This window comes from Toxorhynchites rutilus, chromosome 1 (assembly GCF_029784135.1).
Source record: "Toxorhynchites rutilus septentrionalis strain SRP chromosome 1, ASM2978413v1, whole genome shotgun sequence".
Taxonomy (NCBI): Eukaryota; Metazoa; Arthropoda; class Insecta; order Diptera; family Culicidae; genus Toxorhynchites; species Toxorhynchites rutilus.
In genome coordinates, this window is record NC_073744.1 from 128694198 (window position 1) to 128815144 (window position 120947).

The 120947-nt window shown below is 38.3% G+C and overlaps 9 protein-coding genes and 2 pseudogenes across 20 annotated transcripts; 3 read left to right on the forward strand and 8 right to left on the reverse strand.

Annotated features, from left to right (window-relative positions):
* Positions 1-1799: 1799 nt before the first annotated feature.
* Positions 1800-3008, forward strand: LOC129761431 (jerky protein homolog-like). The gene has a single exon (XM_055759150.1). It carries the CDS (start codon positions 1800-1802, stop codon positions 3006-3008), a length of 1209 nt encoding a protein of 402 aa, XP_055615125.1.
* Positions 3009-3586: 578 nt separating this feature from the next.
* Positions 3587-4708, reverse strand: LOC129761432 (H/ACA ribonucleoprotein complex subunit 2-like protein; annotated as a pseudogene).
* Positions 4709-10128: 5420 nt separating this feature from the next.
* Positions 10129-18534, reverse strand: LOC129763385 (gastrula zinc finger protein XlCGF8.2DB-like). Of its 3 annotated transcripts, none has more exons than XM_055762398.1 (12): positions 18321-18534; positions 18191-18244; positions 14875-15320; positions 14740-14823; positions 14603-14686; positions 14463-14546; positions 14328-14411; positions 14190-14273; positions 14050-14133; positions 13912-13995; positions 10661-10744; positions 10129-10604 (listed from the first exon to the last, which is right to left on the reverse strand). In XM_055762398.1, the coding sequence occupies exons 1-12, from the start codon at positions 18341-18343 to the stop codon at positions 10516-10518; spliced, it is 1284 nt and encodes a 427-aa protein (XP_055618373.1). In that variant the 5' UTR covers positions 18344-18534; the 3' UTR covers positions 10129-10515. The 3 variants fall into 3 exon arrangements, with proteins under 3 accessions (XP_055618373.1, XP_055618375.1, XP_055618374.1); XM_055762400.1 differs by lacking the exon at positions 18191-18244 and adding an exon at positions 15373-15443 and having other exon boundaries at positions 18321-18532; XM_055762399.1 differs by lacking the exon at positions 18191-18244 and having other exon boundaries at positions 18321-18533.
* A 1873-nt stretch (positions 18535-20407) lies between these two features.
* LOC129761433 (uncharacterized) lies at positions 20408-21016 on the reverse strand. Its single transcript, XM_055759152.1, has one exon. The coding sequence runs from the start codon at positions 21014-21016 to the stop codon at positions 20408-20410; it is 609 nt and encodes a 202-aa protein (XP_055615127.1).
* An 823-nt stretch (positions 21017-21839) lies between these two features.
* On the reverse strand, positions 21840-34739 carry LOC129763386 (zinc finger protein 121-like). The gene is made up of 12 exons (XM_055762401.1): positions 32999-34739; positions 23479-23903; positions 23344-23427; positions 23208-23291; positions 23065-23148; positions 22925-23008; positions 22785-22868; positions 22635-22718; positions 22490-22573; positions 22347-22433; positions 22204-22290; positions 21840-22145 (listed from the first exon to the last, which is right to left on the reverse strand). Exons 1-12 carry the CDS (start codon positions 33019-33021, stop codon positions 22102-22104), a joined length of 1254 nt encoding a protein of 417 aa, XP_055618376.1. The 5' UTR covers positions 33022-34739; the 3' UTR covers positions 21840-22101.
* Positions 34740-44764: 10025 nt separating this feature from the next.
* Positions 44765-47889, forward strand: LOC129761434 (uncharacterized). Its single transcript, XM_055759153.1, has 2 exons — positions 44765-47752; positions 47830-47889. The coding sequence occupies exons 1-2, from the start codon at positions 44765-44767 to the stop codon at positions 47887-47889; spliced, it is 3048 nt and encodes a 1015-aa protein (XP_055615128.1).
* Positions 47890-65686: 17797 nt separating this feature from the next.
* LOC129763384 (gastrula zinc finger protein XlCGF28.1-like) lies at positions 65687-71124 on the reverse strand. 3 transcript variants are annotated; one of them, XM_055762394.1, is made up of 13 exons: positions 70942-71124; positions 69225-69667; positions 69090-69173; positions 68952-69035; positions 68809-68892; positions 68669-68752; positions 68529-68612; positions 68388-68471; positions 68240-68323; positions 68093-68176; positions 67953-68036; positions 67813-67896; positions 65687-67710 (listed from the first exon to the last, which is right to left on the reverse strand). In XM_055762394.1, exons 1-13 carry the CDS (start codon positions 70962-70964, stop codon positions 67529-67531), a joined length of 1488 nt encoding a protein of 495 aa, XP_055618369.1. In that variant the 5' UTR covers positions 70965-71124; the 3' UTR covers positions 65687-67528. The 3 variants fall into 3 exon arrangements, with proteins under 3 accessions (XP_055618369.1, XP_055618371.1, XP_055618372.1); XM_055762396.1 differs by having other exon boundaries at positions 69225-69689; positions 70942-71123; XM_055762397.1 differs by having other exon boundaries at positions 67655-67726.
* A 3648-nt stretch (positions 71125-74772) lies between these two features.
* On the reverse strand, positions 74773-81804 carry LOC129763383 (zinc finger protein 501-like). Of its 8 annotated transcripts, XM_055762389.1 has the most exons (13): positions 81603-81802; positions 81488-81528; positions 77975-78513; positions 77836-77919; positions 77688-77771; positions 77178-77261; positions 77035-77118; positions 76887-76970; positions 76739-76822; positions 75585-75668; positions 75442-75528; positions 75302-75385; positions 74773-75241 (listed from the first exon to the last, which is right to left on the reverse strand). In XM_055762389.1, exons 3-13 carry the CDS (start codon positions 78276-78278, stop codon positions 75060-75062), a joined length of 1245 nt encoding a protein of 414 aa, XP_055618364.1. In that variant the 5' UTR covers positions 78279-78513; positions 81488-81528; positions 81603-81802; the 3' UTR covers positions 74773-75059. The 8 variants fall into 8 exon arrangements, with proteins under 8 accessions (XP_055618364.1, XP_055618362.1, XP_055618361.1 ...); XM_055762387.1 differs by lacking the exon at positions 81488-81528 and having other exon boundaries at positions 75624-75668; positions 81603-81803; XM_055762386.1 differs by lacking the exon at positions 81488-81528.
* Positions 81805-107412: 25608 nt separating this feature from the next.
* LOC129763182 (zinc finger protein 771-like) lies at positions 107413-112090 on the reverse strand. Its single transcript, XM_055762007.1, has 7 exons — positions 111951-112090; positions 109870-110321; positions 109730-109813; positions 109590-109673; positions 109450-109533; positions 109310-109393; positions 107413-109249 (listed from the first exon to the last, which is right to left on the reverse strand). Exons 1-7 carry the CDS (start codon positions 111971-111973, stop codon positions 109044-109046), a joined length of 1017 nt encoding a protein of 338 aa, XP_055617982.1. The 5' UTR covers positions 111974-112090; the 3' UTR covers positions 107413-109043.
* Positions 112091-114055: 1965 nt separating this feature from the next.
* LOC129762955 (zinc finger protein 260-like) lies at positions 114056-119125 on the forward strand. The gene is made up of 12 exons (XM_055761591.1): positions 114056-114215; positions 115233-115681; positions 115733-115816; positions 115872-115955; positions 116015-116098; positions 116155-116238; positions 116295-116378; positions 116435-116518; positions 116581-116664; positions 118538-118621; positions 118682-118765; positions 118828-119125. Exons 1-12 carry the CDS (start codon positions 114193-114195, stop codon positions 118941-118943), a joined length of 1344 nt encoding a protein of 447 aa, XP_055617566.1. The 5' UTR covers positions 114056-114192; the 3' UTR covers positions 118944-119125.
* A 287-nt stretch (positions 119126-119412) lies between these two features.
* On the reverse strand, positions 119413-120672 carry LOC129762956 (succinate--CoA ligase [GDP-forming] subunit beta, mitochondrial-like; annotated as a pseudogene).
* Positions 120673-120947: the final 275 nt, after the last annotated feature.

The window sequence follows — 120947 nt, forward strand, 5'->3', positions numbered from 1 at the left end:
TTGTTCCCACCGAGCTTCCTTACACGGTCAACTTTATTGACAATATGATGACATTTGAGAGCATAATGACAGCTGAACATGGCCGACAACGCAGAAATCCGGATTTTCTGATTTTCGAGCATCAATATCGTGACATTTCATATGGATGCATGATGTTGACGTTTTACCTCACGGACTTCCAGACTGAGTTGCCAGATATGCAAGCGCACATTTAATTTTTGTTAGTCTTTTTTGCGATTGCAATTAAAATTTATAAACTACTGAAATTGTAGGAATCATAAATGAAAGCTTTTGGTTTGGAAAACCGATACTTTGAATAGCAAAATACGGTACTTTTCACGATACAAATCAAAACTTCAAAGTAAACTGACAAAGTGATGGTGAGAAAGTGGACGAAACTTAACAACGTTTTAGGATTTTTTTAACGTTGAACTCGGTCATTCTTTGCGCTAGTGAGCGGGTTGTGTGTTTCTTCACACTCCGCTATAAAATTTGGAGAATGAGAAGATCTGGGGAAATCACAGATGAAAAAACATCATGTGTTAATTCAAGCTACAGTAGAATCCCGATTATCCGCGGAATAGTCGGGCAAACTCACCGCGTTTAATGAAAATCGCGGATGACCCATTAAAGGACAAAAAAAATACAAACACGAAAAGAGATGTTTCAACATAAAAACTATGTTCTATCAATACAGAAATCAATCAACTATCCATCTATAAGGTCGTGTACAGCAGTTGCTAAATAATGTAAAAGCCATGACCACAACAAAAGAGCATGGGCCTACCACTCACTAACAAATACCGGAAAGGCTTATTGATTTACTATGGAACTCGCAGTCACGAATAATCCGCAGGGCGGATCACCCGCTCGCGGATAATCGGGATTCTACTGTCATAGTCTCATTTATGGAATAAAAACATTTGCTTGCAGATAAAATAACTTGCATATATTTTCGCAAACTAAAATAATCTGGCATCTCTGAATCTGAAAGGAACAGTCTGTATTTGTGAAACGAGTATTATGATGTATTTTTGAGAAGAAAAACCGAATTCTAAAGTGTAAATTATGAATGAAAATTAACTTTTACGAATCAAATTAGTATTCTATGTGAATGCAAATCACTTTTTTCTGCAAGTGGTGAGAAAATCCAATACAAAAATTATGTCTGAAATTGACGTTATATTATAATACAGTAATTTACATTTAATGCGACATGCCGAGGTACCACTCAGTGTCGCATTAGAGGAGATTGTGACCTGTAATTGGACATTCGCGCTGACAGTGGTCAGTGTCGACTTCTGGTGGCGACTTTCAATTCGGGTCCCGAACTAGATAGTGTAATCTCTATCAGATTAGAAGGCACGAATCCAGTTTTCAAATGTTAAAATTTGAATGAAAATTTCTACATCATGTTATTTAATTACTTTAAACACGTATTTTTGACTCTTATTTAACCGTTTGTCTATACATTTCTGATATTTTGACTGAAACTTTTCATTATATATAATATGAAATTGTCTTCAAACACAATTTTCGTTCGAGATTTTTTCACCACCTGTAAAAAAAAGTGTATTTCATCTCTAAAGAATACAAATTCGATACGGATAAGTTAATTTTTATTCATTATTTTAATGTTGAAAACGTGTCCATTCCGCCTGAAAATTAATTACTATCTTTGACGCTCCCAAAATCGTGAAACGAAGCTCAGTGCCGTCAACGCGAATATCAACAAACACAGCACAAACGAAAAACAGAATGTGAAAAACAAGTTAGAACTAGAAAAGAAAAACAGCAAAATGGACTCAACTTTCGTAGACATTGGTGAAGAATACATGCAAGCAGAATATTTAGATGAACATTTAGAAGATGTACTATCGGCCAACATTCATTCGAGCTGTTCTATTGCTTTAGAACAAATCACTGCCAGTGAAGCTAACAGCAAGCCCGATAAACATAACCGTCCAGTGAAATACAAGAGACGAAAGTATAATGTCCTCACCATCAAAGATAAGAACATAGACTTGAACCTGCTAAATTGTGGTAAGACTGTTCTACAAGTGGCTGACGAAACGGGCCTTCCACGGTCGACGGTTTACGGAATCAAGAAGCAAGAAATAGCATTGCGGCATTGCAAGACGATGGCCAACAAAACGATCCAGTTTCGCAAACGGATAAGACTTCCGACGCATGTATTGCTGAATGAAGCCGTCTTATTGTGGTTCTACGGAAAACGTCAGAAACACATACCGATATCAGATGCACTCTTATGTGAAAAATGCAAGCTTCTCCACGAAACATCGTGCACGACGCCCGATTGTCGATTTAGAGCAAGTTATGGTTGGTTACGTAGCTTCAAAGCTAGAAACGGGATCAGAACGTTAACTGTCTCTGGAGAGAAACTTGACGCGGATATTGCTGCGGTTGAACCGTTTAAGAATAAATTGACGGAGATTATAACTTCAAACAACTATAGTGCTGATGATATTTATAACGCTGATGAGACGGCATTAGTTGTAAAGGCCTTGCCTTCAAAGTCATTGGTTAGTTTTAGCGAAAAAACTGCACCCGGACGCAAGTCTTTGAAGGAGCGACTGACAATTACACCTTGCAGCAATGCAAGTGGTAGCCACAAATTACCATTACAAGTACTTGGCCGCGCAGCAAATCCTAGATGCTTTAAAACGCAAGGCGTGCCTGATGGGATACACTATTTTTCAAATAAGAAAGCGTGGCAAACTAGTGCGACGTTTACTGATTGGTTCTACTCCGTCTTCGTTCCTGAAATCAAACGGAAGGCAGCTGCACAGAATAGACCGGCTAAAGCGCTTCTAATTTTAGATAATTGCACCGCACATTGCAGTAAAGATAAGTTTCAAGTGGATGACGCAGAAATTCAGGTGATCTTCCTTCCTCCAAATGTGACAAGCATTCTGCAGCCTATGGATCAAGGCATCATCAATGCTTTTAAAGGTAACAATGTCATTACATTTTGGAGTCCAAGATAGTGAATATTATTTTTATTTTTTAGTTATCTACACATCGAATTTTCTGCGCCGTGTTCTGTTGGAAACTGACAGCGATTGCCCAGTCACAGAAGTTATCAAATCATTTAGCCTTTATGACGCTATTCAACTAGCGACTCATGCGTGGGCCACTATAACTCCAGAAACGATTGCTAACTGTTGGCGCAATCTCTTAAGTGTCAGTCAAGATCAAAACTATAACTCGTTCAACGATTTCACAATTTCATCACCAACAAGTGACCCCCGCGTGTTACTTTCTAAAGTAGTGCAACTCGTTGATCCAAACTACGTACTGACCGAAGAAGAAGTTCAAGAATGGCTAAGCAACTCAGACAACATAGATGTAGCGCAAATATATACCGACGAGCAATTGACCCAGTATATTGCCTCTGGTGGTGACTTTTTCGAGGCCGACCATGAAGAGCAAGATTGCGATGCTAACGAAAGTGCTGAGGGTGATCTTAGTACTTCGGGTTATATGTACTCTTGGAGCAGTCAATCCGAAAAACGCAATGATTATAAGAAGGCTATCAACATCATGGATGTACTTAAAAATGTTCTTATTGCTGTTGGTGATGACCATAAATTAGTGGAAGTCGAAAAATGGAAAAACGAATATGAAAATGAAATTATTCGCCTTCTTGGCGAATAACAATAGTGAATTGTAATTAGGTATATGGCATGATAACAAAAATACAAAATAATTGATTGTAACACCATAAGTTGTCTTGATTGGAAAAATGGTTGAAACACTCGTGTTGTAAAAACTCGCACAATGGTATATTCGTGTTGACGGCATTGATTTTTCACTTTTAGTTTATCGAACTGTTCTTGATAATCGGGCTGCTCTCGGATTAGCATTGTAACTGTGCCTCGTTTCACACCCATTGCTGCTCCCGAGTCTTTCCGACTCGGCGTATAGCAATATGGGATATTGCGTTTCTCACAAACAGTTGGCAAGCGACACATGATTTCCACTTTTCTGCAGCGAAAATAACAATCCTGTAAAAATTGAGATGCGAATTAGAGACTTCCGATTAGATATATGACTTTATTAGACTTTTTTGTAAATTGCAACACCCATTTCAACACACAATATACACATTGCTTACCCTGTTTCATTATTCCGCGTAGGCACTTGAACATCCCTTAATCCATAACATAAATAAGATTTGTGTTTTGAGGCTGCAATGAATTAATATAGATAAGAACACGCGGAAATAGCATTAAAATATCCATCTAAACATTTTTTGATAAGTTTATGAATGTTCTTGGTTAATTCCTTCGGCGCCATGGGCTGAGCGATTGCATTCGTATTTTGAAGTTTCACATCGTATCCTTCCTTAACGATAGTTGTGTCGATTTCGGCATCTGGTTTCATTACCTTTATATTTCCCATTACTATCTCGAAATCAGTGGATAGTTTTGTTGGCCAACGCCTTGCAATGCCTCAATGCTATTTCTTGCTTCTCGATTCCGTAAATTCTCGACGGTGGAAAGCCCGTTTCGTCAGCCACTTGTAGAACACTCTCACCACGATTTATCAAAATGTTATCTGAGTCCATTTTGATGTTTTTCTTTTCTGGTTCTAACTTGTTTTTCACATTCTGTTTTTCGTTTGTGCTGTGTTTGTTGATATTTGCGATGACGGCACTGAGCTTCGTGTCACGATTTCGGGAACGTCAAAGATAGTAATTAATTTTCAGGCGGAATGAGCATGTTTTCAAAATAAAAATTATGAATAAAAATTAACTTATCCGTATCAAATTAGTATTCTATTTAAATGAAAAACACTTTTTTTACAGGTGGTGAAAAAATCTCATACGAAAATCGTGTTTGAAGATAATTTTATATTATATATAATGAAAAGTTTCAGTCAAAATATCAGAAATGTATAGACAAACGGCTACGTAAGAGTCAAAAATACGTGTTTAAAGTAATTAAATAACATGATGTAGAAATTTTCATTCAAATTTTAACATTTGAAAACTGGATTCGTGCCTTCTAATCTGATAGAGATTACACTATCGAGTTTTGTCCCAAATCGAAAGTTGCCACCAGACGTCGACACTAACCACTGTCAGTGCGGATTTTTCTCGGTCCAATTAGATGTAAACATGTCCAATTAAATGTGTCGCATTACAGGTATGTCCAATTAAAAAAATGTCGCATTAAATGTAAATTACTGTAATACATTTTAGTAGGAATATCTGAAAATTCAGGGGAAATAGGTTAAGTTAAGGTTAGGACTACGCGCTTCAACTAATTAAATAATACCAAGTAGATATTTTCATTCAAATTTTACCAATTGAAAATTGCCTTTTAGCCTTCTAATCTGATAGAGAATAGTTTGGATCCCAAACTCAAATGTCGCCACTAGCCATCGCGGATATTTTCGTTGTCTCGGGTTGAGGGCGATATTGACCGTGTAAGGTGGAAAAATATTGATTGAGGTTAGATCAGATGTTGAAAGCCTAGCTGTCACGATATTGAAGACACTTATTGTCAATCCGGTTGATCGTGTAATGTGCCCATTAAAGCGGACCTTACACGGTCAAATTTATTGACAATATGATGACATTTGAGAGCATAATGACAGCTGAACATGGCCGACAACGCAGAAATCCGGATTTTCTTGGGCACCTTACACGATCAACCGGATTGACAATAAGTGTCTTCAATATCGTGACAGCTAGGCTTTCAACATCTGATCTAACCTCAATCAATATTTTTCCACCTTACACGGTCAATATCGCCCTCAACCCGAGACAACGAAAATATCCGCGATGGCTAGTGGCGACATTTGAGTTTGGGATCCAAACTATTCTCCATCAGATTAGAAGGCTAAAAGGCAATTTTCAATTGGTAAAATTTGAATGAAAATATCTACTTGGTATTATTTAATTAGTTGAAGCGCGTAGTCCTAACCTTAACTTAACCTATTTCCCCTGAATTTTCAGATATTCCTACTAAAATGTATTATTATAATATAACGTCAATTTCAGACATAATTTTTGTATGGGATTTTCTCACCACTTGCAGAAAAAAAGTGATTTGCATTCACATAGAATACTAATTTGATTTGGAAAAGTTAATTTTCATTCATAATTTACACTTTAAAATTCGGTTTTTCTTCTAAAAAATACATTATAATACTCGTTTCACAAATATAGACTGTTCCTTTCAGTTTCAGAGATGCCAGATTATTTTAGTTTGCGAAAATATATGCAAGTTATTTTATCTGCAAGCAAATGTTTTTATTCCATAAATGAGACTATGACAGTAGAACCCCGATTATCCGCAAGCGGGTGATCCGCCCTGCGGATTATTCGTGACTGCGAGTTCCATAGTAAATCAATAGGCCTTTCCGGAATTTGTTAGTGAGTGGTAGGCCCATGCTCTTTTGTTGTGGTCATGGCTTTTACATTATTTAGCCACTGGTGTACACGACCTTATAGATGAATAGTTGATTGATTTCTGTATTGATAGAACATAGTTTTTATGTTGAAACATCTCTTTTCGTGTTTGTATTTTTTTGTCCTTTAATGGGTCATCCTCGATTTTCGTTAATCGCGGTGAGTTTGCCCGACTATTCCGCGGATAATCGGGATTCTACTGTAGCTTGAATTAACACATGATGCTTTTTCATCTGTGATTTTCCCAGATCTTCTCATTCTCCAAATTTTATAGCGGAGTGTAAAGAAACACACAACCCGCTCACTAGCGCAGAGAATGACCGAGTTCAACGTTAAAAAATTCCTAAAACGTTGTTAAGTTCCATCCACTCTCTCACCATCACATTGTCAGTTTACTTTGAAGTTTTGATTTGTATCGTGAAAAGTACCGTATTTTGCTATTCAAAGTATCAGTTTTCCAAACCAAAAGCTTCCATTTATGATTCCTACAATTTCAGCACTTTATAAATTTTAATTGCAATCGCAAAAAAGACTAACAAAAATTAAATGTCCGCTTGCAAATCTGGCAACTCAGTTTGGAAGTCCGTGAGGTAAAACGTCATCATCATGCATCCATATGAAATGTCACGATATTGATGCCCTTAAATCAGAAAATCCGGATTTATGCGTTGTCGGCCATGTTCAGCTGTCATTATGCTCTCAAATGTCATCATATTGTCAATAAATTTGACCGTGTAAGGTCCGCTTTACATCAAGCTCCAGCTACGACTTGTCATTTTGAAAATCGCGCGGTACAGCCGTCTAGTGTGTTTCCACGCTTAAGGTGAAGGTATAAGCTAGCCATTGTAGTAATATAGGTAAACCTACGTGTAAAAATGGGGTAATAGTGTTTGTGAAAGAAGAGCAAAGCATACGTAAATAGATCAATTCACTTATCAGACTTGACACGAATCTTTGAATAAATTTGAAAAAATAACAATTCAATACTAAAGTAAAATGTATAAACGATATGTTCCGATGCACAGTTCAAATATAAATATATATAAAAGGTGCATTTGCATATGAAGAAAAATTCTGATTATACGCGAGCGTAAAATGAGCAAATTTATAACATATGCGAATTGGGGCTCTTTTGATATTAACAAGTTCTTCTGCATAGTAACTCGATGCTGATAATTCCTTAATATTTTTCTTCGTTGGTCGTATTGTTTTCACATATTTACGTTGGAGAGCCCTCAACCTTCTCTTCGTTGGCCGAGACATTTTGATTGAATGTAAAACTTTTCCGTTTATTGTTTTTGAAAGCATAGGCAGCCGTAGCAGTGTTCCGAGCTCTGCAATACAATTTTCTTACCCAATGTTAAAGTTGCTAAAACATACATTATAGACCCATTAAACGTAGAAATAATAATTGTATTGATATCAACACAATTTTATTCTATTGATTTTCATGACATGAAACGCTATGACTCAGGAACAATATTTTATTTAGTGGTTTTTATAGCTGTTTCGATGATGTTGTCTGGCATCAGTGTCGAAAAAATAACGATGCTTTCTCCAATACAAACAAAACCATTGCCGAAGATTGAGAAATGAAAATTTAACTTTCAGAGCACTAGTTCGAGTTTTCCGACGTTTTTCACTATACAGCACTAGACAGCAGATGAAAATGTAATATCTTGTGAGTAATCGATTAGAGTTTGGTTGATATTACTTGATGGGAAATGTGCGAAAACGATCATTTTCTTCACACTGTTTCGCAAAATTGTTGATTTTCGGGCGAGGGGTGAGGGAGGGAGTTGAAAGGAATGAGCGCCATTGTGGCTAGCTTCCACCCAAGACGGGTCTATGGTACTAGGTGAGGCCGTTTCGTCACTAAGTTGGTTAGGGGAGCGGTATATGAAAACAGTACGGAAGAAAGCAGAAGGGGAATTTTTTCCTTGAAGTGTGAAAGAGACAGACTGATCACGAGCGAGCTTGGGCACAAGCGTATTGTGTTTTGTTTACAAACAAAACACAGTAGACTTCCAAGATGGCTGAAGAGTGGTTTTATACCATGGACAGACATACAACTGTACTAGCGCTGTACGTGTACAGCGTTGTACAGGTACCACGATAGCATGACACACATACTTTGGTTGTACATTGTACCGCATGTCAGACTGACAATCAGAAGTTTGAATTTATTGCATTGTATTTTCACCAATATTTCAATGAAAAAGGTTTTTATTTAGCGTCTAAACTATCGAACACAACAAATATGTTTCAATCTGAGTTATTAACTCAAGAGAAAGTCAATGAAAAGAATGTATACCAAATGTTTTGATTCGTTTTATTCATGCTACCCACCACTAACCGTCTATGGCGCTGCGCACAGTACAACTGTAGCCATGTACAGCGGAAAAATAGGTCGGTACAGGTACAGCGATTGTACCGAGTTGCTTGCATGGTTCTAGCAAGACGGGTCTATGGTACTAGGTGCGGCCGTTTCGTCACTAAGTTGGTTAGGGGAGCGGTATATGAAAACAGTACGGAAGAAAGCAGGAGGGGAATTATTTGCTTGTAGCGTGAAAGAGACAGACTGATCACGAGCGAGCTTCGGCACTAGCGTATTGTGTTTTGTTTACAAACAAAACACAGTAGACTTCCAAGATGGCTGAAGAGTGGTTTTAGCAAGTTGGCCCACCTTAGGATATACTTCTAGGCGCCTTGGGTTCTAGCGCTGTACATGGTGACAGACATACAATTTTCGAAGTACAACGGTAGTACAGCTGTATGTCTGTCATAAGTATTAAGGTGAGGGTGGAACGAAGCCATTGTAGTACAGTAATTTATATTTAATGCGACATTTGGCTAATTGGACAAACTTGTAATGCGACATGTTTACCTCTAGTTGGACATTTTTGTAAAAATCGAGTTCGGGGCCCAAATTATGGCCCCACATTGAAAGGTGCCACCAGACGTCGACACCGTGCCACTCTCATCGACAATGTTCAATTATAGGTCAAAATCGCCTCCAATGCGACACTCGATATGTCGCATTAAACGTAAATGAAAATTTTTCGACAATTAAAAATTTTCGAAAAACTCTGAGGGAAAATAGAAAAATTCGGAAAATTGAATTCCTAAATGTTCTACAATTACATCTTGATAAGCGTTTTTAGTCCATTGGATGTTTGCGCTAACGAAATTGATCTTTGTTCGAAAGTGGAAATGGATTTTTAAGTTGAAAAACGCACTCCTATTTCTTCTTCAATCTACACAAATAAAAATGGATCGCCGAATGTGTTGATAAGAGCAAAACTCGAGGAAGGAAATGTCCGATTTAGTGCTGTCTTTATTCTATCATATTTTCTGTATCAAACATGTATTCCATGTAACGGAGAAACATGTTATTTGCAGGTGGTTGAAAAATCTTGAACGAGAATTGTGTCTGAAAAAAATCTGATATTATAATGACGAGTTTCGGTAGAAGTACTAGGAAATTTATATTAAAAGGAAATTGTAAAGTATCAATTAGAAGATGAATCAATGAACAGTTCTACAATTGGACCAATGATCGTAAATAAGAAAACGTGAATGTTTGAAGGTTTTGATAACAAAAAATTAATTTTGGGCGGGACGAAGTTTGCCGGGTCAGCTAGTTACGAATGAAAATCAACTTCTCCGTATCAAATTATGTTTAATGTTGAATAGAAAATTTTGTTTTTTTATGTGGTAAAATAATCTCTTACAAAAATTGTATCTGAAGATAATTTTATATTATATGTTTAGTGGAAAACTGATTTTGTATCCAGTTGTCCACGCCGTACCATTTCAATCGCGGATACACTTTATTTCGTTTTCACCTTGAAATGTGAATGGAATAAGGCCTCATGACTTTTTCGGTACGCGGAGGCTGAATAGGTAAGACGTGTTCTCTCAGCGTTGGGGGATTTCTCTCTTAGGCGGAAATTCACATTTTTAACAAGTTATCCCTTTCTTTGACGATCAGCAGTGATTTTTGGCCCGAACCCTCTGTATCGAACAGGTTTTGCATGCAAAGGCGAAAGGACTGGTTAGAAGTTTCGCTTCTACTTGGTGTGGAGCCGAATGTGCTGTTGGAGTGAACCATTGTTCTTAAACGCTTTCGGGCAGTGTGTACAAGAATAGGGACGATCATCTGCAACGAAAATACTCTGTTAAATGATGCATTGTTGTGAAACACTCTTTACCAACCACCATGTGTTCGAATGTGCTGCTGGAGCCCTGAAGCACTTTTGAACGCTTTCGGATAGCTCGGACAAGAATAAGGACGTTCATCTGCAAAGAACAATTCTGCTGAAGGATGAATTCTCATAAAATTTGCTTATTTTTTATATATGGTTCCGCCCCCTTCCCCTACTTCCCCTTCCCCTACATATATGGTTCCGAACCCTTCCCCTACTTCCCCTTCCCCTACATATATGGTTCCGCCCCCTTCCCCTACTTCCCCTTCCCCTACATATATGGTTCCGCCCCCTTCCCCTAACAGAGCCGATGCGCACGAGAGCAAATACGAATGGCAACTAGAAGTATCGAAGATGTGCTATTCACATGTAAAGGAAATGAACAAGTTCTAAGTATCGCGCAACGAAAACAACCAGCACACACAAAGCCAAACACTGATAGCTAGAAGCTACCAATAATCATTTTGCACTCTTCTCTTTTGACGTAGGATTACGTCTTTCGGAAACATATTGGGGTACAAATTGAAAATCGAAAATCGAGTACATAGTGAAAATTGTCCAATTTCAAACGCTTTTTGCTCAGTCATTTCATGATGGATTGATAAAATTTTTGCGCCAATCGATTTCGGTACTCCATAACAATTTTTTATATTGAATAAAATAATATATGTCATTAAACTAACTATCGAACAATTGAAAAATCTCAACCCCTATCCTAACGAAAATACCCACTTCTGATTGGTCGAAATTGACGACACATGCGGCGGGTCCCTAACAGAGACATCAAAACCAAGCTGCCTGAGGGAAATCGACATTGCAAATATACCGGGGGCATTTTCGTATTGCAAGTAATCGGTGCGTGATACGATTAATTTTAGCAAATAAAATTTTAATTTGGAACTTTGACGTTGGTTGCTTCGTGAAAAATGAATAATTTAGCACAAGTGTGAATGTAAAATTGTATATGGTAGCAGTTGTGTTGACTTGACTATATCAAACGATTAATTTTAATTTTCAAAAATAAAAACCATGGTGTGTTCCCGCTCGAGAACGGATCGTTTGGTTTAAGCTGATTGTTTTATTGTATTCATTTTCACCCAAGGAAAGTTTAAACGGCGAGACAAATTGAAAAAGTGAAGAAATGTTGATTTCCCATATGCTCTACATATAGTATTAGGTGTTGTTAGTCCAATTAAAATTCGCATTGGGTTGAATAAACACTCATAAAGTAAAAATTATAAAAGAAAATTACCTTTCCCATTTCAAATGTTTTCTCTATATTAAAGTAACATGTTTTGTTTACTGATGAGAAAATTGATAATTGTGTTCGGTATTGGTAATTATCTTATATTACATTGGTTAATGTTTTTCTTCTTTATTTCATCCATACATATCACAGGAAGCATCTCGTCTAGGATCACAGAGGGCGGTTTTCATATCTCGTTCCACTTCGGTTCCTTTTATCTGATACGCACCATCCAACGACTGCTTACCATCCTTCTGTCATCATCACTCGGTAAACACTGGCGGAGTGAACAAACAATACCCAACAACCACACAAAACGGCCCTTTTTAGAGCCACCGAATCATTATCAAAGAATTTAACGATGTAACTCTTCAAATATGTCCAAAACCAACAGATAACCTAACGGAATCCTACGTCAACTAAGCGGTCGTGTCTCGGACACATCCTTTTTGTGACTTTTTTTTCATGGCTCGGATGATTGTGTTAATTGCAATGCTAGATGCATTTCAAGTGAAAAAACACAAAACGAACAGAATAAGCGACTTTGTTGTTTCGGGCACATAAAGATTCTGAGATTCTCAGAGGAGATGCAATACTTATAAGCTAGCGACAGCTTACAAAATAAAAACAACAAAAAAATAAAAATAGTCCAGGAAGGAAGTGAACCTGTTTCATTGTAAAATCATTCGCATTATTTTATTCTGTAAGCGCTGTAATCTCGATATTTACGTTTCATTGGCCAAAACAATATGGAAGAGCAAAAGTTTAAATGAGGAGAGATGATTGATTTGTATACAGTAATCGTTCGCTAACTGGTCCTTGTTTAACTGGTCTGCTTTTTAACTGGGCGAACGTTAACTGGTCTTTGGACCAGTTAAAAAGCAGATTCTCGCAAACAATCGACGCCATATTCAAATGGAATATTTGCTGTGAGGGGCATTCGAATTTAATTTGAAATGTTATGAAAATTAACATTATTTTCGCATGATAAAAACGTTGATTAAATCACAGAAAAATAATTTCCTCAAATTACATTTCATACCTATTGTCGCACTCAATGCGAAACTTCCATTGGAATCCTTTTGTTTATTCAATTTCATGACCAACACGAATCAAACAATTCATTGAAGTTCCCCTCGATTTTATTTGACGTTTAACATGCCGGACCAGTTAAAACGCGAATGTCGATAACTAGTCTTCCCTTTTCGACCAGTTAGTGAATGTTTACTGTAGCTGTATTTTACTGCAAATAGTTAAATCGTTTCTTAGTCGACACAAGATTCCATACTTCTTGGCAATTTTCTTGATGATATTGTCAATTGAGTATTGAACTTAAGTTTGTCATCAATAATCACGCAAGATATTTAATCTCCCGAACGATCAATGCGATCAATGGTCTCATCATCAATCATAATAGAAAGGTTTTCATTTATTCGATTTCGCGAGATTACCATATATCTAGTTTTATCAATGTTCAATTTCAATTACTAATACATCAACCATCTACTTAACACACTAAGCCCCGATTTTTTCTTACTGCGCGTTCCATTCAGCGCGCATCAAGAGTGTTTGCACAATATCAGTGTCGGTATCACTTCCCAAAGATACTTATTGTATTAATAGAAAATAATCAGCAATTCGACTAGAAAGTAGTCACATTTTATAAAACATCCGAAAACAAACCGTATACATTTTATTTTATCTTTTTGTAACTGTCAGTCCCAGTCAGTCAGCACTTTCCTACCAAAAAGGTCAACGTCGGCCCCTAGGGACCGACGCTGGGCTCAACGTGTTAAAGAACGAAAATCTCCATTCAAATGTAAAACGACCTCATATACATTCTTAGCTGCAATGAATAACACAGTATCATCAGCAAAAAGATTAATATCGCCATATCGTAAAACTCGTCGCATGTCATTGATGTACATAATAAATAAAAGGGGCCCTAATACACTTCCCTGAGGTACTACAAGATTATTCCCTACGGGACTGGAAATGAAACATTCTATACCAACCCTTATGCGTTCGAACGTGCTGTTGGAGTCCTGAAGGAATCTTAAAAGCTTTCGGACAATGTGGACAAGAATAGGGACGTTCATCTGCAAAAAAAAATCTATTGAATGGTACATTGTTATAAAACGTTCTATACCAACCCCCATGGCTTCGAGTGTGCTCTTGGAGCGCTGAGGCATTCTTGAACGCTTTCGGACAATGTGGACAACAATAGGGACGCTCGCCTGCAAATAAATGGCCCTGTTGAATGATAAGACATAGTGAAACCATTTTTACCCACCCGTGTGGATTCTAATGTGCAGTTTTAACGTATGATATTGCCTAAATGTCTTCGGACAATGTGGACAAGAATAAGGGCGTTCGCCTGCAAAGCAATGATCCTGCTAAATGGTTAATTTCATAAAACTTTTTAATCAACCTGTATGAGTCCGAACGTGCACTTTGAGTCCATAGTTTGAGTAGAATGCTTTGTCACACTTGTCGCATTTCAACGGTTTCTCTCCTGGAATAGATTATCAGCCAATGTTTACCGGAAAAAACGTCACTTTCTCACCCGTGTGTAACCTTAAATGCAGTTTAAGTGAATGTTGTTGCCTAAATGCCTTCGAACAATGTGGACAAGGATAAGCGCGTTCACCTGCAAAGGAATAACCCTGTTGAATGATTAAGTATAGTCAAACTTTTTTCACTAACCCGTGTGGATCTGAATGTGTAGTTTGAGCGTATGATATCGCCTGAATGTCTTCGAACAGTGGGGACAAGAATAAGGACGTTCACCTGTGGAGGATCGATTCTGTGAACAGTTCACTAAAAAAAACTTTTCCATCAACCTGTATGAGCTCGAACGTGCACTTTGAGTCCGTATTTTGAGCAAAATTTTTTATCACACTCTTCACAAATGAACGGTTTCTCTCCTGAAAAAGATTATCAGTCAATGTTTACAGAAAATAACGTCATAATCTCACCCGTGTTCAACCGGTTTTGGTTTCGCTTACAAATTATTGATGTATTATCGTCTTCCTCGTCCTTTTCGGTTATGAAGAATATCTCGTTCTCTTCCTTGATTTGGTCTTCGGCGTCCTGTTGAATTGACCCAAAATCCGCTGTTGGATCTGTCTCAAAAAAATTATTATTATCCGGCTGCCCGTGGTCATCAATCATTAGCTCTGGTTCCATCTTGATGTCAGTCAGTTCGGTGCTAGGCAAAATTTGGAACCAGCTCTCGGGAATGTTATGGAGGCTTATAAATTCTTGGCGGCACTTGTCGCACGTGGGATAACTGCTCAGCTGGGATAGGAAACTGCTCAACTTCTGCAGGATAATTTCTAACTTCTGCTCTCGATGGTGAGGTGGTACCAATGCGTGACGAAATTCTTCATTGCATATACCTGAGCAAAAGCTGCATTGGTCTCTGTTGGAATGGAATGTGATCGATGCCATTTAAAATATTTGAACCAACATACCTTATTACGATATGATATGTTTTGACGTGGGACTACGTCTAACCGGAATATATAGGGGGTAAAATGAAAACCTAAACACAGAACATGCAGGATGAAATGAAAGATTTCGAATGCTTATAACTCTAACATTCCTACTGGATCGGAAAGGTGTTTGCATCAATTGATAGGGAATATTTTTATGCATCTATAGTAGTTAATAAAACGTTATTTTCCATTAGATAAACTATCAAATAACTGTAAAATGTTGAGCTTTATCTAAACGCCCTAACTGCCTCGTTTTGATTGGCCCGATATACGGTTTCCTCAACACAGCCATCAAAACCAAGCAGCCTTGGGGAAATCGGCATTGCAAATACATGCAAGTCGGGGGTGTTTTTGTTCCGACTGAAATGTGTTTACCTAATACACACTTCTAAACCAAGGTGTCTGGTGAAAGCGGATACGAACACAACACTTTGGCTCGGTTATTCAAGATTGCATTGAAGGATATGCCTTCATATCTTCTGCTCACTGAATTTCTACGCATACCATTTGATGATTAGGCAAAATGTTGATAACCATTTGCGATAACGTCTTTTGATTAAACAATATGCGCTCGACGTACATGTCAAAATCGAAACTGAGTGCCTGAAGTTTATCAAATCAAGCAAATCCGCGGTTCGAGGAGTACGTACACTTGAGATGTGCAAACTTCGGAGGGAAATGTAAAATAAAATAATCGTTTCTTCCGTTCACATACTTTGTTCTAGACATCATACCAAACGTATAAGGACTGTCATTAAATTTACTTGTAACGAAGAACATAATCTATCACAATGCATGAATTGACCTTACATGACATTTGTTCAATCTTTTTACTCACAAAGCAAATATATTGAATTCAATTGAATTCGGCATTTGTTTCGTTCAATTAAAAATTTAATCAATACAAACAAATGAATGCTAAGCTAAGGTAGTACCACGTCAACTTTGCGTTTATATCATGGATAGAACCCACCTTTTTGACGTAGGATTACGTCTTTCGGGAACATATTGGGGTACAAATTGAAAATCGAAAATCGAGCACATCGTGAAAATTGTCCAATTTCAAACGCTTCTTGCTGAGTCATTTCATGATAGATTGATTAAATTTTTGCGTCAATCGATTTCGGCACTCCACAACAATTTTTTATATTGAATAAAATAATATATGTCATGAAACTAACCATCGAACAATTGAAAAATCTCAACCCCTATCCTAACGGAAATACCCACTTCTGATTGGTCGAAATTGACGACACACGCGGCGGTTCCCTAACAGAAACATCAAAACCAAGCTGCCTGGAGGAAATCGACATTACAAATACATGAAAGAAGGAGGAACTTTTGCTCCCACCGAAATGTATTCCCTAACAGAGACATCAAAGCCAAGCTGCCTGGGGGAAATTGACGTTGCAAATACATGAAAGTGGGGGAACTTTTGTTCCTACCGAGATGTGTTCCCTAACAGAGACATCAAAACCAAGTTGCCCGGAGGAAATCGACATTGCAAATATATGCAAGTCGGGGGCATTTTAATATTGCAAGTAAGGTGAGTGATACATTTAATTCTAGAAAATAAATTTAAAATTGGAACGTTAATGTTGGTTGCTTCGTGAAATTTCATATCAATGACCGATCGTATATTGTGAAAAAATTTAGCACAAGTGTAAGTATAAAATTTTATATGGTAGCAGTTGTGTTAAAAATGACTTGATATATGAAACGATTTATTTCAATTTTCATAAATAAAAATCAAGGGTTGTTCCCGCTCGAGAACGGGTCGTTTGGTTCAAGCTTTCAGTTCTGTTGTGTTCATTTTTTTCTTTATTTCATCCATACATAACATAGGAGACATCTCGTCTAGGATCACAGAGGGCGGTTTCCACCATATCTCATTCCACTTCGGCATCTTATATCTGATACGAAACGGCCCTTTACAGGGTCAAAGAGTTTAACGATGTAATTCTTCAAACATATCCGAAATCAACAGATAGCCTAACGGAATCCTACGTCAACTATACGGTCGTGTCTCGGTAACAACCCTCCTGTGACTTTTTTTTAGAAAGATATTTTTTATATATCGAAAAATGATTGTAGATTACCAAATGTATGAAAATTTACTCAAACTCATATTTTAAATATCAATTCGATTCCGAAGGTGTTTAAAAATTTAATATGCTAAACCATGTTCATTGCAACTACTTTTAGCCTTTTGGGGATGTGCTTTTTGGTGTAATCGAGACAAATATTCATCCATCGTGTTTTTCAAATCGTTTTTGTTAGAAATCTGATTGTTTTTCCCAATTTCCCATCGAGATATTCCGATAGTTTTTCAGTGGGATTGGTTTCAATAGATTGGGGTAGTATATCAATAACGTTTGAGCAATTGTAGAGTAACCATGTGCAATTTTTATATATCAGCTCCCATCTACCACCGACTACGGAGACGTTGACGCTAGGCAAAAACTAGAAGGCATAACGGAAATTCAAGTGCCTTGAAAAATGAAGTGATCCAAATATGTCACTTCCATTCGTCCAATTAACTCAACCAAGTTTGTTTGTGGTTAATGCAAGTGGAATAGTAATCCGCTTGTGGGGACATGTTCTACGATAAAAACGCATGTACACAAACTGAGGTCATAACTTAGCGGCAAACACATTCCCAGCTGCATTTGACAATGTGGAAGATAGAACCTCCTCTGTCAGATTCTATTGCAAACTCAAATTGGAACGTTTCTGCAGTTGAGTTATTAACTAAAGAAAAAGTTGATGAAGATAAATCGATCAAGTCACTTACACCCCTTTCCTTCTAAGCCCCTCAATTGTGTTCTTCAATTTCTGTGATTTCTTCCTAATGGAAAAATTGTATTAAAAGAAATAGACAAAAAGGCAAGTAGATTTCCTAAACATTTTCTCAATTAACTTACAAATTGTTGCTAACAATCGCCATCTCGCTCCGAAAACTTATTTTAATCAATTCGAAAACTATCGAATGCAAAAAACCATCGAATTATAATAGAAATACTGAAATTATACTCCATGAGCAAACATTACTAGCTATAAACAGCTCCCTGATATGACGCCATGGTTTAGATGCCATCATCTCGAGAACCACAAATATCAAATGCGCTAGCTTGTTTACAAAACATAACCACATCCCAAATCATGTTTATGACAAGGTGGTCTGGACCAAGGAAAGTGAAGTGGAAGGTAAAACGTAATGTCAGAATTGCCGTTCGGACGTATCCCGTAAGTTTGAACTTATTTACATAGATGGTATCCAAACAACACTAAACATTGACTACAGTTTCGCCGGCATGGTTGATTGCCGTTATGAACCAGCACAAAAAACAAAGCTGCAAATTATGCGTCAGTGGCGGTACCACGATCAAAGCATTCCCTGAATCACATTAGCCGAGCCAGCTGGCGGAAGCATATGCATAAAGGTTACTAGGTTACTATTTTCAACGACAACTGTTTATTTATTATACTGCTTCAAATACCTTCGACGAAATCAAATGTAACCATACCAACGTAAGTAATAACATAAACAAATCCAAAGTTTTCGTCTTGCCATTCCTCATACGTCTTTTCTAAATAGTGTAAATTACTATTAACTCCACCATCTTGGTCTGGACTGACTAGTGCATCAATAACAGTGAGGCTGTGACGTATTAGCTTTGGAAGTATCAAAGAACGTTATAATAAATTTGTTTGTTTCTATTGTATTTTAGCTTAATGTAGATATTTATCCCAAGGCGCCTAGAAGTATATCCTAAGGTGGGCCAACTTGCTAAAACCACTCTTCAGCCATCTTGAAAGTCTACTGTGTTTTGTTTGTAAACAAAACACAATACGCCTGTGTCCAAGCTCGCTCGTGATCAGTCTGTCTCTTTCACGCTTCGAGCAAATAATTCCCCTTCTGCTTTCTTCCGTACTGTTTTCATATACCGCTCCCCTAACCTACTTAGTGAGGAAATGGCCTCACCTTAGAATATACTTCTAGGCGCCATGATTTATCCATTGCAGCGTAAAGATAAACTATTTAGATTTTTTTTTCTAATCAAAACCTAGGAAAATTGTGGTTCGGTGATTCGGATTTTAGCTTTCTGTAGCTCTCCGATACCTCCTACCGCAGTGCTTGAATTAAGCTATCAGAACTGGCCGGATCGCTAGGTTTTTCATTAGAGATGTTGATGGCCCTGCTCCCGATTTGCTTTGACAAAATATCCCTCTCGTGATAGTCTTGTTTCGTCTCATTAGAAAACTGGACCGATTCCGCGGATGTTACGGATATTTTCACTGGATTCAACTGTTGCTTGATGTCAATCAAGACCTCTCAGCATCCGTTCGGTTTTGATTTTCCGAGGCATGAGAATCGTTGCCCTTTCTGACAGTAGTGTCGGAATGAGGAATGGCCAGAGCAGAGATATGGCCGCAGGGAATTAATGACCGCGTGAAGGAATAAATATATCGGACTCATTTGTATGAAACGTGGTTGCTCATCTGTGTTTTATTACAGACTAAATGTACATAGAAAAATGTCGTATGATGCAACAAGGTGGTAAACTATCTGGATCAGGATAGTAGAGTATTGTTGCTTCTGCTAGTGGTTTTTACAGCTTTCAAACGCTTTAATGCTGATTAGGTCCAGTGATTTTTTCTAGAATCATTCTTCTTGTTCCCTGTGATGAGAAGCTAAGATGTCTCATATCGGTTGCTTGACGGACGAACCGAATATCTTCTTCCTCTACGGGTATCTGATGGTAAGCCCGTTCAAGGCCAATAGTACTGAATATTGACTTACCGTGGAATGAGTTTAGTAGATCCTGAACGTGTGGAACATGATAACGATCTGGGACCGTCACGTGATTCAACTTGCGATAATCGCCGATAAAGCGCACCTGTCCAAATTTCTTGGGTACGCAATGTAACGGGCTACCCATCAGCTACTAGAGCGACGGCAAATGCTCAGATCCATCATCGTTTGGAATCCCTGTTTGACGAGTAACGGCTAATCTGCCGACATCCTACGTGCTTTACAAGCGGTTGGGGGTCCTTTAGTCACAATATGATGCGTAACATCATGGCTAACTTCTGTGAGTAACATCGATGGCCGTGTTATGATTTGAAATTCTTCAAGCAAAGGCCGAAATGGATGATCATAGTTGATTGTTGTAACATCGTGAAGGGACGTTTTCACCACCCCGCCTGTGGTCTTTAGCTTTGTTGTTCCATCGATGATGGTACGGTGCTTGAGATCTACCATTAGACGGAAATGAGACAAGAAAACTGCTCCAATTATGGCGGTACTAACGTCTGCAACGAGCAAGTTCCAAGAAAATCTTCTGCGGAGTCCAAAATCTACGTATAGGAAACGTGTGTCGAAAGTCGGGATGTTCGTACTATTTGCAGCGTGCAGTAGAAAAGGGGTCGGTGGTTTAGTCTTGTCTCTTCTGGTAGCAGGTAGGATTGAAACATCCGATCCGGTATCGATCAAGAAGGCAATGTTATTAGTCCTATCGAAAACGGTTAAACGACTGCTTTCCTTACTAGCGCCCACCTCCGCCGTGACAGATGAGCGGCTGCTTAACTTTTTGGCACACGGCACACTGGCGAGCATTTGTACCGTACTTCTTGTGGTACCAACAAATTGAATCGTAGAAATTCGGTTGCACTCGTAACGACGATCTGCTTCGAACGTTTCTGCTTTTACCTAGTCCTGTGAGCTTTCGATTTTCTGCTGAGAGGTGAGGCTTTGTTCATCGAGGTCCTCCTGTGTCGAAGATGGCGCTTGCAATGTAGTTGCTGCTACGTGTGAGCCGGTAGAATCAACCATCTTATCTGCAATTTCGGGCAATTTGGCAAGCGTGCCATCGTGAGTCCATCGTCCACATTTCGCCCTGCAGCCAGATCCTGCATCCGGGCTAGGAGGTACATCAGCTTCATATCTCCTAGATCGCAGGAGTTGAATAGTTTTTCCATTTTTGCTTGTGCCGACATATCGAAACGTGTTAGCAACCTCGTCTTAATTGCTTGATATTTGTTATTTTCGGGCGAATTTGTAACCAAATTGTAGATGTGGCATAACACACTCTGATCCACTTTGGCGATTATGTGGTAAAATTTGGTTGCATCGCGTGTCACTCCTGCAAGGATGAACTGAGCTTCGACTTGGGTGAACCACATAGCCGGGTCGTTTTTCCAAAACTCTGGGAGCTTGATGGCTACGGATGCGGTAGTCGCTGCATTCTCCTTCGCTGGAGGCTGTCCTCCAGTCGCCATTTTCCAGATCGAGTAGGAAAACAAAATGGCGGTATTAACGCGAAAATTTGTACGTACAAAACGCGCTACTATCGACCGGTTTTTGCGCGAATATTTACGTCGGGGTCACCAATGTGATGGACAGATTTGGGCGGACACGGAAACCGAATAAAAATGGCAAATTTAAATTTTCGAATTTTATATATTTAAATAAACAACTCGACGCGTGATTACACGTTCGCGAGACTTTTCTCTTCTGAGTTCTTACCCCTCAGACAGTTCCCTCTTTGTCACTGTGAGTGGCAACCAGGGGTGTGCCAATCTTCACAAGTTTCTTTTCAGCATTTAGCTATGTCTTTCTTGACGGTCGCCAGTGACTTCTGTCTCGAGTCACCTGTATCATTATCGAACTGGTTGTGCGTGATACTCGTAGACGCATGGCTTCTACGAAGGTGCAGTAGGTGCAGGACAACTAAAGGGACGTTCATCTGCAAAGTAAAGACTGCTGAATAGTTTATTTTATATAGTAAAACTATTTTAGCAAACCCGTGTGAGTTCGACTAATGTGCTTTCTTAGCGCTGATTTACTCTTAAACGTGTTCGGGCAATGTGGACAAAAATAAGGACGTTCACCTAGAAAGGATTGATTCAGCAAAATGGATTATTATAGCAAGACATTCTACACGAACCAGTGTGAATTTGAATGATGTGCGTTTTTAGCGCTGAACTTCTCTTAAACGCTTTCGGGCAATGCGGACAAGTATAAGGACATTCACCTGCAAAGAAATGATTGTGCTGAATGGTATATTATTGTACAACATTCGTAACCAACCAGTATGAGTTCGAATGTGATGATTGAGCCCTGCTCTACTCTTGAACGCATTCGGGCATTGTGGACAAGAATAGGGACGTTCATCTGCAAAGGAATTCTGTTAATTGATAACATTATAGTAAATAGTGAAACATTTTTCATCAACCCGTATGAGTTCGAATGTGTTCTTGTAGTGTTGAAGACCTCTTATAAGCTTTCGAACAATGTGGGCAAGGATAGGGACGTTCACCTGCAAAGGAATGATTCTGCTCAATAAAATTGCATTGTAGTAAAAAGTAAAACATGTTTCACCGACCCGTATGAATTCGAATGTGTTCATTAAGCGTTGAAGACGTCTTAAACGTTTTCGGACATTGTGGACAAGAGTAGGCACGCCCATCTGCAAAGGAACGATTCTGCTGAATGGTTCATTTTAGTAAAACAATCTTTGCTAACCCGTGTGAGTTAAAATGTGCAGTTTGAGCGTTTTATGACGCCCAAACAACTCCGGACAATGTGGACAAGAAAATTGAAATTCACCTGCAAAGGAAAGACTCTGTTGAACGGTACATTATAGTAAAACATGATTAACCAACCCGTATGAGTACGAATGTGGTCTTGAAGCGTTGAATGATTCTTAAATACTTCCGTGCAATGTGGACAAGAATGGGAACGTTCACCTGCAAAGCAATGACCCGACTGAATAGTTCATTATGTATAGTAAATCATTTTCACCAACCCGTGTGAATTCGAATGTGAATTTGGAGCTTTGAAGAATACATGAACGCTTTCGGACAATGTGGGCAAGAATAAGAACGTTCACCTGCAAAGGGAAGCTGCTTAATAGCTATTGAAATAAAACTTTCTCAACCAACCCGTATGAGTTCGAAGATGCAGTTGAAGACCGTTTTTTGAACGAAATGTTTTGTCACACTTTTCACATTTCAACGGTTTCTCTCCTGAAATAGATTATCAATCAATGTTGACATGAAGTAAAGTCACATTCTCACCCGTGTTGCGAATGATTGGAGTGTTGTCGTCTTCTTCGTCAATTTCGTTGATTAAGAATACCTCCTCGTTTTCTCCCTTGATTTGCATTTCGGCTTCCTGTTGAATTGACTCAAAATCCGGTATTGGATCCGTCTCAAAAATGGTATTATCGGACAGCTCGTGGTCATCGATCATTAATTCTGGTTCCATCTTGATGTCAGTCGGTTCGGCGCTGGGCAAAATTTGGAAGCAGCTCTCGGGAATGTTATGGAGGCTTATGAACTCTTGGCGGCATTTGGCGCACGTGAGATAGCTGCTCAACGGGGATGTGAAACCACCAAACTTTTGCAGAATAAATTCTAGCTTCTGCTTTCGAAGGTGAGTGGGGACCAGTGCGTGACGGAATTCGTTATTGCATACATCAGAGCAAAAACTGCATTGGTCTCTGTTAGTATGAAAGGCAACCGAAAAATCATTTAAAACATTTAAACTACTACGTCTTCGATTTCTATAATGGGGGGGGAACTCTATGAAATTGAAAATGAGGCATGTAGCGATTCATTGAGGGATTTCAAACGCATATTACGCAAAGCCGTTATTGCGATATATGTTATGTTGTATACCTAGTCATGTGCTCCCGTGGTCGAATGGTTAGCGTCCCACATTATCATGCCAGGGATTCGGGTTCGATTCCCGTTCTGGCCGGGGGATTTTATGTCAAATAAAATTATTTCGGTTTGCACTGTGGCCATGCGTATTCTAGAGCTTGCCATTCCAGGGTAAATTTAAGGTGTGTTATTCGGCATAGAAATCTCAACCAAGTACTACTAATAAAAATGACGCAAGTAATGCTACATTGAGAAGGCAAAAGTGGAACGTAAGTGCCACCCAACATGTATACCTAGGCTGAACAAATAGTTCAAACATGAAAACGGGACACATAAGCTCAAAAAATATCAAAAGCAAATTAACCCCGTCCGTTCATAGCTTATTGGGTATGAATAAGCTATCCGCGATTTCTAATATTCAGTCTCACTCCAACTAATGAGCAATCAGCAGTCTCACCTAATGCTAATGTCACACACAACGATTTTTGGCTACATAAACTTCAAAAGCGAAATCGTTCCACGCGATGAATCGGTCTGATTCTTAAACGGTTTAAGATCTGTTTACTGTAACCTTTGGAGCGTGTAAATATAGTACATTGGGTTCCCTGGATTGGCAGCCTCCCAATACAGAAACTTTTTTCTTGTTTAAAACCTCCCTAGGGTGGAAGCGATCATCATCATTATTTATGAAAACGCATGTAACGGGATTGTCGAAGCATTTCTTCACAAAGCTTTTGGCGACTGGCAGGATCACGTCCATTTAGTTCTTGAGTTAAGATGATTTTGTAGAGCTGAAACTCAAAGCGTAGCAACAACATATTTTCGCACAAACTGTTTGAATGACCGCTTAATTGAACTCTTACTCGTTCCATTACATTATGAAACATTTGCGGGGTGTAAAATCGAAGTTTCGAAAACGAAAGCGTTACGCCGGAGACCGAGATTTTGAGCGTTGATAGCTCCTAAACAACTGAACGAAATGGTACTTCATTTGAAAGATAAAATGTCTAGGCGTTATATACTACAAAAACCAAAATTTGTTTCAATAGCCTTAAAATTGCTTTCAGTAGGATATTTTCGTATCCAATATAGGATGCGCGCGCAACGGAAAATGTTTCGTATCGCGAAAATCATATAATTTTCAAAATAAAGTTTCATACTCAGAGAGTTCATTCGCCTCTAGTTTGCCTTCCAAATTGAAATCGTAAACCATATCTTCTCTCGATTCAATCACAGACAAAAAGCTTACTTGAGCGATATTCTGGTGGTGAAACGCATTGATTTTTCGTGAGACACCGACTGGACAACATCGTTGCTGGACGAGCTGGACGACGAGGGATTGAGTGATTCATTACCTGACCTGACCTGAAACGCATTCAGTATGTTTCGAATTATGAGGGAGTGCAGAAGAGCCGGTCCATCAGGAGGAGAAGAAAGGGCGACCAAGAGAGTACCAGTATCGAATATTGGTTCCATTTGATGCATCGGAGCAGCCGCCACACACACACATTCTACATAGATCTTGTTATGACTTTATTTATACCAATCAAACCTCAATCAAGGCTCACCAATCAAACCATCCGGCAATCACTCATTTCAGGTCCACATAACACCAAACCGGTTCTTTTCAGGACCACTTCACAACTTTGAAAGGCTTCAATTGAAGTTTTCTAAATATATATGATAATTTCATACATATACTCATCCGCTCACAGATTTACAAGAAGAACTTTCACCAATCTTGCAATTTATTCATTTATCCATTCATTGAGAATTGATTCAGATGCAGCTCCATACAAATGATCATCAAATCAACGATAGTCCTACGTCAGCCTTGCGGTTATACCACAGGTATAACCCACTTCCTGTTTTTTCTTCATACTCAAAATACGGTACAAATTCATAAAAAAACGGTACAATCCAAAATGGCCGAAAAACGGTACTGTCCCGTTAAAAACGGTTCGTTTGGTCAGCCTATGTATACCATTAGAAAGGAAATTTATCCAGCAATTTTGACGTAGGACTACGTCTAACCGGAAGATATAGGGGGTGAAATGGAAATCTAGGCACTGAACAAGTAGGAAAAAATGCAAGATTTGGAACGCTTATAACTCGAGCATTTCTCAATAGATCGCAAAGGTTTTTGCATCAATTGATAGGAAATATATCTACGCATCTATCATAACGAATAACATTTCATTTTACATGAGATAAATAATTAAATAATTGTGAAATATCAAGCCAAAAATTGTCAAAATGCACTTTGTGCCCATTTTTGGTTGGTCCATTTTGTGCTCCTCAAATCGTACCGACCAAAACGGGCAACCAGAGCAGCAGCGAAATAGAATGAAGCACGATTGGAAAGGAAAAAGAAAAAAATGAACGAAACATTGGTCGCAGTCTCACACATGCGTAATTCTCGAGCCAGCCAGTCAGCTTAAAAATCCCCGCTCCGCTGCCGTAACGATCATTCTTTGTGTGGACACCGACTGGACAACATCGTTGCTGGACGAGCTGGACGGCGAGGGATCGAGTGCCTCATTCTTTGTGTGGACACCGACTGGACAACATCGTTGCTGGACGAGCTGGACGGCGAGGGATCGAGTGCCTTTCTCAAGGCAAGAGGGCGGAGGTGGTAGCGCTGGAGTAGAGTAATAGAGTAGAGTAGAGTTTTCAAAGGGCCTTTCTCAAGGCTAGAGACGAATGAACTGCAAAAGTTTAAAGTCTCTATAATACAAGAGCTTCCTTCCTTCCGTAACGATCATTCTCATTCAAACCGTACACCACATTAGTTCGCATCACAACACATCAACAAACCAACCCAAGCAGCCATGTCTGGACATGGCAAAGGAGGAAAAGTGAAGGGAAAGGCAAAATCCCGCTCGAACCGTGTTGGTCTGGAGTTCCCCGCAAGGGTAGCTAGGCCGAGCGCGTTAGTACCAGTGCACCAGTCCACCTAGCCGGCGTTATATAGTTTCGGCCGCCGAAGTGATCGAGTTAGCTGGCAAAGCTGCTCGCGACGATAAGAAAACCCGCATTCGGAACAGAACACATTCGGTTCGGTGGACATCAAGACAACAGGCAGTTGCAGCGAGTGGCGAGTGGCAAACGCAATCGCAAAACGGCAGCTGGTAGCAGAAGAAAAAAGTTTGTTCTTTATACAATCTGCTTTGGTGGCAAATCCAGAACAAGGCGGCATCGAGGGCGTCCGAAATGGGTTTTTTCAAAACCACCACGTACCACGTACAAAGTTTTCTAAATTGGAACCATTCCATAAAACTAAGCGCCGTGTTTTCAGGGCCATTAAACCATTCAAAAAAGAGTTTACGAAATACAGTTCAATGCTTTCTAAAATAATATCCAAAATAATAATAAAACACAAATTGATTTTATCATAATTTGTTTGCCAGGATCTGATGAGTATGTGAATTTGGCAGTTGTTCTGAGCTTATTGATAGTTGGGGACTTTCCTGATTATTCAATTTTCACCAATTCTTAAATTGTTTCCATATTGAAAGTACAGTAATTTACAATTAGTTCGACATTTAGCTAATTGGACGGACATGTAATGCGACATATTTAGTTGGACATTTTTGTAAACATAGAGATCCAAATTATGACCCCACATTGAAAGTCGACACTGTACCACTGTCATCGCAAATGTTCAATTACAGGTTAAAATCGCCTCCAATGCGACACTGAGTGGTGCTTCGGCACGTCGCATTGAATGTAATTTACTGTACAACATGTCACAAAGCTGGATGGGAAGAAATTTTCCAACTGTGAAAGCTGTTGCGAGTGGCAACAAATTGCTAAACAGGAAGGTTTAGCCGAACTAGATGGGGATATCGAGTGATATCAAAACAATAAACTCTTTAGATTGAAGATAATTTTGTGATCCTGAAAAGGACCCTTTTTAGCCTGCATGTGAATCCAACGAGTGAACAAATCGTAATGAATGTATTTTTTTGCCATCGCTGCCTTTTAACGCTCATTCGTTCGTCTCGTTGGACTCGCCCCTTTGGCTGAGTCTGCCGATTTGTCTCTATCCTGTGAGTGTGTACCGCTAGAGTATAAAACATGCGGACCCCAAAAAAATATCTTATTTTCTTTCAAACCGTAAACCCGTGTGGTTGTACGGCATCGTTTAACATCGCATCGCATCACACCATAAAAAGAAAACAAGCAGCAACGTGGACGTGTGGACGTAACAAAGGAGGACAAGTTAAGAGAAAGGCAATGTCTCACTCGAACCGTGCAGGACTCCAGTTGGTCGCATTCACTGATTGCTCAGCAAGGGTAACTAGGCCGAACGGATTGGTGCCGGAGCACCAGTATACCTAACAGCGATTATAGAGTTTCGGCCGTCGTAGTGCTCGAGTTGCCTTGCAAAGCTGCTCACGACAATCAGAAAACACGCATCAAGAACAGAGCAGCTTCAGTTCGGCGCTCATCAAGGCAACAACTAGTTTCAGCGAGTGGCAAACGCAATCGCAAAACGGCAGCAGGTAGAAGAAAGAAAAAGTATGTTTATACAGACTGCTTTGGTGGCAAAACCAGACACCGTAAAACACGGCGCTTTTCAGGGCCATTAAACCTTTCAAAGAAGAGTTACTAAAAGTTTTTCACAATACCAATGCATTCTAAAGTGACATAATATGACATATAATATAAACTGATTTTTTTTTGTTTATGCTTGTTTTTGAACTTATTGGTGGTTGGGGTCTTTTAAATTGATCATTCAGTTTTCACAAACATGGTTTCCGAATTGAAAGTGGCTTCAAATTACAACACATTGTATGCAGGACGGCATTCACGAATTTTCTCGATAGCAAGAACTGCTTTCTTTAGTTGATAACTGATGTTGAAAATTGACTGAGGTTACATCTGCATTGTATAGAAACATAACTAAGGAGCAACATGATGAGCTATGTATTTCCTGCTGCTCTGTTCTTATTTTAAAGGACTTCAATCCGAAGGTCATCCGTCCCTGTATTCACTGTTGGTTTTTCAGAACGCTTATAGCTCGTTTAATTCTCGACAGATCGTAGAGTTCGTCTCCAAAATCTCAGTTCTTTTTCATTTTTATTTACTTTGTTTGCGGAGATACAAATCTTACAATTCATTCGTTTCCGAAACCACAGTTTAAGGTACGGTAATGTGCTCAATAGTGAAATATATGATAGTGAACGAGCTGATGACCACCTATGCATTCCCTATCACAGCCATCATTTTGATTGTACGATATGTGTATACGCCGAAAGATGCCCGACGTTGAACATTTAATAAGTACAAAGCCTTCAGAAAAAAATCAAGGATCAAGTTTGTAAAAAAAACGCAAAAACACAACACCAAAGGTTCTTTTCAGGATCCCCAACATGTTCATAAAGAGTAAACAGTAAACTAATCCATTTTTCAGGTAGATAGGTAGGTATTCACGTAGGAGAAGAAAATAAAACAATATATTTCAAATATATATTTAGCAAAAGCTGTCCCCTTTGTATAGTCCTACGTCTTTCCGGTTATGTCACCGACATTACCCACCCGTCTTTTTTTTGGATCGTTTTTATTTCGATTTTACTAGCCACTCGTTTTCTTCCACAACGCAACGAGCAATCTTTTTGCCTACAATTCGGGCGTTAGCTTACAAAGTGAGGCTAGGCTTATTATGAAATATTCTCCATTTGCCGGTTATATGCATTTGTCAGTTGGCAGAATCATTGAAGGGATGATCTTGGATGGTTTTACTCTATTCTCCTGAAAGATTTGACGAGAGCCAGGCTCAAAAGATTGAACGTAGTGGATCAGAATGTTGACTTGAATATCCTGAAGGAAGATATGAGGCAAAGTGTCAACAACATGGAATTGAATTGAGGATTCTAGTTTTATCAAAACAATGACCCAAAGCACAAGGCACATAAAGTTTGCACATGGTTACATTTCAATTGCTCAAAAGTTATTGATACTCCTCCAAAATCTCCCGACATCATCCCAGCAAAAAAACTGTGGGAGAAATTTGGGTAAAAAAGTTGGAAATGATAATTTTAAAAACTACTTGTGCAATTGTGGTTAAGGATATCATGACATCGAGCACGTTGTTTGGTCATGTAATGAATTTTGCAATGAAAGAATCAAACTGATTGCCGATTTAGAGGCTCAAGGAGGACACTCACGCATGCCAGTTCGCTATATCTTAGCTACTCGCGACCCTAATTTTATGTTCCCCATATATGTCTTCCTAAGAAGCGCTAATATTATTATTTAGGTCGCATCTCCTACTCCCACTTGTCCATTCTCCCTTCCTTTCCTATTACATAAGCAGAACTTAAAGGGTGTGTCACATCAAATTGCATCACGGAAAAAACGCTGTAGAAATTGATTTTTTGGGAATTATATCTTCAGCTTTCGCTTATAATCAGATAAGAGTGTATAGATCACGTTGGCCATGCTTCACTGTTAATTTTTCGGAAATTTGGAAAAATGTCGTCGAACGAAAAAGAGCGTCGTGAATTAATCCTGTGCACTCATTTCGAGAATCCGGAGTTGTCACATCGGGACATCGGTAAGATGCTGGGAATCGTCCAATCCACGGTCAGCAGAGTACTAAAACGATACTTCGAGAACCTAACCATCGACCGGAAGGTGAAGAACGGCAAAAATGGATGCTCCGTCAGTGAAAAAGATCACAAGCGCATAGTTAAGCAGTTTAGACGTGATCCGAGAAGTTCGGTCCGGGATGTCGCCAATAAGCTGAATTTGTCAAGTTCATTCGTCCAGCGGACCAAGCAGCGGGAGGGCCTGCGTACATACAAGGTTCAGAAGGCTCCTAACCGCGACGAAAGGCAAAACATGGTGGGGAAGACGCGAGCCCGGAAGCTGTACACCGAAATGCTGACGAAGCCGCATTGCCTGGTAATGGACGACGAAACCTACGTCAAAGCGGACTTTCGTCAGATGCCGGGCCTGTTGTTCTTCTCTGCAGAGGACAAATTCAGCGTTCCGGAGGAGATTCGCAAGCAGAAACTATCCAAGTTTGCCAAAAAGTACATGGTGTGGCAAGCGATCTGCTCTTGCGGAAAGCGGAGCGCCCCCTTCGTGATGACCGGCACGGTAAACGGGCAGGTTTACCTTAAGGAGTGCTTACAGGAGCGCTTACTACCACTATTGAAGCAGCACGAGGGCCCGACCATCTTCTGGCTGGATCTCGCTTCGTGCCACTATTCAAAGGATGTGTTGGAGTGGTACGAAGCCAACGGGGTCACCTTCGTGCCAAAGGAAATGAACCCGCCCAACGCGCCGGAGCTTCGCCCAATAGAGAAATATTGGGCGATTATGAAGCAGGCCCTCCGGAAGAACCCAAAAGTTGTCAAATCGGAGGCGGACTTTAAGAGAAAATGGATTTCTGTTCAAAAAAACTACAACCTGACGTTGTACAGAACCTTATGGACGGGGTAAAGAGGAAGGTTCGAGCATACGGGCTTGGGCTCGAAGTATGAATAAAAAGAAAATGCCAAAAGTTGTTTAATAGTTTTTATTTTACTGTCTAAAATTTTCAAAAGGATCGGTCTACTGGGCGAATTTCTACAGCGTTTTTTCCGTGATGCAATTTGATGTGACACACCCTTTAGTACCCGTTGAGATAAGATCATTACAGGAGCTATTAACATAGCAAGGAGGCACTCACTACCAAAGGATACCGTTGCTACATCAACTGGCGATGTAGTTGTTACGATCCACCACAGGCAAGAATAATACCGACGAGGCAACGAAGGAATAAATTATATTTTTCCTATATTGTTCTGTAGTTTTAGCTAATTAGACTTAAGTTAATGATTCTGTAGTTATAATATATTCAAACAGTTCAAAAATGTGCTGCTTGATAATGGCTCTTTATCCACTTGAGCCTAATTAAATAAAGAAAAAAAAACTACAGTAAAACCTGGTTTTGTGCGGTTTTATTTGTGTGATTTTTTTTTGTGCGAATTTAGGTCTTGTGCGGCGTATGAAAAGAAGCATATTTGACGAAGTTATCGTCCATTTAGTTTTTGTTATGGTTTATATGCATTTCAGTGCGAAAAAAGCATATTTGCGTCTGAATTATCCACTTCTGAAATCATTCTCCTCCTCTCATCAAATGCTCTAAGTTTCTGCATGACATGATTTCTAACAGCAACACGTTTCGACATGCAACAAAAGCACAAAACAGCCACGCGCAACCGAAAAGGCAAAGTGTCCCATCGCAAAGCAGGGAAACAAAAGCAAATTGAACGGTGAATGGCGTGGATTTCAGTTGTTTTCTTGGGGGAAACTTTTTTTATGCGGTTCCTATCTACCGCATAAAAAAATGTGTACCGAACACGATTTTTTAAGCTGCTGGTGAAGTTTGGCACGATTTTTTATGCGACTTTTTTGGTGCGGTCACTATCCCCCACACAAAAAAGGTTTGCCTGAATACACAAAAAAAAACGTAGAGAATGGCTAAATTCAGCTAAAGACAAGAGTTGACATATTAAAGATGAAATTCTGAAATTGACCAATTCCTTCGAATTCGAATTGAAATTTCAACCATCGTACGAATATTAGTTTAAGTCAATTTTGAAACATTCGCACATACATTCGCCATTCTTAGAGAAAAAGAAACCATTTTTCTGGAAACAGATAGCAAACCTTTTCACTCTCATAAGATACTATAACTTTATCTAAATAGAATGTTCCGAAAGCTTATTTACGACTTTCAAAAGAAGGGAAAAGAGATCCGCTTGATGGGGATACGAGCTCGAGTTTGTATCAGTGTATGCTCTACGATGAGAACTCATGTAAACAGTTAAATTTCTGTAATTTTTTTCAATGGAAACGCACCCTAATATATACCAACAGATTTAAGAGACGAAAATGCAAACATGTTTCGTAAACATTTTCTCAATTAACTTACAAATTGTTGCTAACAGTGGCCATCTCACTCCGATTTTCTTTTCATTCGGAAACTGTCGAAATAGAAAAGTTAAAATTATATTCCTAGAGTAAACACTACACACTATGAACAGTTCCCTGATCCTTCGAGAATCACAAATGTCAAATGCGCTGGCTTGAGTGGTTTGTTTACAAAACATATCTAGACTCAACAAGCAGTGTTATTCATACAGGTGTGAAGTAGTGAGCGAAGTGTGTTTGAATTGGTACATTCTTAGATAAAAAATGTGATTAGTTAATTTTTGACGGACGAATTTACATTTATTCTTTTTACATTTAAATTTATTCATTACTATCAACAGGCCTGAGCATGAGTGCCCTAATGATACTAATACTACAAGGCTAATATCTACCTAAAATTATACCTAACTGGAGAGAGCGGTCAAGTATGCCTTTTTCGAGCACGCACGAGATAAGTGAAAGTCATAAGACAAGTAGCAACGGTTAAAAACACGAGACATACTCGATACGGGTTCGATGTAAGAGTAATTTGTACGAGAGTGTGAGAGGCAGAGAAAAGTTCGGTAACGCAGGTTACGAAGGCGTAGGTTAAAATTGATCGACTGAAGAAAAATTCGCTCTAAGAAAATGAATCCTAAAGCGGACCTTACACGATCAACCGGATTGACAATAAGTGTCTTCAATATCGTGACAGCTAGGCTTTCAACATCTGATCTAACCTCAATCAATATTTTTCCACCTTACACGGTCAATATCGCCCTCAACCCGAGACAACGAAAATATCCGCGATGGCTAGTGGCGACATTTGAGTTTGGAATCCAAACTATCCTCTATCAGATTAGAAGGCTAAAAGGCAATTTTCAATTGGTAAAATTTGAATGAAAATATCTACTTGGTATTATTTAATTAGTTGAAGCGCGTAGTCCTAACCTTAACTTAACCTATTTCCCCTGAAAATCATAATACTCGTTTCACAATTACAGACTGTTCCTTTCAGTTTCAGAGATGCCAGATTATTTTAGTTTGCGAAAATATATGCAAGTTATTTTATCTGCAAGCAAATGTTTTTTATTCCATAAATGAGACTATGACAGTAGAAGCCCGATTATCCGCGAGCGGGTGATCCGCCCTGCGGATTATTCGTGACTGCGAGTTCCATAGTAAATCAATAGGCCTTTCCGGAATTTGTTAGTGAGTGGTAGGACCATGCTCTTTTGTTGTGGCCATGGCTTTTACATTACACTGGTGTACACGACCTTATAGATGGATAGTTGATTGATTTCTGTATTGATAGAACATAGTTTTTATGTTGAAACATCTCTTTTCGTGTTTGCATTTTTTTGTCCTTTAATGGGTCATCCGCGATTTTCATTAATCGCGGTGAGTTTGCCCGACTATTCCGCGGATAATCGGGATTCTACTGTCATCTGTGATTTTCCCAGATTTTCTCATTCTCCAAATTTTATAGCGGAGTGTGAAGAAACACACAACCCGCTCACTAGCGCAAAGAATGTCCGAGTTCAACGTTAAAAACAGGAAGTGGGTTATATCTATGGTATAACCGCAAGGGTGACGTAGGACTATCGTTGATTTAGAGATCATTTGTATGAAGTTGAATCTGAATTCATTCTGAATGAATGAATATTTGGAAAACTTCGAAAACGAGAGCGTTACGTTGGAGGCACAAGGTTTTATGCATCCAATATTGGATACGGAAATATCCTACTGATGGGGAAGAATAATCTTCAGAAGCTATCCTGTTGATTGCGATTGATTGAAAAACCACAAAACCAAATGTATTTGGTCACAGTGTTACATGGATAGAAAACATTCAATTAAACTCTTTCACATGAATATATTTTGAAAATTCCCAGAGGAACTGGCAGATTATTTTCAGTAACGATTAGTTATTTCCACATTTTCCTCGATACTGGAAGCCCACCAGTGGTTAATGCCAACTCGATAACCACCTGTTAATAGCACTTGATTGAAACATATTTGGTCACAGTGTTACATGGATAGAAAACATTCAATTAAACTCTTTCACATGAATATATTTTGAAAATTCCCAGAGGAACTGGCAGATTATTTTCAGTAACGATTAGATATTTCCACATTTTCCTCGATACTGGAAGCCCACCAGTGGTTAATGCCAACTCGATAACCACCTGTTAATAGCCGCGCGTGTATGTGTGTGTAGCGATGTCTTCCCAGGGAACCGTTTGTGGCATCACTCTCCTCCTGATAGATTCCCTTCTGGCCTAGGGTGCACAAACAGGCTCTTGGTGACACCGTTCATCCGCGCTTTCATGATAAATAAAGAGCTTCACCGCAACAGCGACAACATGCTCCAATCGCTGTTCAATTAGAACTGAGTGGATTTCCGAGCGCCGCTCGCTTATATACCGATTGGTGATTTCAATAGCCTGTTTTGAAAGCAATTTTAAGACTATTGAAACAAGTTTTTGGATCAAAAAGTAACAAGTATATAACGCGTAGACATTTTATCTTTCGAATGAAGTGTTTATCATACCATTTCGTTCAGTTGTTTAGGAGCTATTAACGCTCAAAATCTCGGTCTCCGGCGTAACGCTTTCGTTTTCGAAACTTTGATTTTACACCCCGGTATAGAAATGAAAGACGTAGTCCTACGTCAAAAATTCCTAAAACGTTGTTAAGTTTCATCCATTCTCTCACCATCACATTGTCAGTTTACTTTGAAGTTTTGATTTGTATCGTGAAAAGTACCGTATTTTGCTATTCAAAGTATCGGTTTTCCAAACCAAAAGCTTCCATTTATGATTCCTACAATTTCAGTACTTTATTAATTTTAATTGCAGTCGCAAAAAAGACTAACAAAAATTAAATGTGCGCTTGCATATCTGGCAACTCAGTCTGGAAGTTCGTGAGGTAAAACGTCAACATCATGCATCCATATGAAATGTCACGATATTGATGCTCGAAAATCAGAAAATCCGGATTTCTGCGTCGTCGGCCATGTTCAGCTGTCATTATGCTCTCAAATGTCATCATATTGTCAATAAAGTTGACCGTGTAAGGTCCGCTTAAGACCCTAGATGCCTTGGTGATGATGTACGAGATATGATCGCGGAACGTTAGCTCAGAATCTAGGACGATACCAAGGTCATTGATAGTCATAACACAGTTTGAGGAGTTATTGCGTATTTTATACGAAAATGTAATAGGCGATCGTTTTCGCGTGAACGATATGACTGAGAACTTTGCTGGATTTAAAATCATTCCATTTGTTTCGCATCATTCAGAGAACATATCGAGTTGTTGCTGAAGGAATATCGCATCATCGTCACTATTGACCTTGTAAAACAATTTAAAACCGCCCGCGTAAGCAAGTTTGTGACACTTTACGTAAAAGTTTATATTATTGAGATAAAGCAGAAATATGTAAGCTTGCTTTCAACCCTTCGCAATGAAGACAAATTTACGCGAATTTTTGCACAGATTCGTATGACTTCGTAATCCAATGTAAATGACTTTAGCTAGAACATTTCGAAAAAGCCAATTCCGCACCCTAAAAATGCGCTCATGATTCTTTTAGAATTTGCTCTTGCTGCTCTCAATTGGGTGTTGTTATCATAAAAATGGCTCCAAAATAAATAGTTTTCGATTTTTTCGCGCTCAAAAAAAAATGTATCATGTTGCTAAATATAAGAACTAGTTACCACATAAGGCTAGTAGTGATAATTTAGAAGAGAAAAAAAGACGGGTGGGTAATGTCGGGGACATAACCGGAGTGACGTAGGACAGCTTTTGTTAAATATATATTTTAAATATATTGTTTTATTTTCTTCTCCTACGTGAATACCTACCTATCTACCTGAAAAATGGATTAGTTTACTGTTTACTCTTTATGAATATGTTGATGGTTCTGAAAAGAACCTTTGGTGTTGTGTTTTTGTTATCACTCGATATTCCCATCTTGTTCGGTTAAACCTTTCTGTTTAGCTATTGCGTTTGCCACTCGCCACAGCTTTCACAGTTGGAACATTTCTTCCCATCCAGCTTGTGACATATTTTACAGTAAATTACATTCAATGGCACGTCGCACTACCACCACTCAGTATCAGATTGGAGGTAATTTTAACCTGTAATTGAACATTTGCGATGACAGCGGTACAGTGTCGACTTTCAATGTGGGGTCATAATTTGGACCCCGAACTCTATGTTTACAAAAATGTCCAACTAAATATGTCACATTACAGGTCCGTCCAATTAGCTAAATGTCGAGATAAGTGTAAATTACTTTACTTTCAATCTAGAAGCAATTTAAGAATTGATGAAAATCAATAAGCTCAGAACAACTGCCAAATTCACATACTCATCATATCCTGACAAACAAATTATGAAAAAATCAATTTGTGTTTTATTATTATTTTGGATAATGTTTTAGAAAGCATTGAACTGTATTTCCTAAACTCTTTTTTGGAAGGTTTAATGGCCCTGAAAAGCGCCTTGTTTTATGGAATGGTTCCAATTTAGAAAACTTAGTACTCGTGGTTTTGAAAAAAACCATTTCGAACGCCCTCGATGCCGCCTTGTTCTGGATTTGCCACCAAAGCAGTTTGTATAAAGAACAAACTTTTTTCTTCTGCTACCAGCTGCCGTTTTGCGATTGCGTTTGCCACTCGCCACTCGCTGCAACTGCCTGTTGTCTTGATGTCCACCGAACCGAATGTGTTCTGTTCCGAATGCGGGTTTTCTTATCGTCGCGAGCAGCTTTGCCAGCTAATTCGATCACTTCGGCGGCCGAAACTATATAACGCCGGCTAGGTGGACTGGTGCACTGGTACTAACGCGCTCGGCCTAGCTACCCTTGCGGGGAACTCCAGATCAATCCGGTTCGAGCGGGATTTTGCCTTTCGCTTCACTTTTCCTCCTTTACCATGTCCAGACATGACTGCTTGGGTTGGTTTGTTGATTTGTTGTGATGCGAACCGATGTGGTGTACGGTTTGAATGAGAATGATCGTTACGGCAGCGGAGCGGGGATTTTTAAGCTGACTGGCTGGCTCGAGAATTACGCATGTGTGAGACTGCGACCAATGTTTCGTTCATTTTTTTCTTTTTCCTTTCCAATCGTGCTTCATTGTATTTCGCTGCTGCTCTGATTGCCCGTTTTGGTCGGTACGATTTGAGAAGCACAAAATGGACCAATCAAAAATGGGCACATAGTGCATTTTGACAATGCTTGATATTTCAAAATTATTCAATTATTTATCTCAAGAAAAATGAAATGTTATTCGTTATGATAGATGCGTGGATATATTTTCTATCAATTGATGCAAAAACCTTTGCGATCTATTGAGAAATGCTCGAGTTATAAGCGTTCCAAATCTTGCATTTTTTCCTACTTGTTCAGTGCCTAGATTTCCATTTCACCCCCTATATCTTCCGGTTAGACGTAGTCCTACGTCAAAAATAAAATCATTGGTAGCAGTATAATTGCTAATGCTCGTAAAAGGTTCCTCCCTTGTTTTGCATTTGGGCTTTCTGTTCAATTGGTTCAATTGTTGGGTCTGTCTCAGGAATGTTATCATTATCCGACAGCTCGTGATCATCAAGTATTAACTCTGGTTCGATTTTGATATTAGCCGGTTCGATACTGGACAAAATTTGGAAGCAGCTCTCGGGAATGTTGTGAATGCTTATGATAACTGGTCAGCTGAAAAGTGGAAAAGTGGGAATCAGCACGTGACTCAAATCCTCATTACATATACCAGAACAAAAACTGCAATGGTCTCTGTTGGAATGGAATGTGATCATTCAAAATTACATGCATACAGACTACAAATGTACGATCGATTGAGATGCAATTTGGTTAAGAATTATGAAAGTATTTATTGTCATTAAATGGTGGAGATCTAGGAGAGTATTCGGTCTACAGTGACCAGAAATCTCGCCGGATCAATATAATGACACTAGCAGGCAGTGCTGGACACCAAAGGTGACTATATGAACAAAAGTTATGAAATTTTTTCTATGATTTATTTATAGTCGATAATAACCATATGCGACTTTCATCTTCGTACACAATTAGCTTCTTGACCATGTTATTAGCAACGCTGTTGATTTTGGTGATGGGTTTTGAGGGTATCATACTTTCAGAGATTTTTGACGACTTTTCCTAACATTAATGATTCGAGTTACCAAATCTCCAGTAGTCGAAACATTGGTAGAATGTATAAGTTGTCAGTAAATGTTACCAAAACTTTGTAACACAAATATCAGAAGTAAAGCACATCCCTAGCAGAGGTTAGTATATATATATTACTCGATAACACAAGTAAAGTTAAATATGCTCTATTATTAAAAGTTTTGGTATATTTCATTTTCGCGCATTTTCACTGGGAAAATGTAGCCGATATTGGGCTTATGAAATTATTAAAAGTTTTGATATATTTCATTTTCGCACATTTTCACTGGGAAAATGTAGCCGATATTGGGCTTATGAATCGTGGTTTGGCTTGACACATAGGTTTACCGAAATCTTCCCGTAAGATATACCAATTAGTACGGTAGGAATTGACTATAAATTGGTAACATTTGCCAAAAAAAATGTAATATTTACTAATTGTTTCTCTTAGTGTGATAATCCGCTTGTGGGGAATGTTCTACGGTACACTGAGAGAAATAATTAGTAAATATAACGAATTTTTTGGTAAATACTACCAATCTATAGTCATTTTCGACCGTACTAATAAACACATATGTCAAGCAGAACAATGATTCGGAAGCCCAATATCGGCTACATTTTCTCGCCGAAAATGCACGTATCAGAATTATATCCTTATTATACCTCCGTATTGCCTTATAGGAACAATGAAAATGGTTAATACGCGCTTTTCTCACCAATTTTCAGATATGACAATATCCAAGCTTACTAATGTTATCGAGTAAAATATACTAATATCTGGTAGGGATGCGGGTTTGTTGACAATATGTACAAAAAATTTGTACATTCTACTAATTTTTCATTACCAAATGTATTTAGTAGTTTTCGACCGAGGATTTTTCTAAGGGTAAAAACGCATGTAAACAAACTGTGTTTTTGAATTTCTGTGATTTCATCCTAATGGAAACGCACCCTCATATATACCAACAGGAATATGAGACAAGAACGCAAGTAGATTTCCTAAATAGTTTTATAGTTAAAGGCTGATTTAGACGATGCCAGTCAGCGCTCTAGTTGAAGTATCCAGTGAACAGAGAACAGACACTCTGTTCAAGTTATTTGTACCAGTATCGAACAAGTAATTGGCCTCTAACTGGAACAGAGTGTCTGTTCTCTATTCCTGGATACTTTAACTAGAGCGCTGACTGGCATCGTCTAAATCAGCCTTAACTTACAAATAATTGCTAACAATGGCCATCTCACTTCGATTTTCCTTTCATTTGGGAACTGTGAAAGGCACAAAACGGTCGAATTATAACAAAGAAAACTTGAAATTATATTCCAGGAAGTAAACACTACCAACTTGGAGCAGTTCCCTGATGCCAGGGTACGTTTATGACAAGGTAGTCTGGACCAACATGGTGGAGTTAACAGGTGGCTCGTTATTTACACTATTTAGAAAAGACTATGAGGAATGGCAAGACGAAAAGTTTGAATTTGTTTATGTTATTACTTACATTGGCATGGTTACATTTGATTTCGTCGGAGGTATTTGAAGCAGTATAATAAATAAACAGTTGTCGTTGAAAATAGTAACCTAGTAACCTTTATGCATATGCTTCCGCCAGCTGGCTCGGCTAATGTGATATGATTTATTCAGGGAATGCTTTGGTCGTGGTACCGCCCAAGGCGCCTCTATATATACCAGGTGAAACAATCATATGAAATACACTTTCAGCCATATTGGAATTGCTGTCGGTATTGTTTACAAACAGCTCTGGTGAAAATCTCTACCCGGTCGGAAGAACAGGAAAATCATCAGAACGCTGCCGGCGGCTCTCTACAAACTGCTACAAACTGCTACGACACTATGTTCGGCTTTCGCGAATTTTTGTGAAAAAGAAGGGATGATATTGTAGAATTTCATTCTCATCCAGTTCATCCACTACTCTCGCATGTGAAAATGCAAAAATGGCGTATCCTAGCAATAACAAAACAAACAACCCCAGCTCCACAAACCGTAATCCCCTTCTTATTGAAGTGATGATGTTGCTTCACCTGTCATACATTTATACAAGCGCCTTGGTCTGGACTGACTACCCAGCAAACATTAAATCGCATAACAAGCGTATATACAACATCATATGCCGTAAAATTTGGTTGGCATATAATGCGCCTAACTGGCATATGCATGCGAAAGTGGAGGCCATATACATATATGGCAAAATATTTTCGTGAAATGTTTATTATAGCCTCACGAATCGACATTTTTATTTATGAATATTTATGTTTGTAGAAATAATAATTGTTTGATTGACTTGTGTTGGGCGTGGAATATGAATGTTTAAAATGGCACAGATTAATGTTTGGTGAAAACTGCTCCGATTTTGGTTCGAACTCCGGTCGTCTGGTTTATCATCCACCAGCTATCTCGTGCGGCCATCTGAAGATTAATTCAACAGCGGTTGAAACTTTCGAGTGCATCAGAATTTCATTGACATTTCAATATGATGTAATATGTTCTTTATTAGGATCTAATATTATTTACTGTTTCATGATATTCTTCAGCATGCAACACGATTTGCTACAGTACTGATTCGATTTAAATTATACGCTTATACGACACACAAACTGCATCAGCGTAATATACGCATATGATGCGGATTAAATATATTTTACGACAATGTACATCATAAAATTGATGTTTGTTATACCGAATTGCGACTTAATTTGATAATGGTATATAAAATCGAGTTTTTGCATTTTATGCGATTTCAAATATACACGACACATACTTTGATTGATATTATATGCGATTATGATTTATTCGGATTTCTTGTAAGACTTGGCACGTGCAAAATTATACGATTTAATGTTTTCTGGGTAGTGCCCCAGCAAACATTAAGTCGTATGAATAGCTATAATTGGAGGCGATATACATACAACCAAGACACATTTGTATGATATATGATGCAGATAACTAGCATATACACACAAAATGGAGGCGATATACGTATATGCCATATTTTGTACGCATATAAAGCCGTATATAACGATATGCGATGCTTTTTGGACTGATATGCGATTTGATACGACAACGTTACCACTCAATCCATCGATGACATGGAAAATCGTGTTTTTGCATTTTATGCGATTTTAGATATATATGATCGATATTTTGATTGATATTTTATGCGATTGTGATTTGATACGAAATTATATGTGACTTATCATGTGCAAAGTTATACGATTTAATGTTTGCCATATTTTGTACGCATATAAAGCCGTATATAACGATATGCGATGCTTTTTGGACTGATATGCGATTTGATACGACAACGTTACCACTCAATCCACCGATGACATGGAAAATCGTGTTTTTGCATTTTATGCGATTTTAGATATATATGATCGATATTTTGATTGATATTTTATGCGATTGTGATTTGATACGAAATTATATGTGACTTATCATGTGCAAAGTTATACGATTTAATGTTTGCTGGGGCATCAATAGTTGTAATGCAACCAAATTTTAGGGCATATTATGTTATATATACGCTTGTTATGCGATTTAATGTTTGCTGGGAACCCATGGAAACATGGAAAAAATCAACTGAAATATTTAAGGTAACCTAACCATGTACCGACAGGTTCGAAGAACAGACTGAAAAAATATTTTAGGCATTCAATAATTGAATATTTGCTTGTCGTGTTTTGTGTAGAACATATTTGATCTGTACACGTTGACCAAATTTTATCTGTCAAAAAGAGTCAAATATTTGGCTTCGGTCAAACAGTGTATGAGCACCCTAAGTCTTGCAAGAAATCAGAATAAATCATAATCGCATATAATATCAATCAAAGTATGTATCGTGTATATTTGAAATCGCATTAAATGTAAAAACTCGATTTTATATATCATTATCAAATTAAGTCGCAATTCGGTATAATAAACATCAGTTTTATGATGTACATTGTCATAAAATATATTTAATCCGCATCATTTGCGTATATTACGCTGATGCAGTTTGTGTATCGTATAAACGTATAATTTAAATCGATTCAGTACTGCAGAAAGCGTGTTGCATGCTGAATAAAATCATGAAACAGTAAATCATATTAGATCTTAATAAAGAACATATTACATCATATTGAAATGTCAATGAAATGCTTCACCATTGACAAGTTTCATTTCATAACAACAATGTCTGAACACATTACAAAAATGGACTTCTGACATATTGAAATATTGCACAGTGAAAATGGCAATAAAAATAATTTAAAGTTGAGATAGTATCATTGATATTTGTAAGAAATCGAAAGAATTTAGCAATTTAATTTCAATATCGTAAACGATCGAAAGAAGGACAGAAGAAAAAACACTATACGATAAGAGCGAACCGTGTGTAAGATCCTAAAATAACAATCCTATCGGGAGCGGGTGCAATAAAACCTGGTGCAATAAAACCTAGTAGAAAGGAAAGGAACCGAAAACAATCGCACACATTTCTTATCGCGTTAGGCTCCGTTGCTCTTAGAATGCAGTTATGGATATCGTATGTTTTGAAATACAGATAGCGATAGGTAAAGGACTTGTATGAAAAGAAGCAAGGACGTTTATAGTCTTCTCTTTCTTTCGCACGTTAGACTTAAATTTAGGGTAGATTTAGGATAAACTAAAATTGTATAAAAACCCAAGGTTCTCTGAATAAAGCAAGTAGTCTTTGGAATCGTGTCTTACGATTAAGTAGTCCGAAACCACCTCCATTGAATCGACTGACGAGAGTTCTTCAGATTCAAGTCTTCCAACGTTCGCAGCAATAGTTGTATAATTTGCGCTCGGAGTTCGTGAAGATCTTGTACTCGTTGATCCTCCCGCTTAGTTGATGTTCGATATTTTGATCAGCTCCCGTTCGTTGCTCGTTCCGTACGGAATTAGTGCGAAGGCAGTCAGTTCAATTTATTGAAAGGAATAAGTCTGATTAGCTTCCGTTCGTGGCTCGTTCCGTAGGGAATTAGTGCGAAGGCAGACAATTCAGTTTATTCCAGGAATAGGTTATTTCTCGTGACGCTTTTCTTCTACTTCAACTTTGTAAATTGCCAATCCAGACTCAGAAAGGTTGATTCCTTCGCTCAACCGAGTTTGCGTATTGGGCAACTTTTACATTTGGTGGCTCCAGAGAGGAGGAGCCTTTCATTACCAACGAACTCATAAGTGCGTGCTCATCGCCATAAGAATGAGCAAAGGGCCAGTTGGATTGAGAACCCAACAGGATTAAAAGCTTAATAGAAGCTTATGCGCGTGCTCAACGCCATAAGAGTGAGCAAGTTGGATAAACAAATCCAACAGGACTAAAAGTTTAAAAGGCCTTGTGAAAGTGCAAATCACCTTGAAGTGAATAAGTTGGATAAAGAATTCCAACAGGACTAAAAGTTTAAAAAGCTTTCTGAAAGTGTGCTAACCTGAAAGCGAGAAAATAAATCTCTCAAGCTTAAGAAAGCTTAAAAAGGCTCAACGCCTTGAAAAGTGAGCAAAGTGTAATTACAAACAACTGGAAACGGATCCTGAGAATTATACATTATTTCAACGGCTGAGTATCTTGAAAGCAACACCATGATACGTTTCGTGGAAAATCAAAACGGAAATTGCCGTTTGTGCTCGGAACCAGACCATAAACAGGATATGGTTGAATGCGACGATTGTGACCGATGGTTCCACATCGGTTGTGTTAACTTAACGGTCGCGCCGACAGCGGAAGAAAAATGGATCTGCCCGAAATGCGTGCAGATCCAACAAAGATTAGCATCATTGGAAATATCTGCTCGGAAGAAAGATGAGCAGATAAAACAACAACTGGATGCAATGGACAAATTAATGGCGACTATGAAAGGCCAATGCTCAACGTCATCCTCGGGCCAAGTAACAAATCAGCCCACGGATCGATCATTTACCCAAACAGTGAGTATGTCTAGTGACTGGACTATATATTTAAAGAGGCAATCATTGACGACCCTACCCAGATTTTCTGGCGCATCAAAGGATTGGCCAAAATTTAAGAAAACATTCCATGATACAACGGCAGAGGGAGGTTTCTCAAATTTAGAGAACCTCAACCGCCTGGAACAAGTTCTGAAAGGGGACGCGTATAAAACCGTCCAACAATTGATGATTAACTCAGAGAATGTTCCGAAAATAATCGAAAAGCTGGAAGAATGCTTTGGAAGGAAGGATCTTGTATATAAAGAACTTCTGAACGACCTGAGACGTATCAAAAAGGACAGCCGAACCGTAGTTCCGGATATATCAGACGCACTAGATAACATGGTGGTGAATATGGAGGCGCTGGGCCAAAAGGAATATCTACGTGATCATCGTTTAATAGAGGAAATCATAGAGAAGCTGCCATACACGATACAAGTGAAATGGGTTGAAGTGATCCAAAGCAACACTTCGATCCCAACACTCAACGATTTGAATAAGTGGTTATTGCCACATTCAAGAATAGCCCGTATGATGCAAAAGTCTAATAACAGTGTGTCGACTACGGAAAGGAAACCTCGAGTTAATGTTCATCAAACTATGAAATGTGCACTTTGTTCAGCCAGTCATAGGCTATTCCAATGTAAGAATTTCAAACAAATGAAAACATTGGAACGTAGAGAGCTTTTGGCTAAAAAAGGAATTTGTTTCAAGTGCCTAAACTCCAATGACCACATTATGAGAAATTGTAGCATGAAAGGAATATGTGGAATCGATGGGTGCAACAAGGAGCACAATCGCTTACTTCATCAAAGATCGGAGTATAAAAGAAATCAGGATACGGCTGCTGACGTACGACGAGGTCCCGAAGAAACCACGAATATTCATCGACAACGCAAGGAACACCTTTACTATCAAATAGTTCCTATAACAGTCCAAAACGGCGAAAGAATGATAGACACCTACGCCTTCCTGGACACAGGATCATCAGTAACACTATTGGACGAGAGAATGGCTAACATGTTAGAGTTGGAAGGAAAAGTTGACCCGCTTACATTAAAATGGACACAGGATTGTTTAAAATCCTGCTCAAGCAAGAGGGTAAAATTCTGGATAAAGGGCATAGGAAAACCAGTGATGGCCCGGACTATGCATGATCTAAATCTTCCTATCCAAACAGTTGACATGGAACAAATTGCCAAGAATTATCCCTACTTGAAGGACATTCCGCTTCAAGATTATAAGGAAGCTCAGCCTACATTGTTAATTGGATTGGACAACAGCGAATTACTGAGTGCCATCAAAACGGTAAAAGGAAATGGTCCTATGGCAGTAAAAACGCGACTCGGATGGGTGATATACGGAAAGGAGTATAACATAAACCGTCAAGATTATACAATGGTCATCCAGGAAGAACAGGAGATGAGCAAAATGATGCAGCGATACTTCTCAATCGACGATTTTGGAGTGAAATTAGTGGAAAAACTGCCAAGATCACCAGAGGAAGAAAGAGCACAACAGATTCTCGACAACACCATCAAGCTAAAAGACAACCGTTACGAGGTCGGTCTGCTATGGAAAACCAAAGATGTACAATTTCCGGACAGCTATCATACAGCCTTACGGAGATTGGTGATTATGGAGAATAAATTGAAACAAGATGAAAAATTGAAGGATTGGGCTATCAATACCTTCGCTGATTATGTGAAAAAGGGATATGCTAGAAAACTAGCACATTCAGAGCTAATTAACGCGGTTCCGAGAACATACTATCTCCCGCATTTTATAGTTCACAACCAGAATAAAATACCTCCAAAACCAAGATTGGTATTTGATGCAGCTTCAAAAATAAATGGCGTATCGTTTAACTCTAATCTTTTGTCTGGACCTGATGCTACTACATCACTCGTTGGAGTATTGCTGCGATTCAGAGAGGGACGTATTGCAGTTTGTGGAGATATTCAAGAGATGTTCCACCAAGTCAAAATAAAACCGGAGGATCAGCATGCTCAACGATTTTTATGGCGAGATTGTGAAAACAATCGAGAACCTGATGTATACATTATGGAGGTAATGATTTTTGGATCGACATGTTCACCATCATGCGCGCAAGCAGTGAAAAATAAAAACGCTGCAGCATTTATGGAATCGAAACCGAAAGCAGCCCTGGCAATTGAAAAACAACACTATGTGGATGACTATCTGGATAGTTTTACAAACATTCGAGAGGCAACCGCTATTACCAAAGACGTCATCGATATACACCAACATGGCGGATTCTTCATTCGAAACTTTATATCGAACAGTAAGGAATTACTGAGCAATTTATCCAGCGATCGGATCCAATCTACCGACATTAAGGTAATAGAGGATAAGGATTCATGTGCTGAAAAAGTTCTTGGTGTCTATTGGAACACGAAACTGGATTTGATCGGGTATCGATTATCGTTGAAGAAGCTGAGCAATGAAGTAAGACAAACGCTACGATTACCCACGAAAAGAGAGGTGTTAGCATTTGTTATGAGTTTGTATGAGCCATTAGGATTGATATCAAATTATACGATAATGGGAAAGATTTTGCTTCAAGAGCTGCACAAAGACGAGTTAGACTGGGATGATGAAGTACCCAAACATTTGAGCAAACAGTGGCAAAATTGGCTTGCGAAAATTCAACAAGCCTCTAACGTAAAAATACCCAGGTGTATAATACCGGATGGAGCAGGAAAATTGGAGCTACATACATTCGTAGATGCATCTGAACGAGCATACGCTGCAGTTATATACTTACGTTGTATTGCAAACGGCTCGGTTTATATACGATTATTGGCAGCAAAGGCAAAAGTCGGACCTATTCATCAGTTGTCTATTCCAAAAATGGAACTACAAGCAGCCTTACTAGGAACCAGATTGACAAATACCATTCAGAACGAGCAACGAATTAAAATAGATAGTATTACCTACTGGACAGACTCGGAAAATGTTTTGTCATGGTTACAACCGAAGAATAGAAGATATAAAATATTCGTCACTCATCGAGTTGCTGAGGTTTTAGATACAACCAATATACAGCAATGGCGTTATATACCGTCTGAATTAAATCCCGCCGACGAAGCTACAAAAGATTTCAAAGGGCAATCTATATGGACAAAAGGACCTCAATTCCTTAAGAAGCCAGTGATCGAATATCCTAACAGGAAGATTAAGGAGTCAACGGAAGAGTTGAGACAAGTAGTGGGATTGCACCAAACAAGTTCTATATTCATCGGAATCAAACGATACTCCAGTTGGAATGTGTTGATACACCATGTATGTGTTGTGAAAAAATATGTTGATTGGCTGCAATACAAGAAAAACCAACGATTGAATATACAATCTAATTTTAATCGCAATATAACATATGAGGATCGAAAAATTGCAGAAAGAGTTGTGTTTCGTAAAATACAAATGACACATTTCGCTAAGGAAATTCATGACATTGAATTAAACGGTTATGTTGATATTAGAAATAAACAGTTATCAGCGGTTACTCCAATACTAGATGAATATAACGTAATGAGAGTTGGAGGTCGTCTCGAAAATGCAACTAAATTGCAAATGAATACAATACATCCTGTGATTTTACCTGCTGAAGACCATGGAACACGTTTGATCGTTGCTGAATATCATCAAAAATACTTTCATCGTTCGGATAACGTAGTACTTGGAGCATTACAATTACGGTATTATATACCACACATGCGTACAGTTCTCAACAAAATAAAAACGGACTGCTCTAAATGCATTATAATGAAAGCTAAACCTTTGCCACCTCAAATGGCACCATTACCGGCAGCTAGAGTAGATTTGTATGCTCATCCATTCACGAATACTGGAGTGGACTACTTCGGTCCTTTTGAAGTATTGGTAAGACGATCAATAGAGAAAAGATGGGGCGTGCTCTTTACATGCATGACTACGAGAGCCGTGCATATTGAAATGGCTGAGAAGTTAGATACAGATCACTTCCTAATGTGTTTTAAAAACTTTCAAAACCGCCGTGGAAAGATCAAACATGTATACAGCGATAATGGCACAAATTTTGTTGGAGCTGAAAAACAACTAAACAAACTAATCCACGAAATCGACGAAAGGATGTCGAAATCTGAAGCTGTAAAACTGAAGATAGAATGGACCTTTAACCCACCAGCATCACCGCACTTTGGAGGAGTTTGGGAGCGACTCATCAGAACTATTAAAGACAATTTATATTATATGATAGGTTGTAGTCGGACACCTTATCCTGAAACGTTACGAGCAGCTCTAATACAAGTAGAGTTTATCTTAAACTGTCGCCCACTAACACACATACCGTGCAATAATGATGTGGAAGAGGCTCTAACACCGTTCCATTTCCTAATTGGACGGGCAGGTGAATACGTTCCACCTCAAAATTTGGACAGCAACAACCTCACTCGAGTTCAATGGGAACTAGTGAACCACTACAGTCAACAGTTTTGGGATCGATTCAAGAAACAATATATACCAACATTAATATCGCGACAAAAATGGACGCATAAAGTTCAGCCCATTGAAATAGACGACATAGTATTGATAACAGACAGTACTATACGTTGGGGCCTATGGTTGAGAGGACGAGTAACTGGAGTTATAAAAGGAAAAGACGGCCAAGTACGTACAGCGTTCGTTAAAACACCCAAAGGGACCTTTAAACGAGCAGCACATAAGCTAGCAGTATTGAATATACGCAAGGATGCCGCTCTGAAAGACATAACGTCTAAAGAAGTAAACAAAATGAACACCTCATTTACCGCACTCCATCAAGTTATTGAAAAAAACAGCAGTGTGAATTGTGAGAAATTTGAGCCGAAGAAAAAGAAACGACGAATCAATCCTTGTACTACAACTGTATTAACAGCGGAAACTTCAAAAGTTTTGGTACAATCGGATTACTCTCAAAAAGGCGAATCTAGAAGGAAAATAAGATGGAAATCAGATACAGTTAACCGGTTAACGCTCATGCAACTGTTGATTGCTGCAATGTTATTCGTGGGATGCAGTGTACTAGGCTCAACATCTCATGGATTGATCGCATACGACTGTGCCAATGCAGATGTAAATATGACTTCATATTCTTTGTTGGATGTGGCATCTTGCTTACCGCCAACAACTAACCTGACAACAACGGAACTTCGGATACAAATGTTACAAAGAAATTCGAAAATTCAAACAAAGGTATTTCAATGTAAAGTCATCATCAAGAGGTCGATTCGACACTGTGGTATGCACTCCCACACTTCTGATTATCAACACGGCTTTGCCTACATCGTGAAGGAGTTTTCATCCGAGGAATGTCGAAAAGCTCACTATAGTGGAGCAGTTACACTAGCCGATAACACTGTTATTCAGGAATTGAATCTCAACAGCACAAATAGAGGTCAAGTATTGGTGGTAGGATCAATAACTGGCAGTTCCTGCAGTGGAGGAGTGTACAAAACGCCGTTATACACGTGGACAAACGCCTTAGTATATTATGAATATACGATTACACTTCAAGATTATGTCGCCTCTGTAGACATTGAAAGTAGCCAGATAATGTTGAAAGGAGGTTTAACGTGTACATACACACATGGACGTTGTTTGGACGCTGAAGAAGGCTATCTAACTTGGGACATCGACATGAACCGTAGATGTGAAGAAAGCGAGTTTGAAGTTATTTTTGAAGGAGTTGTCAACAAAACAACGAATAACCAAATGAAAACCATTGGAGAGGTTGTAGTGTACAGCACAATATCGGAACGACATTTATTTTCGATAAAAACTACAGCAAGGACATATATATGTGGACACGTTGGGTTTAAAACAGACCATCCCAGAATATTAGTTTTGGAGTTATCCAACATGAGATCGCCATTTGTTAGAAAACCTACGTCAGGTTCAAATAATGATCTATTTACTTACTTCAATTCGAAAATAACATTCGTCGAAAACTACATTGGTCAGAAATTAGACGACGTATACAATTCGGTTATGACAGAGATGTGCAAACTAGATAAGGCTCTACTGGAAACTAAATTGACATTAGCAAGAATCAATCCAACGGAGTTTGTATCGAGCATAATGAAGAGGTCAGGATATACAGCAGTTGTTGCTGGGGAAGTGCTTCATGTTATTGAATGCAAACCAGTATTTGTTACGCCAAGATCCGAAGCGCGATGCTTCCAAGAAATTCCAGTTGAATTTAACAACAGGTCGATGTTTTTGGCACCTGTGACAAGAATACTCCAGAACCGCGGGATTGAAATAGATTGCACACCTTTAATACCAGCAAAATTCATGTTCGGAGGAAAATGGTATACAACTGATGGACGATTACGTGAAACAACTCCACCAGAGAAATTAGTGTCGGACATAGTTACAACATGGTCCTACACACCTCTTCCAAATCTAATGCAAAGTGGTGTCTATGATGCAGACAATCTTAAAAAGATGAGGGATATGATTTATGAACAAGGAGATCGTAGAGTGGCAACGAATGTAATACACAAGGTGCTGATTGGACAACGACCCAATGATCAAGGATTCAACTTCGGAGCCTTAGTATCTGGAGATGTAATCGACGATGCAATAACAAGGTATTGGATGCGGCTTATGTCTTGGTCTACATGGCTCGGAAACATCACATCAACGGCGATTGGTCTATATATGATGGGCAGGATGATAAAGTTTATCGTCGATACAATCATGCACGGCAGAATTCTATACGACATATATGGATTCGGCTGGCAATTGATGGCATCTTGCTGGGATTCACTCACAACGTTTCTTTCTCACCGGAATGCAGTACGACATTTACGTGAAACATCAATCAATTCAAGGAAGACTGAACCATCTGATGACATCAATATTGCTACGACTAGGGAGACGGCAATACCTATGGAAGATACGACAACACAACCCATTTGTGGACGAATTTTACCAAGAGTATAAATAATGTGAATTAGTGAATTAAAATAATTAAAAGTGAATTAGATAATAGCTAACAAAAATTTATAAAAAAAAAAAAACAACTGAATACTTATACAATTGCTAATTCTTTGAAGTGTAAATTCGAGCAGGTAGATTTACGGAAGGGGAAATGTAAGAAATCGAAAGAATTTAGCAATTTAATTTCAATATCGTAAACGATCGAAAGAAGGACAGAAGAAAAAACACTATACGATAAGAGCGAACCGTGTGTAAGATCCTAAAATAACAATCCTATCGGGAGCGGGTGCAATAAAACCTGGTGCAATAAAACCTAGTAGAAAGGAAAGGAACCGAAAACAATCGCACACATTTCTTATCGCGTTAGGCTCCGTTGCTCTTAGAATGCAGTTATGGATATCGTATGTTTTGAAATACAGATAGCGATAGGTAAAGGACTTGTATGAAAAGAAGCAAGGACGTTTATAGTCTTCTCTTTCTTTCGCACGTTAGACTTAAATTTAGGGTAGATTTAGGATAAACTAAAATTGTATAAAAACCCAAGGTTCTCTGAATAAAGCAAGTAGTCTTTGGAATCGTGTCTTACGATTAAGTAGTCCGAAACCACCTCCATTGAATCGACTGACGAGAGTTCTTCAGATTCAAGTCTTCCAACGTTCGCAGCAATAGTTGTATAATTTGCGCTCGGAGTTCGTGAAGATCTTGTACTCGTTGATCCTCCCGCTTAGTTGATGTTCGATATTTTGATCAGCTCCCGTTCGTTGCTCGTTCCGTACGGAATTAGTGCGAAGGCAGTCAGTTCAATTTATTGAAAGGAATAAGTCTGATTAGCTTCCGTTCGTGGCTCGTTCCGTAGGGAATTAGTGCGAAGGCAGACAATTCAGTTTATTCCAGGAATAGGTTATTTCTCGTGACGCTTTTCTTCTACTTCAACTTTGTAAATTGCCAATCCAGACTCAGAAAGGTTGATTCCTTCGCTCAACCGAGTTTGCGTATTGGGCAACTTTTACAATATTCATTTATTTTTTATTATTCCAGTTCAATGATATTATATATTTGGTTTCTATGATGGGGAAATCAAAGATCCTTTTCTTAAATAATAAAATTGGCAACCAGCAATGACTGATCCTACTGCATAGAATGTATTAGGTTATATCATATCGAATCATATGTACGAGTTTTAACCGCTGTTGAATTAAATTTCAGATAGCCGCGTGAGATAGCTGGTGGATGATAATCCAGACGACCGGAGTTCGAACCCACATCGAAGTAGTTTTAACCAAACATCAATTTGTGCCATTTTAAACATTTATATTCCACTCCCAACACAAGTAAATTCAATAATTATTATTTCTACATTGACATTGATGGCGATTCGTGAGGCTATAATAAACATTTTACGAAAATATTTTGCGCCATTTGTTGTCATTTTTTCTACGTCTGTAATAAATCGTATATGAGTATGGCAAAAGTCGTATTAGGTGCGTTGACAATTCATGAATATATTCATATTAGATCGCAATTCAATTTCAACATAATCGCTATTATAGTTGGTCAAAGTTGCATATTCATCCAAACTAATTCGGTAAGCTTTTGCCATGTATGTATATGACCTCCACTTTTGCATGCATATGCCAGTTAGGCGCATTATATACCAACCAAAATTTAGGGCATATGATGTTATATATACGCTTATTATGCGATTTAATGTTTGCTGGGGTGTTAGCTTTGCAAGTATCATGGAGCGGTATAATAAATTTGTCTAAATTGGTTTATTTCTATTGTATTTTAGCTTAATGTATATATTTTCTAGCTGACCCGGCAAACTTCGTCCCGCCCAAGATTTGTTTTTTTGTTATCAATACCTTCAAACATTCACGTTTTCTTACTATGAGTAAATTCATGGGTCCAATAACAGAACTTTCCATTGATTTATCTTTGTTTCGACCCCGTTGAATTTACCTTTCACTATAAAATTCCTAGTATTTCTAACAAAACTCATCATCATAATATCAGATTATTTTCAGACACAATTCTCGTTCAAGATTTTTGAACCACTTGCAAATGCACATGTTTCTCCGTTACATGGAATGAATGTTTTATACAGAAAATATGATAAAATGAAGACAACCCTAAATGGTTAAATTCCTTCCTCGAGTTCTGCTCTTATCAACACATCCGGCGATCCTTTTTTTTGTATAGTTAGGAGAAGATATAGGAGTGCGTTTCATCACATTAAAATCCATTTCCACTTTCGAACAAAGATCAATTTCGCTAGTGCAAACATCAAATGGACTAACAGCACCTGTCACTATGTAATTGCGGAACGGAATTTTCAATTGTCATGTTTGGAGGGGTGTCATACCATCATAGAAACATTTCTCATAGCCAAAAACCCTCACAACCCAAATTGAGCCTGATTAGTTTTCGAGTTATGCAGAAATTTGTGTTACAGTCCACCCTTAGAGAGCGGGAGGAATGTCTAACCACCATAGAAAAATTTAGTGCATCCTAAAACCTCTACATGCAAAATTTGGTTTCGTTTGCATGATTAAATCTCGAGTAATTCAGAATTTGTGTTTCATTTGTATGGTAGCACCCCCCTTAGAGACAGGGATGGAGAGTATAATCATCATAGAAACATTTATTGCCCCCTAAAACCTTCACATGCAAAATTTGGTTTAATTTTGATGATAAGTTCTCGAGTTATGCAAAAGTTTGTGCTTCATTTGACTTGAAAAAACCCCAATACCTAAAAATGCCCGATTTGGTTTCATTTGCTTGAATAATTCTCGAGTAATGCAGAAATTTGTGTTTCATTTGTATGGCAGCCCCCCCTTAGAGAGGGGGGAGGGGTCTCAAACTATCACGAAAACCTTCCCCGGCCCCAAATACCCCGCATACCAATTTTCATGTTGATCGGTTCAGTAGTTTCCGAGTCAATAAGAATCAGACAGACAGACCGAAACCATTTATATATATATATATATATATATATATATATATATATATATATATATATATATATATATATATATATATATATATATATATATATATATATATATATATATATATATATATATATATATATATATATATATATATATATATATATATATATATATATATATATATATATATATATATATATATATATATATATTTATTTATATATAGATTCATTGCAGTGTAAAGATAATCTATTTTGATTTTCTTCCTAATCAAAGCCTAGGGGAAATTGTGGTTTGGTAATTCGGATTTAAGATTCCTGAAGCTCTCTGTAGCTCTCCGATACCTCCTGCCGCAGTGCTTGAATTAAGCTATCAGAACCGGCCGAAGTGGTTAGCGTCATAACTAACATGCCGGGTGTTCGGGTTCGATTCCCGTTCTGGTCGGGGGAATTTTTCGTCAAAGAAATTTCCTCCGACTTGCACTGTGATCACGCGTATTCTAGAGCTTGCCACTCAGAATGCATTCAAGGCGTAATATTTGGCATAGAAATCTCAACTAAGTACAAATAAAAATGACGCAAGTAATACTACGTTGAGACGGCGAAGTTCCTCTAGGAACGTTAGTGCCATTGAAGAAGAAGAACCGGCCGAATCGCTAGGTTTCTCATTAGAGATGTTGATGGTGCTGCTCTCGATTCCCTTTGACGAAATGTCCCTCTCGGGATAGTCATGTTTCCTCCCATTAGAAAACTAGACCGATTCCGCGGATGTGACTATGTTCATATTTGTACATATGTACATATTTTTTCTTTAGTATCCAGAGAATCGAAGCCATTTTTTCCGAATGGTCACATCCCTCGGGAATTGATGAAATGATCATATGTGGGATGTGTTTCTATAATTCGAGATGGAAATTCTATATATATATATATATATATATATATATATATATATATATATATATATATATATATATAAAACAGCACAGGAAGTGACCAGAAACAACACATCCCATCCTGGGTACTAGTTCCGTTATTTTGACTCCAATAATTCACAAGCTTTTCTACCTCACACATTATTAACGTATTTTCATTAAAAAAGTAGCAAAACACGTAATATTCGCAACAAAAACAAACACTTTTTGACGTAGGACTACGTCTAACCGGAAGATATAGGGGGTGAAATGGAAATCTAGGCACTGAACAAGAAGGAAAAAATGCAAGATATGGAACGCTTATAACTCGAGCATTTCTCAATAGATCGCAAAGGTTTTTGCATCAATTGATAGGAAATATATCTACGCATCTATCATAACGAATAACATTTCATTTTTCATGAGATAAATAATTGAATAATTGTGAAATATCAAGCATTGCCAAAATGCACTATGTGCCCATTTTTGATTGGTCCATTTTGTGCTCCTCAAATCGTACCGACCAAAACGGGCAACCAGAAAGGAAAAAGGAAAAAAAGAAAGAAACATTGGTCGCAGTCTCACACATGCGTAATTCTCGAGCCAGCCAGTCAGCTTAAAAATCCCCGCTCCGCTGCCGTAACGATCATTCTCATTCAAACCGTACACCACATCGGTTCGCATCACAACCCATCAACAAACCAACCCAAGCAGCCATGTCTGGACATGGTAAAGGAGGAAAAGTGAAGGAAAAGGCAAAATCCCGCTCGAACCGTGTTGATCTGGAGTTCCTCGCAGGGGTTGCTAGGCCGAGCGCGTTAGTACCAGTGCACCAGTCCACCTAGCCGGCGTTATATAGTTTCGGCCGCCGAAGTGATCGAGTTAACTGCTCGCGACGATAAGAAAACCCGCATTCGGAACAGAACACATTCGGTTCGGTGGACATCAAGACAACAGGCAGTTGCAGCGAGTGGCGAGTGGCAAACGCAATCGCAAAACGGCATCAGGTAGCAGAAGAAAAAAAGTTTGTTCTTTATACAAACTGCTTTGGTGGCAAATCCAGAACAAGGCGGCATCGAGGGCGTTCGAAATGGTTTTTTTCAAAACCACGAGTACAAAGTTTACTAAATTGGAACCTTTCCATAAAACAAGGCGCTTTTCAGGGCCATTAAACCTTCCAAAAAAGAGTTTAGGAAATACAGTTCAATGCTTTCTAAGACATTATCCAAAATAATAATAAAACACAAATTGATTTTTTCATAATTTGTTTGCCAGGATCTGATGAGTATGTGAATTTGGCAGTTGTTCTGAGCTTATTGATAGTTGGGGACTTTCCTGATTATTCAATTTTCACCAATTCTTAAGTTGTTTCCAGATTGAAAGTACAGTAATTTACAATTAGTTCGACATTTAGCTAATTGGACGGACATGTAATGCGACTTTAGTTGGACATTTTTGTAAACATAGAGATCCAAATTATGACCCCACATTGAAAGTCGACACTGTACCACTGTCATCGCAAATGTTCAATTACAGGTTAAAATTACCTCCAATCCGACACTGAGTGGTGGTAATGCGACGTGCCATTGAATGTAATTTACTGTAAAATATGTCACAAAGCTGGATGGGAAGAAATTTTCCAACTGTGAAAGCTGTGGCGAGTGGCAACAAATCGCTAAACAGGAAGGTTTAGCCGAACAAGATGGGGATATCGAGTGATAACAAACAATAAACTCTTTAGATTGAAGATAATTTTGTGATCCTGAAAAGGACCCTTTTTAGCCTGCATGTGAATCCAACGAGCGAACAAATCGTAATGAATGTATTTTTTTGCCATCGCTCCCTTTTAACGCTCATTCGTTCGTCTCGTTTGATTCGCCCCTCTGGCTGAGTCTGCCGATTTGTCTCTATCCTGTGAGTGTGTACCGCTAGAGTATAAAACACGCGGACCACAAAAAAATATCTTATTTTCTTTCAAACCGTAAACCCGTGTGGTTGTACGGTATCGGCATCGTGGATGTTACAAAGGAGGACAAGTTAAGGGAAAGGCAAAGTCTCACTCGAACCGTACAGGTCTCCAGTTCCCTGTTGGTCGCATTCACTGATTGCTCCGCAAGGGTAACTAGGCCGAACGGATTGGTGCCGGAGCACCAGTATACCTAACAGCGATTATAGAGTTTCGGCCGTCGGAGTGCTCGAGTTGGCTTGCAAAGCTGCTTACGACAATCAGAAAACCCGCATCAAGAACAGAGCAGCTTCGGTTCGGCGCTCATCAAGGCAACAATCAGTGAGTGACAAAGTGTTTCTCCGGCACGTCGCATTAAATGTTATTTACTGAACAACGTGTCACAAGCTGGATGGGAAGAAATTTTCCAACTGTGAAAGCTGTGGCGAGTGGCAAACGCAATAGCTAAACAGGAAGGTTTAACCGAACAAGATGGGAATATCGAGTGATAACAAAAACACAACACCAAAGGTTCTTTTCAGAACCATCAACATATTCATAAAGAGTAAACAGTAAACTAATCCATTTTTCAGGTAGATAGGTAGGTATTCACGTAGGAGAAGAAAATAAAACAATATATTTAAAATATATATTTAACAAAAGCTGTCCCCTTTGTATAGTCCTACGTCACTTCGGCTATGTCCCCGACATTACCCACCCGTCTTTTATGATTTGCTTTGCGATCGCTGCTTTCCGTCAAAGCTAAAGGTAGGTTTAGAGTTCCCGTGAACGTGAACGCGGACAAACACTTTTTGGTTAATAATTGATCAGTCCATATATAAAACGTAAGGATAACATCTTGAAACGATAGGAAGAAATATTTTCTAGTTGAAAAACATGTTTAAACGCAATTCATATTGATAAAAGTGGATTAATTCAATATTTCACAACGATTCTGAATTTCCACCGTGGAATCGAGATGTTGGTGAACTCACCATAGCTCACCGACTTCGATGAACGTGAACGTGAAAACAGTGGTGAATATAGACGTCGAAATATTTCCCTGTTCATGTTCACGTTCGAATGTCCCAAGGCATTTTGAAAATTATTTCACCGTGAACTGTAAAAGGATATGCTCAGCAATTTTTCAAGTTTTCAATAAAAATTTTGATATGGATGCAATTTCATTCAATCGGTTCTCTGCGCGGGTTAAAAAACTTCGTTTCTTCAGGTTGATTCGTGAACAAATGTATATTTTATCCGAATTACTTTATTGAAGATCGATGTTTATTTACTTCAGTTTACTGCCGGTCTTTTAATATGAACGTGAACGTGAACAAAATCATTCTATTCACCACGGTTTTTTGAGTTGTTTGTTCGCAATGTAGTTCACCGTGAAATGATCGTACTATTCCACCACCTGTTCAAGTTCACGTTCACGGGAACTCTAAACCAGGCTTAAGATGTCATAGTTGAGAGTGTATAAGTGAATCGTGTCGTTACACCCTTCGAGTCCAGATTACCTTGCCATAAACGTACCCCGCCCTGATGCTTCGTAAATCACTGAGAGAGAGGAGCCAGCTGAATGACAGATAGTTTGTTTTCTTCTTATTCTTTTTACGCATTCTCATCAAGAAAATTCCAAACTGACAATTTCAATCAAGCAAGTTGTTGTCATTCATTTATGAGAAAAGTGTTCAAACTTGACGTGAACCTTTGTTAGTGAGTACATTTGTGCGTTTTATTCCCGATTTGATTTTTGACATAGGACTGCGTCTAACAGGAATATATGGGGGTAAAAATTTGAACACTGATCACGTAGGAAATAATAAAAGATGTACCAGGTCAGCCCACATCATGGCTTCTAGCGGCATCGGCCCATTCAAACATTTTCTACTTTTGATAATTTCGATATAGTTGTCCTAAAGAATTATTTCGATGATTTCTAAAACAAAATCCAAAATTAGAAGCAAACTGACTTTTATGATTTGTTTGTCGGTGGAGATCTTGTGTGAATTTATGGGTGTTTTGGGCCCATTTGTGACTTTTTCCGATCGTACATTCAGTTTTCGCGAATTCTTGTATTCTTTCACTGGTTCCAGGTTGATCTATTACTGCAAGCTCGACGAATCGATTTTTGCAATGTGGGCGATGATTGTCTATCTCCGATGCAATTTGAATATGCAGCGTACACCCAGGTTTTTTCACGCGGATTTTCCAATTAACGCGGTTTTTTTACGAGATACGTATCCCCCGCGTAAAAAAAAACCTGTGTGTATGTGGAATACATAAAATAAGAGCTAATCTTCCAATGAAAATAGCCAACATTGATTTCTCTCAGGTGTATTTTGAGGGAATTTTGTGTGTATCCGATGGAAATAATACTAGGTTGACTAAATAGGATGCTGTGTCTGCATTTTTAACAGGCATTCGGATGAAGATGAGAATTATACTACCAGTCTCTCGTCATCTTTGCCATGATATTCACATTCATATGCAATATTCAAATTTGACATGTAGGTTTAATCAAGGCACTAGTATCACTGAAGATCCAATCGAATTGACCGATAGTGAAGGTGAACCAATAGTCTTGTCCAAAAAACTAAAAGGGTCAAGATTCTTTCTCCCCTTTATGTGTGATATAATTTGTATACCATTTCCCATATACAACATATCTGTCGCTTCCAATCAGTCTGCATAAATGTTGCGCTCACTCTGCCCTCCCTCACAACACCCACTTCCCGTTTGTGACATTGATGAGTGAACATTTTTTGTGCGAGTGTCGAGCAGGAATGAATTGTCTTTCTCAAGATTCACTGTACTCCTAATAAGTGCTCGAAAGATGTAATCTTACGTTGATCGCACTTGATCGAAGAAATTAAAAAAGAATGTATTTGACCGCAGTATTTGATAAACTCTTTCTGAAAAGAACTGGATTTGATTTGCTGAAAACACTATCTTGTTTTCTCTCTAGTTGTGCGTTATGTGTGGCGATGGTAGGTTTTTTCGAAGCTGCTACTGATTTCTATGAGTTCGGCGTTTTCGGCTTGCATGCAACGATTTTTGAGGATTTGTTTGACTTTTGCTTTCGGGCAGCCACACCAGCAGTAGCAGCAGCTTTCTTCTTGCTGGTCGCCTTCTTCACAGCAGCAAGTTTGTTTTTTTTTGCAGCAATAACTGTTCCAAAATGATCTAACCGCTGTACAATTATAATTGAGTGGAGCTGGCACCTACTTATATACAGATTTTTGTGATTTCAATAGCTTGCTTTCAAAACAATTTTTGAGCTATTGAAACAAGTTTTTGGATCAATAAGTAACACACATATAACGCGTAGACATTTTATCTTTCGAATGAAGCGGTTATCATACCATTTCTTTCAACCGGCGAAGAGGGTTTATTGCTCAAAATCCTGTTTGTCCAATGTAACACTCTCGTTTTCGAAGCTTTGAACTTACACCCCAGTATAGAAATGAAAGATGTAGTCCGACGTCAACATTATTTTCACATAAAACGTCTTGCAAAAAAATGTCATGTTGAAATTTTCTACATATTTCAATACTTCCCCTTGGTTCACCGTGACTAGTTCGCGCTGACATAAAGCCGGGTTCAGACGGTGCGAGTAAGCATACGAGTCGGTCTAGTCAGTTACTGCAGTGCAGCTACTCACACCGTGTGAACACATCATGCCAGTTATTGTCATGTGTGATCCGGCGTGCGAGCTACTTCAAAGTTTTTTGAATTTACTCGCACTTGCATGCTTCACAACGTCAAAAACAGAATTTAGCGTTCGAATCAGTGATGCCAAATGTAATGAAATGTCTCTTTTTTTAAGATATTTGAAAATATGTGAAGATATTTATAGACTTGAAAATTATTGGAAAAACAAATAAAACCCTCATAGTTTCTAAACGAAATAATTGTTATTTCGTTTTGCACGCTGGCGGGGCACGCTTTCTTTTTGAGATAGTTTTCTTGAGAATCTCTAATATAGAATCATTATCAGATCACAACTTACAAAAAAAAGTATTGTTCTAAGAAACAGAATACATATTCGATTTAAAAAAGTACATTTTCATTCATTATTAAAATTTTTGAAGCGTATTTATTGCACCTGCAAATCGACTATCATTTTCATTTCACAAAATAAATAAAATTAAAAAAAAAATCTTTTAGACTACCATTTATAACATCACATCCTTTCGGAATTATCTGAGCTATGGATGTTTTCGAGATTCTAAAAAATATCGACAACAATCCCAACGATATTCCAAAACAAAGGCACATCAATGTCATTTCTAATTTAACTCTTGCAGGTACAGCATCCCTCATGACTGTATCTTGGCGTTGTATTCGTGGAGCAATTAAATCCAACAGTTTTTTCACTTGTTCAGGTGTTATTATCAACACTGCTCTGTAATCTCGGGGATCCTCATCGTAGAGTTCCTTCAATATTGTATTTGTTGCTCCTTTTCTTTGCATCTAATTCCTGGCCCGAATCCTTTTCTCTTTCTGCTTTTTCGGATAGTACCTTCAGTTCAAAGAAATTCAGCACAAAGTATGTATTTTTAAACACGATCAGCGTTTGTTTTGCTATAAAATTGTGTGATGATACATTCAACTGAAAACCTAAGATGAAAACTGCCAATAAAGAAGTCGATTTTGGACCAATCATTTGACAAATTCGGACCTGATTGCTGTTTCTGACTATTTGATGGACATTTGAAAAGTCGCCTGGCATCCCTGGTAAACCCGTGCCGTAGTATCTAGTTTCTCGCCAGCAGCTCACACTGTGTGAACGGACAAGGCGAGTCAACCAATTGTCAAGCGAGTCCACCGGGTCAGTAGCTGCTCATTGTCAAGTCAGCTACTAGCAACGTATAAATGGGCCTTAAGGGTGATCACAACAAACGCGAGCTGGCTCCTCTCTCTCAGGTAAATCACGTCTTAAGGCTGAAGGCTGATTTAGACGATGCCAGCCAGCGCTCTAGTTGAATTATCCAGTGAATAGAGAACAGACACTCTGTTCAAGTTAGAGGCCAATTACTTGTTCGATACTGGTAAAAGTAACTTGAACAGAGTGTCTGTTCTCTGTTCACTGGATACTTCAACTAGAGCGCTGACTGGCATCGTCTAAATCAGCCTTTAGTAAATCACAAATGTCAAATGCGCTGGCTGGAGTCCTAAGACCTTGAGTCGAAGTAAACAGTTGGGCTTGAATGGTTTGTTTACATATCTAGACTCCGAGATGATTGATAGAAGGTAGGAAGAATCACGGATTATGGTTGTGTTAAACTTTGAATAGTATCTGTTTGACAGATAGAAGGTCACATATCAGGCATACCAATCAGCTACCAAAAAAGTACAAAATTGAATGTGTCAACGAATAACGTTGAAAGAGAATATAGATAATCTAATTGCATATTTGCAAAACATATTTTTGCATTACATTCATGTCACAATCTAAAATGTTTTGTTGACGTAAGAACTTTCCTCAACGCGTGGTCAACACATTCGCAAATCCCCTGCTGACCTTCAGTTTTGGAGTAGTCAAGTGGAGCAAAACTGACCTAGAGGGGAGGATGCAGAAAACATTCAAAGGGGCCGGAATGCACCATTCTTAAGCCGGGTTCAGACGGTGCGAGTAAGCATACGAGTCGGTCTAGTCAGTTACTGCAGTGCAGCTACTCACACCGTGTGAACACATCATGCCAGTTATTGTCATGTGTGATCCGGCGTGCGAGCTACTTCAAAGTTTTTTGAATTTACTCGCACTTGCATGCTTCACAACGTCAAAAACAGAATTTAGCGTTCGAATCAGTGATGCCAAATGTAATGAAATGTCTCTTTTTTTAAGATATTTGAAAATATGTGAAGATATTTATAGACTTGAAAATTATTGGAAAAACAAATAAAACCCTCATAGTTTCTAAACGAAATAATTGTTATTTCGTTTTGCACGCTGGCGGGGCACGCTTTCTTTTTGAGATAGTTTTCTTGAGAATCTCTAATATAGAATCATTATCAGATCACAACTTACAAAAAAAAGTATTGTTCTAAGAAACAGAATACATATTCGATTTAAAAAAGTACATTTTCATTCATTATTAAAATTTTTGAAGCGTATTTATTGCACCTGCAAATCGACTATCATTTTCATTTCACAAAATAAATAAAATTAAAAAAAAAATCTTTTAGACTACCATTTATAACATCACATCCTTTCGGAATTATCTGAGCTATGGATGTTTTCGAGATTCTAAAAAATATCGACAACAATCCCAACGATATTCCAAAACAAAGGCACATCAATGTCATTTCTAATTTAACTCTTGCAGGTACAGCATCCCTCATGACTGTATCTTGGCGTTGTATTCGTGGAGCAATTAAATCCAACAGTTTTTTCACTTGTTCAGGTGTTATTATCAACACTGCTCTGTAATCTCGGGGATCCTCATCGTAGAGTTCCTTCAATATTGTATTTGTTGCTCCTTTTCTTTGCATCTAATTCCTGGCCCGAATCCTTTTCTCTTTCTGCTTTTTCGGATAGTACCTTCAGTTCAAAGAAATTCAGCACAAAGTATGTATTTTTAAACACGATCAGCGTTTGTTTTGCTATAAAATTGTGTGATGATACATTCAACTGAAAACCTAAGATGAAAACTGCCAATAAAGAAGTCGATTTTGGACCAATCATTTGACAAATTCGGACCTGATTGCTGTTTCTGACTATTTGATGGACATTTGAAAAGTCGCCTGGCATCCCTGGTAAACCCGTGCCGTAGTATCTAGTTTCTCGCCAGCAGCTCACACTGTGTGAACGGACAAGGCGAGTCAACCAATTGTCAAGCGAGTCCACCGGGTCAGTAGCTGCTCATTGTCAAGTCAGCTACTAGCAACGTATAAATGGGCCTTTAATCGGCACTGGTGAGAAGCGTTGCCTTTATGTTCTATTACGAGGGACAACGACCGTCCTCTTTCGCGTCTAACTACCGACTCTCTTTTATTTTTCTGATTCATCTTAACGAAACCTAATCTATCCTAATTCTTACCGACTGACTACTCAGGTAGAGTTGGTTCAATCTATTACCTACTTTGTTTATAATGAACAAAACGAACTTACGATAAGCTCCCCGCTATCGTAACACCAAAATATAAACAAAAATTCCTATCTTAAAACTAGACCCTATGAATTACACGATCCACAAACAAGATCGTGCAGGAGAAATGTATTTATTTATTTGGGATCGATCCGTCCCTATCATAAAACTATACCTATGATTCACACGATCCGGAAAAAGGATCATGCGATAATGATGTGTTTATTTTGCCTCGATCGGGCCCTATCGTAAACTTGGGTAAATAAACCCGTCTGTTATAATGGGGTCGCTGCACTGGAGAGAGTATCAATACCACGCAAAGAAGGGGGACTTGGAATCGTCGACATATCTGCACTGTGTGTTGCCCAGGTATGACAACTACGCGAGTACTTCGCAAAACGCGCTATACCTAGTTGTCTGCGCCGCCGACAGAGAATACTGCGCTCTGCATTTGGCGCAAGAGGAGTACCAACTCAAATGCAATCTGCAGACAGTGAAGGAGAAGATTTCAGCTTGGAAGCAGAAGGCAGTACACGGTGCCCAACCCCACCAACTGGACAGGGCACACGTCGACAAGACCGCATCTAATCTGTGGCTAACGCGTGGTGAACTCTGTTCAATAGTAGAAGCCGACATGTGGCTATCATGTCGGCTTCTACTATTGAAGAGAGGACAGGTTAATGCCGACGAGAAACTGCAGGTGGTACGTTTGGCATCAAGAAGTTGATGACATTTGCCGAATGTGCCACCAACCAAGTGAAAACATAGGGCAAGTTATGTGAGGCTGTCCCGTTTTGGCCAACGTACCCAACTATCGGTACCTGCCTCCACCTGTCCTAAAAAATGAACGTTTCAAGCCTAAAGTCACCATCATCGATGTCGCTATTCCACTGAACCAGAATCTGGAGGAGACCCACGGTCGCAAAATTCGTACCGCTCATTGGCCGTGGAACTCAAGGAATTGTGGGGGCTAAGGAAGGTCCCAAGAATTGTTCAAGTCGTTCTCTCTGTAACTGGAATTGTCGGCATCCAAAAGTCGGTCATCCATAGCACCTGCGCGATTGTCCAACAATTCCTCGGTCAGAACTAAAGAGCACGAACATGCAGATACGTGCATTCCACCGAGCCTTGCCTCCCTTTGGCATTCAGAAGCCCGGGGGTAGGTGAATATTCTGGCTAGGTTCGCCTAGTTAAGAAGTGAGATAAGTCTGTAAAAAAGAAAAGTTTCCTGAATTATGAAAATGGCAATTTCGTTTTTTTAGAACAGCAATTTCTGGCTTGAGAACTCCAATGGTTCCTTCAATGAAACACCTGTGTTCTGGTCATTTTTTTTGACGTAGGACTACGTCTTTCATTTCTATACCGGGGTGTAAAATCAAAGTTTCGAAAACGAAAGCGTTACGCCGGAGACCGAGATTTTGAGCGTTAATAGCTCCTAAACAACTGAACGAAATGGTATGATAAACACTTCATTCGAAAGATAAAATGTCTACGCGTTCTATACTTGTTACTTTCTGATCCAAAAACTTGTTTCAATAGTCTTAAAATTGTTTTCAAAACAGGCTCTTGAAATCACCAATCGATATATAAGCGAGCGCCGCTCGGAAATCCACTCAGTTCTAATTGAACAGCGATTGGAGCATGTTGTCACTGTTGTGGTGAAGCTCTTCGTATCATGAAAGCGCGGATGAACGGTGTCACCAAGAGCCTGTTTGTGCAGCTTAGGCCAGAAGGGAATCCATCAGTAGGAGAGTGATGCCACAAACGGTTCCCCGGGAAGATCTCGAAGCAGCCGCTACACACACACATACATACACGCGCGGAATTCTTTCCGTTTGGATGCCATTCAGCATCGAGAAAGATCCGGAAAATAATCTGCCAGTTCCTCTGGGAATTTAAAAATACATTCATGTGAAAGAGTTTATTTGGATGTTTTCTATCCATGTAACACTGTGACCAAATATGTTTCAATCAAGTGCTATTAACGGATGGTTATCGAGTTAGCATTAACCACTGGTGGGCTTCCAGTATCGAGGAAAATGTGGAAATATCTAATCGTTACTGAAAATAATCTGCCAGTTCCTCTGGGAATTTAAAATAACATTCATGTGAAAGAGTTTATTTTAATGTTTTCTATCCATGTAACACTGTGACCAAATACATTTGGTTTTGTGATTTTTCAATCAATCGCAATTAACAGGATAGCTTCTGAAGATTATTCTTCCCCATCAGTAGGATATTTCCGTATCCAATATTGGATGCATAAAACCTTGTGCCTCCAACGTAACGCTCTCGTTTTCGAAGTCCCTCAAATATTCATTCATTCAGAATGAACTCAGATTCAACAAATGATCTCTAAATCAACGATAGTCCTACGTCACCCTTGCGGTTATACCATAGATATAACCCACTTCCTGTTTTTTTTGTTTGTATATTTATGAGAAGTTTCATCTTAGCTTAGGGTTTGTTTGTCAACTGCTTCTAGTGATAAAGAAATTCTCTTTAGCATTCCGCTATATCATCCTTGATGGTCGCAGGTGATTTTTGCCTCGAGCCCCCTGTATCTTTATCGAGCTGGTTGTGTATGATACTCGCAGACGCATGGCTTCTACGAAGGTGCAGTATTAGATCTCTACGATTCTTATACGCTTTTGAACAGTGTGTACAAGTATAGGAGCGTTCATCTGCGAAGAAAAGACTCTGCTGAATATTGTATTATATATATATATATATATATATATATATATATATATATATATATATATAGTAAAACAATTTTCACAAACCCGTGTGTGTTCGAATGTGAAGTTTACATGAATATGGACTCTTGAACGCCTTTGGACATTGAGTACAAGAATAACGACGTTCGCCTACAAAGGAACATTTCTACAAAACGGTTTATTATAGTAAGACATTCTTCACTAACCAATGTGAACTTGAATGATGTGCTTTTTTAGCACTGAATGACTCTTAAACGGTTTCGAGCAATGTGGACAATAGGGACATTCACCTGCAAAGGAATGATTCTGCTATATGATATATTATTGCACAACATTCTCAACCAACCAGTATGAATTTGAATGTGATGTTTGAGCTGTTGTCTAGTCTTAAACGCATTCGCGCAATGTGGACAAGAATAAGGACATTCACCTGCAAAGGAACGATTTTGTTTAATGATAACTTTATAGTAAAAAGAAAACATTTTTCACCAACCCGTATGAGTTCGAATGTGCTCTCGTAGTCCTAAAGAACTCTTATAAGTTTTCGGACAATGTGGACAAGAGTAGGGATGCTCATCTGCAAAGGAGTGATTCCACTGAATGATAACATTATAGTAAATAGTAAAACATTTTTCACTAACCCGTATGAGTTCGAAAGTGTTCATTGAGCGTGAAAGGAACCCGAAACGTTTTCGAACAAAGTGAACAAGAATAGGGGCGTTCGCCTGAAATGAAATAATTCTGCTGAATGGTTAAATATAGAAAAAACATTCTTCACCAACCCGTATGAATTCGTATGTGTTCATTGAGTGTTGAAGACTTCTTAAATGTTTTCGGACAATGTGGACAAGAGTAGGAATGCTCATCTGCAAAGAAATAATCCTGCTGAATGGTTCATTTTAGTAAAACATACTTTATTCACCGGTACGAGTACAAATGTGCAGTTTGAGCCATTTATGTCGTTTAAACTTCTTCGGACAATTTGGGCAAGAAAATTGAGGTTCACCTGCAAAACGAAGACTTTGCTGAATGGTACATCACAATAAAACATTATTAACCAACCCGTATGAGTTCGAATGTGGTCTAGAAGCGTTGAATTATTCTTAAACCATTTCGGACAATGTGGACAAGAATGGGGACGTTCATCTGCAAAACAATCATCCGACTGAATAGTTCCTTATGTATAGTAAGACATTTTTACCAACCCGTGTGGACTCGCATGTGAATTTTTAGCTTTGAAGAATACATGTACGTTTTTGGACAATGTGGACAAGAATAAGAACGTTCACCTGTAAAGGGAAGTTTCTGCTAAATAGTTAACTAAAAAACCTTTCTTAACCAACCCGTATGACTTCGATCGTGCAGTTGAAGAGCGTGTTTTGATCGAAATTTGTTGTCGCACTTTTCACATTTGAACGGTTTTTCTTCTGAAAAAGATTATCAGTCAATGTTTACATAAAATAACGTCACATTCTCACTCTTTTGTAACCGTATGTGGTCTTTCAAACGACTGAGTGGGATATTGTCGTATTCTTCGTCCATTTCGTCGGTTAAGAACACCTCTTCGTTTTCTCCTTTGTTTTGCTTTTCGGCTTCCTGTTCAATTGGTTCAATTATTGGGTCTTTCTCATAAATATTATTACTATCCAACAGCTCGTGATCATCAATCAGCAACTCTGGTTCCATCTTGATGTCAGCCAGTTCGATACTGGACAAAATTTGAAAGCAACTCTCGGGAAAGTTGTGGATGCATATGAATTTTTTGCGACATTTATCGCACGTAGGATAACTGGTTAGCTGGGAAGTGAAACTGCCCATGTTCTCCAGGATAGTTTTCTGCTTCTGTTTTTGAATGTTAGTGGGGATCAGCACGCGACTCAAATCCTTATTACATATACCAGAGCAAAAACTGCAATGGTCTCTGTTGGAATGGAATATGATAGCTGTCATTCAAAATATTAACACAAAAAAAAAATAACATTTACATACATGCATACAGACTACAAATATACGATCGATTGAGAGGAAATTTAGATAAGAATTACGGAAGTATTCCTTGTCATTAAATTAAGGAGATCTATCGATTGAGAGGAAATTTAGATAAGAATTACGGAATTATTCCTTGTCGTTAAATCATGGAGATCTATGAGAGTATTCCGTCTAACGTGACCAGAAATCTCACCGGATCAGTATAATGGCACTAGCAGGCAGTACTGGAAACACCAATAGGGACCATATGAACAAAAGTTCGATAATAACCATTTGCAACTATCGTCTTCGGACACAATTAGCTGCTTGACCAAGTAATAAGCAACGCTGTTGCTTATGGTGATGGGTTTTGAGGGTATCAAACATTCAAAGATTTTTGATGACTTTTCGTAACACTGGTAACTGAAGTTACCAAATCTTCAATAATTGAATGTTTGGTAGAAAGTACAAATTATCAGTAAATGTTACTAAAACTTTGTAAAACAAATATCAGGAGCAGCGCATATCCCTAGCAGAGGTTAGTCTATATAACTTGATAACATAAGTAAAGTTAAATGTGTTCATTATCTGCTGACTAGCGAGAAAAGTGCGCATTTGCCATTTTTATTGTTGCTACAATGCAATACGAAGTTAAAAGTTTTGATATACCGTCGATGGGGTCGAGAATGGATCATGGGAATGGGATTTGGTAATATTGCGAGTATTTTCGAAAGCTGAACGAGAATTGCGAGTATTTTCGAAAGTGGACCGTTTAATAGGGGACATATTTGCACTACTTCCAACGTATAATAATTATGGCCTAATAATTAATCCTTTTCCGTTTTGGACCCATTCTCATCCCCATCGGTGGTAATTCAGACACGCGCATTTTCGCTGGGGGAATATAACCGACATTGGGTGTACGGATCGTGGTTTTGCTTGACATATAGATTTACCCATTTCCTCCTCGTAGGATATACCAATCATTAGTAAAGTAAAAAATAACTATAAGCTGGTAACATTTGCCAAAAAAAATTGTAATATTTACTAATTGTTTCTCTAAGTGTAGCACTCCGCTTGTGGGGAATGTTCTACGGTAAAAATGCATGTAAACAGTGTTCTTGAATTTTTGTGATTTCATCCTCATGGAAACGCACCCTAATATATACCAACAGAAATACAAGATAAGAATGCAAGTAGGTTTCCTAAACATCCACTATAACTTACAAATTGTTGCTAACAACCGCCATCTCACTCCAATTTTCCTTTTATTCGTTAACTGTCAAAGGCACAAAATGCTCGAATTATAACATAGAAGAGTTTAAACTATATTCCAGGAGTAAACACTACAAGCCATGAACAGTTCCTTGATATTTCGAGAATCACAAATGCCAAATGCGCTGGCTTGAGTGGTTTGTTTACGTATTTAAACTCAAGATGAACGAGTAAATATGAGGTGGAGTATTCGCAAAGGTATCGTTGGATTGGTAAACAAAATATGTCGTCATTATTTGATTTCAATATGGAATGTATATGGAAGAGACAAAACAATATTTGAATAACTCATGGTTTCAGGATGTTTTGAACCAAATTGCTCATGAAATCTTTCAACTGATTGTTTTTTTCAATAGATGCCAATTGTATTGTGACTGATTTCCATCATTCAAGGGGCAAAAATGCCCAGAGAAGATAAAGGCTGCATGAATGCAAGGCGGGGCACATCGTCGTACGCCTGCATGACGATCTCGTGCATGCGTTTGGTCACCGGGTGATTGGCGCATTTTAGCGCATGATGGGCGCATTTTAGCCACACAAATGAAACACAAATTTATGCATTACTCGAGAATTAATCAAGCAAATGAAACCAAATTTGGCATGTGGAGGTTTTAGGGTGCAATAAATGTGTTTACGGTGGTTAGATACTCCTCCCCCCTCTCTTAGGAGGGGCTGTCATACAAATGAAACACAATTTTCTGCATTACCCGAGCTAGCGAAATTGATCTTTGCTCGAAACTGGAAATGGATTGTAATGTGATGAAACGCAATCCTATATCTTCTTCTATCTATACAAAAAAAAATGATCGCCGGATGTGTTGATAAGATCAGAACTCGAGGAAGGAATTTAACCATTTAGGGCCGTCTTTATTCTATCATATTTTCTGTACAAAACATATATTCCATGTAACGAAGAAACATGTTATTTGCAAGTGGTTGAAAAATCTTGAACGAGAATTGTGTCTCAAAATAATCTGATATTATAATGATGAGTTTTGTTAGAAATACTAGGAATTTTATAGTAAAAGTTAAATTAAACGGGGTCGATCAGAAGATCAATCAATGAACAGTTCTGCGATTGGACCCATGAACTTGATCATAGTAAAAAAACGTGGATGTTTGAAGGTATTAATAACAAAACACACATTTTAGGCGGGACGAAGTTTGCCGGGTCAGCTAGTTCTTAGATAAGCAAAACCAGCATAGGTAGTTACCACCCTCCTGCTGTGCCTTCTAAGTTAGGTTTCATCATTGTAAACGGAATGAAACTTAATCAGTTCTTATACCACCATCGGAAGAAACAGTCTTGCTTGTTGATCTATTTAAGAAACTCTGCTTTCGCGAATGGAAGCATTCCCCTTCGGCATTTTTTATCGTGATATGCACCATGCAACGACTAGTCACCACCCTTCTGCCATCATCGCTCTATTGTACACTGGTAGTGTGCACAATCTTAAATGGCTTTGATCTTGTCGTCGGTAGGCTAGATTCAATGAACACCGAACTGCGATTTGTTATGATTGACTTTAGTATTTGTTTTTTTTTCTATTCGAGTGATAACTTCGCGTGTTCTGCATCACTTTCACCATAGACTAGCAAATCATCCATATAAACTACTAGCCCTTTAACAACACTAAAAAGGGTTTGCATTTCTCGCTGGAAAAGCTCCAGAGCAAACTTAATTCCAAAGTCACGTGATCTGCAAAACTTGTTAACACCGCTTCTTGGTATGAAAGTGGTGATATTTCGGCTACCGCTATCTAGTTCGAAGTGATAGTAAGCCACCTTAAAATCAATTTTAAACATCTTTGAAACCATCGTTATCGTAATAATTACAGCGATTCGTGCAATTGTGACCTGTAATTGGACTTATCGATTACAAGCAATTGTGACCTGTAATTGGACATATCAACAAACACAACAGAATTTGAAAAACAAGTTAAAACAGGAAAATAATTGAAAATCTAATAAATAACCATTGGGAAAGTGTGTAAAATGCATAATCTAGGTTGAAAACACTCCTAAAAATGTATCGTGTTGTAGAAATTTGCACAAAGCATGTTTACAAAAATGTCCAATTAGAGGCGAAAATGACCAACTATTCTTGTCGCATTACAGGTATGTTTAATTAGTTACAGTGAAATGGTATACTAATTAACTACTTTTACGTAGAATTTCTTTTGCCAAATAACACGCCTAGACTGTATTCTGAGTGGCAAGCTCTAAAATCTACTGCTTATTACTGCCACAGTACAAGCTGGAAGGAATTTCTTTGACGAAAAATCCTTCGGCCAGAACGGTAATTGAACCCGAACTCCCAGCATGGTAAATGTGACGCTAACCGAGCCGTCACAGTGAGCACTATGCTCAACCTTTTTATTGATAAATTCGGAATACTCGTGGTAAGCGAGAGCTTGGAACTTGAACCACTTGGACTTCATATACACTGCCATCCCCCACCGTGGGCAGTTATTTTTGTATTTGGTCCCCTTAACACTCCTATACTCGCGCATTGGTCTGTCAGACCGAGAAATCAATAATCCGTTCATTTCTCAGGAAATATCAACACTACGACTTTGCGATTCTCTCTAGCTTCGTTATTCGTCGTTCGTCATCGTTTAGCGTATCGCATGTGTTGGTACAAAGGGGACGTGTGTCACTTTTTTAACACATTCGGTCTGACACACCGACGCGAGTATAGGAGTAACTTTTTTGGACAAGTGCCTTTTTTCATATTCTAGAATATTGTTGAATGAAATGTATAAATTAATGTTAGTGGCGTGGAATATTTATTGCATATAATGCATAAGACCATCACCGGACTATTCTTATTTGATTCCAGTCCTTTTTGTAACTGGATTGAACGGATCCATATATTAATTATTCGTCGATATATTCGTCGTTAGATTCATACATTCAAAAGCAAAATATAAATGTTTGACTTTCGTATAGTTATTCGCTAAATATAATGATCATACATATACACACTTGTGAAAGAATTTCACTTGTGGAATAAGTGTAAACAGTAAACTATAAACTAATCGGTGGCTTATGTTAATTATTAACAGTTACAGTTTCGGGGATATTGTTTTATAATGGACAATATCGACAAGAAAACAAGAAAAAGAAAAGGAAGTTCCTAGAAATCCTTTTATATCATTTTTCATACCCCATCTAAAAAAAGGCATTAATTCTTAGTTTACCAAGAATACAGAGACAAACAATACTAGAAATATGCAAAATTTATATTCCAGAACGTTGATCATCTGGTAATTATCTAGAAGGTCGTTATGCATTCTTCTCTTTGATAAAAGACCCAAAAATACGCAACAACTGCATGAAATGTAAAAAACATGTTTGTTTCGAGCATGCAGTTATGCTATGTTCTGATTCTTACTCCAATGAAACCACAATCGATTAATACGTTTTTATGTTGTTTTATAGCTCTTTATACCTCCATAAATTATATTAAGTTGCTTACTTTTAATTTATAACAGTGAAAAATTCGAATTTCGTTATTTGTGTTAGAGTATCAAAAATTACTCTGTTTTGAGGAGGCTGAACTAGATGACTATTAAAACATAATATAAGATGAAGAAAACATATTTTTTGGAGTTTTTTCATTCAATTATACCCTCTTCTTCAAATAAATATCAATAAAGTCTGAAAAATACCCAATGGCAACATTACAGAGAAGTTCAATTTTTGGTCCGTGACACCGTGCGCGAGTATACGTGTTATGATTTTGCACGCGAGTACAGGAGGGTTAATAAAACACCTACGTCCTAGGTAATTTTTGTTTTATTTGTTTGTCAACTCATGAAAAGCTTCGTTTCAACTTTGGCGCTACCTCAGTGATGATATGGCATTCAGTGACAAAGAGATCCCAGTCCGTCTTATGCGGCTATGTTTCCGATACCAACATCTCGAGAACAAAACAGCTGAGATGTAGGCGGTTTTGAGCCCCACTAACAGCTGCAGGCACTTTTATAATTTTGAACTCTAAGATGTTGGCATCATCCGAGCACATATGGAGAGATATGCGGTAGCATGGCCTTGAGAGATCCTCTTTAGCATTCAGTGATACGTTCCTCGATGGTTACCAGTGATTTTTGCTCCGAGCCTCCTGTATCTTCATCGAACTGGCTGCGCATGGTACTCGCAGACGTATGCCTAGTACGAAGGTGCCTTTGAAGAACTTTACGATTCTTATACGCTTTCGAACAATGTGGACAAGTATAGGGGCGTTCATCTGCGAAGGAAAGACTCTGCTGAATAGTTTATTACATATAGTAAAACAATTTTCTCAAACCCGTGTGAGTTCGAATGTGAAGTTGACACGAATATGAATCCTTGAACGTTTTTGCGCATTGAGTACAAGAATAGGGACGTTCACCTACAAAAGAACAATTCTGCAAAACGGTTTATCATAGTAAAACATTCTTCACGAACCAATGTGAATTTGAATGATGTGCCTTTTTAGCCCTGAATTCCTTTTGAACGCGTTAGGGCAATGTGGACAAGAATAGGGGCGTTCATCTGCAAAGGTATGATTCTGCTGAATGGTATAATATTGCACAACATTACTAACCAACCAGTATGAGTTTGAATATGATGATTGAGCGCTGGTTTACCTTTAAACGTATTCGGGCAATGTGGACAAGAATAGGGGCGTTCACCTGCAAAGGAATGATTCTGAGAAATAATAGCGTTAAAGTAAAGACTGCACTCGAAAAAAATGCAACAGACAAAAACGATCACCTAAAATTCATTTTAAGTCGGATATTTTCGAAACGCTCATGGAATAAATAAACACATATTAACTAAGTTTTTTGCAAAGTTGGATTATTCATCCTCCCTTCCTAGGTAGAATACCTGCACCTTGAACTCATCAAATCCTGTGCAACACTTACTTATTCACTTTCATTCACTCTTCAAATCCTAGTCATTTTTGTAGACCTTCCCTGTTTTTCGGAGATAACCCAAATTTTTTCTATTGGGCGAAGTTCGGGCGAGTTTGACGCATTTGCCCCCTTTGGCACAAAAACAACATCGTTGGCTTTGTACCACTACAGCACCGGTTTTGCGTAATGGCACGATGCCAGATCCGACCAAAGCAGAGTGTCACCTTCGGGACATCCAGGCAAGTCTTGCGGATGAAAAACTTCGGGCTGGAGATCTGATTGGCATCCGGCCTTAACCCTTTCCCGTACAACATCGAGTCTCACTCATGGGTACTTCCATAACTTAGGGCGCTAGAACGCTCAGCGGGCTAGTGAAATCACTTGATGTGTGACGTATTGAATAATACGGGGAGGGGTTAAGGTACGTCTCGTCATCCATTACGACGCATTTCTGCTGCACCAACCACTCGCGGTACGGCTTCCTGGAGCGGAATTTCTGTGTTCTGTGTTCTGTTCTGTGGGTCTTCTTGGATAATGTAACACACGGGACACGGTCGAATGGTCGATTCCCAACTGTTTCGCGATCCACTTGTGGGACTGGCCTGGATGTTCCGCGCTCATAATTGTTTCTCGAAGCACTCCTTGCATGGAAACCGTCTCGACAACCACTTGACAGATTGTGACGAAATTTTGCACATGTAAAAATTACACTCTAAATTAGTTTTAACCAAAATTTAATCGATTTTTACCCAGGCAATTATTACATACACACACACACACACACACACAAAAGTGTTGCATTTTTTTCGAGTACAATCTTTAAATGGTAAACATTTTTCACCAACCCGTATGAGATCGTATGTGTTCTTTGAGAGCTGCACTACGCATAAACGTTTTCTGGCAATGTGAACAAGAAAAGGGAAGTTCACCTGAAATGGAATGATTCTGCTGAATGGAAACATCAAAGCAAAGAGTAAAACGTTTTTCACCGACCCGTATGAGTTCGAATGTGGTTCTGGAGTGCTGGAGAAATTCTAAACGATTCAGGACAATGTGGACAAGAATAGGGAAGATCACCTGCAAATGAACGATCCTGCTGAATGGAAACAGCATAGTTAATAGTAAAATATTCTTCACCAACCCGTATGAATTCGAATGTGTGCTTCGAGCGCTGAAGACTTCTTAAACGCTTTCGGACAATGTGGACAAGAGTAGGAACGCTTATCTGGAAAGATTGTATTAAATGATAACATTATAGTAAATAGTACAACATTTTTCACTAACCCGTATGAGTTCCAATGTGTTGTTGGAGCGTTGAAGAAATCCTGAACGCTTTTGGACAATGTGGACAAGGATAGGGACGTTCACCTGCAAAAGAATGACTCTGCTGAATGATAACATTGGGCCCTATCATAGAAATTGAGTTGGCAAGAATTTTGCTCGTTATTTTGCTATTATGGATACCGAGTAAAGTCAATAGTACGGACCGAGTGAAAACAATCGGTGTAATCATTTTTCGAGTTGTTTGGTTTGCGTGTTGCATACCGTCAGAGAATTCGTTTGTTTTGGTTTGCGTCCCCGATATTTTACTTGGGAAAACATTACATAAATGTTTGAGTATATGCAATTTGCAACACATGGAGTTCGAGCAACAACTAGACTCGAGAAGATTATCTCGGTTTTCAAAATACGAAAATTCGCTCAATGTGATTGTGATAGTGATGGTCGATTCTTATCGAGTCGATTTACATAATAGAGCCTACTATAGTAAATGGTTAAACGTTTTTCACCGACCCGTATGAATTCGAATGTGTCTTTGAAGTGTTGAAGATATCCTAAATGCTTTCGGACAATGTGGACAAGAATAGGGAAGTTCACCTGCAAAGGAACGATTCTGTTGAATGGAAACATTATAGTAAATAGTAGAACAATGTTAACCAACCCGTATGAACTCGAATGTGTTCTTTGAGCGATGAAGACTTCTTAAACATTTTCGGACAATGTGCACAACAGTAGGGATGACTACCTGCAACGGACGATCCTGTTGAATGGTTCATTTTAGTAAAACATTCTTCACCAACCTGTATGAGTTAAAATGTGCAGTTTGAGCGTTTCATGTTGCCCAAACATCTTCGGACAATGTGGGCAAGAAAATAACGCCACATTCTCACTCCTTTGTAATCGCGTGTGGTCTCTCAAACTACTGAGTGGGATCTTGTCGCATTCTTCGTCAATTTCCTTGATGAAAAGTACCTCTTCGACTTCTCCCTTGATTCGCATTTCTGCTTCCTGCTCAATTGACCCAAAGTTCGCTGTTGGGTCTGTCTCAAAAATGTTATCATTGTCCGATAGATCGTGATCATCAATCATTAACTCTGGTTCCATCTTGATGTCAGCCAATTCGATACTGGACAAAATTTGGAAGCAGCTCTCGGGTATACTGTGGTCGTTTATGAATTCTCTGCGACATTTGTCGCACGTGGGATAACTGGTCAACTGGGAAGTGAAACTGCTCAACTTCTGCAGTATAGTTTTCAGCTTCTGTTTTTGAACGTGAATGGGGATCAGCGCGTGACGGAAATCCTCCTCGCATATACCAGAGCAAAAGCTGCAATGGTCTCTGTTGGAATGGAATGTGATCAGTGTCGTTCAAAACATCGAGATAAATATTTAACGAATGAGCGCGAATATTAGGCAGGGTGACCAAACGTACCGTTGTTAACTTTTTCAACCATTTTACATTGTTCGTCTTTTTATCAATTTGTACCGTATTTTAATTATAATTAAAAAAACAATATTTGCCATTGTTTCATATGAAACCCAATGTCTCAAACTATAATTGATTTTTGCCAACAATGATCCAGAGATGATTATCTGCCACTGAAAATGTTGAAAATTTTGATGATTTCATTGAAATTCTTCAACATAAAAGGAAAGAAGTATTTTTGGCTAGTGAGATGCAAATTAATTTAAAAAGTTGATCTAGTTGATTCAGGTGAAACACCGAAGACTAAATTTCTTAAAACAGTGAAACATTTTTACGCTACTGCGTTGGAGCAAAAAAAAATGGAAAGCTAATCCAGAAGAAACATAACATTATAAATGGAATGTATGAAAGTCGATTCTCGAAATGTTTCAAATTAACAATAGTATAAAATTTCCTGTTCAGATGGATGCAAACACCTTTGGGAGATAAGTGGACAATAGAATTATAATTGATGTAAACTGACCAGACGGGACGGTCCCGACAAAGTGTCCCGCGTAGATTACGTCCTGCGAAACGTCCCGCATTTGGCAAAAGAAGCGAAAATGTCCCGCGATATCAATTCCTCAATATTACAATTTGATCACGTTGTTTTCCTTAAATGAATGAACCTCAAAAAAAAACAGGAAGTGGGTTATATCTATGGTATAACCGCAAGGGTGACGTAGGACTATCGTTGATTTAGAGATCATTTGTTTGAAGTTGAATCTAAATCCATCCTGAATGAATGAATAAATAAATATTTGGGTGACTTCAAAAACGAGAGTGTTACGTTGGAGACTCAAGGTTTTATGCATCCAATATTGGATACAAAAAACCTTGTTCTGAAGAATAATCTTCAGAAGCTTTCCTGCTAACTGCACTTGATTGACAAATCACAAAACCAAATGTATGTGGTCGCAGTATTATATGGATAGAAAACATTAAAATAAACTCGCTTGAATGTAATTTTCAATTCCAAGGGGAACTGGCAGATTATTTTTCAGCAACGATCATTTTTTTCCAGGTTTCCTCTCGATAACCAGCAAACGAAAAGAGTTGCGCGCGTGTATGTGTGTGTGTGGCGGCTGCTTCTATGTCTTCCCGAGGAACCGTATTTCGATGCTGATACTCTCTTGGTCACGAGAGTATCAGCATCGGCTTTTCTGCGCTCCCTCACAGTTAAAACAAACTGATTGCATTCAGGTCAGGCCAGGCCAGGTAATGAATCCCTCGATCCCTCGCCGTTCAGCTCGTTCAGTAACGATGTTGTCTTGTCGATGTCCTCAGGCGTCGTGCACAAATTACGTAACGCTAAAAATCCGAATTTTGAACCCCCCCCCCCTTTCGTAACGCAATTTCCTATCTCTAATAAACAGACAGTAACGCAACATCTACCCCCTCCCCCCTTATCGCGTTACGTAATTTGTGCACGACGCCTCACGAAAAATGAATCGGTTTCACCACCAGAATATCATTTCAGTATGCTTTTCGTGCGTGATTGAATCGAGAGAAGGTGAGGTTTACGATGGCAATTTGGAAGGCAAACTAGAGGAGAATGAACTCTCTGAGTATGAAAATTTCGGCGACTGAGCAATAATCGATTGAAAATTATATAATTTTCGCGATACGAAACATTTTCCGTTTTTCATGTTATGCATCCAATATTGGATACGAAAATATCCTACTGATGGGAAAGAATAATCTTCAGAAGCTTTCCAGCTAATTACACTTGATTGAAAAATTACGAAATCAAATGTATTTGGTCGCTGTGTTCGCCATATAATTAGAAAACATTAAAATAAACTCTTTCGCATGGATGTATTCTTCAATTCCCAGGGAACTGGCAGATTATTTTTCAGCAACGATTAGATCTTTCCGGAATTTTCTCGATGCTGTATGGCATCCAAACGAAAATTCTCGTTTCAGTTTGGCCTGCAAAAAACTTTTCTAAACTCTAATCCATCAAATTTGGAGCCCTGAAAAGGGCCGATGATTATATGCTAAGCTAATATAGCACCCTCTCCTTGGATTCGATGGGCCAGCTGAATGTCCTTGGGCATGATGTGACGCGTTTTGCGTGGATAGCACACAAATTTGTATCTTCGAATAAGCCTCCTGCAGCGTCATAATCGCGGAAATTTGGAAGCGCAAGTCGGTTTTGAAGTCCTGAGCAATTCCACGAACCAAATGCTGCAAAGGTACCTTGTGGATCAGCAATTCGGTCGACTTCTGATAGCGACGAATTTCATGCGAAGTTCCCGGTCGATAGCGATGTGGCTTCTTCACGCTTCCTGCGGCTGATGCGCTTATCCGAGCTGCCTGCTTTCGTGGTGCCTTACCACCGAAAGACTAACGCATACAATCGTGAGAAGTAAACAACCACATAGAATTGTATTGGTGTGGTTACATTGCTTCCCATTTGCTTCGTTCGAATTCGTCAGCTTCAATCGTTTCTTTTCGTCAGTTATCGCACAATCAAGTTTTCGTGCGTACTCCGAGCCAATGAAACCTTACCCTAAGAAATGTTCAAGCTTGCTGCAGGATGAATAATTTTCTGAATTTCTATTTATACTCTACTGAATTTTCTAATTTGGAATTGTATCGAGTTTTAGATATACTTGAACTCACTTTTGTGAGTAATATGAATTTGTTTCTCCAATCTCGTATAGCTTGTTTTCGTTGTAAGGACGATAGTTTGACAGATTCACATGATTCTCTAATTTAATGTGAATTACTTTAGCCAAAACATTTAGCAAGAACCAATTTCGCACATAAAAAATTCGCTCATTCTGAAACAAACTTTACGAGAGTATGTTCTGCAACGAAAACGCATGTAAACTGGGTTCACCTTGAATTTCTATTATTGGTTCCAGTTTCTTCCTGCGTTGCCTTATATCAACAGAGATAGAATATCCGGGACTAGTACACAAGATTAAATAAACTTCAAGGCTCGATAAACTTACAAATTGTTGCTAATAAGAGTCATCTCACTTCCACAGCAAAATTTTATCTATTCAAATGAACTCAAAGCTAAAAACTTCCCGATTATAACATAAAAATGCTAAAACTCTTTACTTTGACAACAAACACAACACACTATGAGCAGTTCTCTGATATTACGCCATGTTTTGGATGCCATCATCTTGCGAGCAAAGTACGTAGAATAGAAGGTAGTCTCCTCCCTGCTTTGTTCAAGTAGTGGTAGGCAAAGAAAAAAAAAGCAAAAAATTGTAATAAACCATCGATTGAATTCATATAAATTCGAACATTTTTGAATTTTTTTAAATTGTAACAAAAGAACTGTCTCAAAATATGTTTCCAGGGGATGAAACAACAGTTAATCATTTTAAAATTAAAAACAGTGAAATTATCGCATCTGTATTATAAAAATAACGCAAAAAACGATGAACAAATTTGTGGAGAGGTTATATCGAAGCAGTGTCGTTCCCGCAATTTGATAATATGATGAAAGATGAACACTGCTGATTTTTTTGTCTTTCATTGAAGCATCCATCATGAATCATCGCGACGCTTTCATTGGTCTCAGTTTGGAGTGTTCAGCCGTAGTGGGGCCACTTAAGGGACCAAATTGGCGTTTCTGGAAAACGAGAAAAACATTTTCTCCATCCCGGATCATCTTCCGAAGTGATTGCAAATAAATATTTTGCACTTTCGCAAGAAGTGAATGTATAAATTTGGAATTTCGTGTGAAACCATTGAAACGGAACGTTTCGGAAGATCCAAGAAGTAAATGCATTGAACAGCTGAAAACATCTCCGATTAGTTTATCTCATCACAATTTATATAAAAAACACACTTACCTCCAGTACGAAGACGTCTTCTTTGCTGATTATAGGTTAAAACAGTATCCCCAAAAGAATCCGGCGAAAAATGAAGCGAACAAACAAATATGTTTCGCGTATCGAACGAGCTTTCGTATTCGAAAAAGACGGGTGGGTAATGTCGGGGACATAACCGGAGTGACGTAGGACTATGCAAAGGGGACAGCTTTTGTTAAATATATATTTTAAATATATTGTTTTATTTTCTTCACCTACGTGAATACCTACCTATCTACCTGAAAAATGGATTAGTTTACTGTTTACTCTTTATGAATATGTTAATGGTTCTGAAAAGAACCTTTGGTGTTGTGTTTTTGTTATCACTCGATATTCCCATCTTGTTCGGCTAAACCTTCCTGTTTAGCGATTTGTTGTCACTCGCCACAGCTTTCACAGTTGGAAAATTTCTTCCCATCCAGCTTGTGACATATTTTACAGTAAATTACATTCAATGGCACGTCGCATTACCACCACTCAGTGCCGGATTGGAGGTAATTTTAACCTGTAATTGAACATTTGCGATGACAGTGGTACAGTGTCGACTTTCAATGTGGGATCATAATTTGGATCTCTATGTTTACAAAAATGTCCAACTAAATAAGTCACATTACATGTCCGTCCAATTAGCTAAATGTCGAACTAATTGTAGATTACTGTACTTTCAATCTGGAAACAATTTAAGAATTGGTGGAAATTGAATAATCAGGAAAGTCCCTGTGTGGCATATCAAACGCGATATCAATAGAGCTTAACTTAGCGCTTAACCTGTTACGGGTTAGTACCATTACCCACCACCATTAGCGCAACAGTATGTAGCCGTTAGACGGGTAACGCTTCAACGCATACTCACACATAGACACGAGCCGAATATCCGCTCCTCCACATCACATCATTCCCACACTCTTTCATCGTTACTTCACGAGGTAAGTTGCACATTTGGCGATCCTGCCATTTATTTAAAGTGAAACAAATGGAATCTTTTGTGTGAATTTTCAAATAAACGGGCCGCGCTTATAACAAGTGAATTGTGCAACCGCATTGCTAATGCATTCCGAAAAAGCCGGAAGTATGCTTGAATTGTTCTAAAACGACAACTGAGAAAAATGCAAAACTACAAAGCTGCTGTAATCGTTCAAAACGAGGCCATTGTAAAAATGCAAAACTGCAAAGCTGCTGGAATCGTTTCAAAACGACGCGTGAAATAATGCTGAATTGCAAAGCTGCTGCAATCGTTTCAAAACGATGCCATTGTGTAATGCAAAATTGTAAGCTGTTTCGTTTCAAAACGAAACCATTGAAAAATGCAAAATTGCAAATTTGCAGCAATCGTAGCAAAACGACGCCATTATAGAAAAATGCAAAATTGCCAAAGTAATCGTTTCAAAACGACTCCGTAGAAAAAGGTGCATCTACTGCAGTCAATCCATATCGACGCCATGGAAAAAATGCAAAGAAAAATTTAGCCCAAAACGATGCATAAAAATTATTTGGCTAATTACTTTACAGCTCTTTTTAGCAATGGTTTATTAACTGGTGTCTAATAGCTGATATTAAGTATGCTGCATATCGCAAATCAAAACACGTAATCTCTACAACATAATTCCGAAAAGCTTGAACTATGGCATACGACGGAAAGTACGTTCTATCGAAAGAAAGATACGAGACGAGAAACAAGCATCCCAGCGGCATCGTTAGAGGTACGAGTCTTGATGATAGCAGTGAATTTTCAGCGCAGTGGGAGCATCTACGAAGAAGCTTTAGATGAAATCAATGTTAACGATCGGTGTTTTCAGTGATGTCTACGAGCCCACATCGAAAACCAAAAAACTCAGGCAAATCATGAATCGAGCCACAAAAACCGGCAATGGAAGCAACACGAGCGAATGGGTGAAGTAAACCCGGAAAAGTTTTTTGGTGATTTCTTGACGGCTATCATCACACTTCTCAAGTGTCCTGTTTTTACTGGCAGCTTTCCACAGTCGATGGTTTCCGAAGTCGATCAAAGCCAGAACTTTAGCCATGAGCAATCAAGAGCCCAGAATTACTAAACGACCGTACATCCAGAATGCAGCAAGCCTTCCCCCAGCTGTATTCGAGAATATTGCGTATATTGCTATGCGACTTTCAAGATTAATACCGTGAACGATTTACGCTCGATAACGGGCAGAGTTGCCGAACACCTATCATTCCAGAATATGAAGCAGCCACTCGCGACGAAGCCTTCAATGCAGAGACAATCGAACAAGCGCTCGACATAAATATACTTCTGGTTGATTCGAGCTACGGAGCAGAACAAGAACATACTCTTCAGCAATGATTGCAATGGTGATTGTAATTTTAATTAACATTTAGTTTTTTTTTTTTTGAGAGAGGGGAAGATGTGTGGCATATCAAACGCGATGTCAATAGAGCTTAACTTAGCGCTTAACCTGTTACGGGTTAGTACCATTACCCACCACCATTAGCGCAACAGTATGTAGCCGTTAGACGGGTAACGCTTCAACGCATACTCACACATAGACACGAGCCGAATATCTGCTCCTCCACATCACATCATTCCCACACTCTTTCATCGTTACTTCACGAGGTAAGTTGCACAGTCCCCAACTATCAATAAGCTCAGAACAACTGCCAAATTCACATACTCATCAAATCCTGGCAAACAAATTATGAAAACATCAATTTGTGTTTTATTATTATTTTGGATAATGTTTTAGAAAGCATTGAACTTTATTTCCTAAACTCTTTTTTGGAAGGTTTAATGGCCCTGAAAAGCGCCTTGTTTTATGGAATGGTTCCAATTTAGAAAACTTAGTACTCGTGGTTTTGAAAACAACCATTTCGAACGCCCTCGATGCCGCCTTGTTCTGGATTTGCCACCAAAGCAGTTTGTGTAAAGAACAAACTTTTTTCTTCTGCTACCTGATGCCGTTTTGCGATTGCGTTTGCCACTCGCCATTCGCTGCAACTGCCTAGTGTCTTGATGTCCGCCGAACCGAATGTGTTATGTTCCGAATGCAGGTTTTCTTATCGTCGCGAGCAGCTTTGCCAGCCAACTCGATCACTCCGGCGGCCGAAACTATATAACGCCGGCTAGGTGGACTGGTACACAGGTACTAACGCGCTCGACCTAGCTACCTTTTCCGGTGCAATTGGCGGATACACCTACGGGAAATTGCAGACCACCACGGTTCGAGCGGGATTTTGCCTTTCCCTTCACTTTTCCTCCTTTGCCATATCCAACCATGGCTGCTTGTGTTGGTTTGTTGATGTGAGGTGATGCGAAACGATGTGGTGTACGGTTCGGATGAGAATGATCGTTACGGCAGCGGAGAGGGGATTTTTAAGCTGACTGGCTGGCTCGAGAATTACGCATGTGTGAGACTGCGACCAATGTTTCCCTCATTTTTTTCTTTTTCCTTTCCAAGGATATCATTCTATTTCGCTGCTACTCTGGTTGCCCGTTTTGGTCGGTACGATTTGAGGAGCACAAAATGGACCAATCAAAAATGGGCACATAGTGTATTTGGACAATGCTTGATATTTCACAATTATTCAATTATTTATCTCAAGAAAAATGAAATGTTATTCGTTATGATAGATGCGTAGATATATTTCCTATCAATTGATGCAAAAACCTTTGCGATCTATTGAGAAATGCTCGAGTTATAAGCGTTCCAAATCTTGCATTTTTTCCTACTTGTTCAGTGCCTAGATTTCCATTTCACCCCCTATATCTTCCGGTTAGACGTAGTCCTACGTCAAAAGTTTAACCATTTCCGTCTCAACAATTTGTTGGTCGGAAAATGGTCGAAAGTTATCCGATTTGGTCACTTTTTACGATTTTTTGAACTTTTCAAAACAAGAAATATTGCAAAAACTTCCGAACGTCGAACAAATTGAGGATTGTTTATTACTATCTTCTTTGTGTGCGCGCTCCGTGTGTATACACAGGTAATATCACTTACCTTCTATTCTATGTACTTTGATCTTGCGAGATGGAAAATGCAAGGCGCGTAGAAGTATATCCTAAGGTGGGCCAACTTGCTAAAACCACTCTTCAGCCATCTTGGAAATCTACTGTGTTTTGTTTGTAAACAAAACACAATACGCTTGTGCCGGAGCTCGCTCGTGATCAGTCTGTCTCTTTCACGCTTCAAGGAAATAATTCCCCTTCTGCTTTCTTCCGTACTGTTTTCATATACCGCTCCCCTAACCAACTTAGTGACGAAACGGCCTCACCTAGTACCATAGACCCGTCTTGGCTAAAATCACTCTTCAGCCATCTTGGGAGTCTACTGTGTTTTGTTGGTAAACAAAGCACAATACGCCTGTGCCCAAGCTCACTCATGATCAGTCTGTCTCTTTCACGCTTCAAGCAAATAATTCCCCTTCTGCTTTCTTCCGTACTGTTTTCCTATACCGCTCCCCTAACCAACTTAGTGACGAAACGGCCTCACCTAGTACCATAGACCCGTCTTGGGAAAATGTATGATAGAAAGATCAAGGAGATGGAATTGACAGGTGGTTCGTTTTCGACAGTATGAGTATAAGGCATGGAAGATGCGAGAGGGGATAAAAAATGACAGCGACTATTTTTGTTTATAAACAAAGCAGGTCTAATTTTTATGCTACATAACGGTCCACACCAACATATACATCCGCTGGGTCGATTTCAATCGAACTAGCTGTTGTGTCTCACAACCCGCACGATCAGGTGAGTCTCTAGCTAAAACGGCAGTCGCCGGGAATCGATATGCATGAATGTCCACAGCGTATCGCTATCACTCAATCCTAATGGGTCGCCAACGACTAATGCTACCAAAGCGAATGGAACTTAGAGCAGTACGGCACAAGCCCGCCGGTAGTGGCCCTTTCATATACCCACTAGCAAAGCTCCCACAATCGCTGACATGCCAATCCCAGCAGCAACAGCAACAACCCTCACGTTCCGTAAAACAGCAATGCAGACAACAACTTGCAGCAGTCACCGAAACACAACAATGATGCCAACAGCGTAAACAAAACCAACGTTTATGCGCAGCAAACACATAGCGGTATGCACTCATCATTGCATGCCATTTGTTATCCTCTTTCTCCGGAAACTCTAGCCGTTCGTTTGGTCGCTGTCAATTCGAACTCAAGTAATGGCTGAACAGCAGTTCTGACATAACGTTCCACCTTATTATACCGCCTTGAGAAAGTTATTAAATCTGTGACGTCATAGATTCTGTTTACGTATGTTACCTTTCTTATAATGGTATACTACATAGGAAAAGTATTGTTATTAAAAGTATAAATAATCAGATGAAATGAACAAATGTTTTTTCTCAAATCAATACTAGCGTTCAAAATCATAAGGGCCCAACTGGCATTTTAGCAGAAACTGAAATTTCAGTATTATTGAGGTGTTCTAAACTTAATTTCGATTCAATTTTACAATTTTAAGTAACAAAAGTCGACCAAAAACGTAAATGAACAAAGTCAGAGTCACAGAATCGTTTATTCCTTTGACGGAGAAACATTTGATAGTGCATGAGAAAAAAGATTGCAAGTTGTTTTTCATGTAAAATGCACCTGAAAAATAAATTTGATCGATTCCATATGACCTAGATTGAGCCGAAAAGTTTTCCGCATGCGCCCTAGTTTTAGACGAATGAAGTATTCAGCACCCTAGTTGTGAAAAAATAATTACGATTGCTGACAAGAAATAAATTTCCACAGAGTTGCTCTTAAATATAAACATAGTTTACATTAGAATACTAATTCTGATGTATGAAGAAATAAAAAAAAATGAAACATTTTAGTTCGCGACGTGTTCTGTTTTTTTTTTAAATGATGAATGGAATACGAAAAATATTTTTGAAAATATTTGATAAGTTTCTGTATATCTTCTTCCAGCGTTATTATAAATTGAATGTACCATTTGAGTAACGGACTGGTATGCCTGGTATGTGAACTTCATATCTTTCTGGCTACTAATACAATCGAAGTTTAACACAACAAAAACCAGTGAATCTTCCCACCTTCTATTATTCATCTCGATCATCTTGCACCCCACAAATGTCAAATGGTTGCAATGATACATATCGAGGTGAAGTAGTAGCCGGAGTGTATTTGTGTTGGTAAACAGGGTATGGTGTCGTAATTATTTGCATTCAATTTGAAGTATATTGACGAATCTACGTTAGATTTACAACCAGATGGCGCAGCGAGTGAAATGATGCTTTTGGTTTGAGATTCGTTTGAATTGTTTAGAAAGATCAGGATTTTTCCACAAATTTCCCGGTTTCAAGTATTATTTCTATGCTGAAAAGGTCATCATTTTACATTTGTTTAATTCATAACATATAAGGAATGGCTTGGTATAAGTATCCGAAGTAATTTTAGCTCTGTTGAACAGTTTCCGCGAAGCCGCTCGGGCTTTTTGTTCACCAAGAAACGTTTTTTGTCAAAGACAAAATGCTTTAGTAGACAATTACCACAGATATAACCCAAATCCTGTTTTATATTGGATCACGATATTCTCTCTATGCTGTCAAGCCACCTTTGACGTTTGAAGAATATTTTTTCGTACCATGTGAAAACATTTGAAAAAACAGGAAGTGGGTTATATCTATGGTATAACCGCAAGGGTGACGTAGGACTATCGTTGATTTAGAGATCATTTGTTTGAAGTTGAATCTAGATCCATTCTGAATGAATGAATAAATGAATATTTGGGGGACTTCGAAAACGAGAGCGTTACGTTGGAGGTCACAGGAGGTTGGAGGTATTTGGTCACAGTGTTACATGGATAAAAAACATTCAAATAAACTCTTTCACATGAATGTATTTTTAAATTCCCAGAGGAACTGGCAGATTATTTTCCAGCAATGATTAGATCTTTCCGGAACTTTCTCGATGCTGAATGGCATCCAAACGGAAAGAATTCTGCGCGTGTATGTGTCGATCCTTCGCCGTCCACCTCCTCCAGCACGTTAGGCAACGATGTTGTCTTGTCGATGTCCTCACGAAAAATGAATGTGTCTCACTTTTTTTTCACTTAAATTCTTTTTATTTCTTAATTTGGTTCATTTTCATCATACACATTATCCGATTGTTTCGTATTCCTATTGTAAAATCATGCCTAAACTATTCTAGTTTTTTTGTTACCTCTTTTTTTATACCTAAATCTAACTTATAAGATACCCTCCCCAAATTATTTACATTGTCCCAACTTAAACTACTTATCTAACTGGAAATAAATATATCTACCCTAATCCAAAGCCGTTACCTTGAAAGGTAACGACTAGAAAGTCAGGTAGCATAATCATACAGATTTTGTATTATTCCGTGTGTTGAGAGAGCGCAACTCTGTTCAAATTTCATGCAATTATTATTGATAACTTCATCCAAGGTTTTAATCCCGGCCAGCTGATGTATCTCCGAATTTCGCGTTCTGGGAGGAGAGTTTAGAATCATACGAAGAGTTTTGTTTTGTATGCGTTGAAGTTTTAATTTGTGTGTTGGAGCACAGCACTCCCAAACGGGCATCGCATATGCGGTAACTGGAAATATTATTTGTTTATATACTGCAAGTTTATTCGTTAGAGATAATCGAGAGTATCTATTGATCAGGGGATACAATGACCTGACTAAAATGTTGCATCTTGTGTCTGTTTTGTCAATATGTGCTCTGAAGGTAAGCTTTCGATCGAAAGTTAGACCCAGATAGACTACTTCTGAAGACCATTCAATACTATTGCCATTAAGACTGACTGTCATATTTTGAGGAGGAACAAGCTTTGGAGTGTTCTTGTGGGGGAACAATATGACTTGTGTCTTTGCTGCATTTATGCATATTTTCCAATTATTGAAATATCCAGACAAAGCGTCTAACCCTCTTTGAAGTTTAGATCTTAGTTCTGTGATACTTCTGCCCTTGTAAATGATGGCAGTGTCATCTGCAAATAATGACAGTTTCCCATCAGATGGGAGAGTGGGAATATCTGAAGTGTAGATATTGAAAAGAATTGGTCCCAAGATAGATCCTTGAGGAACACCTGCATTCACGATGAATTTCTCTGACGAAATATTGTTTATAGAAACATTGAATGCTCTATCAGAAAGATAATTTTTATCAAGTATGTAGGAAAACCATGGCTCTGAAGCTTGTAAATGAGACCATTATGCCAAACATTATCAAATGCTTTTTCAACATCAAGAAGTGCCATGGCAGATGATTTTGAAACTGACTTGTTTCGTCTGATTATATTGTACTCTACGAAGCTGGTGAATGGTAGAGTGGCCTTTTCGGAATCCAAACTGCTCATCCAAAAATATATTGTGCTCATCTGCAAAAGCAAGAATGCGCGTTAATATAATTTTTTCGAATACTTTCGAAAATGCTGGGAGAAGGCTATTTGGTCGATAGGTCTTTGAAGAAGAAGGATCTTTTCCGGGTTTTAGTATCGGGATCACTTTTGCCAACTTCCAACTCGAGGGGAAGTAGCCAAGTGATAGACATCTGTTGAAGACAGAAGTCATAATTTCATATAAGTTGTTACTAAGATGTTTCAACTCAATGTTAAATATACTATCGAAGCCGGGGGCCTTCATATTCTTCAACGAGCGTATAACCGAGATAACCTCTGCAGTCGAGATGATTTCATTCTCTTGAGGTACAGAATGAATATTGTCAATAGCCCTTACAGTATCATTCGCCGAAGCTTCAAATGGACTTGTAATGTTCTGGCCAAGATTGTGTGAAATTAGCGAAATGGTTGCCAATTGCATTAGCCTTTTCGGCAGGTGTTATCAATCGTTCTGAATTATCAGGTTGAAGAAAAGGAGGAATAGGATTAGACTTGGTCTTGAGAATTTTAGCGAGCCTCCAAAATGGCTTGGAGTTATTCGGAAGTTTACTAATATCTTTTGCGAATTTTTTGTTATGGAGATCAATCATTCTGGTCTGGATAACCTTGGTTAACTGATTATACTGTCGTTTCCTCTCTCGAATACCAGTACGTTGGTACTGTCTTCGATATAGGTTCCGAAGTCTAATCAAATGTTTAGTAATTGGATCAATTTGAACAGAGTCACTCACCTGAATCGGTTCTGGGATGTGGTTTTGGCGAGCCTCAATAACTGCAGTTTGAATATAGCTGACTGTTGTTTCGATATCTTCGGGAGATTCAAGAGGATGATCGAGATCAATATTGTTGTCGATAAGCTGCTGGAATTCCACCCAATTCGCACGATGATAGTCTAGTCTACATTGTGGCCTCCTGACTACGGCATTCACTCCCAATTCAACCATCACTGGGAAGTGATCCGAACTCAACTCGTTAAGGGCAATAGGATCACCGATGTGGCGATCCATGTTGGTAATGAAGAAATCAATGATGGAATGTACTCCAGAACGAGAAATGCGAGTGGGGGGGGTCATCATTTAGAGTCACTCCATTTTGATTCCTCCTTTGGTTTCCCCAGGACTGATGTCGAGCATTAATGTCCCCGCCGATGACGTATTTCGACTGCCTTCGTGTTAGCTTGATGATATCGTTTTTAAGAAGCAACGCCGAGCCGTCTCTGATTGACGTCTGTTTGGGATAATAGACCGCAATCACGATAATAGGCCCAATCGATGTTGTGATTTCCGCCCCTATAGCTTCGATGATGTTAAGTTTGAAGCACGGCAAAAGTCGATATCTGATGTTATTTCTGATGGCTAGGGCAACACCTCCTCCACCAGAACCAGTACGATCCATTCTCAACAGACGATAATTCGGAACTCGAAGGTTAATATTCGGTTTAAGATGCGTCTCGGTAACGATAGCTACGTCGATGCTGTTTGTCACTAAGAAGTCAGTGAATTCGATTACCTTACTCTTGAGAGAGCAGGCATTCCAATTAATAAGCCTGAGAGATGACCGATCCATGGTTATAGTAAAAATGTAGCATGACTTGCACTTGTTCCTGTTGGTTGCAACAACTTCTAGTCTGTCGATCTAGTTCAAGAAACAGGGTTGCAAGTTCTTGCATGCTATAATGTGTCTCAACACCAGAATATCGCTTAAGTATGCTTTTTGTGTGTGATTGAATCGAGAGAAGGTGTGGTTTACGATGGCAATTTGGAAGGCAAACTAGAGGGGAATGAACTCTCTGAGCTCGGAACTTTCGGCGACTGAGCAATAATCGATTGCGGGCGCATACAATATTGGATACGGAAATATCCTACTGATGGGGAAGAATAATCTTCAGAAGCTATTCTGTTAATTGCGATTGATTGAAAAATCACAAAACCAAATGTATTTGGTCACAGTGTTACATGGATAGAAAACATTCAATTAAACTCTTTCACATGAATATATTTTGAAAATTCCCAAAGGAACTGGCAGATTATTTTCAGTAACGATTAGATATTTCCACATTTTCCTCGATACTGGAAGCCCACCAGTGGTTAATGCCAACTCGATAACCACCTGTTAATAGCACTTGATTGAAACATATTTGGTCACAGTGTTACATGGATAGAAAACATTCAATTAAACTCTTTCACATGAATATATTTTGAAAATTCCCAGAGGAACTGGCAGATTATTTTCAGTAACGATTAGTTATTTCCACATTTTCCTCGATACTGGAAGCCCACCAGTGGTTAATACTAATTCGATAACCACCTGTTAATAGCACTTGATTGAAACATATTTGGTCACAGTGTTACATGGATAGGAACTGGCAGATTATTTTCAGTAACGATTAGATATTTCCACATTTTCCTCGATACTGGAAGCCCACCAGTGGTTAATACTAACTCGATAACCACCTGTTAATAGTACTTGATTGAAAAATATTTGGTCACAGTGTTACATGGATAGAAAACATTCAAATAAACTCTTTCACATGAATGTATTTTTAAATTCCCAGAGGAACTGGCAGATTATTTTCAGTAACGATTAGATATTTCCACATTTTCCACGATACTGGAAGCCCACCAGTGGTTAATACTAATTCGATAACCACCTGTTAATAGTACTTGATTGAAAAATATTTGGTCACAGTGTTACATGGATAGAAAACATTCAAATAAACTCTTTCACATGAATGTATTTTTAAATTCCCAAAGGAACTGGCAGATTATTTTCAGTAAAGATTAGATATTTCCACATTTTCCTCGATACTGGAAGCCCACCAGTGGTTAATACTAACTCGATAACCACCTGTTAATAGTACTTGATTGAAAAACATTTGGTCACAGTGTTACATGGATAGAAAACATTCAAATAAACTCTTTCACATGAATGTATTTTTAAATTCCCAGAGGAACTGGCAGATTATTTTCAATAACGATTAGATATTTCCACATTTTCCTCGATACTGGAAGCCCACCAGTGGTTAATACTAATTCGATAACCACCTGTTAATAGTACTTGATTGAAAAATATTTGGTCACAGTGTTACATGGATAGAAAACATTCAAATAAACTCTTTCACATGAATGTATTTTTAAATTCCCAGAGGAACTGGCAGATTATTTTCAGTAACGATTAGATATTTCCACATTTTCCACGATACTGGAAGCCCACCAGTGGTTAATACTAATTCGATAACCACCTGTTAATAGCACTTGATTGAAACATATTTGGTCACAGTGTTACATGGATAGAAAACATTCAAATAAACTCTTTCACATGAATGTATTTTTAAATTCCCAGAGGAACTGGCAGATTATTTTCAGTAACGATTAGATATTTCCACATTTTCCTCGATACTGGAAGCCCACCAGTGGTTAATACTAATTCGATAACCACCTGTTAATAGTACTTGATTGAAAAATATTTGGTCACAGTGTTACATGGATAGAAAACATTCAAATAAACTCTTTCACATGAATGTATTTTTAAATTCCCAGAGGAACTGGCAGATTATTTTCAGTAACGATTAGATATTTCCACATTTTCCACGATACTGGAAGCCCACCAGTGGTTAATACTAATTCGATAACCACCTGTTAATAGCACTTGATTGAAACATATTTGGTCACAGTGTTACATGGATAGAAAACATTCAAATAAACTCTTTCACATGAATGTATTTTTAAATTCCCAGAGGAACTGGCAGATTATTTTCCGGATCTTTCTCGATGCTGAATGGCATCCAAACGGAAAGAATTTCGCGCGTGTATGTGTGTGTGTAGCGGCTGCTTCGAGATCTTCCCGGGGAACAGTTTGTGGCATCACTCTCCTCCTGATGGATTCCCTTCTGGCCTAAGGTGCACAAACAGGCTCTTGGTGACACCATTCATCCGCGCTTTTATGATAAACGAAGAGCTTCACCACAACAGCGACAACATGCTCCAATCGCTGTTCAATTAGAACTGAGTGGATTTCCGAGCGGCGCTCGCTCATATACCGATTGGTGATTTCAATAGCCTGTTTTGAAAGCAATTTTAAGACTATTGAAACAAGTTTTTGGATAAAAAAGTAACAAGTATAGAACGCGTAGACATTTTATCTTTCGAATGAAGAGTTTATCATACCATTTCGTTCAGTTGTTTAGGACCTATTAACGCTCAAATCTCGGTCTCCGGCGTAATGGCGGGTTTACATTAGGGAGATCTATAGCTATAGATGGATTTATTCACGTGAATATAGGTGTAAACGGGTGAGAATAAATATGATACACTTATTCGAGGTATATATAACTTGAATAAATTCAGCATATGTAAACGCTTGTGAATTTCTCACTGGTGAGAAATCACTAAAGTTGGATGCAGTTCTACTTCAGGTGAATAAATTCACCGAAAATATGAATATATTCATTATAGAAGTTCACGCTAGTGTAAACAGTTGATGCGATTTCTATAAATCTCATCATATTTCTTCACATGAATATATCACTAGTCTAAACCCACCCTAACGCTTTCGTTTTCGAAACTTTGATTTTACACCCCGGTATAGAAATGAAAGACGTAGTCATACGTCAAAATCCCTGCTGTGATCAGACAAAGACACCTCTTCCGAAACGCGCCAGTTGTATATTTTCTCAGAAATTACCGGACTGCACAATGTTAAGTTCAGGAATTCTGTTATAGGAAAGCTTTTAATGTTCGCATTTACTAAGACAGCAGTTCTTGGGAAGAGCAGTATCCTGATCTGTCAGTGAAAAAGCAAAATATAATTTAACAGAATAAATTGTAAATTTGCCGTCCGAATCTATCACCACTCACTCCCCCTCAGCTAGCTCAATGATCATTTGTCTACAGCTTTTGGTGACGAAAACATCATTTGTCATGAAAAAGAAGAAAAATTATAAAAAACCTACGAAAAGCATCCCAGTTGAATGCATGAGAATCAATGTACATTTCAATCATCGATTCTCCACTTATGATTGAAGAAGATGCACCAATCTCATCTCCTCTCTTCCACCTGACGAAGCTGACAACTCAGCACAGCAATAAATAGTGGCATTCTCCACAAACCTGTATGAATTCGAATGTGCTGTATTAGGGTGGGTTTAGACTAGTGATATATTCATGTGATGAGAAATATGAGATTTATAGAAATCGCATCAACCGTTTACACTAGCGTGAACTTCTATAATGAATATATTCATATCTTCGGTGAATTTATTCACCTAAAGTAGAACTGCATACAACTTTACTGATTTCTCACTAATGAGAAATTCACAAGCGTTTACATATGCTGAATTTATTCAAGTTATATATACCTCAAATAAGTATATCATATTTATTCTCACCCGTTTACACCTATTTTCACGTGAATAAATCCATCTATAGCTATAGATCTCCCTAATGTAAACCCGCCATTAGCGCTGAATTATTCTTAAACGCATTTGGACAATGTGGACAATGAAAGGGACGATCACCTAGAAAGAAATGATGCTGCCGAATGGTAACATAATAGTAAATAGTAAAACATTTTCCACCAACCGGTGAGTTCGAATGTGCACTTGGATTGCTGCAGAAGTTTTAAATGCTTTCGAACAATGTGGACAAGGGAAGGGACGTTCATCTGCAAAGGAATGATTCGGCTGTAAAGTTCATTATAGTAAAACTTACTACTTTAGCAACCTGTATGAGTTCGAATGTGGTCTGTAAGCCCTGATAACCGCATGAACGCTTTCGGACAATGTGGACAAAAGTGGGGACGTTTATCTACGAAGGAACGATCCTGCTGAAAAGTTCATTTTAGTAAAACATTTTTTACCAACCCGTGTGGATCCGAATGTGCAATTTGAGCGTTGAAGGTAGCCTAAACGTCTTCGAACAATGTGGGCAGGAATAGGGACGTCCGTCTACAAAACAATGACCTTATTGAATAGTTCATTATGTATAGTAAAACATTTTTACTAACCAGCGTAGGATTGAATGTGAGTTGCGAAGGATATTTGAAAGCTATTGGACAATGCGGACAAGAATAAGAACGTTCACCTCCAAAAGAATGATTCTGCTAAATAGTTATTGAAACCATTTTTTTCAACCAAACCACATGAGTTTGAACGTGCACTTTAAGTCCATATTTAAATAGATTATCAGTGAATGTTTACACAAAATAAAGTCGCATTCTCACTCGTATGTAACCGTATGTTGTCTGTCTTACAAACGATTGATGTATTGCCCTTTTCTTCAGCCACTTCGCTGCTGAAGAATGCTTCTTCGTTTGCTTTCGTTTGAATTGCATTTCGACTTTCTGTTTAATTGACATAAAGTCCGCTGTTGGATCTGTTCCAGGAATGTTATCATTATCCGATAGCTCGTGGTCAACAATCATTAACTTTGGTTCCATCTTAATGACAGCCAGTTCAGTGTTGGGCAAAATTTGGAAGCTGCTCTCAGGAACGTTATGGAGGCTTATTAATTCTTGACGGCATTTGTTGCACGTAGGATAGCTGGTCAACTGGGAGGTGAACCTGCTCAACTTCTGTAGGATGGCAGCGTGTGATGAAATTTCTCATTGCATATAACAGAACAAAAGCTGCAATGTGCTCTGTTGGAATGGAGATTGATCAGTTTCATTTCAAATGCTTAAAGATATATTTAACAATCTCGATATGCGTACAGATTACAAATATGTATGATCGAATGAGGAGCAATTTCAACACGTTTAATTTCATTGCATAACATCCCATATGCCGCACTAATTAACCCTTTCACTACGAGCGTCGTCTATAGACGATATCAGGGTGATACTGCACATCGATCACACCAGCGCGATATGCGCACTTTTCGGCGCAGTGCTCCGTTCAGCGGTAGCACTCCGACTGAACCCACTGCCGTAGTGAAAGGGTTAAGGGTGAGTTTCCATTAGGATACTAGAGGCGAATGAACTGAAAAGTTTAAAGCCTCTTTAATCCAACATCATCATCCATTAGGATAAACCGGAAAACATAAAAGGAATTCGTGCCTTAGAAAAAGAAGTGAATTAATTATCTCGCTTTTTTACTTAACCATGTTTTTTGTATTCTCTCAAAATTATGCGATTTGCTCGTCTGTCGCATAAAAAATGAATTCAGTGTATTCCATTCGCGGGATATGTTCTGCGATGATAACGCATGTAAACAGACTCTCGAATTTCTATGATTTTCTCATAATGGAAACGCATCCCAATATTAAAGAAATATGTTCCTGAACATTTTCTTAATAAACTTAATAAATTATTGTCTTAATAAACTTAATAAACAATCGCCATCTCACTCCTGCAACGAAATTTTATTTATTCGAATTCAAAGAACAAAACTATTCAATTATAACATAGAAACACTCATCTCGGGCACCACAAATATCAAATGCGGTGGCTGAGTGAATTGTTTCCAAAACATAAATTGACTCAACAGCAGAGATGCCTGGTTTCAAGACATGTCTTCATTTTGAAGACATTTGACTTATAGTGAAGACATTTTGAAAAAAATATGAAATATCAAGATGGTGGAGTTAACAGGTGGCTCGTAATTTACACTAAATAGAAAAGACGTATGAGGAATGGCAAGACGAAAAAAATTTGTTTTTTGTTATCAATACCTTCAAACATTCACATTTTTTACTAAGCGCAAGTTCAGGGTCAAATCGCAGAACTGTTCATTGATTGATCTTCTAATCGATGCTGTTGAATTCACCTTTTACTATAAGTACCTAGTACTTCTACCAAAACTTATAATATCATATTATTTTCTGACACAAATCTCGTTCAAGATTTTTCAACCACTTGCAAATAACATGTTTCTCCGTTACATGGAATAAATGTTTGATACAGAAAATATAATAGAATAAAGATAGCCCTAAATCGGACAATTCCTTCCTCGAGTTTTGTTCTTATCAACATATTCGGCAATCCATTTTTATTGGTATAGATAGAAGAAGATAAAGATATTTCGTTGGCGCAAACATCGAATGGATTAACAACGGTTATCACAATATAATTGTAGAACATATGGGAATTTAATTTTCCGAATTTTCCCTTTTTCCTTCAGACTTTTCCGAAAATTTTCAATTGTCATGTTTGATTGGAATGTTTTTGGTTGATATATGTGTAACATTTTTATGGGACCACCTCTCCATTCCAGAGGAGGGAGGGGTGTCATACCATCATAGAAACATTTCTCATACCAAAAAACCCTCACATTTCAAATTGTGCATGATTAGTTCTTGAGTTATGCAGAAGTTTGTATTTCATTGGTATGGTAGCCCCCCTTAGAGAGAGGGGAGGAGTGTATTCATCATAGAAACGTTCCGTGCCCCCTAAAACCTTCACATGCCAAATTTGACTCCATTTTCTTGATTAATTTTCGAGTTATGCGGAAATTTGTGTTTCATCTGTATGGCAGACCCCCCCCCCCCTTCTTAGAGAGATGGGAGGAGTGTTGAGCCACCTTATAAATGTTTCTTGCCCCCAAGAACCTCCACATGCCAAATTTGGTTCCGTTTGCTTGATTAGTTCTTAAATTATGCAGAAATGTATGCTTCATTTGTATGGCAGTCCCCTACCTCCCCTCAGAGAGAGGGGAGGAGTGTCTATTCACCATATAAACGTTTCGTGTCCCCTAAAATCCTTCGCATGCCAAATTTGGCTCCATTTACTTGATTAGTTTACGAGTTATACAGAAATTAGTCTTTCATTTGTATGGCAGTTCCCCCTTAGAGAAGGGGGTGGAGTGTCTAACCACCATAAAAACATTTATTGCACCCTAAAACCTCCATATGCCTAGTTTGGTTCCACTTGCTTGATTAATTCTCGAGTAATGCAAAAATTCGTGTTTCATTTGTATGGCAGCCCCCTCTTAGTGAGGGGGAGGAGTGTCTAACCTTCGTAAAAACATCTGTTGCACCCTAAAACCTCCATATGCCTAATTTGGTTTCACTTGCTTGATTGATTCTCGAGTTATGCAGAAATTTATGTTTCATTTGTATGCCCCTCCCCCCCTTAGAGAGGGGGAAGGAGTGTTTAACCATCATAGAAACATTTATCGCACCCTAAAACCTCCACATACCAAATTTGGTTTCATTTTCTTGATTAATTCTCGAGTAATGCAGAAATTTGTGTTTCATTTGTATGGCATGCCCCCCCCCCCCCACTCAAAGAGGGGAGTGGAGTGTCTAACCATCATAGAAATATTTATTGCACCCTTGAACCTCCATATGTCTGATTTGGTTTCATTTGCTTGATTAATTCTCGAGTAATGCAGAAATTTGTGTTTCATTTCTATGGCAGCCCCCCTTAGAGAGGGGGGAGGAATATCTAACCACCATAGAAACATTTATATAGGGGTTACGAAAATGTCCACGCTTGTTCACGGCAAGGGAGGAGGGGTTTTGATGATGTCCACGTGGATACGTTAAGTAATTTTGTCAAGTAAAACATTCAAGTTAATAGTCAAAATTGAATGAGATCTGTTTTGTATTTACACGATTATTTGAACTTCACGCCCGCCCTGAGTACTCAGTATTCATCAATAAAAAGGGCCTGATTACGAACGTCACTTCACGGTGAAAACGGAATGAAATGTATACAAATTGGTCGTATCTATTTCGGGTCGATAGATACGGGTCGGATCTATTTCTTGCAATGATGTTGTTCTTCATTGATGTCTGGTAATTTTTGTAATACGCTTCTTTTGAGTTGAGAGGAAAGTTCATGCTGCTACTGCCGATTAATTAAAAGAAAAGATTAATCCTTGATGCACATGAACTAGTAGATTCGCTACAGATGTCGAAAATCACCGTTCACGAGGGACGAAACATCACTAAAAACGCTACAATGCATGGACTACATATTAACCCATATTACAGAACCCGATCGGATTTGACGTATCGCAATCCGAACGAAATAAACTTTTGCATTCTGCATTTCAAGGTTGCAACAATTGCACAATCCGATAGGATTTGACGCGATCAGATTAAGGGGGATAGAGACACGAATTTCGGACGTTTCTTCGAGCTCCGAAAAAGTAAAACAAAGAATATTTTCACCATCCATTATATCACTATTTATTATTTCACTTATGATTTTTTATAGGTTCATGCGATAGAGAGATGCATACAGATTGTACTCATATAAACATAGATCGGATAAGTAGAACTTGTGATATCGTGTAAGCCAGTTTGAAAAAACATGTTTCGAGAAAAACGCGTTTGAAGTTAATTGTTCTGGCCGGACTAGATAAGATATCGCATCACTAAAACGGCTATAACTTGGTAAATAATGAGTTTTTCGAAAAGTCTCTTCTATGGTATATTCCTGAATGTCTAAATTAGAGAAATATGAAGAAAAAAAATGATTTTTTTCAAATTTCTAGACTAGAATACCCTCTTAAAGAACGCAATATTGTGCTAACTTCAAATCCGACCGGATTTCGGAATGAGGGTTTATTTTACCGAAAAACACTTGTAGGGACTTATCTCAATCTGCGATTCGCGACGAAAATACATATTTGTAATGAATTGTAAAGGGCAAATCATTCACAAGAATGTTGAGTTAAAAAAAATATTAGCAAGTGAATGGAACTCCGAAGCAGATTTTCGCTTGAAGAAAGTTATGGCTGGGTCTGGTAGGACTGGAAGAAAATCTGTATCAAAATCTTCTACCAAGCAACTAGTTTCGATGAATTCCAACAAGTACTGCTAGCAGCTGAACGTATTGAAATCAACGATCTAGAACGCTTCTAGGGCACTTCTAAAACTCCACCCGCCTTACGCACCAGATATTGCATCTTCAGATTAATAACTGTTAAGATTTTTGTAAGAACTTCAACTTACTGCATAGCATAATTTATGAGAGAATGGAGTTCTCATGTTCCATGAAGGTTGCTGAAATTTTCAGGAAAAAACGGTTCATCTATGATCGAAAAAATGTATGTCTACAAAAATATGATTTTGGTTTTTTCCTTAGAATCGGCACGAATTTTCCAGGACAATATTTAGCATGATTTAACAATTAAGGGTTGTAGGTCAACGGAATCATCGATCACGATGATATTGCAGATGTTTTGTTTTTACTAGGTTCATTATAGCCATCAGGCACTACAGAACCTGTAAAAGCGTATGTCATTGATGTTCAGAAGAGAAAATTCTGTTTTCAAACAAAGATTTCATTGACTGATTTTTTGAAAACTCAAACAGCCAGCCAGCTTCAATAAAAATACTCGAGAATAAGTTCACAATCGATACTTTAAAATGGATATGGAGATAACGTAAATGGAATTCGGAAGAAAATAATGAGCTCCCGGACAATGTTGAAAAAAATGAAGATTTCAAGACAAATCATTACCATTGGTAAGGCTATAATTTTTATCAATAAAATATGGAATAGAAAATAGAAACAAACTTGAAATGAAGTTTAAGCGAAAAAAATAAAATTTCTTGATTTTTTCCTCAAAACCGGAAGAATGTCCACGTGGACAACAGGGGGAGGGGTATAAGGAATGTCCACACTTGTCCACGGAGAGGGAGAGGGATGTTTAAGATCATGCTTTTTCTGTCCACGTGGTATGTGGACAGCCCCTTGGTAATCAATCAACGGAGATTTTTATCTAATTGTCATTCAATTGTTTTTTTTTTCAAACTTTTCCAAACAGAAAATCTACACGCACATAGAATGAACTCAATAACAAAGCGACTTTTAATTCAATTTCCGGAGAACTTCAAGTGGTCTGAATACATATTGTCTTTAGAAGACATTAGAATTCGAATGATTGTGACATTGTATTTCTATTATTTTGGGTCTAGCCTATACAAAAGATTAATCTAGATCTTTCAAACGATCACTTCACAAATTAACGTTACATAACATAACGTTTCAATCTAGGTAGTGCGGACTGAATCAAAACGGCTGTCAAAAAAGATCCAATTGAAATGTCAAAAGAGATCCAACGATCAGGAGTGTTATTTTTCTTATGATAATCAACACTATAAAAGAGGTATTGTTGTCAGGGGCAAAAATAATTCAAACAATAAAATGAACGAACTACATTTTTCCGTAAATTGTTTAATTAACCATTGCATCTCTCAAAGAGCATCTCAGCCTTTCACTGAGCTACGCCTTTTTAATGTCCCCTCTCTTTGACATAACGTTTTTCCGAACGAAATAAAAACAAACGAAGTCAGAGTCACGTAAATGTTTACTCCTGCGATTTGAAAATATTCCATAAAAAGTGGAAGGAAGAGATGCCAGATGATTTTAAAAAAAAGTCTGTAAAAACATGTGAATGTCTGTTAAAAATGTGGAAAAGTCTGTAAAAGTGTGCAGATCTATAGAAATGTCTTTTAACGTTAATTTTCACATATTCATTAATACTTTGTACATCGTGATGCACGTAAGATTGTATTTTGTATATATATATACAGCCATTCCATGCCAAACCAATATAGTGGTTCTCAGATATTCGTCAAAAGTGGTAATGTTGTACTTTATCACAAAACATTAGACTCGTATTTTTTTATTTTTTCATTGGGGTGCCCATTTCCATTTTAGGGTGATCCAAAAAATCATTTTTTTCCACTTTTTCCCAAAATGACTTTTTTCAAAAATTTATAACTTTCGATCCACTTAACCGATTTAGATGATCGACATATCAAATTGAAGCCAATGAGCTTTAATTGAGAAATATTGAACTTGCAGATAACATGGATCCTATTTTCGTAATTATTGATTGTACTCGTTTTTTAATGTTTTCATGGCTTTGGACTAGGGGGCGCTATATTTTTTTATATTTTTTCTTGAAACGTGAGAATTTTTTACATAAAATATCTCGATATCAGAGATACTATTTTTTTCGTTTTTGAAATATGATTTTTCAAAACTAATCGATGGTTTGAAAAACAAATTTTACCCATTTTTCCCACTACAAAAACATAACTCTTGAACTATTGGACCGACATGATCAAATTGAAGCTTACGAGCTATTTTTCTTTGGAAAAATGTTACTTTTGCGAAAAAATTTAATTCTTGTTTTTGTAATTATTGATTGAGTTATTTTTTCATAGTTTTCCCGTTTAAAGATAGGAGCGCCATATTTTTTTATATTTTTTATGGAAAGCTGAGGATTATTTACCTAACATATCTCGATATCGGAGATGTTATAATTATCGTTTTTAAGTTATAAATTTGTAAATTTAACATGTTTTAAGTCTTCGATCAATATTCATATGTGACTAAACTAGAACTATGCTACTAATATCCGTCCCGCAAGTGTGATATTTTTTCAAATTTTGCTTATTGGCTTCCATTTAATACATCGATCATCAAAACCGGTTCAGTAGTTCAAATGTTATGATTTTTTGCAGAAAGTTATTTTTGGACAAAGGGGAAAAAATGATTTTTCGAACCACCGGATTACTTTGAAACATCATATCTAAAAAAACAAAAAAATAGCATCTCTGATATCGAGATATGTTATGTAAAAAATCCTCAGTTTTCAAGGAAAAATATAAAAATATAGCGCCCTCTAGTCCAAAGTCACAAAAAAAAAAAAAACCGACTACGATCAATAATTACTAAAATATAATTATTTTTTTCGCAAGTTAAATATTTTTTAATAAAAGGCTAAGTCATTAGTTTCAATTTTATATGTCGATCATCTAAATCGATTCAGTGATTCAAAAGTTTTTAATTTTCATTTGTCATTTTTGGGAAAAAGTGGAAAAAATTGATTTTTCGGACCACTTAATAACTTATGTGTTGTAAGTGTGTTTAAATGTTTCAACGATCTACACATACATACATACACATACATACGCGTTGTTAATTTTTATAAAAATCGGTATTTCTTCGTTGATATATTGGACATCCACCAAGGTTTGCGGTCTTGTCGTTGATGAAACTTATAAGAAAATACAGTGTATATTTTCCATCCGCCATGCAAGGCTATACAAGTTTTAGATCCCCACTTAGCCATGAACTATGTCTGTGGTAACAATATCGAACAGTAACCCATATTTCGTCATAAGCAGGCCCGAAAGCGAATGTAAATTGTTGAGAATAGAATGAAAATTTCTATTCGATTTTGTTTTAATACTAAGAAGACATAGTCCTGACCCTAGCCTTACTATTTTTCAATAAATCTCCTTGCATTTCAGCAAAACAATCTTATCTATAGAAGGCACACTTTTTGAAAGACAAATTGTATATAATGAATTTTTCCACATTCCTCGTCAGTATACGCTCGTAAGTTGGCAGCGCATATGGAGTGGTGATGAGTTCGGTCGTTGGTTACACACGATTATCCCTAAGGTCTCGACGAGTGCATGGTTCAAGGGATTGAATGTAGGTCGTGATTTCATTCGCGTGATATCTCGGCTTATGTGCAATCACTACAACCTAAACGCGCATCTCTATCGCATTGGGCTCGCAGCAAACAATCTTTGTGATTGTGGCGATGGCTACCACGACATCGAGCATGTTGTCTGTTCGTGTATCCGGTTCCATGCTGCTCGCTCTCAGCTCTCTAGAGCACTGAGAGCACAAGGCAGACAATCGGATATCCCCGTCCGGGATATCTTAGGTAGCCGGGATCCTGATCTTCTGCTTCATCTATACCTGTTCCTCAGAAACGCCGATGTCAACGTTTAATGACGTTTCCTTCTTTGTGTCCCCGTTTCATATCCCTCCTATCCGATCGATAAACTTTTACTTAGTCGCGGCAATACATACACACACTCTTTACAGATGCACGGGCCGAAGGTTGTGCAGTCCACTGATTATTCAACAAGAGCCAAAGGTTGTACCGCTCATGACAACTCTACACGAGCTGATGATTGCGCCGCCATTCTATCCTGGATTCCTTGAGTCGAGAAAGACGCACCACGCTAGATATGGGGTACAGACTAGGGGGGCGTTGCTGATTAATGGTCAGCTGCATCCCAATAGGAAGTATCCCGTGTCGGGCACACGTACAGAGCATCGAAGACTGCGACATACCAATTATGAGAACACTTGTAATACTAACCTCGAGTCAACCGCGAGTAATCGGTTACATATTACTAACATAGTCTAAGCAAACATTGTCAAAATATTGAACTCCCGGCCCCGTTAGGCTGACGCCATATGAGCCTTAATAAAATATATATTTTGGATAAAAAAAAAATCTTATCTAGAACAAAAAATTATTATCAGAGACAATTTTCGTTCAAGATTTTTCGTTACCTGCAGAGAATGCAATTTTTCATTGATTGTGAATAACCGTATCCTCTCTTTCGTCTGCAATGATGTCAGGGCAAAAGTACGGGTTCCAAACTTCATACACACCAGATGGGCCAACCAGAAAGACTGCCGGGCCGCAGGTTGAGAATAGCTGGTCTAACGTCATGTGTATTGATATAAACTAAATATAATAACTTTTCTGTATTAAAACTGTGGAAAATGTCATATGGTGAGTCGAATATTTTTGATGTGATGAATAGAGCCCTTTTATTTTTCAAAAACCTGTGAAATATTGTTATATCCAAAAAGTCTACAACAAAAACAAAAAGTGTTTTACAGACATGTCTGTAAATTTACAAACATATTTGTAAATCTGGCATCTCTGGTGGTCTAAGAATTTATTGCAAGAAATCGCTTGAAAACATGCATGAATTTGCTTGAAAATGAAGTGGATTGAGTCCGCACCACTTAGGTTTCAATAATTAATTATATGAATATGGTTTAAGTCACAACAAAAACTTCAAAGCTAAAATAAAGAAAACAGTTCCGTTTTTTTGGAAGAACTGGGGTGATATTCAATTAACCAACGGTTTATCAGGCCAATTGTCATAACATTTAAAATTTATTTCACATTTGCGCAATATATTCTTTGTTCACATTTATTGAAATGAACTTCAAAACCTCAAGGAAAGTTTAATTAGATATGCTATATAACAATACAAATTAGAATAAACATTGAAAGCTATCAAACTTTGTTCATAAGTAAATTATGAGTTTTAGTTTCCTCCGATATGATGGTGAAGACATTTGAGGACATTTTGACGTAGGACTACGTCTTACTTTAAGGGTGCCAAATCAGAAAACAGGTCTCGTTTTTCATACGCCAGTTTCCGAATTTCACTCGTCATAACACCGAGAAATGTTGTTTCATAGCTAGAATATCATCTATAAGCTCGTTCTCTTGCTCCGTCCTGAAAACATTACTGAATGATCCGAGCAGCTGGGGCTGCAAAGGATCTGCACAACGTAAATAATGTTTAACCCTCCTGTACTCGCGTGTAAAATCATAACACGTATACTCGCGCACGGTGTCACAGACCGAAAATTGAACTTCTCTGTAATGTTGCCATTGTGTATTTTTCAGGCTTTATTGGCATTTATTTAAAGAAAAGGGTATGATTGAATGGAAAAACTCCAAAAAATATGTTTTCTTTATCTTTATTATGTTTTAAAAGTCATCTAATTCAACCACCTCAAAACAGAGTAATTTTTGATACTTCAACACAAATAAGGAAATTCGAATTTTTCACTGTTATTAATTAAAAGAAAGCAACTGAATATAATTCATGGATGTATAAAGAGCTATAAAACATAAAAACGTATTAATCGATTGTGGTTTCATTGGAGTAAGAATCAGAACATAGCATAACTGCATGCCCGAAACAAACATATTTTTTACATTTCATGCAGTTGTTGCGTATTTTTCGGGTATTTTGTCAAAGAGAAGAATGTATGAGCATGAACGACCTTCTAGACAATCACCAGATGATAAAGGTTCTGGAATATAAAGTTAGCATATTTCTAATATTCTTTGTCTCTGTATTCTTGGTAAACTAATTTTTATTTTTTTAATTAATGCCTTTTTTTAGATGGGGCATGAAAAATGATATAAAAAGATTTCTAGGAACTTCCTTTTCTTTTTCTTGTTTTCTTGTCGATATTGTCCATTATAAAACAATATCCCCGAAACTGTAACTGTTAATAATTAGCATAAGCCACCGATTAGTTTATAGTTTACTGTTTACACTTATTCCACAAGTGAAATTCTTTCACAAGTGTGTATATGTATGATCATTATATTTAGCGAATAACTATACGAAAGTCAAACATTTATATTTTGCTTTTGAATGTATGAATCTAACGACGAATAATTAATATATGGATCCGTTCAATCCAGTTACAAAAAGGACTGGAATCAAATAAGAATAGTCCGGTGATGGTCTTATGCATTATATGCAATAAATATTCCACGCCACTAACATTAATTTATACATTTCATCCAACAATATTCAAGAATATGAAAAAAGGCACTTGTCCAAAAAAGTTACTTCTATACTCGCGTCGGTGTGTCAGACCGAAAGTGTTAAAAGTGGCACACGTCCCCTTTGTACATGCGATACGCTAAACGATGACGAACGACGAATAACGAAGCTAAAGAGAATCGCAAAGTCGTAGTGTTTATATTTTCTGAGAAATGAACGAATTATTGATTTCTCGGTCTGACAGACTAATGCACGAGTATAGGAGTGTTAAGTGTTTCTCGCGGGACACAATGCAAGGCTGAGTGTCGCACTGACGTACCACTCTTCATTGCTTCGATGGCCACGTTCAGACTGGTTTGTGACCACTTTGTATGTTCGGATGTTCTGGTATAATTCCGCATCATGATTTCACATCTAACTATTTCCAACTATGTTTACAACTTTTGACAGCTGTATTTACAGGTTATGTTGAAAAATACCTGATCATATTGGCTCAAGCAGGTATGCCCATTCCGCCCCGTACATTTACGCTCAGTATAAATGAGCTGATATTTTACATAAAACGGCAAAGCAACGCAATAAATCAGTGGAAATGTTCAGAAATAATACCGGTACGAACTGATATAAAGAGCAGAGTCTTTTATTTCAGTATGAAGCATACAGAGCTTATTTTGCTGACTGCTTTTTCATGTTTTTCGTGATAATCAGTCAATGTGAGATTTCTTTCAATATCTTTATAAAACAACTGAATCTGTGTACGGTTTTCACGCAGATACTTAATCAGAGTATTACTAACATAATTGTTCGAACATTAGTGTTATTGCCAATAAAAAACCCAAACGGAGGGTGGCCCATTTCGCCCCGCCTGGTCATATTGCCTCTATCTACCCTATATTCCCTGCGGTAACCTCTGATTTTTGCTCCGAGCCACCTGTTTCTGCATCGAACTGGTTGTGCACGGTGAAGTGATACGACTGGTTTGAATCGCTAACAATACTCGCAAACCTATGGATCCTATGAATGTGCTGTCGAAGCACTCTATAATTCGTGAACGTTTTCGAACAATGTGGACAAGGATAGGGACGTTCACCTGTAAAAAAAATTTTCTGCTGAATAGATCATTATGTATAGTGAAACAATTTGAACAAACCCGTGTGAGTTAGAATGTGAAATCGACACGCTGAAGGATTCCTGAACGCCTTTGGACAGTGAGGACAAGAATGAGGACGTTCACCTACAAAGGGATGGTTCTACTGAACAGTTCGTTACAGTAAAAATTTCTTCACCAACCTGTATGAATTCGAATGTGCTGTATTAGGGATGAATGATTCTTAAACGCATTTGGACAATGAGGACAATGAAAGGGACGTTCATCTGCAAAGAAATGATTCTGCTGAATAATTCATTATAGTAAAACATTCACCAACAACCTGTATGAGTTCGAATGTGCTCTGTGAGTCCTGATAACCTCTTGAACGCTTTCGGACAATGTGGACAAGAATGAAGACGTTCTCCTACGAAGGAATGATTCTACAGAATAGTTCGTTACATTGAAATAGTCTTCACCAACCTGTATGTATTCGAATGTGCTGTGTTAGTGCTGAATTATTCTTAAACGCCTTCGAACAATGCGGACAAGCAAAGGGACGTCTATCTGCAATGGGACGACCCTGCTGAATAGTTCAGTATAGCAAAACATTTTTTACCAACCCGTGTGGGTCCGAATGTGCTGTTTTAACGTTGAAGATTGCCTGAACGACTTCGAACAATGTGGACAGGAATAGGGACGACCATCAGCGTCGTTTCCTACCTTGATTTGCATTTCGGCTTTCTGTTCAATTGGCATAAAGTCCGCTGTTGGGTCTGTTCCAAGAATGTTATCATTATCCGACAGCTCGTGGTCATCAATCATCAATTCTGGTTCCATCTTAATGACAGCCAGTTCAGCGTTGGGCAAAATTTGGAAGCTGCTTTCAGGAACATTATGGAGGCTTATGAATTCTTGACGGCATTTGTTGCACGTAGGATAGCTGGTCAACTGGGAGGTGAACCTGCTCAACTTCTGTAGGATGGTTTCTAGTTTCTGTTCTTGATCGTGAGTGGGGATCAGCGTGTGATGAAATTTCTCATTGCATATAACAGAGCAAAAGCTGCAATGTGCTCTGTTGGAATGGAGATTGATCAGTTTCATTTCAAATGCTTAAAGATATATTCAACAATCTCGATATGCATACAGATTACCAATCTATAATCGAATGGGGAGCAACTCCAAGAGTGAGCTTCCATCAGGAAGAACAGGACAACAACGGAAATGCTAGCCTTGAAAAAAGAATTGAATTTACTATCCCACTTATTTACGTCTCATTTGCTTAACCATGTATTTTTTTTGTGATTTTCACAAGAAAGTGAAATGGTTTTCTACTTGCGGGGATATGTTCTTCGACTTGACCGGAATAAATCGCAGCAGAAAACAACTTCAAAAGAAACAACCGCTAAGAAAAAGAGTAGTAGGCTAGAAATATTGTGGCACGGGATAAACATCATGAGTATATAGCCTCACAGAAAAAAAGCATAATTCCTATTTTTAATTTATTCTGGGGTCAATGTAATTTAACAAGGATAAGAAATCGAGGCAGCCCAAGCCGCCAAGATGACGCGATCCGAGTTGACTGCCAACCCGTACGTTTACCGTATTACTCATGATGTTTTTCCCGCGCCACAATATTTCTAGCCTACAACACTTTTTTTGAGCGGTTGTTTCTGTTGTTGTTTTCTGGGGCGATTTATTCTGGGAACCGTTCTGCGATGGTAAAAAAAACTTTGCTCACGAAGAGAAATGTCTAAATTTTTCGTTTATTCGATTATCGATCAATCGTGGGCCCATTTTTAAATATTCGATTCATTCAAATAATTGTCTTTCAGTATTCGATTAATCGAACGAATATTTATTTCTTGTATTCAAAATGAACTAACATTTATAATAAAAAAGATTATGATGTTATAATTTTAAAAGTTAAATGAAATATTATTTTAAAATAAACATGGTGCAGAATAACGGTTTTTGAATGAAATGGTATTTCAGTATACTAATAAACTTAGCATTTCATGATTTTTTGCGGACGATTGATGAAAGAACACATCATGAAAATGATGCACAACATTTTTATTGCACCAACATACAATTTTTTTCTGTTCAAAATTACCGGTTCTTCGAATGTTGTTCAAATATCAGATTTGTTTGAAAACTTCTATAACTATAACTACAAGTTCAAAAGAAGTATATTTATAGAATCATTGACCACTAGTATGTTATATTTTCCTTGGCACTCTGAATTTGAATACTACCACTTTAGTACGGGAGCTTAGACCACCTCCTTCAATTCCGCCTTTTACTCCTGCATAAACTGTTTTTCAATTCTTCTTCCCAGTCTCCTCCACCGCCAGGGAATTATTTTTTGCTTCAACCGTAAATGGTTTAGCATATTCGAGGAATTTCGACAAAACACCATGACGGTTAAACAAATTTTGTACTGTATTTTTTGAAAAAAATGGTTCCCGTTTTCGTTAATCGCGATTACTGTGATAATTATTCGATGTATTCATATTTTGATTTTTCATTATTCGTTACAAAATTACTCTATTAAATTTGCAGATTTTCGATTATTTGAATTCATCGAACGATTAACCGACGTCTCTATTCACGAATTTCTGTGATGTTATCCTAATGGAAACGCACCCAATTTTTCAGAGAAAGATGCGTATGTTTCTAAACATTTTCTCAAAAAACTTACAAATTGTTGCTAACAATCGCCATCTCACTTCTGCAGCGAAATTTTATTTTGAACGGATTCAAAGCATTAAACTGTCTATTGAGAACATAGAAAATATCATCTCGAACACCACAAATACAGAATACGCTGGTTGAATGGGTTGTTTACAAAACAATACATAGCATAATCCCAATGACATACATATCGAGGTGAAGCAGTAGGCGAATTATATTTGTATTGGCAAGCAAAATATGGTTTCGTATTATTTGCATCAAACATAAAGAGTATAGGGCTCTTGCTACACATATATGCAGAGCATCTGTTGGGCAAACATCATTTGTTTACATTCGTAGCTTCTATGTAGCAGAAGCGGATTGATTATCAATCGACGTTCTTGTAGATGATTTCAATATAGTTGCGATCTTTGTATTAGCGCGAAATATTCCATAGGACTAACATGAACTTTGTGAAACAGCTAGGCAAGCTATTTGCCGAACAAGGGCTTTTGTGTGACGCATATTGCTTAACTTTCTAGCACCTATTTCGCGATGTTCATTGAGCGACTTTCCCACTAGATTTGAATCTAAAAAATAACAGATTATCAGCACGTTCGAATGCTTCCTCGTATTTTCCATGAATTAGCCAATTGATGGATTTTCTTCGTTTCCGATCAATTTTCTTTTAACCATATTTCATTTCTTCGCAGAGCATTCAGGTACCCGGAAATCATATCTGAGGGTTGGTTGATCTTTCTGGCTCAATATGTTCTTAATTTCAACATAATCATCCGCCTTTTTGGCGAAACTTACCTCCGATTATGGATATCTGTAATCGAATATTCATTATCGTTTACTTCTTCACGAGACCAGCATTTCAGGGCAAAAGGCACAAAGCCAAAATGGGAACACACTTCACCTAATCCGGCTAAACAATCGCAATGTGAAATTGTTTCTGTGAAACGTTTTTAAATAATCAATCTACTTCCATTGATATGGATCATAGCCATAACAGAAATTTCTATTTTTCTCCGTGTATAGGGCTTTGACGCTAAAAGCAAATATTTTTATGTAAAAACACATATTCGTATGTTATTAATATAGAGTAGCGCGTAATTTCTATAACTATTTCGCTAAAATAATTATTTAAACAAAGCTCAATCTTGTCGATCCATATAAATCGTATGCAGCGATCTCTTTTGCTTACCCAACAGATCACTAATACATATGCACGCTGCAAGCGCGCCGAAATGCTGATTAATTGAAGACGATTTACGTGCGCTACACATACACCACCCCGTGATCGTGAAGTCAACGTAACGGAATGAAATGTCAAATATTCTCCCATGAAAATCATATAAAATCATAAAAATACGTTTTCTCGAGGTCTGCAAAGTAGGACTCCATGGCGGTGGTGACCTTCTCAAAATGAAACAAAACAAAAATCGCATGGGACCGAAACTGGAGAATACGGTGGACGGGGCAGCAATTCGTAGTGTAACTCGACCAATTTGGACGGCAGAATATCCATTTTTCTAAAATCCGCGGACACGCCCGCTTCCACGCACGGTCAAAACAAAACTACGAGTCCGATTCGTCTGAAATTTTGACAGTAGTCGTTTAAGAGAATGTACTATATATTTCTTGCTGTGGCGGCTGAGAGCAGACAAACGACCGCAAAGGGTTTAGACCATCGATTAAATGCATCTCCAATGACATATGTTGGAAAACGATTAAAAGATATGCTGATTCATTTGTCACTTTCAGTTCTGATATTGTTCCGGCATCGTGGGACGTTGCATTTCGAGATTTTGCGGAAGTAAACAAAATGGGATCACCATGATATGATATTGAGGAAAGATCATATAAAATTTTACCTGCAATGAAAATCCAATACACCATTGTATTTTTCGTCAGATCAGCTTCAAGTGTGTCACTTTCCCTTAATTTTCAAACAAGAAATAAAGCACATTTGAAAAACTTTATGACGTCGAACAAACTGAGATTTTTTTTAAATAAGCTTCTTTTTCTTCTTGGACACAGGCGATGAAACATACCTGGTATTCTATTAACTTTGGTGTCTGGCTTTGTTTTGTATGTTTTGTAAACAAGCCATTCGAGCCAACACATTTGACATTTGCGGTGGCAGCTGCCCATAGTTTGTTGTGAAACACAGAATTTTAAGGTTTCTGCTTTTTGATTTTATAATTCGACAGTTCCAACTATCGTATTTATTCGGATAGATACAATTCCGCTGCAGAAGAGAGATGGCGATTGTTAGCAACAATTTGTAAGTTTGTTGAGGAAATGTTTAGGAAACCTAATTGTATTCTAGTCTCATATGTCTGTTGATATATATATATATATATATTAGGCTTCGGTGGCATTGGATCGGAGAACATAGGAAAATTCAATTGTATGATAACTGATAAAAAGAAACATATTTATTCGTACGAAGTAGACGATTTCGAGTGAAGCGGGTGGGGGGCAGGGGGAGTTACCAATGTAATGTGACTGATAGTTACTTTTGTAGCAATTTAGTGTAGTGTCAAGCATAAATGCCAAAAATCAAAAACAAATATTCGTGTTCCAAAAAACAATGTCCGTTTGTGGAATATGATTTTAAATTCGGACGGATCAAAAATCAGCGATGAAATTTTTTATTGAAGGAGTTGCATAAGAATATGTTACAAGCCCTAGAAAATATGGAGCAAAGATGTTAAGATTATCATTGATCATAATCAAATCATAACACAAATTATATATCCTTTGTTCAGTATTGATGTTCGGCTGAATTAAATTTTCATTTGGATGTAGAAGTTTAACGAAATGATGAACAAACCAAGATGTTGTAAAATTGAATTTGACAAATAAAACTACTTCACTATTTTTACAAAAATTGGCGCTCCAATGTGGTCTATTGGAAGACAACGTACCCAACTACCTTTACCTGCCTGCATCTGTCCTGGAAAATAACCGTTTCAAGCTGTACTGGGATCGCACTGTTCTGACCGACTTCTCGTTCCACCACAATCGTCTAGATGGTGTATGACGAGAGCGACCGACACGTCACCATCATCGATGTAGCTATTCCACTGAACCACGGCGGCAAAATTTAAATATAGGATAATATCAGCATTCTTTACTGAACCAGTATTGAAGAGTTCGAATTAGTTTGATGACTTTTATAATTATTAAATAATTTGCTTCTCAATCGATCATACATTTGTATTCTGTATGCCTATCATAATTGTTAAATATATGTTTAAGTATTTGGAATGACACTGATCACATTGTATTCCAACAGAGACCATTGCAGCTTTTGCTCTGAAATATGCAATGAAAATTTTCGTCACGTGTTGATCCCCGCTCACGGTCAAGATCAGAAGCTAAAAACTGTCCTGCAGAAGTTGAGCGGTTTCACTTCCCAGCTGAGCAGTTATCCTACGTGCGACAAATGTCGCCAAGAATTCATAAGCCTGCACAGTATTCCCGAAAGCTGCTTCCAAATTTTGCCCAACGCTGAACCGAATGACATCAAGATGGAACCAGAGTTAATGATTGATGACCACGAGTTGTCGGATAATGATAACATTCCTGAGACAGACCCAACAACGATCTTAAGGTCAATCGAGCAGGAAGCCGAAATGCAAATCAAGGGAGAAAACGGAGCGGTATTCTTTATAAACGAAATGGACGAAGAAGAGGACAATGCATCAATCAATTGTAATAAAGACCCCATACTGTTACACGCGGGTGAGAATGTGATGTTATTTTCCGTGAACATTAACTGAAAATCCATTTCAGGAGAGAAATCGTTCAATTGTAGAAAGTGTGACAAAACATTTCGCTCAAAATACGAACTCCAAGTGCACGCTCGAACTCATACGGGTTGGTTAAAAAAGTTTTATTCGATTATCTATTTAGCTGAATCTTTCCTTTGTAGGTGAACGTCTTTATTCTTGTCCACATTGCCCAAAAGCGTTCAAATATCGTTCAACACTCCAAATTCACACTCGAGTTCATTCGGGTTGGTAAAAATGTATTACTTTACAAAATGAACCATTCAGCAGGGTCATTCTCTTACAGATGAACGTCCCTACTCTTGTCCAAATTGCCCAAAATCGTTTAAGGATACTACAACGCTTAAAGGGCACATCCGAACTCATATTGGTTGGTTCAAAATGTTTTACTATAATGTACCATTCTGCAGAGTGTTCTCTTTCCAGATAAATTTCACTATTCTTGTCAGCATTGTCCGAAGATGTTCAGGCGACAAAAAACGCTCAAACTGCACACTGTAACTCATACGGGTTGGTAAAGAAAGTTTTACTATAATGAACTATTCAACAGGGTCGTTTCTTTGTAGGCGAACGTTCCTTTTCTTGTCCCCAGTGCCCGAAAGCGTTTAAGAGGTCTTCAGGACTAAAAGAACACATCCGGTCTCATACGGGTTGGTGGGGATTTTTTTACTATAATAAACCATTCAGAAGAACAATTCCTTTGCAGGTGAACGTCCCTATTCTTGTCCACACTGTCCGAAAGCGTATAAGATTTCTACGGCACTCCAAGAGCACATTCGAACTCATACGGGTTGGTGAAAAAAAGTTCCATTTACTATAACGTTACCCTTCAACAGAATCATTCCTTTGCAGGTGAGCGTCCCTATTCTTGTCCACATTGCCCAAATGCATTTAGGAGTAATGCAGCGCTGAAACAGCACATTCGAATTCATACTGGTTGGTGATAATTTTTTTTATTATTGGGTGGGGGAATAAGTTCGTAGTGTTCCATTTATTTAAACAAAGAACAATAACTATACCAATAACTTAATCAAATAACGGTAGGGTAAGTAGGTAAGTTTCCTGGTTTTTTTTTCCAAAAATTAATGCTTTATTCTGCAAAAATGGTTAAAAATTGCATATTCAAAGTATTGCTCATCGCTAGTCACGATTTTTTCCCATCTTTCTGGAAATTCACAGATCCCTTTGCAGAAATAATCGGCCGGTTTGTCGGCTATCCACGAATCGATCCAATTTTTAACTTCATCATAATTGGAGAAGTGCTGGTCAACCAGGCCATGTTGCATCGATCGAAAAAGGTAGTAATCGGACGGAGCAATGTCTGGAGAGTACGGCGGGTGGGATAGGATCTCCCATTTCAGGGTTTCCAAGTATGTTTTGACCGGTTTCGTGATATGCGGCCGAGCACTTTCGTGCTGCAAAATAACTTTATCGTGTCTTTGCTCGTATTGTGGTCGTTTTTCCTTCAGTGCCCGGCGCAAACGCATCAATTGTCGTCGGTGGAGGTCCCCCGTAATGGTTCCATTTGGTTTTAGCAGCTCATAGTACACCACACCCAGCTAGTCCCACCAAACAGACATCATAACCTTCTGACCGTGAATGTTCCGCGTGGCCGTCGATGTTGATGCATGGCCGGGGTATCCATACGTTGCCCGACGTTTGGGCTTGTCGTAACGGACCCACTTTTCATCGCCAGTAACGATTCGATGCAAAAAACCCTTTCTTTTATGCCGTTGGAGCAGTTGTTCGCACGTGAAAAAATGGCGTTCGACGTCTCGTGGTTTCAATTCATACGGAACCCAATGTCCTATCTTTCGGATCATTCCCATTGCTGTTAAACGATCGGATGTGGTTTGCCGAGCTACTCCAAGAGTATCTGAAAGTTCTTGTTGCGTTTGTGACAGATCTTGATCGAGTAAAGCCTCCAATTATTCACCTTCAAACTTTTTTGGCGGTCCGGAACGTTCTTCGTCTTCCAAGAATTGCCACTTTTAAACCGTGCAAACAACTTCTGACACGTTCGATCAGTTGGAGTATGGTCACCATAAACTTCCACCAAAATGCGATGACTTTCCGCAGCTTTTTCCTTCATATTCAACAAATCAAGTAACACTCCCCGCAAAAACATTCTCGTTGGTACGTAATTCGACATATTCGAAATGGCAAAAACTATGTTGTTTACGCTTCAAGTTTTTGACATATACTGAAAAAGACGCGCAATGACAATAGCTTTCCAACGAATGTGTGGAAATTTGATTCACTGGAATAATAATCAAGTTACGCCATCTGTTGTAAAACCAAAGAAACTTTCCGGTACACCTAATATATTCGCCGCAGTTATTTTTTTCCGCCAATTTACGAATTTTGGTGACCGTTCTCCATCAAAAGTAATTTGAGACGTTCTTCATCAAATTTATAAAGGGCGTGTCATCGACGTCGTCGATCGCCATTTTTTAACTTTGCAAACCATTTTCATGCTGTAGATTTTCTCCATACACGTCGCAATTGTCCCGGACTGCTTCGGCAGCTTTCTGACCTCGATGAAAAGCAAAGAAGAGCAGGTGTCGAAAATGTTGATTTTTGCTTCCTTGGTATTTCATTTCTGAGCCTCAAAACTAATAAAAAATTAAATTACTCAAAAATACAATTGACATAGTTTTGTAGAGCAGAAAGAGTTCTATCGAACGAATACTCACCCTTTCTCAAACAGAAAACAAATCGTTGTAAAATATAATAAGCATAAAAACGCTATGAACTTATTCCCCAACCCAATATAATAAATCATTGAACTTGAATCATTCCTTTGCAGGTGAACGTCCTTATTCTTGTCCACATTGTCCAAAAGCGTACAAGGATTATGCAACTCACCAAATTCACATTCGAACTCACACGGGTTTGTGAAAAAAAGTTACTACACATGATGGGTTTTTCAGCAGAATCTTTTTTCTTGCAGGTGAACGTCCCTTTACTTGTCCTCACTGTCCAAAAGCATTCAATAGTCTTCCATCGCGCCAAATTCACATTCTAACTCACACGGGTTTGTTAAATTTGTTCTTACTACTATATATAAAGAACTATTCGGCAGTCCTTCCTTTGCAGGTGAACGTCCCTATTCTTGTCCACATTGTTCGAAAGCGTTTAGGCATTCTAGTACACTTCGTCGGCATGTTTATAAGAACCATTCGCTTGCGAGTATTGTTAATGATTCAAACTAGCACAACCAGTTCGATGAAAATACAGGTGGCTCGGACCAAAGAACATCATTGACCGTTATGAACGAAGTTACTGAATGTTGAGGATTTTTTTGTCACTGGAAGCTGTTGACAGATAATTATTGAGCTTGCTCCTAAGCAAAACTTTTCAAGAATTTCCAAAATAATATACAAAAAAATCCGTGGCTTGTTGGTGTTTTATTATGAAAACCAAATACGAAAATAACTAAACCTGTCTATGATGAAGGGTGAAAGGGTTCAGGTGGTTCAAGTTCCAAGTACTGAAGTGTTTCCAAACTTATCGCTAATCGTTAAGAAAAAAGTACACGCAGGATCAATAAAAAGTTGTCGAGAAAAACAAATATTCATTTTTTGTTGTAGCCAAAATGGAGAGGCTCAAAATTTCTTTGTTTATCTTCAAATCAAACGGGTTGCTGCGGAAAGCTGAACTTATATTTGAAATTTCGTCCTTTACATATTAATCCTGTAGAAACTTATCAATTCGACGGCGCCAGTGGTTGTGTGGTTAGCGTAACAGCCTCACAATCCGATCGGCCCGGGTTCAATCCCAGCTGGCGTCGTTGGGATTTTCTGAGGCGAAAAATCTCTGGTTACGTCTTCCTTCGGAGGGGAAGTAAAAGAAGTTGGCCCGGCTCATGAGTTGTTGAGTCTGATAGGTAGGAACAGGTGGAGTCGCCTCCCTGATGTCGGTGATTGGCACTGAAATGGCGGAAATAGGCCGACGAAAAATAAGCGAAGATAAAAAAAAAAAAAAACTTATCAATAAATGCACTTAGCTGAAGCGATTTCTTCAGAAGTACTAATTCAGCATAGCGCTTTGCCAGCCTTCTGCCTTGTCATGGTCCTGAGCGGAGCCAATCTTCAGACCTGATTCCTTCAATATTTTCTTGGCTGCATCCACGTTAGAACGTTCCAGTTGTACAACCAGTGGTACTTTGAGTCCGATCGTTTTGGAAGCATTACCAATTCCGTTAGCAATGGTGGCACAGTTTACAATCCCACCGAAAACATTCACCAAAATTGGTTTTACGTTTTGATCTGAGGTTAAAACTTGGGACGCCTTCAATACTTGCTCTTCCTTTACATTACCGCCCACATCTAGGAAGTTAGCCGGGTTGCTTCCATTCAATTTGATAAAGTCCATTATTGTCATTACCAAGTAGGCTCATTTCACCAACCAACCAATGTTACCCTTTATTACAATATAGTTGAGATTGTTTTTCTTGCTCCCATCTCCTTCGGCTCGGCATTTTCGTGAACGTCCATCGCGAAAATGTGTCTCAGTCGAAACTCGACGTGGTCATGAAAATTCAACTTGGCATAAACGGAAATTATTCGCCCGTCATCGGTTTCCACCAGTGGGTTAATCTCAATTTGTGTCGAATCATCTTTCAGGAACAGATTGTATAATTTTTCAATCTCACCGGCGGTCTTTCTCGGCAGTGCACCTTTGAACTCCAGGAAACGGGCAACATCAAGTACTTGCACGCGTGTAATACCCTCTATCACGGAAATCGGTTTGGTTTTGATTTTCTCCGGTGTCTTTTCTACCACAGCTTCTTTGTCCATCCTCCTTAGAATGAAAGGGGTGTAAGTGATTTGATCGATTTCTCTACATCGACTCTCTCTTTTGGTCATAGCTTAAGCTAATTAGCTGCAAATACATTCCCAGCTGTATTTGACAATGTGGAAGATAGGTCAGAACCTCACCTATCAGATTCTATAGCAAACTTAAATTGGAATGTTTTTGCAATTGAGTTATTAACTAAAGAAAAAGTTGATGAAGAGAAATAGATCAAGTCACTTGCACCGCTTGCATTCTAAGCCCCTCATATGAATCCGTTCAATCCGGTGACAAAAAGGACTAAAATTAAATAAGAATAGTCCGAAAATGATATTATGCATTTTATTTAATAAATATTCCACGCCACTGGCATTAATTTATACATTTCATTGAACAATATTCTAAAATAGCAAAAAAGTCAC

What these genes read in the sequence shown, in the direction of transcription:
- LOC129761434 (XM_055759153.1), top strand. Translation starts at nt 44,765, where the DNA reads ATGATACGTTTCGTGGAAAATCAAAACGGAAATTGCCGTTTGTGCTCG. An exon ending in AGTTAGACTGGGATGATGAA is followed by an intron (nt 47,753 to 47,829) that starts GTACCCAAACAT and finishes AAAAATACCCAG; the next exon opens with GTGTATAATACCGGATGGAG.
- LOC129761433 (XM_055759152.1), bottom strand. Translation starts at nt 21,016, where the DNA reads ATGCTCGCCAGTGTGCCGTGTGCCAAAAAGTTAAGCAGCCGCTCATCT.
- LOC129763383 (XM_055762386.1), bottom strand. Translation starts at nt 81,625, where the DNA reads ATGACTCTTATTAGCAACAATTT. An exon ending in ACACATTGGAACTCATACGG is followed by an intron (nt 77,119 to 77,177) that starts GTTAGTGAAAAA and finishes CAATCTTTCCAG; the next exon opens with ATAAGCGTTCCTACTCTTGT. An exon ending in CATCATTCAAATTCACATTG is followed by an intron (nt 75,386 to 75,441) that starts GTTCGTGAAGAA and finishes GTTCTTTTGTAG; the next exon opens with GTGAACGTCCCTATTCTTGT.
- LOC129763384 (XM_055762394.1), bottom strand. Translation starts at nt 70,964, where the DNA reads ATGGCGGTTGTTAGCAACAATTT. An exon ending in CCACATACGGTTACAAAAGA is followed by an intron (nt 69,174 to 69,224) that starts GTGAGAATGTGA and finishes AATCTTTTTCAG; the next exon opens with AAGAAAAACCGTTCAAATGT. An exon ending in GCACGATCGAAGTCATACGG is followed by an intron (nt 69,036 to 69,089) that starts GTTGGTTAAGAA and finishes TTCCCTTTACAG; the next exon opens with GTGAACGTTCTTATTCTTGT.
- LOC129761431 (XM_055759150.1), top strand. Translation starts at nt 1,800, where the DNA reads ATGGACTCAACTTTCGTAGACATTGGTGAAGAATACATGCAAGCAGAA.
- LOC129763386 (XM_055762401.1), bottom strand. Translation starts at nt 33,021, where the DNA reads ATGGCCACTGTTAGCAACAATTT. An exon ending in ACACATTCGAACTCATACGG is followed by an intron (nt 22,574 to 22,634) that starts GTTGATGAAAAA and finishes ATTCCTTTGCAG; the next exon opens with ATGAACGTCCCTATTCTTGT. An exon ending in TCACATTCGAACTCATACTG is followed by an intron (nt 22,434 to 22,489) that starts GTTGGTTACGAA and finishes ATTTCTTTGCAG; the next exon opens with GTGAATGTCCTTATACTTGT.
- LOC129763182 (XM_055762007.1), bottom strand. Translation starts at nt 111,973, where the DNA reads ATGGCGATTGTTAGCAACAATTT. An exon ending in GCACATTCGAATTCATACAG is followed by an intron (nt 109,394 to 109,449) that starts GTTGGTGAAGAA and finishes ATCCCTTTGTAG; the next exon opens with GTGAACGTCCTCATTCTTGT. An exon ending in TCACATTCTAACTCACACGG is followed by an intron (nt 109,250 to 109,309) that starts GTTTGTTCAAAT and finishes TTTTTTTTACAG; the next exon opens with GTGAACGTCCCTATCCTTGT.
- LOC129763385 (XM_055762398.1), bottom strand. Translation starts at nt 18,343, where the DNA reads ATGGCGATTGTTAGCAACAATTT. An exon ending in GCGATTGTTAGCAACAATTT is followed by an intron (nt 18,245 to 18,320) that starts GTAAGTTAATTG and finishes TTTTTCCATTAG; the next exon opens with GAAGAAATCACAGAAATTGA. An exon ending in GCACGTTCGAACGCATAAGG is followed by an intron (nt 10,745 to 13,911) that starts GTTGGTATAGAA and finishes TGTTCTTTGCAG; the next exon opens with ATGAACGTCCTTATTCTTGT.
- LOC129762955 (XM_055761591.1), top strand. Translation starts at nt 114,193, where the DNA reads ATGGCGATTGTTAGCAACAATTT. An exon ending in GCGATTGTTAGCAACAATTT is followed by an intron (nt 114,216 to 115,232) that starts GTAAGTTTGTTG and finishes GTATTCCAACAG; the next exon opens with AGACCATTGCAGCTTTTGCT. An exon ending in CCCCATACTGTTACACGCGG is followed by an intron (nt 115,682 to 115,732) that starts GTGAGAATGTGA and finishes AATCCATTTCAG; the next exon opens with GAGAGAAATCGTTCAATTGT.